This window comes from Schistocerca piceifrons, chromosome 7 (assembly GCF_021461385.2).
Source record: "Schistocerca piceifrons isolate TAMUIC-IGC-003096 chromosome 7, iqSchPice1.1, whole genome shotgun sequence".
In the NCBI taxonomy this organism is placed as follows: Eukaryota; Metazoa; Arthropoda; class Insecta; order Orthoptera; family Acrididae; genus Schistocerca; species Schistocerca piceifrons.
In genome coordinates, this window is record NC_060144.1 from 353,782,554 (window position 1) to 353,894,279 (window position 111,726).

General features: G+C 42.3%; 1 protein-coding gene across 2 annotated transcripts; it reads right to left on the bottom strand.

The window, feature by feature from the left end:
- Positions 1-5,110: 5,110 nt before the first annotated feature.
- On the bottom strand, positions 5,111-92,136 carry LOC124805020 (glutathione S-transferase D7-like). Of its 2 annotated transcripts, none has more exons than XM_047265429.1 (6): positions 92,004-92,136; positions 35,896-36,050; positions 32,952-33,010; positions 32,714-32,855; positions 13,498-13,665; positions 5,111-5,502 (listed from the first exon to the last, which is right to left on the bottom strand). In XM_047265429.1, the coding sequence occupies exons 2-6, from the start codon at positions 36,034-36,036 to the stop codon at positions 5,344-5,346; spliced, it is 669 nt and encodes a 222-aa protein (XP_047121385.1). In that variant the 5' UTR covers positions 36,037-36,050; positions 92,004-92,136; the 3' UTR covers positions 5,111-5,343. The 2 variants fall into 2 exon arrangements, with proteins under 2 accessions (XP_047121385.1, XP_047121384.1); XM_047265428.1 differs by lacking the exon at positions 92,004-92,136 and adding an exon at positions 72,066-72,215.
- Between the last annotated feature and the right edge of the window lie 19,590 nt (positions 92,137-111,726).

The window sequence follows — 111,726 nt, forward strand, 5'->3', positions numbered from 1 at the left end:
CGCTATGGTCGCAGGTTCGAATCCTGCCTCAGGCATGGATGTGTGTGATGTCCTTAGGTTAGTTAGGTTTATGTAGTTCTAAGTTCTAGGGGACTAATGACCTCAGAAGTTAAGTCCCATAGTGCTCAAAGCCATTTGAAACATTTTTTCAAGTAAATCTGTCAATAATGTTTCAAGAATTTTGGTAACAAGGTTTCTCCTTTATGTATCACATATATATTTATTTATATAGCTTATGGCCACCCAAATATTCATTAGTGTGTCGTGTAAAAATCAGAATTACACCAGTCAAGAATTTTTTGAATTTTTTGCTAACATGTCCCCTTTATATATTACCTACTTATTTATATATTATATATATAGATAGATATATAAAAACATGCAAGTATTCGCATTCAATGCTGTGTCAAAATTTCAAGTCAATCCACAGACTACTTTTCAAGTTTTGCACACTAACATATGCAGACTGAATTTTTATACGTAAGGGTAACTACTCATTGGTGAGCTGAACTCTATTATTTTAGTTATTATATTTACTATTCTAAAGTTATTAATTGTTTTAGAAGGTATGACTAACTTTTTTAATGACCTAAAACTTTTATTCATATGAAACAACTTGTGCATGTGTGTCTCATGTACGTTGTACACTGACCCTTCACAACGACAGCTAGAGCAATGACTGAAGTTAATCTATTATGTCTATCTATTTATAGACAGATAAATAAAACTTGGTACATTCTTGATGGAATTAGGAGAAGCTAACCATCGTTTATCGAATACTTGTTTAATGAACGAATATTCGTAAATTCGGCAAGAATGTGACCTAATGAACGCAGCAACAATGTGATACAGTGGATACAGCAACAGTTCTCTATAATATTCTAGTGGTAGAGTAAGGAAGACATTGTTGGAAGTGCCTGTACGTCTACTTCAAATTTGTTATGTAGACCGCAGTTGCACTTGCTACAACTGAGATCGTTAAGAGTGGTCAGCGTTAAAATGCTACTTGTATCAAACATTACTTCAAGTAAATCTGTCAATAATGTTTCAAGATTTTTGGTAACAAGGTTTCTCCTCTATGTATTACATATGTACACTCCTGGAAATGGAAAAAAGAACACATTGACACCGGTGTGTCAGACCCACCATACTTGCTCCGGACACTGCGAGAGGGCTGTACAAGCAATGATCACACGCACGGCACAGCGGACACACCAGGAACCGCGGTGTTGGCCGTCGAATGACGCTAGCTGCGCAGCATTTGTGCACCGCCGCCGTCAGTGTCAGCCAGTTTGCCGTGGCATACGGAGCTCCATCGCAGTCTTTAACACTGGTAGCATGCCGCGACAGCGTGGACGTGAACCGTATGTGCAGTTGACGGACTTTGAGCGAGGGCGTATCGTGGGCATGCGGGAGGCCGGGTGGACGTACCGCCGAATTGCTCAACACGTGGGGCGTGAGGTCTCCACAGTACATCGATGTTGTCGCCAGTGGTCGGCGGAAGGTGCACGTGCCCGTCGACCTGGGACCGGACCGCAGCGACGCACGGATGCACGCCAAGACCGTAGGATCCTACGCAGTGCCGTAGGGGACCGCACCGCCACTTCCCAGCAAATTAGGGACACTGTTGCTCCTGGGGTATCGGCGAGGACCATTCGCAACCATCTCCATGAAGCTGGGCTATGGTCCTGCACACCGTTAGGCCGTCTTCCGCTCACGCCCCAACATCGTGCAGCCCGCCTCCAGTGGTGTCGCGACAGGAGTGAATGGAGGGACGAATGGAGACGTGTCGTCTTCAGCGATGAGAGGCGCTTCTGCCTTGGTGCCAATGATGGTCGTATGCGTGTTTGGCGCCATGCAGGTGAGCGCCACAATCAGGACTGCATACGACCGAGGCACACAGGGCCAACACCCGGCATCATGGTGTGGGGAGCGATCTCCTACACTGGCCGTACATCACTGGTGATCGTCAAGGGGACACTGAATAGTGCACGGTACATCCAAACCGTCATCGAACCCATCGTTCTACCATTCCTAGACCGGCAAGGGAACTTGCTGTTCCAACAGGACAATGCACGTCCGCATGTATCCCGTGCCACCCAACGTGCTCTAGAAGGTGTAAGTCAACTACCCTGGCCAGCAAGATCTCCGGATCTGTCCCCCATTGAGCATGTTTGGGACTGGATGAAGCGTCGTCTCACGCGGTCTGCATGTCCAGCACGAACGCTGGTCCAACTGAAGCGCCAGGTGGAAATGGCATGGCAAGCCGTTCCACAGGACTACATCCAGCATCTCTACGATCGTCTCCATGGGAGAATAGCAGCCTGCATTGCTGCGAAAGGTGGATATACACTGTACTAGTGCCGACATTGTGCATGCTCTGTTGCCTGTGTCTATGTGCCTGTGGTTCTGTCAGTGTGATCATGTGATGTATCTGACCCCAGGAATGCGTCAATAAAGTTTCCCCTTCCTGGGACAATGAATTCACGGTGTTCTTATTTCAATTTCCAGGAGTGTATTTATTTCTATAGCTTATGACCACCCAAATACTCATTAGAGTATCGTGTAAAAATCAGAATTACACCAGTCAAGAACTTTTTGAATTTTTTGCTAACAACATTTCCCTTCATATATTACCTACTTTTTTTATATATATATATATATATATATATATATATATATATATATATATATATATATATATATATATATATATATATATATATATATATATATATATATATAAAAAAAACTCTTTGTCTTTAAATATGTCTGCTTGCGTCTGTATATGTGTGGATGGATATGTGTGTGTGTGTGTGTGTGTGAGTGTATACCCGTCCTTTTTTCCCCCTAAGGTAAGTCTTTCCGCTCCCGGGATTGGAATGACTCCTTACCCTCTCCCTTAAAACCCACATCCTTTCGTCTTTCCCTCTCCCTCCCTCTTTCCTGATGAGGCAACAGTTTGTCGTGAAAGCTTGAATTTTGTGTGTATGTTTGTGTGTCTGTCGACCTGCCAGCACTTTCATTTGGTAAGTCACATCATCTTTGTTTTTATATACGTATATATATATAAACCCGCTGAATTTAAGCATATTACTAAGCGGAGGAAAAGAAGAAATATAGCCAGGATGTTTTAGAACCATCTCACAGAAATTCCTGAAGGAACCCATATACACAGGATTTATGGTCGTCATAGTAAAATACAAGGTGATCAATTAGTTTTTGGTGCTAAAAAAGAAGAATGTTTTTACAGAAGTTCGCAAAGCAAATTTTTTATCACATTTTCTTGTCCTTAAAATTTATTTGTATGTTACTTTCAAATTGTATTAAAATTTAATTATTAAGCCACAGTTATTTTTCAATTATTGACAAAGTTTCAGAACACTCACGGTCACCCTAGAGTCACAAATAATCCGCAATTATTACATAACAGACAACTTCACTCCCAGTTGGGACTGAAAAGGAATGATACAGCTGTTTTAACTTTAATATCTGTTAGGGCAAAAAGTAGTGAAGTTCAAAAACATATTACTGCAGCTCCATACCGTTGCTGAGTACTGAAGAAAAACCATCACATTAATTTTATTGGTTTCAGGAATATTGAAGTTTAAAGTCCAAAATCAATTAACTTCACCCCATTTGACAGTACTACTAATCATCCCTTTACATACGATCTCTGACACTGTTCATCTTCATCTTCTCTTCAGGTATTAGGCAGGAATTGCCTGTTACGGTACCAATCTCTGTCGGGGTCTCCCTCTGTCTCTTCTCCCATGACACTTACAATTTCTTGCCTTTAAGGGAAGTCTCCCACTCTCCATTCTTTTAGATGTTTGTTCCATTTTCTTCTATAGTCTCGAATTTTATCATTGAGCTAAATATTTGCAGTTCTTCGCTGTTCAAAGGGTTATTACTGTCATAAAATCACTGTTCAGTACGTACTCTGGTCTCTGGTGCTAACAGAAGATGTGTACACCTGAGGGTTATTCGGAAATTTGAAAGTCTGTCACATCTCGCGATTGTTCCCTGTAAACCACTCTCCTTACTTCTTCTAATGTTGTGCATTCACTGTGGTGGAGGCACTCAGTCATGACCTCGTATAGAAATGGTGCTGTAATTGTAGTAATCATAGGAAGTCTTTAAATACTTTGCAGTAAGGAGTACAATATTTTTTCTTTTTCAAGGTATGCCTTTTATTAATTCCTGCAGTTTTTTATCATAGCACCGTCAATACCACACATGGTGTGGTGCACAATATGATTAATCCTAAAATTCGGAACTCACTCTCAAATTAAATCTTTAATCAGTCCAGGCTCACGTACACATCCACACTAATCACTGGCTATCGACTAAGGTTTTTTTATCTAGGGAAATAATTAATAACCGACAGTACTTTATGTTGTGGCTCCCTACAAGGAATGTCATCAGAGTTTCTGTCATCACATGAGAGCTTCTGGGGCAAGTGTTTTAGCCAATCACAGCAAAGGTTTTCACATGCTACTACATACAGGGTATGGTAGAACCTTGTTTGACCAACAGCAAACAGACATTCTTCCCAAGCGGGTGACGCCATCGCGCATCATCAATGTGTCATGCTTGAACCTCCACAATCCTCTTGCCCAGAGAGCAGGTCTTGTGACATTATTTCACCGTATTCCAAATATTCAATATAAATACGACAACACGATTAATTTGACTTAGAATATTTGTAATGTAAAAATTTTTGTCTTTTGATAAGTATGAACTAAAAATTAATAAAATTCGAAAGCAACATCCCCCAAACAACCGCCACCTGTCGGCTAGACCTTATACCTTCATATAATGTTGTGAACCAAATTGTTAGTTGACATCTGCATTAGGCATACATTTATAATATTGTCACTGAAGCTTGTTTAGCAAGTTCTACATTATCTTTGCTGAGTGAACATTTTTAAAAATATTTTTAATTGTTCCTGTTTTGTAGGCTGATGTTGTTCAATAAATATCTGTTGCTCTTTATGTTTCTTTAGTCTTAAATACAGACATATGATGAGAACAGTAGCCAAAAGAATGAAGACATAAACAAATTTATTAAGTGATTCAGACGGTTTTATCCACAAAATATTCACAATGACCATGGGCACAAACAGGAATTGTTTTCCTTTATTAACAAATCTCACTTACATCTTTGAGTCACTGTAGACATATTTTCATTCATTTAAAACAGGGACAGCGCTGCTCTCAGCACAGTCTAAAGATTTTTTTAACTAAATCTTTTTGCAAGAATACATCACTGACAGCACTGCCGTAGCAATTCATGAAGTTCCTTTTATTAAAAGTCAGATGTGTTACAATCTGTTACACCTATCTCAAGTATGCCTTGGGCCCCAGGAGGCTCTTGATGCCGTCTCCGATAATTTTTTCGCCTTCTGCGTTTGCTTCCTCGTAGCCACGGAATGTGCTTCTGCAGCGTTTCAGCCAGTCACGAATCTTAGGATAAGCACTCATGTCCACTCCTATCGCCTGTTGAACAGAGAAGTATGTAATGACGATTCTGCTCATTAAATTGATGAACAGTTATCACTGCTGTTGCACATATAGTGTGAAGTAATGACAATTAAAATAACAGAGAAACTTTTGGTGTAAAGTTTTACTTTTTGATGTGTTTCTTAACATAAGAGATAATTAGTAAATACACAGTTGCATTCCATTAGGCTGTATGTCTGAAGTCATTACTTGCCATTTACTCGGTGAAATTACTATATCATGTGGTTATAATTAAAGTGCAGGTGCTCACAGATGTCCAGTTTGGGCTGTAAGCAACGCTTGATAGCGAAACTTAGATATATTAATGTGTTAATGCGGAATCTCGGTGTTTATGATGTCATATCTCCTGATCTACGTGAGATAAAGTGAGAAGAAATATTATAATCATGTACATTCAGTGGCATAAGTGGATACTGTCGACAGAATGTGTTGCGCATTGAGTTAGAAGCAAAGAAGTAATAAATTTAAAAGTCATACACAATGCTGCGCCGTGCGGAATTAGCCGAGCAGTCTACGGCGCTGCAGTCCTGGAGTGAGCGACTGGTCCCGGCGGAGGTTCGAGTCCTCCATGGGGCATGGGTGTGTGTGTTTGTCCTTAGGATAATTTAGGTTAAGTAGTGAGTAAGCTTAGGAACTGATGACCTTAGCAGTTAAGTCCCTTAAGAAAACACAAACACACAGCCCGGTGAAAAAATATTTTAGGAGCTAATCGACAGAATGTGCTCTCATCACACACCCCTTTTGCTCTCCCATCTTTCCGTACCAGAACTGGTTTCCATAACTGAGTACCGCCCATGTGACCAGATTAGGCAACGTTTTGCCATTTGGGTATGATAGAATACTGAGTAAATTTTTTAAAGAAATGCAACTATCGCCTTTTGGGTGAAGTTTTTATTGATTAACGTGATTTTTGAGCAACAGAAAAAAATCGAAATATGTTTTCATGCAATGATTTTAATTATATGTTATTTTTAATTATATGTACCACTCCACTGCTTTGTGAAATACTGAAATACCGCAATCTCAAAGTTCTACCAGCCACCACATAACGACTCCAGTACTAACATTAAATTGTCGTAGATAGGTAACTAGGCTATTACAGTAGTGTGTACTTATTTTTGACTCAACATAACGCCAGCAGACGAATCAAAAGCGGTTTTCCTCTTCTATCGTGTTACAAATATGTCCATAATAGAAACCATCACAACAGCACACAGTACAAAAACTATAAACGGTATCACATACATTAAATTCAACAGCAAGTAAGAACTGAACTGATTAGCAAAACAACAACTGAGATCAAACAAGACCATCAATATGTCTTGACTAAAATGGGGCTGGGCGATAGCCAATACTGCTACGGATGTATAGGTAGTTTGAATCTTTAGTTGGCCTTGCTGACTATCGATAGTGCAAATCCCTTTTTCGTTGTACAATTAAAAATCAAAATATCTTTCAGTTTCACTACATGGCAAATAGGCCATGTGCAATTTCATTTAGCTGATTCGGAGAGGAGGGGTTTCGGACGCACTGGACCCTCCTCCCCTTTAGCTACGTACTTGACTCGGTGAGTAACATGGGGTGTTACCTCATCTTCTATGAAAACAGTGGCTTAGACGCAGCTGCTCTCTTCCAAAGCCGAAAGGTGCCAGGAATCGAACGTACATTAAATTCAACTGCAAGTAAGAGCTGAACTGATTAATAAAACAATAGGTGAGCTCCAACAAGGCCAGCAGTTTGTCTGGTTTAAAACGGGTATGGGCGATAGCGAATAGTTTCATGATTTTTTTTCATAATGCGGGGCCACAATCATTATATATTTCTTTAAAGTCAGTACCGCCATTACAGTGTTGTTTATTTACAGTGTTACATTTACACTTACACAATCATTATTTCGGCTTCAAAGTGCAATTATCAAGTGTTTTAAGTGTTATAAATTGCCTGTGGTGGCATACTGTCATATTAAAAGAACGCTATTAGACACATTGTCTAAGAGTCGATATTTCTGGCAGAGCCTACTGTTTTGTTTCATTACTGTGTACACCATCTTGACTGCAGTCAAGAAATATCGACTCTTAGACAATGCGTCTAATAGTATATTTTAGCCGGCCGCAGTGGTCTCGTGGTTCTAGGCGCTCAGTCCGGAGCCGCGGGACTGCTACGGTCGCAGGTTCGAATCCTGCCTCGGGCATGGATGTGTGTGATGTCCTTAGGTTAGTTAGGTTTAAGTAGTTCTAAGTTCTAGGGGACTGATGACCACAGATGTTAAGTCCCATAGTGCTCAGAGCCATTTTGAGTATATTTTAATACGACAGTATGCCATCCCAGGCAATATAACACTTAAAACACTTGATAATGGCACTTTGAAGCCGAAATCATAATTGTGTAAGTGTAAATGTAACACTGCAAGCCGGCCGGAGTGGCCGTGCGGTTCTAGGCGCTACAGTCTGGAACCGCTCGACCGCTACGGTCGCAGGTTCGAATCGTGCCTCGGGCATGGATGTGTGTGATGTCCTTAGGTTAGTTGGGTTTAAGTAATTCTAAGTTCTAGGGGACTGATGACCTCAGAAGTTAAGTCTCATAGTGCTCAGAGCCATTTGAACCATTTTTGAACACTGCAAATAAACAACAGTGTAATGGTGGTACTGACTTTGAAGAAATGGATGCACAGATAGTTTAAATTTATCGTTGGTCTTGCTGACTATCAATAGTTCATATCGCTTTTTCGTTGTACGATTAAAAATCAAAATATTTTTCAGTTCCAATACATGGGAACTAGGCCATGTGTAATTTCATTTAGGTGATGGAGGGGATGGGTGTCCTGACACTCTGGACCCCCCCCCCCCCCCCTCCTTTAGCTACGTCCTTGAATGGGTGAGTTACATAAGGTGTTGCCCCATCTTGTTTGCAAACCGCGATTTAAACACAGCAGCGCTCTTCCAAAGCAGAAATCATATGCTGTCTCGATAACGTGCAGATGTCATGGTCGACCTGACAGGTCTTCTAGGTGTATTCCCTTCAAAGAGGAACGGACTGAGATTAAACGTGCTTCTGAATTCACAGCAGATAGTCACCTACGGCAAGTGCAATGGCTCTTGTGCACAACAAAGGCTTTAACAGTACCCCAAATTCAGCAGTTCTGTGTGTTCACTGCAGCCTGTAGTTTAAAATGTGCCTGGCCACATACCATCAACTTCGATCCGTGCCAGAAGCTGGAGAGCAAAATCAGAACGTTGTCGTGGATCATAACGTTTCAATTGCTAGACCACGTGGATCTTCTTACCAGTGTGATGTAGACCGCAGAACGTTCCATACTGTTGACGATTTCGTGATACTGCACGAGCACTAGCACTGCTTGGGGCACATGTGGTGTGGTCAGTTACAGCAACAGCAACCTCGTCAATAACTTAAACTGGGATAGAACACCTTCCTCTTCCAGGTGCCACACCAAGCTCACCCGAGTTTTCGAATTTCATTGTAATCTTCTTTAAACCACTTAACTACATCGGTCCTTTCCTCAGAGATTTCAGACGGCGACACTCTCTCGAAGTAGCACCGTAATTGCTTCCGTCCACACAAAGGGGTTATATTAAAGACAAGGTGTACAGCAATAACCCCAAAAACCATTGCTGAGCTGAAAACAGTCATTCAGGAAGTCATCGACGGTATCGATGTTCCGACATTTCAGCGGATCATGCAGAACGCTATTCGTCTGTGCCACATCATTGCCTATCATGACAGGCATATCGAACATGTCATTACTTAAATGTAAATATCTGTAATGAAGTTTATACGTTGAATAAAGTGTGTGGACGCCGTAGTTTGTAACTAATTTAAGTTTTTTTCATATAGTTCAATTATTGTTACCCTGCATATACATTTACAGGCGCCGGAGCCTGTAATTTTGACACTCTGTCCCATCTACAACACCTAGAAGTGTGTAACATGAATTGTGAAGCACCTTGTATAAATACAATGTTAGTCCACTTGCAGAAAAACAATTACTAATTTTCAAGAACATTGTATTTCAATTTCCAGGTATCAAGATTTCTCCATTACGCCTGATTAAAAAATTATTTCCGCTTCTTGGATACATAATGGAAGATCAATCAGATGTAACAAGAATTGTTTCAGTATCGTCCTGTGGCGCCCCTACAGTGATTTCTTTGTTCCTCATCCTGATCGACAGAGGTGGCGCAGTGGTTAGCTCACTGGACTCCCATTCGGGGGGACGACGGTTGAAACCTGCGTCCGGCCATCCTGATTTAGGTTTTCCGTGATCCCTAAATCGCTTCCAGCAAATGCCGGGATGGTTCCTTTGAAAGGGCATGGCCGACTTCCTTCCCCATCCTCTCCTAATCCGATGCGACCGAAGACATTGCTGTTAGGTCCCCTCCCCCAAACCAGCCAACCCATTCTGAAAATAATGTTCCACTGTGACCAGTCCTTGCCTTTATTAATGCAACCTTCTGCACGTAGGACGATGAAAAGAAAAAATATAGCGTACTTGGGTGTTTTTCTTTCAAGAAAATCATTTAAGAGTCAGTATTACACAGATTTTTAATAGGGTCGGAACTGGGATGTTTGTATAGCTACTTAAAAGTCCCCATTCGTCTTCTAAAATATTAAAAAGACTCCATACCCCTGGTCTACTCCTCCCCCCTTCCCCCTCCCGACAAACCATCAAAAGTGCGCTCTTGTTTCCAGTAACTTTGAGGAGAACGCAAGCAATGAGCCTGGCCTAGTATTATTTACATTTATCTTAGCACTTTTTTTTCAGGAGATTTGACAACAGTATGCCTCAGTCTATCTGTGATAGCGATGTATTGCATATTTTGTGTATTTATAGAGAATAATTTTAGTAATACACATGAAAAACCTACAACAAACGTGGGTTTTTGCTTTTGAGAGAGTTAATTATATTTTTTACTTTTTATTAGTAGAGAATCGAGTAACTGTAAGATATTGTATGTAAGCCGGCCGGTGTGGCCAAGCGGTTCTAGGCACTTCAGTCTGGAACTGCGCGACCGCTACGGTCGCAGGTTCGAATCCTGCCTCGGGCATGGATGTGTGTGATGTCCTTAGGTTAGTTAGGTTAAAGTAGTTCTAAGTTCTAGGGGACTGATGACCTCAGATGTTAAGTCTCATAGTGCTCAGAGCCATTTGAACCGTTTTGTTGTATGTATATGGTATTGGCCATGGCTTCTGGTACGTATTCTGTCTCTTTATCCTTTGAACTGTCCAAATTAATCTTCCGCAGTACTTCATGGACATGATTAATTCATATGTAGCACATCTGAGTGCCTTCACATTATTCCGTAGCTTTCTTTGTAGTAAATAAATTCTCACATTCTTAACTGATTTTATGGTTTCGCTTTTAACTCTGGCCATATATTCAACTGCGGTAACTGAATTGTTAATTTTAGACGTCATACAGAGAATATTTAATTTTTTAATCTTTTTCATTGTGGCTTCATAGTATTTCTTGTAACATGAGATCAGTCCTAGTTCTCCGCTTGTCCGAACTGTTTAATGTAATTTTCTTTCCACATTTGTCATCTACAGTTTTTACAACCACATAACTAATGCTATTCATTTTGAATAGCACCAATGTTTACAGTTTGGGCGCATATAGTACACTCATGGTTAGCGGTTACCATAAGAAGTTATTCGTATAGATGCAGACTTACCACATACGAGTACATAAAGATTCTAAAAAGGCACCCTTCTTCGAAGAAACATTCCAAATCTATTCATCCAGAGAAACTTTAATGAACTGAGACAAGCTCCTCAACATACACAAGCTTCTTATGAAGCTCATTTGTGGGTACCTAACCGATGTGTGTGTGTGTGTGTGTGTGTGTGTGTGTGTGTGTGTGTGTGTGTGAGTGAATGAGAGAGAGAGGGGGGGGTGGGGGGGGGAGGGAGAGAGAGAATAGCTCTGTAACATTATCTTGGAGCAATTAGCAATTATAGCTCTGATCTCCTCAATAAGTGAGCTGGCACAGTGGTTGTGGTTAAGAAATTAGGCTTACATTCAGGAGCATGATAGTTAAAATCTGAATCCAGCCACAATGACTTAGGTTTGCCGCGATTTCCGGCAGTTAATTAATGCCAATTTCAGGATGGTTTCCACAGAAACATGGCATGATTTCCCTTCTCATCCATCTCCTGTCCGAGTTTGTGGCCCGTTTCTAATAACCTTATCATTGACTGGACATCAAACATTTAAATTCCTTTTTCTGACCTTCTCCTGCTTCATCCAACCCAAGAAATTTCCAAAACATTTTGCATAGTTCTGTTCGACTGAGCTCAATTAAAATGTCATTGTGGCTCTTACCAATAATACTACGGATCCTTAAATATGTGGACCTGATACTAATATAAATATTTCCGATTATTTCTATTTGTGATACCCTTACCATCTCCTCCTCGCCCATAGAGGAGACAGACATGTCTTACCTAACTGATAGTTATTTCCAGTTCATTTAGATGTGTTTGGGTGAAATTGCTCCAGACATGTAACTCCTCTACCGTTACCCACAACCTCTAATAGTACTGATCTAGCGAATCTCATCCCCACAATATATTTTTCCAGACAGTAAACCTCTTGCGTATTAAGATTGGTTAAAATTGTTCGACACGTTCCGGAGTTATAAGATGGTATCCAAACGTACTCAAAATTTGAATTTTGAAATGGTTACGAGTACGCAGAAATACCACTCTGTTTCTCTTCATACATTTTTCTTGTATCAGTATCCTCAGCGACTGCGAGCGGGTTGGTTTAGGTAGTTGTTGGCGATAGTATTTTCATTGTGGTTTGCGACGGCTGATCTGGAAGTGCAACTTGTCTGTACAAATTTTTGTTTTTAAAATTATAAAAATCACTACAGAAACGGGTCAAAACATTTGGAAACAGCGCCTTAGGCCAGAAACAGTTTTGCGACTGGCACAAGCATTACAAAAACGGGAGAATATCGTCCAGTGATGACGATCCCTTCGGTACGTCTGCAATCGCCATCCACGGAAGTGAAGGTGTGGTACTGCCAGATTGTAGACAGGCTGTCTAAGACCTCTTTAACATCTGGGACCTGATGTATGGTACGTTTGAGTGTATTCTGTTAGTAGAACTGACATGAGAAAAATTGCGGCGCAGTTTGTGGCATGATGGATACAAACTGACCAGAACATCATCGCGTGGAAGTCTGTAGAAGGGAACGTAAACAGCTCCTTCGAGACGACTCAAACTTTCTTTCAAAGGTCATTATCAGCGACAGAAGTTTTGTTAATGGCTATGACTCCAAATAAAAAAAAACAGCAGATGTAGTGGAGAAGTGCTCCTTAATCATGGCCAAAAGAAAACTAGACTAGTCTACAATAAATTTAATTCTTTGGTGATGTGGTATATTGACGAGAACCTTCATAACGAATTCGTTCCTCCGACTAGGTGGTGAATAAACTGTTCTACCGCGACGTTCTAAGATGATTGAGGAGGGAGATAAACAGAAAACATCCATAGAAGTGGTGTACGAAAGACTAGGTTCTCCATCAAAACAAGCACGACCGCATACAGCCTACGTAATTCAGCATTTTTTCACTAAAAAGAAGGTAACAGTTGTTCTCTACGTGTCTTAATCTCCAGACTTTGCTCCGTAAGACATCTTACACTTTCCCAAAATGAAAATCAAACTGAATGGGCAGTGATTTTGTTTAGTGGAGGAGGCTTAAGCGAACCGCAGAGGGTACTAAACACGCTAATAAAGACAGGCATTTCAAAAGTGGCAGATAAATTGGTATTGAGGATAAAGATGTACAATAAGGTCTAGGTAAGACATAATAATTTTAATCAACATACAACTACATCAGAAACTTTTTCATAACAGCTCGTATTTCCATTTTTCTAACAGAAGTACTGCTCTTCAAGATAGTAACAGAATAACGCCACTGAGTTGTCATTGTGGTGCAGCTTACCTCCAGACTGGCAACTGTAACCGAGCAGGATATATCGGCCACGGTCGCATGGTCTCCAGCTACCCATCCACTTGGCTCAAGGTACTTCTCCAGGTTTCCAAGAGCCTCGTATATGGCATCTCTCGCGTCCGCATCCACATTTCTTTTCCCCAGGAAGAAAACCGGATACTGCAATTGATGAAAGCGTTATCAATATAATGTACAGGTATACAAACTTCGGAACACACAGTAATGGATATTTATAATGACTGGACACTGTCGATAAAAATACAGACATTCACACGAAATCAGAAAATAGGAAACTTCAGATTCTACATTTGCACAGTGTGTCTGTTCCTATCGTAATTTATTCAAAATCTACTTTACTGATTTACTTATTACTTTATAACTACACCCTCCGATACAAGTAACTAAGCTGGCCACGTGAGCACATATATCGTTGTTAATGTCTGGCTGTTGGTTTTGGGGTGATCATATGGGACGTTATATTCCTACTTATGTGAAAGGGATGGATAGAAAAAGCTGTGAATATTAAGTATCTTCTACGAAGCAAAAAGAGGATTTTGACTATGTATATCATACATTTGAACTTCTTTTCCAGATATACAGTAGTTTGCTGTCTTAAACTGTAACTTGCAACTGCTAACGCTAGGGCTGTTTTGTTTGTGAATAACACAAATATAACTGAGGATGATTCAAATATGATCTGAATTCTGTAATTAATAATGTCCTTTAGAGAAACAGATATTGATTCACAACTGAAAAACTGAGTTTTAATTGAAATATAATACAGAATACCCGATTCTTAACTCTGGTGGAAGGTTTGTATTCACGACTTCCTGCAAAAGGCGAATGCAGCTGCCTTAACTGTAAGGTTATTAGCACCAGTGATACGCAGAAACTATTTTTCACACTATCATTTCTTGATGTAACATGCTATAATACTTTAGGTAGATTAGCCCACGACAAAAATATTTTAGGTCACAGATCATATATGATGTTAATTAACCGGACTAACGTAGGACTGTTTAACAATCTCGATGTTCTAGCGCTGACATCACAGAACATACGCTCCCTTACAAAATTTGTTGTTGGATCTGTGAACTTTTTAAAACAGAATAACAGTAACAATGCATATACAGTGGGAAATGTCAAAGCTACTGTTTTAAAGAGTATTCAGGATTCAACCTTCGCTGTTGGCACAATAAGCTCATATTTGTCAATGAAAAACATAAATAGTGGATATTCGCCTGTATTGATGTATTTCGTGAACGATTTTTCTGCTTAAAAGGGCATCCTCAGATAATACCGAATATTATATAGCCCAAATTAAGATGGATGGATCAGGTAAATAAGAAATTCTGAGAGGAACAAAGTGTGAACGTGCTACGGCATTAATGTATTTCGTGAACCGATTTTCGGCTTCAAACGGTATTGTCTGAGGAGAAGAAAATGCCACTTATATTACTTGCCTCTCAGGTTTGGTTGTCTAACGGTAAGACACGTGCCTGAAAACCGAGAGGTCTCGAAATCGAATCCCAGTTGGACTACAGAATACTTCAGACTCCCTTTAACATACCCATAACCTCTCAGTGATGTGAAGTTTCAGCAGTAACGACAGGCGATTCCGATTCAACGTTAAACTATAGTTCCACACATGACGCCAAAGTGACGACCAATTGAAAGACTTCCACCAGACCGCTGCGCCAGAATTATCGTCATCATTTGTCTACGGCACCAAAATAAGTAGAGCCGGGACCGGTTACATGAGCAGGTACCTGAATGAGAAATTGATTAATTGCTCTAATCAGCCTAATATACGTCCGCCCCTGGTAGCTGAGTGGTCAGCGCGACAGAATGTCAATCCTCAGGGCCCGGTTTCGATTCCCGGCTGGATCGGAGATTTTCTCCGCTCAGCGACTGGGTGTTGTGTTGTTCTAATCATTACCATTTCATCCCCATCGACGCGCAAGTCGCCGAAGTGGCGCCAAATTGAAAGACTTGCACCCGGCGAACGGTCTACCCGATGGGAGGCCCTAATCACACGACATTTCCATTTTAGCCTAACGTGTGAGGGGCGCTCAATAAGTGATGCAACACTTTTTTCTGGAAGTAGGTTGGTTGTATTCAGAATTGCCATACGTCATGTTATTACCTTCTCTTTTGGTTACAAAACCCCATTTTTTAACATAAACTCCTTTCAATACGACGGTCTTACGCTACCTTACAGGGAGGGCCTGCACGTCCGCACAGTACTGCGCTAACGGTCGACGTAGGAGCTTGTGACGATGTTCGACAAACGATTGCCACGATCAGCCTCGTTACATCCAAGATGGCCCTTCGTGGTCTTTTATGATCTTCTGTTGGGCTGCGAGTAGGCCAGCGGACACACACCTTTCAGTACTCCAACTGAGTTCATTTGAGAGCCGAGCTGTCTGACTGTGATCCATCGATCACATAGAATGAGAGTGGTCGCACATCCCAACATTGCAGCTGTCACAGCTGTGTGCGGCCGGCCAGCGCGCGGGAGGTCAGACAATCTCACGTGACCTTACTGCGATGACGGCAGATGCCTCGCCAAAGATTCACCAAGCTTTTGTTCACTGCCAGGTCCGTAGTCACCCTGAAAGCGCCTACGAATATCTGCGATGCTCTGGTTTTCTGCTAAAGGAAACTCAATGACAGGTCTCTGCTTGGAATACACCTCCGTTAGAAAAGCCATTATGAAGGCTACGTACAGCGCCGTCACCTATCGGAACTTCATTAAACTGTAGGGGCGAAGTTGATGTTCCACAACAAATTCTACATTTCTTCAGCACCTGAAATTTGCCAAGAAAAAAAATTGTTCCATGTGTTACTGAATTTGTCTCTGTTCTAAAGGGAGGGAAGGCAACGGCCTTGCCATAGTGGATACACCTGTTCCCGTGAAATCACCGAAGTTAAGCGCTGTGAACATCCAGCCGCCATACGCTGTTGCCATTTTTCGGGGTGCACTCAGCCTCGTGATGCCAATTGAGGAGCTACTCGATCGAATAGTAGCGGCTCCGGTCAAATAAAACTGTCATAACGACCGGGAGAGCGGTGTGCTGACCACACGCCCCTCCTATCCGCATCCTCAGCTGAGGATGATACGGCGGCCGGATTGTCCCGATGGGCCACTTGTGCCCTGAAGACGGAGTTCGTGTGTGCGTGTGTGTGTGTGTGTGTGTGTGTAAAGGGAGGGAAAACGGAGACAGGACGCAATGTCCCTTTGTTCCATTTTTGGGGATGTTAAATGAGTCATTAGTCTTTTCTGACTGGTTTGATGCGGCCCACAAAAAATTTCTCTACTGCGCCAACCTTTTCGTCTCAGAGCAGCACTTGCAACCAAAGCCAAAAGTTATTTGTTGTATATAGTCCAATCTCTGTCTTCCTGTACAGCTTTTACCGTCTACAGCTCCCTCTAGTATCGTGTAACTTATTCCCTGATTTCTTAACAGAAATCCTACCACCCGGCCTTTCTTCTTGTAAGCTTATTTGTCCGTCGCTGACATAGAAGACCGCAAACCTTCTTTCCTTCCCGTCTGGGCAAGCTGTGCAGCGAGTAGAGTACATGTAAAGCTTACTGGGACAGCGTAAATGCTAGCTACAATGAGGTCGATAATTCGATTATAATACTGGCATTTTAATTTGATATTCCTCACAACTGACAAAATTTACACAAAAAATGTGAATTTCTTTGTCCACCCACACACTCCTGAGAATGGCACATTAACAATTTGCAATTACGCGCCCGTTTCACTGGCAGCTCCGTTGATAAATACTCGGCACCTCGCAAGGATAACTACCAGATCAAGAATATTAGGTAAGTTGATGGGAGTGGCTAACCGTTGGTGAAAATCTCGCTTCTGATCACACAAAGAGCTCTAACAGCAGAACTCTGCACGGAACACGCGTTGGTGCAGTGCTGCGATATAGACCGTATAAGACGATGGCCAAGACGCCGTCTCCAAGCACGTACCGCTCGATGGTTGAAGGCAAAGTCCTCTCTCTCCACAATTCTCCCGTCTCACACGCGTAAGAAAACACGGCAGAAGAATAACCCGTTTCGGCCAATGTCGAACGCTCTATCATCGCCGCGCGGGATTAGCCGAGTGGGCTTAGGCGCTGCAGTCATGGGCTGTGTGGCTGGTCCCAGCGGAGGTTCGAGTCCTCTCTCGGGCATGGGTGTGTGTGTGTTTGTCCTTAGGATAATTTAGGTTAAGTAGTGTGTAAGCTTAGGGACTGATGACCGTAGCAGTTAAGTCCCATAAGATTTCACACACATTTGAACATTTTTTTGCTCTACCATCGCCGAAATCCCTCCAACGGCATTTCTGAGATCTAGCCAATGATCGAGTAGGTCATATCGCCCCTAGGCAAACAAAATTCCCGTCTTCGCCACGTGTTGCCCAGCACAGGTGGCTCCGGATGCCGGGCTACCCCCAAAAGCGCCGTATTGTCCCACGTTTCTGGTGACCGCTACCTGCCGCCCACGGCGGCCCGGCGAGCTACGGCTAGCTGCAGACTTTATATTCCACAATTCTCAACTTCCGACACTTTTCACCAAGCTTTAAGTTAGTGACTTAATCATGTAGACATGCGGGGAATACTGCTCGAGAGTGCCTCATATTTATCATAATTCAATAGAGTCACCATCTGATGCCCTTGCCAGTCCCCCTATTATTAAAATGTTGGTAAGCTAACGTGTAAGTGCCCATGTCATGGCACCTTACATTCTTGTCAGTGTTTTCCATGTATTCCTTTTCTCACCGTTTCTGCACAGTATCTCCTCATTCCTTAGCTTATCAGTCCATCTTATTTTCAACATTCTTCTGTAGCAACACATCTCAAATGCTTCGATTCTCTTCTGTTTCCCTTTTTCCTCAATCGATGTTTCACTATCATACAATGCTATGCTCCAAACAGACATTATCAGATTTTTTTTCCTCAAAATAAGGCCTATGTTTGATACTAGCACACTTCTCTTGCCCAAAAATGCCCTCTTTGCCAGTACTAGTCTGCTTTTTATGCCCTCCTTGCTCCGTCCGTTATTGGTTATTTCGCTGCCTAGGTAGCAGAATTCCTTACTTCAACTGCTTCGTAATCACCAATTCTGATGTTAAGTTTCTGGCTGTTTTCATTTCTGCTGCTTCTCATTCCTTTCGTCTTTCTTCAATTTACTCTAAAACTATCTTCTGTTCTTATTAGACTGTTCATTCCATTCAAAAGATTATTCTACACTTTCACTGAGGATAGCAATATCATCTGCAAATCTTATCACTGACATGTTTTCACCTTGAATTTTAATTCCACTCTTGAGCCTTTCTTTTATTTTCGTCATTGGTCCATCAATTTACAGATTCAACAGTAGGGGCGAACCTGCGATCGTAGTGGTCACGCGGTTCCAGGCTGTAGCGCCTAGAACCGCTCGACCACCCCGGCCGGCTACACGCTATGTATAACCCATCTTTCCCCATAACTTACCCCTATTTTTCTCAGAATTTCAAAGCTATGTATTACCCATCTTTCTCCATAAATTACCTCTAATTTTCTCATAATTTCTAACTTCTTGCACCATTTTACAATGTCGAACGCTTTTTCCAGGTCGACAAATCCTACGACAATGTGTGAACATAAATTCTGCGTAATGCTTCTGTTCGCAGTTCCGACAGTAACCAATGTTAAAAATCACTTATGCTCCACGACATACTCGAACGAAAAAGACATCCACAAAAAACTCGCCCTACAAGGGAAAGCTTAAGACAACGCTCTACATGCAGCCACCTCGGCCAACGTCTGACCACAATCTCCCAACGTTGTAATCGTCTTTCCCACAATCTTAGTTACTAGTACCGTCAAATAATTTCTCAGTAGTCACAAATTCGCCCCGATACCCTCTGTAATAAAAATCTGAGTGATCGGATCAACGAAGAACCTGAACGGGTGTCATCGGACATCCGCCCCGAACAAATTCAACGAACAATAAAGAACAAAAATGAGATAAAAAAAGATAGTTGAGTGGTCAGCGTGACGGATTGCCGTCCTACGGGCCCAGGTTCGATTCCCGGCTGGGTCGGAGATTTTCTGGGCGTTGTGTTGTCTTCATCATCATTTCATCCCCATCCGGCGCGCAGGTCGCCCAATGTGGCGTCGAATGTAATAAGACCTGCACCAAGGCGGCCGGACATTTCCCGCAAGGGACCTCCCGGCCAATGACGCCAAACGCTCATTTCAATTTTTTTTGTTGCGATCCTGGTACCATTTTCAGAACCACAGTACCGTAGCGTGCTGCTAGAGGTGCCTACACAAAATAACACAGCCCACTAATAAAATGGAGATCAGTCACGGCAGTTTCTAGTGGCTTCACTAGTGATGTGCTGCCGGACTGTGGTGTAGGAATTTCAATGTGTACCACGACTGCAGAACTGTATCTACAAACAAACAAAAAATTAATCATTTAACTTTATTTTCTTTTCGAGGTACTAATTTAAACCTCATGACAACCCGTCCAACTAAGAGAACTTACAGTGCTGTTTCACACAGATCAGACCTGGCCAACATTTGCACTATCAGAGGGCGCTCAGTTGCACGAGCGCACTTGAGTCTGCTGAGCGCTCCAGCTGAAACGTCCCCTTAGAAAAATTATAAATGACTGCTTAAACTGAACACAATATTTTTAGCGCGACGCAATCTGACTTTCAAAAATCCCTACAAAAGAATGGCCCTGACTAACATTAACCGATACCTTTCACAAATCACTTACCTCACCAAAAATCTTCGTTACTGGAACTACTGCAATACAGCGAGCGCCACTACTGCCAGCTAAATAAAAGATTCAAACTACTGAAAGCACTAACTACTAATAGGCATAGTTAGCAAATGAAAGATTTTGATAGAGAACAAACAATGTAGTTACCTCAATAGTGTTGAAAGATCATAATATACATAGCAGTTCAGCCGTCCGGTGTGGCCGTGCGGTTAAAGGCGCTTCAGTCTGGAACCGCGTGACCGCTACGGTCGCAGGTTCGAATCCTGCCTCGGGCATGGATGTGTGTGATGTCCTTAGGTTAGTTAGGTTTAATTAGTTCTAAGTTCTAGGCGACTGATGACCTCAGAAGTTAAGTCGCATAGTGCTCAGAGCCATTTGAACCATTTGAACATAGCAGTTCATGATATCCAGTCTTACAAATTTCAAAACTCCGCCATCTCTCTCCCCACATCCATCACTGCTGGCGACTCACCTCCAACTGCTCAACGCTACGCGCTGTTCACCTCCATCTGCCCAACACTACAACGGCAGACAACAATGCAAACTAGCCACAGACTGCACACAGCACAGCCAGTGATTTTTCATACAGAGCGCTACGTGGCGTTACCAATAAGAAAACATAAACAGCCTACTTACACAGCTTACCCCACCGCTTTGCTATTCTGAGCAGCTGTGAGTGAGACGGTTATACTAATAAAGGCTACATACGCAGGAAACTTAGGAAGGCGTGTTTGCAGCAAAGTGTAGCTACCTCTAAGAGAAGAATATTGCAGCATGCTTTTATAAGCAGGCATTTATGCTGTGTGTGTATTTTTAACTTTTTATTTTTCTGCCAAAGCAATTACTTTTATTCAAATATGGCTCTGAGCGCTATGGGACTTAACAGCTGAGGTCATTAGTCCCCTAGAAGTTAGAACTACTTAAACCTAACTAACCTAAGGACATCACTCATAAACATGCCCGACGCAGGATTCGTTCCTGCGACCTTGAAGGTCTCGCGGTTCCAGACTGAAGCGCCTAGAACCGCTCGGCCACTCCGGCCGGCTTACTTTTGTTACTGGATTAAATAACTGTTATCTAATGCTATTAAGGTGACCATATATACAAAAAGCATTATATAAAGGCATTTATCTTTATGTTGCGATAATGAATTACGAATGGGTCCACCTTTTTGCAAGTACACAAATTATTGTTTTATCACCCAAACATGTTTCGCCGGTCGTGGCATTCTCAATGGCTTTTTTCGTATTTTATTTTCCTTTTGCTTTACATTGTGTGTGTCCTGTACCTGCCGACCAAAATGAGCCACAGGTGTAAATTAGCACACCATGTCATCATTGTAGTATTTGGTTAGTCCTGAGCTGTCACAAGTTTGTTTGTTCCAAATACATTTTTGTGTAGTTGAGCTGAACGTTTTCTCCGCCTAGTTTGTAAACACTGAGTCTCACTATGTTGCTGTGGCTTGAACACATGTGTCCTAACCATAGCAAATTAGCAAGATGCAGTATTTACAAACGAGCAGGAGGTCACAGCACAGGACTATCCAGACACTACAATGACGACATGGTGTACTAACGTAGACCTGTGGCTGATTTTGGTTGGCAGCCACAGGAGACACACATTCTAAAATAAAAGTAAAATAAAATTTAAAAAGCCATTGAGGACCTCACAACTGTTGTGAAACATATATGGCTCATAACGCAAAACAATAATTTATGTAATTGCAAAAAGGTAGACCCATCCTTAATTCATTATTTTTCTGCAAGCACGCGAACGGAACTCAAAATCTAATATGATAGTTACGTAGTAATGTTTGCAAATCTACACAAGTTTTAACTTTAGAACATATAATAATTCTGGAAGTATGGTTCGTGATACAGTCAAACACATGGAGTTACGCAGTTATGACCTATTATGACGTGAACGCTGGCGGGACTTAGTCACTTTCATAAGAAAAGAAAAAAGTTCACACTGATTGTTGAACCGAACCTCAAACAAGTTTAGCCGCTTGTCTGTGCAGTTGAGGATAGTGATTTTGGGGTAACATTTTATAAAAGCGTTGTAAATTTCTGGATTGGACAAACAGGTTGCTGATCTGGGTGCTTCACTGTACATCTATCACCCCACGTCGGAAGTAATGACGTACATCAACAGTGGAAAGCGAAAGTGGCCTGACAAATAAATCGAAATCCATCTGCATTTGTGCAATTTCTTGGATTCGTTTTGAGAACTCATAGTGAAATTTTCAATTACTAAAACGTAGTCATCATGTCTGGTCCACGAATGACTGCCTGCCGCGCGGAGTGCCCGCGCGGTTAGAGGCGCCATGTCACTCTCGCCAGAGGGTCGAGTCCTCCCTCGGCCACGGGTGTGTATGTTGTTCTTAGCATAGGTTAGTTTAAGTTGGTTTAAGTACTGAGTAAGTCTAGGGACCGATGACCTCTGCAGTTAGGTCCCTTAAGAACTCATACACATCTGAACATTTTGAATGACTGCCTCGAGTTACAGGAAATGTTTCACTTCATGAACTTGAAATTGACATTTCCATAGGATTGCTTTTTATTGATATCACCAATCTTGTCCGCCATTTCTCTTACCAAATGATTCTTCCCTTGCATTAAGACACTCAATGAATTCATATACGTTATGTAATCAAAAGTATCCGGACACGTGGCTGAAAATGACTTATAAGTTCGTGGCGCCCTCCGTCGGTAATGCGGGAATTCAATATGGTGTTGGCCCACCCATAGCCTTGGTGACAGCTTCCGCTCTAGCAGTCATACGTTCAATGAGGTGCTGGAAGGTTTCTTGGGGAATGCCAGCCCATTCTTCACGGAGTGCTGCACTGAGGAACGTTGTCGGTCGGTGAGGCGTGGCACGAAGTCGCCGTTCCAAAACATCCCCTAAGTGTTCTTTAGGATTCAGATCAGGACTCTGTGCAGGCCAGTCCATTACAGGGATGTTATTGTCGTCTAACCATTCCGCCACAGGCCGTGCATTGTGAACAGGTGCTCGATCGAGTTGAAAGGTGCAATCGCCATCGCCGAATCGCTCTTCAACAGTGGGAAGCAAGACGGTGCTTAAAACATCAAGGTAAACCTGTGCTGTGATAGTGCCACGCAAAACAATGGGTGCAAGAGGCCATGAAAAACACGACCACACCATAACACCACAGCCTCCGAATTTTACTGTTGACACCACGCACGCTGGCAGATGACGTTCACCCACACGCTGCCATCGGATCGCCGTATTGTGTACCGTGCGTGATTCGTCATTCCACACAACATTTTTCCACTGTTTTATCGTCCAATGTTTACACTTCTTACACCAAGCGAGGCGTCGTTCGGCATTTACTGGTGTGTCGTGTGGTTCATAAGCAGCCGCTCTACCATGAAATCCAAGTTTTATCACCTCCCGCCTAACTGTCATAGTACTTGCACTGGATCCGGATGCACTTTGGAATTCCTAGATAGATGTCTGCCTGTTATACATTACGACCCTCTTCAACTCTAGGCGGTCTCTGTCAGTCGACAGACAAGGTCGGTCTGTACGCTTTTGTGCTGTACGTGTCCCTTCACGTTTCCACTTCACTTTCACATCGGAAACAGTGGACTAGGGATGTTTAGGAGTGTGGAAATCTCCCGTACAGACGTATGACACAACTGACACCCAGCCACCTGACCTCGTTCGAAGTCCGTGAGTTCCGCGGAGCGCCCCATTCGGCTCTCTCAGGATGTGTAATGACTACTGAGGTCGCTGATATGGAGTACCTGGCAGTAGGAGGCAGCACAATGCACCTAATATGAAAAACTTATGTTTTGTTTTTGGGGCTGTCCGGATACTTTTGATCACACAGTGTAATTAGTGACGTCGATCATAAAAGACTTTGTCACCACTCTTCTCACTGTAAACTCAGTTTTTTTCCCTAATTGCCGCTTTCAGTTCAGGCTGCATTCACTGTCGTTCATGAGAAGCCAAATGAGTCATATCCTCTTTCTGGCTGGTGCTGTAATGACGATCCAGTGAATGTTTTTCCTCGTCATAATAGTGCCACGTCACATTAAGCGTGTAGCGTGGCCTTTAAAGCATTCGAAAAAATAATGTAATTTCCATTTGGCATTGAACGATGTGGCTTCTCCACTTTCCTTTTTTGGCATCGGTACAGACGCCAGCAGTATTTCTAATGCAGAACGTAATTGTAATTTAAAGCAAACAGTATAGTGCTCGACATCTGAAAAGCCGAATGGTTTGCTTTAGCAGTGGCCGGCTGCAGCACTGATTGTCCCCTTCCTCCTCACCCCTCAATCTCATTCGCCTCTGCGCTCGGAGCGCTAACCAGGAGAGCGGCCGGAGCGATCCCGCTCGCGGAGCGCTGTTTGGCCGGGCCTGAGATAGATCGATAAATGCTAAATGAATAAACAATTTAATGCCACATTCTAAGAGTAGAATACATTTGCAGATGTAGGCTATATCTGGTTTACACTGTACAGCAGTTGCTTGTCCCACGTTTCCTTTTATTTCTCGCAGTCCTCGATGTTGGGCTTCGTGCTCCAGCGCCTCTCCGCAGTGCCTTCCCTGTGGACTATTGGCCACTACATTGCTCCCCACAGTGGCGGCTTCTCACTGCCATACATGCAGTTGTAACCACATGGCAGACAGTTTCAGGCTTGTTTTTAGAAAGTGAGCCTTTTACCTTGTATTTTCTACCATACTGCTTCTCAAGGGAAATGTGGCTACACACACATAAGACGTGACTGAATTCCAATGCATACCAAGCAACTCGTGGCGGAAAATAAGTGACCCATGCGCCACCACTGAGATTCGCACTCCGTCTTCCCATGACCACGCACTTACCCACAACAACAACGACAACAACAACAACAACAACAACAATGCACTGCACAAGCTCCCACCAACCAGTGAGTTTACAACTATGACTACATACATATTCCGCAGCAATATGGTGCCTGGCAGGGAGCACCTTGTACCACTGCTAGTAAGTGCTATTCGACTTGCAATTGGAGCGAGGGAAAAACGACTGTCTGTATGTTTCATAACAGCTCTAATTTCTCTTATCTTGCCTTCGTGACTCTTGTTCGACATGTACGTATGGCAGTAGAAACGTTCTTCCGTCTGTCCCAAATGCCTGTTCTCTAAACTTTCCTGGTAGTGTTCCGTGAAAAGACAGACTTCTTTCCAGTGATTTTCAGTTGAGCATACGGAGCATTTCCACAATACTCGTGAGCTGATCGCCAATATCGGTAACAAATCTGGTAACAGCTACCAAGTCTTGCTTGAATCTGACCTGGTGGGGATCCAAACAGACGAGCAGTACTCAGCAGTTCGTCGTATAAGTGATCTGTAGGCGTTCTCCTTTATAAATGAGCAACATTTTCCCATAATTCTCCCAATACACCGAAATCGACCGTTCGCCTTCCCTAAAACCGACCTGACGTGCTTGTTCCATATCACGTCGCTTCGGAACGTTACACCAAGAGATTAATCGACGTGACTGTGTCAGGCACAGAGCTTATACTGTGTCATTACAGGATCGTTGTTGCTACTCATCTGCATTAACCCAGGAGTGGGCGCGTGGGGTACACCTGTCAGCCAGCGGTTTTACACTGTGATTATTTCCGTTACATTTAAAGTTGCAGCGTTCCCACGCTCAGTACCTTTCAAATTGGTGCATTGTTGAAGTTCCGTTTGCAGTTAACGTCAGTTGGACAGCTTAACACAGACAGCAGGACGTTGAAGTGAATTGGGGTACAACTGTCCACCACGCGCCTATCGACGTAACAATTTCTTAAGGTAGGTCGTCTCCGGCCACCCTGATTTAGGTTTTCCGTGATTTCCCTAAATCGCTTCAGGCAATTGCCGGGATGCTTCCTTTGAAAGGGCACGGCCGATTTCCTTCTCCATCCTTCCCTAACCCGAGCTTGCGCTCCGTCTCTAATGACCTCGTTGTCGACGGGACGTTAAACACTAATATCCTCCTCCATCCTCTCTCTTAAGGTAGGTGTTTTCCTTTTTTTAACATTTTTCATAGTAAATTCGTTGTAAGTACAATATTTAAAAATTTTATTAATCTGAATAAAATAACTATGTTAACTAAAGTGGTAATTACGCGGTCTTCAACATGCCTATAATTTACAGAAACTGATACTCATAAATATGTTTTTATTTTAGTGATGTCAGATCCGAAGAGAAGAAGAGGGGATGTGCCTTCCGACCCTGAAGTGTGGATGAGGTGCTCGAAGAAGATGCAGAGAATGATGAAAATGACGTATTTGATTCTGAAGAATCTAATTCAAATGAAGATGGTCAACTAATGGAAAGCGATCATGATAGTGAAACTGAACAATCTGCAGATGAATACGATGGTAAGAACTGTGAGTCTAGTATTTCCTTTTATCTTGGGAAGAACAGTAAAACAAAATGGTCTAAGTCTTTTCCTGAAAGAAACGTGAGAACAAGGTCAGAGAATACAATAACTCATCTACCTGGCCCCACGATGCAAGAATCAGCAATACTTTCAGAAAGTTATTAGATTTTTTCTTAGACAGCAGTGTTTACAAAACTATAGTTAACTGCAGACATAACTATGTAAGAAATTTGAAAAGCAAATTTCAGAGACATAGAGATGCTAGATTCACTGATGAGACTGAAATAAGAGCACTTTTCGGTATACTCTGCCTAATAGAACCCTAAGAAGTTCTAGAAAAAACAATGAATTACGGTGAGGTGCACATATTCTACTGGGCATAGCTTCAACAGTTACAACACATGACAATCCCAGAGAAGATTCCAAAGGACGTTGCTACGAGTGTGGAAGGCAGAAAGACAAGTCAACTAGAAAATGATGTCATAAATGTGAAAGGTGTACGTGTTCGCCCCACTTGCAATGCGTATGTGTTAACTGTCTCCGAAATAAATTATTGAAATATTGTTTTGGACATCTGTGTTTTATTTCCATACCTATACATAAACAAACACAGAAAAAGCAAATAAAGAACATCTGATAATCATTGCAATGCGTAATTAAGAGACACAAATGGGGGACAGGAGTCCCCCACGCGCCTAACCCCGAACGATACAGCACGCGCCTAATGCAGTGTTAACTTATATTTTCCAGCATTTATAACAAGCTACCGTTCATCGAAGAAAACAGAAATTCTGTTCGATTCATCCCGTATACTCCTAGAGCAACTCAACGACGACACTTTTGCGTACATTAGAGCAGTAGAAGCAAACAGTCGCTGATTGCTGCTCACAGTCGGCTCAGTGCACTTAGGGTGGGGTGTCGCCAAAAGATGTCAGTTACTCCGTTTAGGTGCAACATAACTTCCGGAAGACGAAATTCGTGTGTCGTAGACCGATATCCGACGACGAATTTACATGTTAAACTCTGAATCTCTTTTGGTGACCCAGTCAAACGTTTCTTCTCGGATCGACAATTGTAGATACCATATGGCCTCTGGAAATCAGCTGTTTTGGTGTCCTATGTAGTAAGCACGATGGCTGTTTCCCTTCAGTCAAATACAACTCAGTCTAATATTTCCTACACCATATTTGTTGCACAAGAAAAAAAAAAAGGAAAATGAGCAAGTTTCAAAAACCTTGAGCGTTTACATGGGACACAAAGTCGAATGTGGAAGTGGGTATTCGGCAGCTAGAGCCGCTTTTCAGAATCATTTACTAGTTATTTTTTACAAGATCAGCCTGAAGCAGCATTGGAAAATCGGTTTACGAAGAGCGGGTTCTGGACTGTGAAAGTTCTACAGAAACAAAAGTAACATCACGTGTGCCCGGTGAAAGCGTAATACGACCTACGATGCTTTCAATCTACATGAACTATTGAATAGATGAACTACTTACCAGCTAGGATCAGCTGCACTATTAGGTTGTACAGAAAAGTATCATCGCTGGACAACCGTAGCAAATTTCAGAAAAATCTGAACAAGATTTCCACTTGGTATAATTAATGTGTACGTATAATGCTCAACAAATCGATTTAATTCTTTAAATTTTCATTAATGGGTAACTCGCTAAGTCGTTCCTAAGCTTCAAAAAGGTCTGCCTTGGTTGACACCGCATATTAGCCGGATGCCAGCCGCTTCACGCTCTATTCACGTGGTATGTGAACTTGTGCTGACAAACTAACGCCACGGACAAACATCGCTAACGCTGTCACTCAACTATACAGGACGAAACCAATCACAGGAACAGAATCGGTCACGTGGGGTCCTGGGGGCGGCCTGAGGAGTGTGGCCAAGTGAAGTTCCCTGTTCGCAGACAGTTCAGACCTTCCTTCCGCTCCTCTCCAGCCATGAGGGCCCCACCTTGTACAAAAGGTATCGGACTTCACTTCTGTATTCCTTAAGGATAGACAACAAACCATGCTATGATTCAGTTTCAGTAGTAAACTTTGGCATTTCTGGTTCCACACCCTGCAGCCATTTCCTAAACAGCGGAAGCCCAACCGCTTCTGAAGTCCATCCTACCGGCCAAATCTTCAAGCACTTGCACAGATAGCAGCGCTTATTAAAGCTGGACACGTGTGAGATAATAGCCTCAATAAAGATAACGAATCCGATATTATCCGATTACAAGGTTAAAATGCAATGCATGTGTAAAGGAAATCACATAATAGGCAGTAGTCCGACCAGTTCTAGTGTACTGGTGCAGTATTACATAATAGGCGGTAGTCCGACCAGTTCTAGTGTACTGGCGCCGTATTTGGAGTATGCGTGACAACAGACATGTAACAAATCCAGACATGCGTTGTCTGTATCGTAATAAGGTCGGTAAGCCCGTACCCAAGTGTAACAGAAAGTGTCGGGGAACTTAAAAGAAAGAATGACGTCATAGCTCTAGCGAAACACTGTTAAATGAATTCAGAGAAGATCTATTTGCAGAAAACTGAGGTATAATGATGCTGCGATCATAATACACTGCATAACAAAATATGTGAAGCACCCAAAAGACATGGTCGGATGTCTTTAGCTTCGTACATGTAGACGTCATCGGCTGGTATTTGAGAGGTAGAGCGGGCGCCAGACTGCATTAGTGTTGTTACCAGTCCCGGTAGGGTACATAGCGGCGTCAACAGCTTCAGACATTGAGGTACAGGTACACAGATGTGCCACATAAGACATGGTCGGATGTCTTTAACGTGGTATATGTAGACGTCATCGTCAGGTATTTGACAGGTAGATGGCTCGGGGCACTATGTGACTTAACTTCTGAGGTCATCAGTCCCCTAGAACTTAGGACTATTTAAACCTAACTAACCTAAGGACATAACACACATCCATGCCCGAGGCAGGATTCGAACCTGCGACCGTAGCGGTCGCACGGTTCCAGACTGTAGCGCCTGGAACCGCTCGGCCACCCCGGCCGGCTGACAGGTAGAGAGGGCGCCAGAGTGCTTTAGTGCTGTTACCAGTCCTGGTAGGGTACATAGCGGCGTCAACAGCTTCAGATATTGAGGTACACAGATGTGCCATGTACTCATGTTAGATAGCGTTATCAGCACTTGGCATAGTTTGAAAGGATCCGCACTGTAGGTCCCAGTTGGTCGAATAGTGCAACATCCACATTTGTGGGAGATTAGAATGTGACAGTGGCCCATTGGTGGTCTGCATCGGAACGTGAGGGCTACATTCTCGTCGTCAAGGCTCCGGTCGACCACGGCTGACCACCACATGGGTGGATCACCGTATTGTGTAACAAGCTAACAGTAGCCTCTTCACATATGCAGTTGCCATCGTAAAACAAGTTACAGTCTGTGTCATCCCGCATCATTGGTCGGAAACTACCAGCAGCCGGACTGGGCAGTTACTGTCCCAAGCGAAGGATGCCGTTAACACCACAACACAGACAGCTCCTTCTGGAGAGGTTCCGTGGCCAGGAAACATGTACTGTTGACGAATGGCATCGCACTGTGTTCAGCGATGAATCGTGTTTCTGCAGTACCCAGGACGATCATCGTCGGCAGTTACGGCGGCGACCTGGGAAGAAGTCCCACACCTCCAATGCTTTGGCGGGACACAGTGGTATCCCTCGTGGCGTGCCAGAGTTGGTAATTAAGGAAACTAACGGTAAATCGCGAACATCTTGGCTTTGCCTGTGTTACCTCTTATGCAATAGTATTTCAAAGACTCTCTTCCACGGTTCACATAAACTTGACCATTTGTGCTGCCTTTTTTTGTATAAATTTTGTATCCCCTATTAGTACTATCAGATATGGTCCCTGCACACTTCAGCAGAATACTACAGTGTTTTGTAAGCGATCTATTTTGTAGACTGACTGCATTTTCCAAGTATCCTGCCAATGAAACGAAGTCGGCTGATTGCTTGCATTATAAACGACTGAGCTACATCTACATCTACATCTACGTGATTACTCTGCTATTCACAATAAAGTGCCTGGCGGAGGGTTCAATGAACGACCTTCAAGCTGTCTCTCTACCGTTCCACTCCCGAACGGCACGCGGGAAAAACGAGCACTTAAATTTTTCTGTGCGAGCCCTGATTTCTCTTATTTTATCGTGATGATCATTTCTCCCTATGTGGGTGGGTGCTAACAGAATGTTTTCGCCATCGGAAGAGAAAATTGGTGATTGAACTTTCATGAAAAGATCCCGTCGCAACGGAAAACGCCTTTTTTTATGATTGCCACTCCAATTCACGTACATGTCTGTTACACTATCTCCCCTATTTCGCGATAGTACAAAACGAGCTGCGCTTCTTTGTACTTTTTCGATGTCATCCGTCAGTTCCACCTGATGCGGATCCCACACCGCACAGCAATACTCCAGAATAGGGCGGACAAGCGTGGTGTAAGCAGTCTCTTTAGTAGACCTGTTGCACCTTCTAAGTGTTCTGCCAATGAATAGCAGTCTTTGGTTTGCTCTAATACGATTATTCCATTTCATATCCCTGCCAAGCGTTAGTCTGTGATATTTGTGTCAGTGATTGATTCCAATAGTGACTCATTGCTATTAGGCCCGTTTCACACTGGGATACTAGTGACGGTCGCCAGTGATGGTCACCGGTGACTGTGATGAACACTGTAGGATCATTGGTGCCCGACACCGCAGGTATTGCTAGCTGATTAGTTAGTGAAATGGACTCGTACAGGGGTGGAAACTAAATTTCGCTAGAGTTTTATGGTCCGAAAAATAAGGTGCTAAATTTAAAAAAAGAACATACAACTTACCAATTTTGTTTTTCTCATCCATGCTCTTCTCACTGAAATCAGGCACAAACTTCGTTATAATTTCTTGCCACGCACTCGTCTTCATCACTTTGTTGCTATAGTCAACGCTTTTCACATCCCAAATAGCAGGACGGTTTTCTACTTCACTTATAAAATCTTCCGTGTTAATCAAATCTAAACTCATGGCTACAGTGTGTACAGTGTAATGTACAATGAATGTTTCGCGTCACTGTCTCAGAAATTACTGCCTGTCGTTTGGCAAATCTGCAGCGCAGTGTCTGTGATCTGTGTCCCAGTGACTCCAGTTCAAACTAATGCATGTCCGGCGGTGACTGCTGTGAACACAGTGACCTTGTCCGTCACATGTGGCGAGGCAGAGTCACTGCTGGGTCACAGTGGCTCGGTGAGGCAGTGTAGTGTCCCGGTGTGAACGCTCCAGTTCAAACTAATGTATCTCTGCCTGTGACCGTCGCTGGTGACCCCCTCTACGGAACGCAACCAGGAAAGAACTGGTGAACTCATTACAGAAGACACGCGTGTCACAGTGAACGAAATCGCTGCTAAGCGTGCATTAGGACACAGTGCATGCGCAAAACGATACAAAGCTTAAGTTATTGCAAGTTTGTGTCCGATGGGCTTCACGATTATTGTCCGAAGACGGTAACCTACAGAGAAGAACCATCGGCCAAAATCTTCAGAGATTTCAAAATGTAGGTGATGATTTTTGGACGAATATTGTGACAGGCGACGAAAGCTGTAAGGATGGGAAGCTAACACTACGAGACGGCGAAGCATATTCAGAAAGCAGGGCATCACTGTCTTCATGCAGCTGGAACATAGTTCTGTCGGAAGGGTATGTTCAGACTTGCAGAACATTGGCGAAACCGTGTGCAAAGAAATGGAGATTATGTTGAAAAGCGAGAGAAATATCTCTAGATTACGATGATGCACTTGGCTTCTTTTATAAAAATTAAGAGATTTAAAAATTGTTGCTTTGTTGCTCACTACTTTTAGCATGACAATTCCACGTTTTTGCTTTCAAAAGTGAAAAGTTTGATACTTTATACTCTTGAACTTTTACAGGCAGATTCCAATGTTCGCATCACTTTGAAATTTTAGCAAGATTCATTCAAATAACTGTTCGCTTCGTTCATAACATGTTTTGTAACAAAACCTTGCAAAATCTATATAAACACACTTACTGTTGTAGCCCTTAGACGAGGAAAAAGTACTGTCGCTTCGAAATACAGTCTCTGGTCGACCAGCGCCCTCTGCTTCACATCCTTCGGATAGAGAGATTCATCCTTTCCGTAGCGTGACACCAGGTAAGTGGCGATTACGTGGCTGCCACAAGCGGAACATTATTACAGCGTTACAGAGATTGTGAGAATGGAATAATGGATTATATGAGACGACACAGAAAATCACCGCTGGACATACCTGTCGTGAAGAATCAAACCATTGTCGTCCATGGCTGGTACCGTGTGTTCTGGATTTATCTGAAATAGAAGAGGCAGTATTTAGTAAAAATCAGAGCTTTGGGGACTAACAAAGTCAAATGAATACTAAAATGCTAGACTGTTTCACTGGTTCAAATGGCTCTGAGCACTATGGGACTTAACATCTGAGGTCATCAGTCCCCTAGAACTACTTAAACCTAAATAACCTAAGGACATCACACACACCCATGCCCGTGGCAGGATTCGAACCTGCGACCGTAGTAGTCGCACGGTTCCGGTCTGAAGCGTCTAGAACCGCTCGGCCACAGTGGCCGGTTGTTTCACTAGTGACTGGCGGAAATCTCATAGAATGTCTACGATAGCTTGCTGTCGACAGTGATTCACTGCCAGACATGGATGTAGCTGCAGAAGAAGAAGGCAGCTCGTGGCTGCAAGAAACTCTTTATTGCTGTTTATTTACGGTCATTCAGTCTTCGATGCTGCTAGTGTTGATCCCTGGCGAGCACGACAGATACACCAACACCTTGTCTCTCGGTGTGATTAGCTTTCAATCTGCTCTGGCCAGCAGTGGCGCAGGCCGCGTGCTGCCGTTATTGCTGTATACGAGTATGTGTCGAATTTCCCACCTGTAGCACGATGGCCAAGAGTCGGCTGCCGTCACCGAGAAAGGGGCGGACAGCATCTTGCCCCAATGTCACAGGGCAGAGGAGTCCTCGGTTTGGACCTTGGCACATTCAGAGATGCATGGATCCCAGCATCGCAGACCTTTGAAGGTGGCAGAGTTCAGAGCTGCCCACACACCCAGTCAGGCAGCAGTCGAAGGCTGGTGCTAGAGAAAGAGGGCTACCTTCCATTCCTGGATGTTTTGGTTAAACGGAAAGGTGACGGCTCGGTGGGACATTCTGTCTATCGTAAGCCCACTCACACTGATTTGTACTTGTATTCTAGTTAAATAGAGAAAGATGGCTGCCTTCCATTCCTGGATGTTAAACGGAAAGGTGACGGCTCGGTGCGACATTCTGTCTATCGTAAGCCCACTCACACTGATTTGTACTTGCATTCTTCTAGTTGCCATCATCCATCCCAGACCATCAATCAGTGTGCTTAAAACCCTTGTGCATAGGGCACTTTCGGTGTCGGATGCAGAGAATTTGCCTAAAGAACTTGCACATTCAAGGGCGGTGTTCAGAGGCAATGGATACTCGACCCGGCAAATTAACAGGGCCTTCTCAACTAGAGCCAGGAACCGGGAAGTGGGTACAGAGGATAACGCGCCAGCCAAGCCCCTAGCTTTTCTTCCCTTCGTTGGAAATATCTCCTTCAAGATAGCGAGGATTCTTAATAATTTTCATATCAAAGTGCTTTTTCGTCCACTTTCTAAGATTTAGGATTTGCTGGGATCGGTGAAGGATGATTTGCTACTGCGGGAGGTGGCAATTTACAAAATACCGTGTCAATGTGGTATGGCCTATATACACTGCTGGCCATTAACATTGCTGCAACACGAAGATGACGTGCTACAGACGAGAAATTTAACCGACAGGAAGAAGATGTTGTGATATGCAAATCATTAGCTTTTCAGAGCATTCACAAAAGGCTGGCGCCGATGGCGACACCTACAACGTGCTGACATGAGGGAAGTTTCAACCGATTTCTCATACACAAACAATAGTTGACCGTCGTTGCCTGCCGAAACGTTGTTGTGATGCCTCGTGTAAAGAGGAGAAATGTGTACCATCACGGCCGGCCGCGGTGGTCGTGCTGTTCTAGGAGCTCCAGTCCGGAGCCGCGCTGCTGCTACGGTCGCAGGTTCGAATCCTGCCTCGGGCAGGGATGTGTGTGATGTCCTTAGGTTAGTTAGGTTTAATTAGTTCTAAGTTCTAGGGGACTGATGACCACAGCAGTTGAGTTCCATAGTGCTCAGAGCCATTTGAACCATTTTGTACCATCACGTTTCCGACTTCGATAAAGGTCGGATTGTAGCCTATCGCGATTGCGGTTTATCGTATAGCGACATTGCAGCTCGCGTTGGTCGAGATACAGTGACTGTTAGCAGAATATGGAATCGGTAGGTTCACTGTATATGTGGCTCATACACGATGATGCACCAGAACATATCCGCAGCAATGTGCATGTGCATTTGAAAATGCCGTCCAAGACAGTTTCGATTGGTCGGAGAGGCCCCACAACTTTGCCTGTACATTCTCCAGACCTCAGCTGACTAATGTTTTCACTAAGATTCTTCAAGGAACTGATGGCCGACGTCACTCACGTCGTATTTTATAACATTACTGATAGTGTCAATAATGTTTCAAATTTAGCATTCATTTAGGTACTGTGAAATGGTAATCATAATTATTTCTAAAGAAATAATGAAGCATGTGAAAACGCGATGATATGAGTTGTACATCCTCAAGTTGTCTCGTACGCAACTCTTTAAAAAGCAGTCATGGTGACAACAAACTGAGTTACGTGACGTAGTACGAAAACAATGAGATTTATAAGTAATAACTAGGAGGAAATACATCAGATATCGACTATTTAAGTACTTTAATAAAATACATTTATAGCCTTCCTGCTGAATTAAAAATGATGCACGAACAAAGAAAATTTTAATAAATTACAGCCATTTCCATCTTTCTAGTTTCTCCATGGAAGAATAAGTAAACATGTAAACACGTGTGTGTGTGTGTGTGTGTGTGTGTGTGTGTGTGTGTGTGTGTGTGTGTATGTGTGTGTGTGTGTGTGCGCGCGCTTCAAAAACGCAGAACTAATTTTGAATTTTATCTAAATATAAATACGACTCGTTACTGTAAATAAACAGCACACAACCATAAGAGAATGAATGAGCCACTTAATACGGATCTGGTGTTTAGGTGTCTTGAAGGACACAACGAATATTTACTACACTACCAGTGTCTTACCTTAAGATACTCCTCTTGTAAGTGTTCATTCTTGAACAGATCGATGATTTTGACGGTGACATCGATCCCAAGAGCCTTAGCAACAGTCAAGGCTACTCTGGACGGTGGGCTGGGAGGACAGTGATACAGAACTACAGGCATGATTCACGGGTCGTCTGAAAACAAGCAAAATATATGATCACTTTATAAGAAAGGTGACAGGAAATTTCTAAGTAACTATCACATAATTTCTCTGCAACAACTTTGTCCATAATATTTCAGAAGGTAATGTGCTCAAGAGAGGTATAACACTGAAGTACAGACAATTTACTTATGGAGTCACAGTTGCGACTTTAACAGGATTGCTCAAATGAGAACGGCATTTCTACATTTACTCACCAAGTACACTCTGAACACAACGAAAAAGAAAGAAACGTACTACGGAGGAATTATCCGAATGGGAGGAAATCGGTAGAAGTGATATACACTACTGGCCAGTAAAATTACTACGCCACGAAGATGATGTGCTACAGACGAGAAATTTAGCCGACAGGAAGAAGATGCTGTGATATGACAATTATTAGCTTTTCAGAGCATTCACACAAGGCTGGCGCCGGTGGTGACACCTACAACGTGCTGACACGAGGAAAGTTTCAACCGATTTCTTATACACAAACAGCAGTTGACCGGCGTTGCCTGCTGAAATGCTGTTGCGATGCCTCGTGTAAGGAGGAGAAATGCCTACCATAACGTTTCCGACTTTGATAAAGGTCGGATTGTAGCCTGCTGCTCGCGTTGGTCGAGATCCAATGACTGTTAGCAGAATATGGAATCGGTGGGTAGACGAGGGTAAGACGGAACGCTGTGCTGCATCCCAACGGCCTCGTATCACTAGCAGTCGAGATGACAGGCATCTTATCCGCAAGGCTGTAACGGAGCGTGCAGCCACGTCTCGATCCCTGAGTCAACAGATGGGGACGTTTGCAAGACAACAACCATCTGCACGAACAGTTCGACGACGTTTGCAGCAGCATGGACTATCAGCTCGGAGACCATGGCTGCGGTTACCCTTGACGCTGTATCACAGACAGGAGCGCCTGCGATGGTGTACTCAACGACGAACCTGGGTGCACGAATGGCAAAACTACATTTTTTCGGATGAATCCAGGTTCTGTTTACAGCATCATGATGGTCGCATCCGTGTTTCGTGACATGGCGGTGAACGCACATTGGAAGCGTATATTCGTCATACTGGAGTAGAGTATCACCCGGCGTGATGGTATGGGGTGCTATCGGTTACACACCTCGGTCACCACTTGTTCGCATTGACGGCACTTTGAACAGTGTGTTACGACCCGTGGCTCTACCCTATATTCGATCCCTGCGAAACCCTACGTTTCGGAAGGATAACGCACGACCTTATGTTGCAGGTCATGTACGGGACTTTCTGGATACAGAAAATGTTCGACTGCTGCCCTGGCCAGCACATTCTCCAGATCTCTCACCAATTGAAAACGTCTGGTCAATGGTGGCCGAGCAACTGGCTCGTCACAATACGCCAGTCACTACTGTTGATGAACTGTGGTATCGTGTTGAAGCTGCATGGGTAGCTGTACCCGTACACGCCATCCATGCTCTGTTTGGCTCAATGCCCAGGCGTATCAAGGCCGTTATTACGGCCAGAGGTGGTTGTTCTGGGTACTGATTTCTCAGGATCTATGCACCCAAATTGCGTGAAAATGTAATCACATGTCAGTTCTAGTATAATATATTTGTCCAATGAATACCCGTTTATCATCTGCATTTCTTCTTGGTGTAGCAATTTTAATGGCCAGTGGTGTAATTGTCGTACCGTATAGCGGGCGACAGTCAGGTGGTATCCCACCATTGTCCAGGGCATCTCCATACACGTCTTCAGTCTGTAATCTCCTTGTCTGAAGTAGAATTGTCTCCAGTGATGAGCCCCGATGACCAGTGAAGACAAGTCTAGAGACGTCCCAGACAACGTTGGGATACGAACCAGACTGTCGTCCGCCATATGGCCCGATAAGCAGGAGTCATGGTCTGGGGTGCCATTTCTTTTCATAGCAGGACCTCTTTGGTTGTCATCGGCGGCACACTTGCAGCATAGCGACACGTCAACAGTATTCTACGCTCCCTTTTGTTGCTCTTCGTGGTAAATCATGCACGGGTTACACTCCGACAAGATAATGCCCGCCCGCACATGGCAAGAGTTTCTACTGCTTATCTTCGTGCTCGCAAAACCTTACCTTGACCAGCAAGGTCGACAGATCTCTCAATTGAGCATGTTTGGAACATTATGAACAGGGGTCTCTTAACCATTTCGGGATTTTGACGATCTATCGCGTCAGTTGGACAGAGTTTGGCTCGATATCCTTCAGGAGGACATTCAAAAACTCTATTAAACAATGCCAAGCCGATTAACCCCTTGTATAAGGACCCCGGGCGGACCAATGCCTTATTTACTTGGTCCATTTGTGAAGCTCTTTCTCCTGAATAAATCATCCAATTTTTCTGAAATTGTTTGTCTGTACGTGTACATCACATCTACTGATTTCCACCCCATTCGGACAATTCCTTCGTGGTGCGTCTTTTTTTTCTTGGAGTATATTGCAAGATTGATATATTTGATTCTTTTATGATCTTGCCAAGACATGTTACCTTGCAAGAAGAGCTCATATTTTATGAAATATATGATTGAAAACCGTAATGCGCAAAAAAGTAACTGTGCAACTCGTGACTACTTTATTCTGAATTACATACTACAGTTTCTGAGAAAATAAATGCTATGAATAAAATTATAAAACTAGATAATAGCTGACTGATGCATGTGTTGTGATTCGATGATTCATAATTTAGCCCCTTTTCAAATAAAGTAAGGAGTCAAGGGTATCAATCGTGTAAAAAATCGTTTAAACCTGTGTGTGCGTAAAGGGTGTAGCCCGGGCCAGAGATTGTCTGGAATGTTGTCCGGCTGTTTTCTTGTACCGTGACCTGGGCAGATAAATTCAGATTACAGAGAACCTAAACCACGAATCTAACTTCAGCATTTCGGTAATCAAGCGTTGACGTTCCTTCCACATCATCATGATGAGTATGCTGCGGACAGCCGCGCCTTCCAAGATGACGACAACCGTGTTCGCAGGGCTGCACGCACGTGTTCCTTGTTTGATGATCACTCAGATAACATACCACATCTCGAATTACCCGCTACATCAGCCGAACTTAATCCAAAAGAAAATTTCTCGGACTGCACGAATGCCTGGTCTCACAGTGATTTTAACCAATGGAATTTTCTCTAGCTTCCAGCTATGTCAAGCGGTTAAGTATCCAAGAGATGTCGGACGAGTGTTCATTGGCCGTTGTCAAGTGGTCACTACTTAGCCGAGGTGCTTTCGCCCGAAAGTTCATGGATATTTAATCACCTGACGCGACTGTGCTACAGAATCTAATCATCAATGAGCGGCTTGAGCTGCATATTGCAAAGAAACTTGTGGACTCTCTTCCTCGCTGAATTGCGGCTACTATCAGGGAAAGAGAAGGTCCTACCCTGATGTCCCTTTGGGGTGATTAACTTTTACTTAGTTTACTTACGAGGGAAGTTCAATAAGTAAGGGGACACTTTTTTTCTGAAAGTAAGTTGGTTTTATTCAGGGTCCCAATGCGCCATATTACTCTCCACTCTCGTGACTAAAAACCCTATTTTCCAGCATAATGCGACGGCCTTAATCCACTTTACTCGGAAGGCATGTATGTCCACACGGTACATGATACTGGTCGACGTCAGAGCCAATGTCTTGATGCATCAGTAACCTTCCCATCATCTACTTCCAGCAGAGTGCATCCTTCGTTGGACCAAACAGATGGAAACTGGAATTTGCGAGATACGGGCTGCAGGGTGGATGAGGAAGAACAGTCCATTGAGGTTTTGTGAGCTGCTCTGGGGTGCGATAACTTGTGTGAGGCCATGCGTCGCCCAGCAGAAGGAAAGGTTCGTTTGCGTTTTTATGGCAACGAAACGCAGAATTTGTTCCTTCAGTTTCCCGAGAGCATCACAATAAACTTCAGAGTTGAACATTGCCTAACCCCTTCAGAGTCCCAGAAGACAGTGACCACGACTTTACCGGCTAATGGTGCGGCTTTGAACCATTTCTCTGGAAGAGAGATGGTGTGGCGCCGCTCCACAGTTGCCGATTTTGTCTGATTCGAAGTGATGTGTCTCATTGCTTCTGACAAAGCTCGACAAAAAACTGTCGCGGTCAGCCTCGTAAAACGCAAGCAATTCCGCGCAAATGGTCTTTCGTTGCTCTTCATGTTCTTCTGTTAGGCGGCGAGAAACCCAGCTGGCACACACATTTGTGTACCCCAACTGGTGTCCGCCCGATTAGTCGAGCAGTCTAACACAGGGCTTTCTGGAGTGGGAAGGAGCGACTGGTCCCCGGCACGAATCCGCCCAGCGGACTTGTGTCGAGGTCCGGTGACCGGCCAGTCTGTGGATGGTTTTTAGGCGGTTTTCCATCTGCCTCGGCGAATGCAGGCTAGTTCCCCTTATTCCGCCACAGCTAAACTATGTCGGCGATTGCTGCGCAAACAAATTCTCCACATACGCGTACACCACGCAAACATAGGGGTTACACTCGTTTGGCGTGATGCGTTCCCTGGGGCGGGGGGCGGGGGGGGGGGGGGGGGGCGCTCACCGGGAGCCGAACCCGCACAATAACCCTGGGTTCGGTGTGGGGCGGCGGAGGGGTGAAGTGGACTGCGGTAGTCGTCGTGGGGTTGTGGACCACTGCGGCTGCGGCGGAGACGGAGCCTCTCCGTCGTTTATAGCTCCCCAGTTAACATACAATACAATACCCCAATTGGAGGGCGAGTGTGTCTGCACTACCAACAGAGACAACCAGTTGTGAAGCGAGATGTTCGATTGTGATCCCTCGATCACCTCGAATGAGAGTGTCCGGACGTTCCAACATTGCACGAGTAACCGCTGTGTGCGGCCGGCGAGATGATGACAAACGCCTCACCCATCGACTCACCATGCTGTTGTTCACTGCCAGATCTCAGTAGACATTCTACAAGTGGCTATGAATACCTGCGATGCTCTGATTTTTTGCCAAAAGAAACTACGTGACAGCTCTCTGCTTGGAACGCACCCCCTTTACACACGCCGTTTTCAAGGCTACATATAGCGCTGCCACATACTGGAACTTCACCAAACTATAGAGGCTGAAGCGCGAATATTCCGTGATGAGCAAGAAGAAGTATTTAACAGCTGGATGACATCGACGATGGAAGGAGATACAACAGACTGAAGGAAGAAGCTGAAGACAGGGAACATTGGCAAAAGAAGTTCGACATACGAAGACACGGACCTTCCACTAGGCATAACACTACATAATAATAATAATAACAATAGTGTAAATAAAATTTATTTTATTTACTTCTTTTAGAATAAAATACAGTATACAAATCGTAAAGTAGTTCCTCCAGGAGTTCCAGAGTTATGCTTACATTTCATCCTTTTTCATTCTTTATGTCCACCCCCATTCCTAGACGCGTGGGGTAGCCCTAGTTCGATGGTATTTTTTACAGGTAGTAAGTCATATTTGTGCGAAATTTCGTTGAAATTATTCTACGCGTCACAGAGTTATGCTAATCCCTCGAACACCTCCATAGCCCATAATATGTAATTCCGTATAAGGTGTGATTCAATTGTCACACAGGCGAAAACGCTCTGAGGGAATTTTATTCTCTGAACAGCCAGCGAGTATTTGTTTTTCTCAGCCATTCTCTCACTGTGAAGGTTTTGTCGTGACATATTTATGATTCTTTCTATTACGTTCTTCAGACCTTTATATCTACATCGTCAGGTCGATTTAAGTCATTTAATATGGCATGTGTGTCTTGTAACTACAACTTATGGGCAGATTTGCCAGTGTCTTTCAATGGTCACAGGTTGCTTTTACAATCTTACCTACGACCTAGTTCGACCCGGTAGCTGAATGGTCAACGTGACGGATTCCCGTCCTAAGGGCCCGGGTTTGATTCCCGGCTGGGACGGGGATTTTCGCCGCTAAGGGACTGGGTGTTGTGCTGCCTTCGTCATCATCTCATCCCCGTCCGGCGTGCAGATCGCTTAACGTGGCGTCGAATGTAATAAGACCTGCACCAAGGCGGCCGGACCTGCCCCGCAACGACTCCAAACGCTCATTTCCATTTACCTACGACCTATACCCTCACACAAAACTCGTACTTGCAATATATCCATGCCTTATAAACTGATATAAATTCACTTCATGGTGGAGGTATAATTCTCCGAAATATGTACTGGAAAGTATAATATAAAAAATGTGACTCATTAGACTAAATTGTGGTTTCCATTCATATTCATAACGGTCATGGTCAAACCAAACCTAAAATGCTCACTTTGAAATTATTTTTTTCTTGATTTTGTTTATGCTTATTTCCAGTGGTTGAGTCGATGTAATAGCAAACGTCAGAGCTTAATCCAACAGACGTCCCGTAATTCTCTTTCAGGGTTGTAGCACGTTTTAATTGGCTTTTAGTAACCAATTCAGCGTCCAGGTCATAGAATTAACTTAACCCCTTCAGCATTAACTAACTCCAAACAAATTAATTGTTGTAGAAATACAAAACTCAAAGTGTATTTTATCAAATGGCAATATATTTGAGTGTACGGAAGTCACCTTTATATGGGTAAGGTACTAGTACCAGCATTACAGGCCAAACAGTATACTTCTTCACTTTTCTTTACTCTCATGTAGGTCATCTCTTTGAGACCTTCATGTACTGGCACAGCCTGCTTTACCCGATTACATATGGAGAACTTATTCCAAAATCGTTTCACTTCGTCAGAAACATAACGCTGATTGGACGATATTAGCATTTGCAGAAACCGTTATTACAATAAAATCAAGGCCACCGTGTAGTGTTCCGGCGCAGGTCTTATCATCAGCTTGGGTGAAGAAGCGTTCTAAGCAGTTCAATCAGTACGTTGAGGACAATTTGGTTGAGGTCTACTGAGTCACCTTTAAGCGAGTCTGAGGGAGAAAGTCTCCTAGGATGCTTAGCACTGGTGATTCTGGAATTTTTTTTTTTTTTTCATTTATTGAATTTCAACTCCCCTCGAAGGGGGCGGGCTGGCAGCAGCTTAGTATGCCGCTCTTCAGCCGACAGATTTTGTGACAAAGATCAAGAGAACAAATAATAAAACAACAGGCGATAAAATCGGAGACTTAGAGAGTAACAAGGCGAAAAGAAATCGTGGAACTTAAAACAACAACAGAGGGATGATGATGCTAAGAAAAATACATACGAAGCAGACAGGGAAAACAATAGACAATTAAAAAAAACACGGCGACAGTCTGGATTCTGTTCGCAAAGGACATAAAATTCACACCTAGCGACAGCATGGTTTCTGTTCGCAACACGAGAAAGACAAACAACACTGAATAGTCACTGGAACACTGCACTAAAAAGTGGGCAAATGTGACACCACAGTCGAGAGCAGGTGGGGGGAAACTGGACAGAAGAGGGGAAAACAAAAAAGGGGGGAAAGGAGAGGAAAAGCGAAGGGGGGAGCCGGGAAAGGAGCTGAAGGAGGATGAGGACCCATAAGAGGGGTGGGGGGCAGACGCGACAGGGAGTGGAGTAGGCAGAGGAGGGGAATACAAAAGGACTGGGGGGGGAGAAGGGAGGTAGGGAGAGGTTGAGTGGGGAGAAAACAGGACGGAAGGGAGGGGGGAAGAGGGAGCCCAGGGAAAGGACAGAGGAAAGGAGGGGGATTGAGGATCAGAGTTGAGTGATTCTGGAATGGAGAGGAGAAAATTTGATTCATGGGAAGTGCAAACACAATTTAAGAACAATTTATTTTCCCACTATTATGCTAGGCCCTTCCAGTAACCCAAGGTTCATGAGTTCTACCTTACGATATCGGAGACAAACACTCCGCTTGCAGCTCGTTCCGAAAATACCCTGTCAACTACCTTAACCACAATTGGAGACAAGTGTGAAACAGCGCTTGTCCCTCTTCATATTCTGAGATAAAATATCAACTACTAGCTCCGCGCCGCGGTGTTATCCGAGGTTAATCAGCAATTTGTAATAAACTGTTACTCCCGAAACTCACTATCCAACCATACGCGCCATCACAAAAGTTATGTCTTGGAAGTCTTGCGGCGCAAATCATTTGCGACCCAGCAAACCGCGCGACACCAAATAAAATAAAATAAAAATAAAACAAGAAAAATCCTCTAAATTTTGGAATAATGGGAAAACCTGACAGAACTAATGTCATTCGCAGCTCACTAGTTTACTTCATGGAAAACATTTTTATGCGACCGAGTAGCGATTTATAATATGTCCCAGAAACAGGTGTAACTAATTTCAAAACTGTTTGCGATATGCTTAGCACGGGAAACCTCATAATTGTCTGGGTGTGCTTGGAGAGCCATAAATATACTGCAATACGTCACTGTGAGCAACTTTCCGAAACTTGTTGTTCTCCGTATATATGTAGAGAAAGCTGAGTACCCGGACATGTCCCGGTATCCACAGAGTGTACATAAAGACCGGGAACACTTTCAATTATTTATTGCACAAGAACCAAACGTTGTACAGATATCATACATATGTCATTTTGAAGAGAAACCCTGAAAGTTTTTATCATGTATACCCCCACAGCGTAGTTTGGTAATTTGCCGATAGTCAGCGCTAGTCGCAAACACGGCGAGTTCAGGTGCGGAGCAAGCTTTCTGTGTGTTGGAGTTCGACAAAAACACGTGTGCTACAGCTGTTTAACGGATGTTTGTACCGTAAGAAGCCACCAACGAGGAAGGCCATTTATCACCGGCACAACACATTCGGTACGACGGGTTGCTTTGGCCCGACAAAGAGAAACGGACATCCCAGTGTGAGTGAAGTGAATGTGGAGCGCGTGCGAGAGACATTCATAAGGAGTCCAAAGAAATCGGTGCGTCGTGCATCCCGTGAACTCGAAATCGCTCCAATGACAGTGTGGAAAGTCCTGCGACAGAAGCTCTCTTGAAACCATTCGAATTGGAGCTAGTGCAAGAGGTCAATGACGACGACAAACACAAGTATTTTGAGTTTTGTCCGCAGTTGCAACAACTGAATGAGGATGGAGATGGCATTGTTCATCGCTTAATTTTTTGCGACGAAGCCCCTTTTCAAACTAATGGGAAAGTGAAAAAGCATAATCGTCGAATCTGGGGTACAAAGCATCCACACGAATGCACTGAATTTGAGCGTGATTCCCCAAAGGTAAATGTTTTTTTGTGCCTTGTCACGTCGAAAATTGTATGGACCATTCTTCTTCGCCGAGAGCACTGTCGCTTGGACATGTTGCAGCGATGGCTGATGCCTCAAATGCAATCGGACTCTCCGTTCACCTTTCAGCAGGATGGGGCTCCACCCCATTTTCATCATGAAGTTCGTGGGTACCTGAACACCGAGCTGCCGCATCGATGGATCAGCCGTGCTACAGAATGGGACAGCTGTTTCATGAAATGGCCTCCCCAATCACCAGATCTCACTATGTGTGACCTTTTTCTGTGGGGACACATTGAAGATCTGGTTTATGTACCGCCTCTCCCACGTGATGCAGCAGAGCTCCAGGAGAGAATACCGGAAGCGACTGCCACAGTCGACGATGCCATGCTGGGACGGGTGTGGCAAGAATTCGATTACCATATTGACGTCTGCCGGGTCACTCATGGTCCGCACATCGAATGTTTGTAAAAAAAACTTTCAGAGTTCCTCTTCAAAATGCAATATGTACGACATCTGTACAACGTTTAGTTCCTGTGCAATATGTAATTGAAAGTGTTCCCGGACTTTATGTACACCCTATTTTTTTCCAGTCTTCTGTCAGTCCATCTCCTCCTCCCCCCCCCCTCTCTCTCTGTTCATCTCCTCCACCCCCACTCTCCATCGATCTCCTCCTGCCCACTCTCTGTCCATCTTTTCCTCCTCCCTCTCTCGGTCCATCTCCCTCTCTCATATCTCTCTGTCCATCTCCTCCATCTATCTCGCTGTCCTTCTCCTCCACCCCTCACTCCCTGCCCATCTCTCCTTCTTTCCTTTCTCTGTCCATCTCCTTCTCTCCCCACCCCTGTATATCTACTCATCTTTCTCTGTTCATTTCCTCATCTCCATCTCTTGTTCATATCCTCCTGCCCCTTTTGTCTGTCCATCATCTTCTGCCCCCTCTCTGTGTCCATCTCTTCCTGCTCCCATCTGTCTCCACGTTATCATCATACCCCAATAAGGGGCTGGCGGTTCTTATCCCCACAGGACATCTTTCCATGTCGTAGCTGTCTACCAAATTTGGTTGAAATCGTTCTGGGGGTTTAGAATGACATTCCATCTGTGGTTTTGCCCACGTATGCACTAGGTAGATCTATTTCATGTAGGAGTATATTTAACATATTTCACACGTATTTGTACAAATATTTCATATTTCATCCGTATATCTAGCGAATTTTGCCGTGTAGTCTGATTTTCAGGTAGGTCAATGTTTATGACGTCATATCTCCTGAACAATGTGTCGTACAACGATATAATTTCGCTGGTACATATAGTGGTACATATGTTTAGTGTCTGCGGAAAGCGTTCTGTGAACAGTGTTCGTAGTGAAGAAGTAGTACATTAAAACGTCATGTATGATGCAGCAGTTTTCACGCATTTCAGTGTTTATGACGTAAAATCTCCGAAACTATCTGTCATACGGTAGTATAAGTTTGCTGGATTCAGTGGTATATGTGAATACCGTATGCAAAATGTCTCTTGAATACAGGATAGAAAAATAAGAAATTAAAACATTGTGCTTCATGCAGCAGATTCCTGCACGAACAGTGACACTGCACAAGCGATAAATCTTTTTCCTTCCATCATTTTGTGGGGGCTGTCAGCGAGAAGAAGTTTCGTAAAGGTTTGATATAATCTGTAAAATTTGTTACAAGTCACTAAGCGGTCTCATTCTCAAACACTGGATGAATAAAGTATGGGTATTCGCGCGTCGTGGGCTACATTTCTGTTTCACCCCAGGCGTATATAAGGTAGCCTTTGTGTTAATTCAAGATTTAAGTTATCTCCATTTCAAATATTAACCAAATCTGCCCAGCCGTTTGAGCGTGGGGGACTAACAAATGTATTAACACATTCACAAACTTTCCCATTTACAATATACACTCATTAACCAGAACATTATGACCACCGACCTACTATCGATACAAACCCGTCCAGGCGACAGCAGCGTCACCTGACGGGGAATGGCTGCTAGTCAGACACATGCACAGTGCATGTAGTGCAAGTGGGCGTGCTGTCCGTGTGTAGAATGGGGGAAGGTGCGCGATCCATTTGAATTTTACCGAGGACGGATCGTGATGGCCTAGAGGCTTGGGACGACCATTTCCGAAACTGCACGACTTCACGGATGTGCGCGGAGTGCTGCGGTGAGTGTCTTCAACACGTTGCGAAACCAATGTGAAACCATGTCCACACGTCGTGGGGTTGGGCGGCAAACCACCATTACAGATGTCAGACATCGTAGGCTGGGCAGACTGGTAAAACAGGGTAGGCGGCGAACTGTGGCTGAACTAACATCAGACTTTAATGCTGGGCAGAGCACAAGTGTGTCTGAACACACAATGCACCGAACACCCCTAACGATGAGCCTCTGGTGCCGATGACCCCTGCATGTGCCAATGTTAGCACCACTTTGCCTCATGAATCCCGATGCCTTCTTCATCGTGCTGGTGGAATGGCGCGAATCCGTCGTCTTCCAACGGAACAGCTCCTTTGACACCTGCACTGGAGGACGGAGACAAGCTAACGGCGGCTCCATTCTGCTCTGGGCATCCATGGGTCCAGTGAAACTCGTACAAGGCACCACGACGACCAAGGAATATCGCACACTGGTTGCAGACCACGTATACCCCTTCATAACGATCATGTTTCCCGACGGCAAAGGCACTTTCCAACAAGATAATGCACCATTCCATGAGGCCAGGAGTGTGCTGGAGTGGTCCGAGGAACACAGCGGCGAGTTCCAGTTGATGTGCTGTCCCCCAACTCGCCTGACCTGAACCCGATCGAACACATCTGGGATGCGAATGAACGTGGCGTCAGAGCTCATCGACCCCCCCCCCCCCTCCCCGGAATTTACGGGAATTAAAATAAAAATAGTGACTTGTGTGTGCAGATATGGCGTCAAATCTTTTCAGCGACCTACCAACGCCTCATTTCTTCCATGCCACACCGCTGTTATCCGTGCCAAAGGTGGCCATAACGGCTATTAGGCAGGTAGTCATAATGTTCTAACCGACCCTTTTATATAGGATTACTCGTTGCGATTGTCCACAATGTGATACCTTAATCAAACTGAGAGGCAAGCGAGAGACAGCGCTTGTTCTTCCCTACAGTCTGACAAACAGAAAATATCAAACACTATTCTTTGCTACCAGAGACAAGCTCTAACGTTTTGTTCTTCTTTAGCAGGCAGAGACCTCCAGATAATAAAGTTGTTGAATACTCACTGGAAACTATGTTGTTCTCGCTTAGATGTGTACAGACTTCATGTACTTTTATTGCAACGAGTCTCTCTACTGTCACTTTGAGAATCAGTTGTGATATGGCTTTCGACATCTCAGTTGTAGTACTGACTACCTTGGCCCTGTGCGCTAGACACTTATATACAGTTTTTTCAGGGCTCTTGGGCGAGTTTCTCTCGTAGCATTGGTTTCCCCTGACACTTCCCTATTTTCCAGAGGAGTACTCATTCCGCTTTTGACCTGCTCGCCTGTTAGCCTGGCAGGCAAGGTGGCGCCGCACGTTATCAGCAGAACGAGTAGGCTGCTTTACTCCCGTCCAAGCAAAGCTGTGCCCAACCCAAGCAGGCTAAAGAAGTCTCGCCCGCCTGCCTGTTGGTCTTCCCGCTGTGCTAGACTACGTGCCAGTTTATCCTGCACGCTTTTAGTGTAGTGTTACGAGCAGGGTTCGGAAGTTGTTGAAAAGCCTTTTTTTACCTAAGTGTCAAATTACGAGGCTCAATGAAATATACACTCACTTTGGGTCATTCAAAAGCAGAAAATAGTAGATTTTTCTTATCCTTTTGTCACTTCTCGGCATATTTCGATAAGAGCGGTTTCCTCTGCAACTTCACCCTCTTTCTATTAGTCCTGGTTCTTCTCAATACGAACCATCATCAGGTCACTTTTAATATATGTGTTCTGTAGTAGGCAGAGCCATCTCTGAAAGTCAAGATCCTTTGCACCTAAGAACCTGGAGAACTCCATTATCTTCAATGCCAACTAAAGCAAAATTTTGACAATCTAGTTTCTATAACCTTACAGTGTTCCAGCAAAATATGACACAAATTACACCAATTTTAATTATTTTTTCCAGGATGTTTAGTGGGAGTTCGCTGAATTTATTCTAAGTGGCCGAAGTAGTTCACTCTAAATACCCCAAATGCATTTTAGTAAACATGAAGTTCATTGTTCATGTTATGTTAAACTAAAGAGTAATTGTCTGAAAGAAGATGCTTTCCTTTATAAGAATGCTAAGCTTTCTTCAAACTATGTAGCATACTCCGAGAATGTGATTTTTAATATACACTGAGCCATATTTTTTTTCCTATTTCAATAAGAGTTTGCCTGAGTAGCCTGCATTCCTTAGCACATATTTGCACACACTTTTACTTTTTCAAAATATTGTTGGAGTGAGGAAACTGCTGGTCAAATTTACAAACATGTCGTAACATACTCGAGAGTCCCGAACGAGTAGTTGGTAGCCTTTAAAACAGTTTGCAGTCGGAAACTCATACCCATTTATTTGAAGCTGCCTCATAAACTCATGACAACTTTCCCTCTGCTGGACTTGGGCTCTGTCTCGTGACTGGCATGTACTCTCCAATTCTTAATTTTTCCTCAGTCTCCCTAAGCCTGGTTTGTTCACTTTGCTGCTCCCATCGTTATGAAAAATGAGGTGCACTGAAACTATCTATTTGGACTGATACCGCAACCTGAAGTCAGGGACACCAGACTGAACGGATCCAGCGAAACTTGCCAAGCATGCGGAAATCCAAGTTGTCCTGATCCAATCACTGTGCTTCAGTGCACATGTACTCTCGAGTCTCCGTTGCGGCTGGTTGAGCTCCTTTAATGGCTGCGGCGGAGACAGAGACAGGTAGGCCGCAAGGAGAATTTGTACACCTCTGCTAATTTCTGGAAGTGTCCAACCTCGGTTGAAATGATTCTTAAACACGAACGACCATGATATCTTTCCCGCGTTTGCCTCGGCTGTCTGTCCACTGTGACAGCTATTGCATGCGGACATGTTATTGAAACGGAAATGGCTCTGAGCACTATGGGACTTAACATCTGAGGTCATCAGTCCCCTAGACTTAGAACTACTTAAACCTAACTAACCTACGGACATCACACACATCCATGCCCGAGGCAGGATTCGAACCTGCGACCGTAGCAGCAGCGCGGCTCCGGAATGAAGCGCCTAGAACCGTTCGGCCACAACGGCCGGCGGATATGTTATTGCCCTGCAGTGGCTGTGGATGTAAACGCACCACTTTCGCCTCTGCTTGTGGACACCGTTACTTTTGTCCCAGTTTCTGGTGGCTCTGCCTCACACGCATCGTGCTTTCCCAGGGCTGCGCCAGTACGTTGTCTTAACTTTACTGCTTAATACAGTTTCTTTCTTTTCTTAGCAACCATGGCAGCTGCAGAAATTTTGTAAACATGTCTACGTTCCTTTGGGGAGGGGGATTATCTTCTACAAAAGGTTTGTATCATTCTTAAGATAGTCGTATTACTGGCGTCAGAGAGAACCCTTCTGCAGACTCAGAGAGTTGGTAATAGCGAAATTCAAACTTCTGAAATTCCAAACATAGTAAATAAAGGCAACTTGACAAACCCACTTAGTACAGAATAGAATAATATTAACGGTCTCGAAAACAAAGTAAAAAATTTTGTCTTTTCACATAAATTAAGACGAGAGAAAAATTACTGTGCCTCTTTGACAATCACCAAAAAATAGAATACACTACATAAAAGTAGAAGGGAAATCCGTTGACATAATAGGCTTTGATATAAGGCACATTGTCAAAGACGGGCGCCTTGTTTCGGCCCGGCGGCGATCTGTGACAGAACTGACGGCAGAGTACTTTGTTGTTGTGGGCACAAGTGTTTCGGAGCCCACCTTTCAGCGCACATTGTTGAACGTGGGGCCCCACAGCTAACTCCGGTCGAGGTGGCGGAGCGGTTCCAGGCGCTACAGTCTGGAACCGTGCGACCACTACGGTCGCAGGTTCGAATCCTGCCTCGGGCATGGATGTGTGTGATGTGCTTAGGCTAGTTAGGTTTAAGTAGTTCTAAGTTCTAGGGGACTGCTGACCTCAGAAGTTAAGCCCGATAGCGCTTAAAGCCATTTGAATTTGAACCCACAGCAAACGTTGCGTACTTGTTCCCATGTTCACCCAACTATATCGGCATATACGTTTGCACTGGACACAATATTATAGAGACAAACGTGGATTAGTGGAAGCGTGTCGGCGGGTCGGGTGAATCACGTTTCTTGTTACATCAGGCCGGTGGTTGGGCCCACTTACGCAATTATCCTGACGCAGGCGGGGACGACGGCTTCGGAAATGTGTTCGGACGAATAGACGTGCAACTGTTAAGCAGCTGACCTCCCAGATTAACCAAGGAGCTACCAACAGCGTCTCCTCAACGGCTGTTCAGCGAACGATGCTGCAGCAGGTGCCTGGTTTGTGCAGCCACACTGACTGCTGTTCATCGGTGTTGAACGCTGGAATTTGCACGCCAGTACTGGAACTGGACGTTCATTGAGTGCCGACAGGTGGTCGTTTCAAATGAATCACGTTCTGTGCCCCATCGGACAGATGGTCGTTGGCGTGCACGGTGAAATACATCTGAAAGCAAACACCCTGCAACAATCGTCAGATGGGTCCAGACAGGAGAACATTCGCTGGATGATCTCGTCATTCTGGAAGGCACAATGGACCAACACAGGTTTGCATCCGTACATGATGTTTGGTTTTTCTCGGACAGTGGCATCTACCAGCAGGGCAATGCAAGATGTTACACAGCTCTCAGAGAGGGTGGTACGAAGAGCACATGCCGCGCGGTGTCGCGGTCTGAGGCTCCTTGTCGCGGTTCGTGCTGCTCCCCCCCCCCCCCCCCCCTCTCCCCGTCAGAGGTTCGAGGTTGAGTCCTCCCTCGGGCATGGGTGTGTGTGTTGTCCTTAGCGTAAGTTAGTTTAAGTTAGATTAAAAGTAGTCTGTAGGCTTAGGGACCGATGACCTCAGCAGTTTGGTCCCATAAGAGCTTACCACAAAATTCCAATTTTTCGAAGAGCACCAGCATGAATTTACAGCGCTATTCTAGCTATCAAACTCTCCGGATTTAATCCCATTCGAGAATCTGTGGGACCACCTCGACTGGGCTGTTCGCCTCATGGATCCTCAGCCGAGAAGCTGACCATGGCACTGAAGTTGGATGGTTGCACATCCCTGTTGGTACTTTCCAGAACCTCACTGACACTCTTCCTGCACGTCTCGCAGCGGTCCGCGCACCAACAGGTGGTTATTCAGGCTTTTGACAGGTGATCACATTAATATATACGGACAATGTGCAATGAATACGCTAGAGCTTCCATAGGATTTATGATAGTCATCGAAGGCACCATGAAAGCTGTGGACTACGTGAATAATGTTGTGGACATCTCCACCCCTTCGTGATTAACGTGTTCCCAACGACGGTGGTATCTTCCAACAGGTTACGTGTTCGCGAGAGAGGGCCAGAATCGTGCTACTGTAGTTTCAGGACCATGGCAGCGTATTCACGTTGTCTCCTTGGGCACCCAGTTAGCCAGACATGAACCGACGGAAAATATCTGGGGTCCTATGGGACATCAGTTTCGTACCCATCGACGCGTAATTTACGGGAATTGCTTACAAAGGTGGACCAACACGGTATTAAGCAGATGGTCGTAATGATTTGGCGTGTAAGTGAAGGTATTGACTGACACAGGTTGTACAAAACTTGTTGCATTGTTGGTCTTTACTTTGCTCTGAAACAGAAACAGCGTTGCTGGATAGTAGCTCTCTTAACCGGATAATAATCTTACTACCGAGATGACGGGACGAACCAGCACTGCAAAATGCCTTTTTCTAAGTTCCTCACTTCGTGCCACATCCATCTGCCCATTAAACTTAAATCGTTGAATGTTGAAATATTTGACAACCGTGAAAGTACAGCGACCAGAGGTGATTTAAGTACTCACTTACGGCCGAATAAACTCATGAGACATATATTGGTAGCGGCTTCTTTCACCCTGGTTTGCAGGCTGAACGATCATAGGCCCTGTCTCAGAAGAGGTCATCGTTTCTGCAGTGGCAGTTATCATATAAGCTCTCCACTTCATTAGGCCGCTTGGATTGAAAAATGATCATGTCTGATTCGTTGACTGTACTACTGTCGGTCTCAGCATCATAGCAATAACGACTGATCTTCTAATCACAATACAAATGGTGCATGACCTACAACGATGTGGAACTACGGTGAAATTGCTAGACACACCGACTAACTGAGGTCTCCAGTGTTAAGAGTGCTTGGACCACATTGCAAAGGACGCATCGCACGACGTGCACTTACTTACCCGCAGTTTCAATGCATCTCACGACATCGCAGGATCTAAAGCAAGAAGGGTGTCAAGGCATACTTTCTCCTGACATGGAATTGCAAGTTATAAGCAGACGCAAAGTATTTCTTTCTTTCTTCTAGTAAACATCGACACGAGTAGGAATGAACTCCAAATGGATGTTGAATATCGTATTTCAAGATTTTGATCCGGTGAGACCTGGGCGATGGTAGATGTACTGATCGTGGAGTGAACGCCATCAGCAGATGGCTTAATGGGATGGCTACCAAAGCGCTACTTGTGTCTACCCTTTAAAAGGGAATGCACCTTGCAATAAAGCTCGGTATGGTGCAGACGTGTAGAGTAAGTGGGCACCGTGCCACGAAAACGCACTCGTGTCTTCTACTGACAGGTTAGCGAGTTTGAGAGAGGTCGAATGGTGGCCTTTCGAATGGTGGGATCGTCGTTTCGTAGAATTGTCACACAAGTTCTACACGCCACGTCGGGTGTGCCGTGATGCCGGCAACAGCGAACACGTGCGCGTTCCCACATTCGTAGACGAGATAGTGGACGTCCCTATAGTACAGGCGCCCACCGAGACCGTTGTATAATTAAGGGCAGCAATGGCAGCTTCCACAGCACATATAAGATCAAACGTGACCACGTAAGTATCAACATGATCTGTTGCGAATCAGTTACTAGCAGTGGGGACTATTTTGCGCTGCGTGATTGGTGCCGTCAGAGAATCACCTGGAGAGCGAAATGGCGCGTTGTGGTGTTCAGTGATGAAAGAAGATGCTGCCTCCATGCAAGTGATGGTCGTTTTCGCATACGACGTACACCTGGTGAATGCTGTCTCGAACAGCGCATTCGTCAGAGACACAGTGGTCCCACCTCAGGCCTCGCGATCTGGGTTGCGATAAGATACAACCATTGTTGGTGTTTGTGGTGTAAACGCCAACCGGCGCTAGATACATGCGGAATGCTGTTCGACCAGTTCTGCTGCCATTCTTGCAACAGGAAGATGATGTGCTATTACAAACGCATAGAACTCTCCCATACGCTGTGCGCGAAATTCAGTATACTCTACAAGACGTGCAGCGGCTCTTCTGACCACCAAGACGCCAGACTTGTCTCCATTCGAGCATAGGACGACAAGTGGCTCGTGCGACTCGTCCTCCTATATCTCTTACATAGCCAGGCCCGACGAGAGGGGATGGCAGGGGAGGAGAGGGTGTTAAAATCCCAGGCCAAGGCCTAATTGAGGCCCAGTCTATCAAGATTCGTATCCTCCAGGGTGCTAAGTTGGCGAATATCAGACTGCTATTATAAAACAAATTTTATATGATACAATACATAAAAGAACATTGCCCCAGTTCCACTGTAAACAAACTAGCTCTTCCTTTAGACTTCTGTTCTTCAGCTTTATGAGTCATACACGACAATTGCATACAATTATATTTCGTGTTTAACCATGAATGGTTGAAATGGCTCTAAGCACTATGGGGCTTAACATCTGAGGTCATCAGTCCCCTAGACTTCGAACTACTTAAACCTAACTAACCACAGACATCACACAGAGCTTATGCCCGAGGCAGGATTCGAACCTCCGACCGTAGCAGCAGCGCGGTTCCGGACTGAAGCGCGTAGAACCGCTCGGTCACAGCGGCCGGCAACCATGAATGCTCAATATTCTCATAGACATCGTGCACTAACACCACCTTGTGATGGAGTCCAAAATGCGCTTTCGTTAAATGTTGGAAATTCCAACAAATGTACACATCAACAGCTGTGAAACTGTTATAATCTGATAAGTTTGCCAACAACATTCAAAGATAAGGCACTTCTGATTCCATCGAAGGATGATTTTACATAAAAGACGAATATATAGAAAGTATTTTGCAGTCACGAGTTAACACAAAGTAAAATATTTCTATTTGTATATATTTGTCCTGGAAGAAGTGTAAAAGTGAAGAAATGAAATGACATACTGGTGCTCGGAAGTAAAGAGATAATTTTCTTATTTGTTCGTCCGTAGAATAGCCAACCTACATGAGAACTCTTTCGTTACTTGATGTGACGTTATTTCTTGGTCAAAGATGCTTAACCTTCAGAGGTTCCGCTCAGAAAATTGGAGATCCAAATAATGGAAGTTTCTTCGGAATATTAGAGCTCTTAAGAGATCTTCAGTCACTATGATCTATTTCTTGCAAAACACATTAGGAAGGTCTGATACCGACAAGCGATTACAAGCGCATTAACTGTCAAGTGATTTTCAGAATGAATTTATTTGCAGTTGTGCCCATCATGTCACGGGCGTCATCTTGGAACCGAGAGAAAATAATTGTTGATGCAACTCCTGACTGAAGTCATACTGAAAGAACATCATTTAACCTGCGTTATATTTATTTCAAGAAGGAAATTGATAAATATGAAATAAGTGAACGGTTTTTGGAATTCGTAAATTGTAATCAGAAAATGAGAATTGCTATTGCTCGTTTGATTCGATCAACACTTATGAAATACTCAGTTCCTATTATTGAATGCTGCGGACAAGGTTATTATAACGGAAGTAATATTAGGGGTTCTTATAAAGGAGCCCAGACACTTCTATTCGTGAAACCGTCTTGTAAAGTTTTCTCTGTGTGGTTGTCATATCATTATTCGAAGTACATGCAGTTGGGACTTGTCATGAAGAAGATATTTTTTCGATGTGATTCAATTTCTTTACAACTTGTTCAGTAGCAGTCCACAGCGATGGGAAATTCTGAAACAGTATGTATTCCATGTCTGACACCCGTTGGAGTGCTTGGGTTGACTCTGCAATACCAATTTCAGCTCACTTGGATAAGATTGCTATTGCTGCTGAAACTCTCACTACGTTAAATTTGTCAACTGAAAGACGTTCTGTGGTACCGCGTATTTTGCTTCTTTGAAATCATTTAAGTGTTTCATCATGGAAACAGTTTAGCAAAGTTATTGATACCAATTGACTACAGAAGCAAAGTACTACAAGCTCGAAATATTACAACTGACAATGAGGTAAGACACTTTCAGAACTTATTAAATGACTTAAAATATCTCCGTGAAAACTGGGACGCCATTTTCCCTGATCTAAAGTTGTTGCCAGTGCAATTAATATCGATCCTGAATTTCTGGAGCTGTGCACTAAGGTGAGGAAATGATTTCATGATGAAACCAGGAATGAAATGACAGAAGATTAATTCAAGATAAACATATTTTATATTATTACTGACAATTTAGTGTCTAACTTGAAAATCCGATATGAAATTGCCCGAAGATTTTACATGAAACATTTGGACTGTATGGAAAATAGTCTAAGGTGACTGACGATCAGGTCGCTCAGGCATGTGAGTCACTTATCAATGAATATCGTAATGATGTTACAACATAACAGAAGAAAAAATTAAATATTTGACAACAATTAATACTTAAAACTTAGAATAAATTTCTTTGGAAACATTAAACCACTAGAATAAAATGTACAAGGTTAAAATTTCTATCTTGTTGCTGAATGTATGTGTAGCTTTGGGCATCCTTTATATGTTTCCTGTGATCGTACTTAAAGCAGAAAGGTTCGTGTTAAAAACTGTCTCAGATCAACTATGCATCAACAGCTTCTCATTGTTTCGGGGATCTTGGCAGCTGTGATTCAAACGTTGCTGAACGAATGGCTCGCAAAGCACCATTGACAGCGTTGATTACAGGCAAGGCCGTTGCACGACTCACAGCCGTTTACATGCGAGACTGCTGATGTCTGCTTACTGAAATGTGTGGCCATGCCAAGGAACAAGCAGGGGCAGGACATTCCATATTACAGCGTTACTGGCAAGACATTCCGTTGATGTACAAATCCGTCCCAACGAGGTCCCAGCTAGATATGGCAACCATAGTTTTGGGGATTACAAGTCAAACAGCTAGACTGTTACAAACTGGAGTTGTGTTCACGCAATATGCGTCGGCAGCCGCTATCGATGACGGTTCCGCGCGAGGTCGGAGGTCATCGCCGTCGCACCGACAGAGACCGAGTCGAGTCTGTGGCTACAGAACGCGTCGTCACTCACCGTGATCTTTAAAAGTGCAGTAACTTATGATTTATTTTGTTTGATCGAAATTCGTGAAGCGTTTGGTGTTTTTTGCTAGTGGGTCTATACACAACGTAAGCTTCATGATAAATCGGAAATTTATGAGTACAGAGTGACTGAGGAAATCGAAGATGTAACGGTAGCTTTACACCGTTCATGGTCAATCAGTGGCATTTGGTTACCTTAAAATAGCCTGATCGTCGTCAAAATCCATACAGAAAACTCCAGGTGTCTCATGAGTATATTTTCGAAATGCAGCCTATAGCACGACCACCATTCATGCAAACGACGAGGCATCTGGCCGTCTTAAGATCGTCCGATAACCATCCAAATCTTAAAACAAATTCAGAATGTGTTACTGGTGTGTATTCAAATTTCAGCCTGTAGTGTGGCGTCCATTAATGTTGAAGATGAGGCACTTCGCTGCCATAAGATTGTCAGATCGCCGACAAGCCATTACAGCAAATTCCAGTGTATCATCTTCAGAACTTCATGTCAAAAGCCTAGAAACTGCTCGTGAACTGGAATTTGGCTGACGTACTCTCCCTCGATAGCTGTCAAAACCTCTACAGCAAATTTCGGAGATTCGCAAGTCTGTTTTCCAAATTTCAAAACAAGAGATCCAAAATTGCTGCCTGTAGCGTTGTATGCAGTCATGCCCCTGAACAGACTTTTGGTTTACAATCAGCCACTGGCTCTCAAAATTTATACTGTGAATTTCGGATGTTTCACAAGTATATTTTAAAAGTTTCAAACGGGGCGCTCAAAAAGGAACAAGCAGGAGGCATAATTACAGAAACCAGTACCTGTATGTTAGAAGTATTGACCCTGGCTGTTGAGGCACTTGTCCCATTGTGACATAAGGCGGTGAATGGCTGTCTCATACAATTCCCAGGGCTGCGATGTTAACCAGTTCCGCACGTACAGCTGGACGTCGTCGTCCGAGGAGAATCGTTTGCCACTCAGAGCCTTTTTTAAGGGGACCAAAAATGGCGTAATCACAGGGAGAGAGGTCCGGACTGTATGGAGGGTGGCCGAGAACACCCCGTTTGAATTCCTGCAGGAGTGCCGCGACTGTGTTGGCCGTTGAGGTTTTGCATTGTTGTGGATCAGAATGACCCCATAGGTGAGATTGCCTGGTTGTTTTGATTTGATCGCTTGGTGAAGGTGGTCAAGGTTTGCGAGTAACGCTGGGCATTCACTGTTATCCCGTGCTGCAGAAAGTGAATCAGGAGGGGGCCATCTTGGTCAAAGGAGGACGTCAGCATAACCTTTCCTGCACTCATGTGTAGGGCATTTTTTGGCGGTGGTGACCCTGGATGCTTCCACTGAAGACTTTGTCGTTTTGATGCTGGTTCGAGGTGAGGACACCAATGACTCATCCCCAGCCACCACTCGTGCCAGGAATGCATTCCCTTCCCGAACATAGCGCTGCGGATGAGCAAGATAGTGGGCCATTCGACATGCTTCTTTGTGTGATTGAAGACTATGGGGCACCCATTGGGCACATACTTTGTGCATGTGCAGTCGTTCAATTCGACCGCGGCGGCTATGGCTTCCACTATCACTCGGCGGCCCTGGGTAATGAGTGCATCCACCAGCTGGACGATGTCACCGGTAATGCAGGGTGGTGCTCCAAACCGTGCATCATCGGCTAACGACACCTGTCCTACCATGAAGCGCTTGTGGGTGCCTTGACCCTTGCAAGGGACACTTGTGACATTCGTCGATGACTGTCCCTTCCCCCTACTCCTTCCGCTGTCAGAAAATGAACACTTATTTGCTCTTCTTTTGGCGCCTCTATATCACTGCACTTCGACTGGCAGCGTTAGACGATTGATGCATGCTGCTGCTAGCTCTGTATAGTCACGTGACGTTCCAGACTCCGGCTTGTTTCTTTTTGAATGCCCCTTACACACACACACACACACACACACACACACACACACACACACACGCACGCACGCACACACAAATGGTTCAAATGGCTCTGGGCACTATGGGACTTAACATCTTAGGTCATGAGTCCCAACTAACCAAAGGACATCACACACATCCATGCCAGAGGCAGGATTCGAACCTGCGACCGTAGCAGCAGCGCAGTTCCGGATTGAAGCGCCTAGAACCGCTCGGCCACAACGGTCGGCGTTAAATGTTATCTCAGTTTTGTCGTCCCAGCTCGGTTTAATTCGGTTTGAATTCCTTCTATGCAAACTTTCAACTCGGTTAATTCGGTTCGGCATACACCCAAGTTGACCCGTCGCTACTCACCGGACGCACCGCGCTTTGCCGATCCTTATTTCTTGGTTTTGCGCAGCACAGCATAGCCGGTGTGGACGTGGCTTAATATGTCGCTTCTTAAAATTCACCGCCCTACGGACGCCTAGTCTCTCGTGAAAATATTTCCCTGATGCCTGGCCGTTTCCACCTCTGAACCATTGTTGCCGCTTTCTACTGTAGACCAGTCAAATTGCAGAAATACCTTGCAAAAGGTGGGGTAGAAGAGTTTATTTTTTCAACTCGTTCATATGGTTGGAAATATTAGAAAACGGAGTTTTGCCAACAAAATTTCGCTTGGGAAAACTTTCTGCAGTCAAAAAACTTGGAAAATTTCGGCCTTTTTCCCGTTTTTTCAAAATATCTCAGTTTCATTTGCTCCTATCCCGTTAACGTCTATTTTCTTTTTTAAAGAGCACAAAATTCCCTACAAATTTGATTCTTCCCATTTTTTTTCTACTCCCAGTATCTAAGGCGCTACAGCGCCTCAAAAAATACCAATTTTTCAAATTTTGAGCATAGTGGCAAGATACCTTATTTTTAAACACTATTTTTTCAGTTTCTGTTTGTGTAGTTTAAATACATTATACATCATCTTATATGTTGGAATTTACCACCTCACTTTCAAGTATTCAATTTCGCTGTATGAAACATGAGGATTGCTGGGCACCCAACTATTGTGATTCTTACATCACTACCTGAAGTTCACTATGGGCCACCTCAGCCCTGGTATTTGTAAAACTATAAATATAAAAATACATCATTAAGACACACACACACACACACACACACACACACACACACACACACACGCACACAAAATAAATTGTCTCAGGAAACTGAACTATTATTAGCTGCAATAGGCAACCTAATTAGGTAGGTAATTATTCTTGTGTATAAAAGCCACACAGTTGACATTAAAAATAAGTAGCTTTATTACAATTAAAATGTATTGTCAGTTACTAAAAAATGTTGACAGTTCTGGGTGTGTAATACTTGTAATATCGCAAATTAGCGCACTTGTGACAGATATGAGCATCACTTCCAACGTTTTGATGGGCCAGGTTCCTCAGTGTCACCAGAAATACCTTGAGTTACGGGTTCAGGATCTGTACCTAGAGTTGATCCCAGATTGACCTCTTCTTTAAACAGCGAGTCAGCCTCAGCAAGTTCGTTGATTTCGTCAGCGGTTTCCTCAACATCCTCCATAACATCTTCTTCACTGTCTTCATATAAAAATTTTGGCACGTTTTCACAGTTGACCCCAATACATTTCTTGCAAATTGAAGAACATTTCAAACCCGCTTTTCTGCAGGAGCACGCCCCGCCACAGTGCAGCTTGCATGAGCATGAAACAACGTGAAGAAGTGCTTCAGGTGCTGCATCTTGGCTCATTATAACGGGTATTGGACCGTTGTCACTGTGATTCCAGCCCCATTTCTCAGGAGTTTCAAGTTTCCCATCCAACTTTGGACTTGTTGGTAAGTCCGCAACGAATGATGTTGTTCAGCATCTAGTGTAGGTGGCAACCGTGCAAGATTCAGTTTGTTTTTTGTAGCAGACTTGGCGAATAGCTGGTACCGCAAATGGTCTAGTGTGTGGGAACTGCTGGCACCTCCACTATACAATGCGATAGTAACCTGTTTTGTTGCTGTTATTATTTCTTCACGGGTAGCATGTGGTTTATTGAACGTGCAAAGCGCTGAGGTTAGGTGTTCATTTTTCGCAACAATATTGCAGCACTTAATTTTCCCTTGACCAAAAAAAGCGGATGTTGTAAAGGCGTGAGTCAACAGAATATATTCACTGTCAAACTTGTAAGATGCAGTGGAAAACCACTTGTCTTCTGCATTTCCTCTTCCCGGCTTTAAGAAAAATAAGTTTTCAATGCCTTGCCCCAAACCGGTCATGAGCACAAGCAGGTCAACATCTTCTCCTACAATGACAACACTTCCAAAATCTTTGGTTCTTGAAATGACAGATGTTACAATCATAACGTCAGCATCTTCTTGTGCCTGGTGCACTTCAACGCTACACTCCAGAAATTCCTTTTTAAGAAGTGTGATCAATCTTGTTTCGTTCGTTGTACAAGAACTTGTCCTGAGGGACTTGGTTCACCATCTCTGATTCAACCACAACGTCAACCGAAGAATGTTTTTTGGACCTACGAATCCTCTCAGCACTCTTTGTGCTACATTTGTCTCCCTCATATGGATACCCATCAAATACAATAGCAAATTGAGATACAAGTTGACGTTGCAGGTAAGAAACATAGCTTTGGGGTATTGACTTGAAGCAAACATTTCGAGTCCAAGTCACTTTGTGGATAAGGTACCCTCGATCAAAATTTCGTTTAGCATATGGCAGCCTTAACTGCTTGGTTAAAAAGTCATCAGAATTCCCTTTTGCACATAAGAAGCATTTCTCTTTGAACTTGAACTGACCTTTTTCCTGCGACCGACGTAGCACGCCTGCTGGTTCCTGAGGATGTCGAAGGCTAGCTGCTATCATTCTCTCATTAATGTACTTCTTGTAGCATGCAGTTTAACGCTGATAACAGATTAGATACGTGCATTAGTGTATCGTTTAGTCTTGCCGTTGAAGGTTTGACTTTTCTTTGCGTTTTTTTTCGGAAAACACGAAAAGATCGTAACTTCGCGAAGTCGCGCTTAGGCTTAAATTTTGTAAACGTGTTTGTTTCTTGTTTCACGGTAATTTAACTAGTTTCTCGGTAACAAATAAGTAAACTACCGTAAATAGCGTATAACTTCATTGTTTTAAAACAGATTTCAGAAAAACAGCGTAACTTTATACCAGGAATTTGCTTATATACATTTGTTTATAGGCCTAATTCTCGTAACGTTTTTGGAGAATCAAACTTAAAGTATCTCGTTTAACTGTCCTTTTTTCATTCCATCGAGTGAAATATATAATAAATAGCGTATACCTTCATTGTTTTAATACAGATCTCAGAAAAACAGCGGAATTTTAAATCAGAAACTTGCTTATATACATTTGTGAATAGGCTTAATTCTTATAACGCCTTTTTTTTTACTTTCGTTAATTTAATTGATTTATTCTAGCTAAAGTATTATTTTTGCCATGAGCGAGAAGTGCCTGACTTGCCGTAGAATTGTTAGTTCCGGGGTTTGGTGTGATGGATGCAGTAGTTTTTTTCACTGGGGGGGGGGGGGGGGGGGACTGCAGTGGCGTGGGTGTCGGGGAAGTGGATCAGGCTCATCAGTGGTTATGTAGGGTTTGCAGCAGAGATAGGAAGATAGTGGAACAGGAGGGAAAAATTGCTGCCCTTCAGGCTGAGCTAGATCAGGCTAGGGAAGATCTGGACAGGTTAAGGAGGGAGAAGGGCAAAGAGAGGTGGGAAGTGGCAACAGGTAACAGAAGGAACAGGCCTAGAACTAAGTCTGACAGTTTTGCGGTGAATGTCAAAAATAAGTTTGACCTGTTGCTTCAGTTAGAAACTGATGAGCCTCAAGCAGAGGTCGGTGTAGACAGGACACAACAAACTTTCAATAGGAAATTGAAAAAGAATGTAGGAAAGTCATCGAAAAGGAAGAAAGTTTTGTTGTTAGGCAGTTCTCATGCCAGAGGTGTAGGCCAACTTCTGCAGGAAGAATTAGGACCAGAATACCAGGTCACAAATTTTTTCAAACCAAGTGCTAGTCTGGATCAGGTGACAGAGGATTTAAGTTCACTCTGTAAAGGATTTACCAGGGAAGACACCGTGGATATCGTGGGAGGGCCAGGGAGCAGCATCGACAGAGATCCTGGGTACAGTATAGAGTGTGACCTGGTAAAGATTGCGTCGGCATCGAGACACACCAATGTTGAATTTGTATCTGTCCTGAGACGCCATGACCAGCCTCATTTGAACTCTTCTGTTGGGAGAGTTAATTTGGAGTTGGAATGGCTGCTTGGGTCAGGTGCGGGGGCTCATATTGGTGTGGTTCCTGTTGATTCACTCAGTAGGTGGGACTATACCAGGCACCGTCTACATCTCAACAGGAAAGGGAAGGGAAGGGGAAACTGGCTGGGGTAATAGTAGGAAATTTAAGGGGGGGAGGCACTGCCACGAATGGTAAAATACCAGTGGTTACAGGTGTTGGAGCAGCACCTTTTTTAGGATAGGTAAGACAGAAAGATGTCAAGTTCTACGAGAGGTCAGGATTGAAAGAAATCTTCAGTTTAGGAAAGAAATTAAACAGCACAATTCTAGCACATTGGATCACCAATCACAGCCGTCAATTATAAATTTTCACCAATCACCAGAAATTTTATCTCCACCAAGTTGTATCTCACTCCTAGGTAATTGCATTGATGAATTAAAGTCACCCAACCCAGTTGACATAATCTGCCTCTCTGAACACCATGTGACCACTGGTATAGGAACTAGGCCTAAGCACAATGAGAAACTCAGACAGGAGAGTACAGCAAATGTTAGAATAAGGAAAGGTTCTCATAAAAGTATAATTAAAAGTAATGTAAGTATATTTCATCAAAATATTGGGAGTTTAAAGAATAAAACAGATGAGCTTCTGGTTTGTTTAGAAAATTTAGAAGTTGAGGATGAAATAGATATACTATGCCTGTCTGAGCATCACATTGTTACTGATATGGATAAGGTAAATGTAAGTGGATATAAGCTCTCTGCACATGTAATGAGAGAAAATATGGAGAAAGGAGGAGTTGCCATATATGTCAAAAGTTATCATTGTGCAAAAAGTATAGAAACAAAAAAGTTTTGTGTAGAGAAACATATAGAAGCATGTGCCTGTGAGCTTAAATTAAATAAAGGCATATTTATAATTGTAACTGTATATAGGTCCCCATCAGGAAATTTTCATCTATTTCTGAAAAATTTGGACTCCTTGTTGTGCTATCTGTCAGACAGGGGGAAGCAAATTATTATTTGTGGGGACTTCAATGTAGATTCTCTGATAGAGGGTAATAGGGAAAATGACCTTGAAGTATTACTCGGTTCTTTCAATTTGACCCCTGTTATTGATTTTCCTACTTGGGTGGTAAAGGATAGCAGCTCACTGATAGATAACTTCTTTATAGACCAAGATAAGTTTAACCAGATAAATGCTCAGCCTGTTGAGAATGGTCTTTCTGATCATGGTGCGCAGCTAGTTACAATATATGACATAGCTCCATTCAGCAATACTAAACAGTCCTCCAAAGTAGTACATTCAGTCAACGATTTAACAATTGCAAATTTCAGGGAAAGCCCACAGCAGTTAGACTGGGATGAGGTGTACCATGAACCTGATGCCAATTTAAAATATAATTTATTTCATGATATTTTTGTAAATGCATTTGAAAACTGCTTCCCCAAGAAAATAGTTAAATATACTCACAAGAAACCTTGTAACAAACCATGGCTTACTAAGGGTATAAAAATATCTTGTAACTGGAAAAGGGAAATGTATCTGACAGCAAGAAAGAGTAGTGGCCCAGAAACTATCAAACATTATAAAAACTACTGTGTTATATAAAGGAAAGTTATTAAAAAATCCAGAAGTATGTGTATCATGTCTGAAACCAGCAACTCTGATAATAAAATTAAAACAATTTGGAATATTATTAAAAGAGAAACAGGTCAACCAAGAGCACAGGAAGACAGTATTACCATCAAATTGAATGAAAACTTTACGAACAAAAAATCAGAAGTTGAAAGTATTTTTAATAATCATTTTCTAAATGTTGTGGATATAGTAGGATCCAGGTGTTCATTAGAAGATGCTAGGCTGTTAATGGAAGAGACCATACCTATGCAATTTGATACAATTGAAATCTCACCCACTTCTCCCTCTGAAATTAGGAAAATAATAAACTTGCTTAAAAGCAAAAACTCACATGGAATTGATGGCATTTCCAGCAAAATACTAAAAGCTTGTTCTCAACAGATAAGTAAGATTCTCAGCCACCTGTGTAATAGCTCTCTGGAACAGAGCATTTTCCCTGATAGACTGAAATATGCTATTGTTATACCTTTGCATAAAAATGGGGATAGATCTGATGTCAACAATTACCATCCAATCTCCCTTCTAACAGCTTTCTCCAAAATTTTTGAGAAAGTAATGTATTCAAGAGTAGCTTCACATATCTGTAAAAATGAAGTACTAACAAAATGTCAGTTTGGTTCCCAGAAAGGTTTTTCAACAGAAAATCCCATATATGCCTTCACCAATCAAATTTTGAATGATCTGAATAACCGAACACCACCCATTGGGATTTTTTGTGATCTCTCAAAGGCTTTTGATTGTGTAAATCATGAAATTCTGCTAGACAAGCTCAAATATTGTGGCATGAGTGGGACAGTGCACAAATGGTTCAATTCGTACCTAACTGGACGAGTGCAGAAAGTTGAAATAAGCAGTTCTCATAACATGCAAAGATCAGCACATTCCTCAAACTGGGGAACTATCAAGAATGGGGTTCCACAAGGGTCAGTCTTGGGTCCTTTGTTGTTCTTAATATATATCAATGACTTGCCATTCTACATTCATGAAGAGGCAAAGTTAGTTCTCTTTGCTGATGATAGAAGTATAGTAATCACACCTGACAAACAAGAATTAACTGATGAAATAGTCAATACTGTCTTTCAGAAAATTACTAAGTGGTTCCTTGTAAACGGACTCTCACTGAATTTTGATAAGACACAATACATACAGTTCCGTACAGTGAATGATATGATGCCAATAATAAATATAGACCTTAATCACAAGCATATAGCTAAGGTAGAATATTCAAAATTTTTAGGTGTGTCCATCGATGAGCGATTAAATTGGAAGAAACACATTGATGATCTGCTGAAACGTTTGAGTTCAGCTACTTATGCAATAAGGGTCATTGCAAATTTTGGTGATAAACATCTTAGTAAATTAGCTTACTACGCCTATTTTCGCTCATTGCTTTTATATGGTATCATATTTTGGGGTAATTCATCACTGAGGAATAAAGTATTTATTGCAGAAAAGCATGTAATTAGAATAATAGCTGGAGTCCACCCAAGATCATCCTGCAGGGATATTCACAGTAGCTTCTCAGTATATATACTCTCTTATCAAATTTGTTCTTAACAACCAAACCCAATTCAAAAGTAATAGCAGTGTGCATAACTACAATACTAGGAGAAAGGATGATCTTCACTATTCAAGATTAAATCTAACTTTGGCACAGAAAGGGGTGAATTATACTGCCACTAAAGTCTTTGGTCACTTACCAAATAGTATCAAAAGTCTGACAGATAACCAACAAGTATTTAAGAAGAAATTAAAAGAATTTCTGAATGACAACTCCTTTTACTCCATAGAGGAATTTTTAGATATAAATTAAGGAAAAAAAATTAAAAAACACAAAAAATAAAAAAATTGTTATATTAACTTAAGTATGTTGTTAAATTAACTTAATTAAGTCATGTATTGGAAAATTTGACTCATTCCACATCATTACGAAATATCGTATTCATGATCCATGGAACTAGTATTAATCTAATCTAATCTAATCACTTCACTGAGCGTTTCCAAACAACCGGTGTGAGCAGACTCCCTGCGTTTAGCACTACAATCGATAAGTGTGTTCAGTCCTTTCTTTTTCACATTGCATCCACCACTCACCACAGTTTTTTCGCAAATGAAACACAAATTCATGTCAGACATACTCATTTTCAGCACCACAACATATACTGAATGGAAGCGACTCCAAACTGTAGGACCCTTATTGTTGTGTGCTAATAGCTGTCAGCGAGCTGTGAACAATCACTGGAGATAATTGCTTTCCGCCCGCCAAAGAATAAATACGTTTTTGTCCGCTAAAGAACATTTCCTACATACTTTTTCGTATAACTGATCATTAACGTCAATCAACTGTAGAAAACGTACGGCACCTGCATGCAATCGTATTACATATTGTAACACAAATAAACTTCACGCATTCCGACGTGAATGTGTTCGTAGTTACTGAATATGAAGCTGTTTGTCCTGGCACTGCAGCAGAGAGATGGTAAATTCCAATGAATAACATGATGAGTAATACGTTTATACCACACAAATAGAAACTGAAATAACAGTGTTCAAAAATTATGTAATTTCCCATTTTGCTCGAAATTTGAAAAATTGGTATTTTTTGACGCGCTGTAGCGCCTTAGATATTGGGAGTAGAAAAAAATGGTAAAAATCAAATTTGTAGAGAATTTTGTGCTCTTTAAAAAATAAAATAGACGTCAAAGCGATAGGAGCAAATGAAACTGAGATATTTTGAAAAAACTGAAAAACGTCCGAAATTTTCGAAGTTTTTTGACTGCAGAAAGTTTTCACAAGAGAAACTTTGTTGGCAAAACTTGGTTTCCTAACCTTTCCAACAATATGTACGAGTTAAAAAAATAAAATCTTCTACTCCACCTTTTGTAAGGTACAGGCTTTTTTTCTGACAGTTTTACTGGACTACTAAGCAACAATCCATGTCTGATAGTCTGTTCAGATAGCAACACCTTTCGAGACACTCTGTTATCTGTTGTGCAACAGATGTCGTAACTCTTCTTTACTATTAGTTCATATCGTGCGGTCGATAAACCAGATAACGAATGCACTCAAAAATTCCCTCCACAGTACGGCGACATTACACGTTTTCTGTTCGACAACAATTTGACATTATGCATTTTCTCTTCGACAACAGTATATGAGCTCTAGTCTGGGTTGACAAGTGTTCGGATTTTTACGGAACTGTTCGGTATTTCACCCCTGTGTTCGATAGCAAAGTATGAGCGGTACGGAATTTTTTGAATTCCATTCACTTCGCGAATTCTTTTACTGATTTGCAAGATCAAGTCAATAATTGAGTGTCGATATGATAAAAGCAGAATTAGCAATTCGTTGTAATTTGACGGTTACAACATGCAACGACTTTTACCACAAAATTAAAGGTTACAAAAATTTGTTGAAAGCTGTAAATAGCTCTAGTAAATATAGGTCAGGAAATCTTTTCGCCAGGCAATGTTTGGTAATTTTCTCAATTTATTCCGGCAACCCTAGCACTAGTAACTTTCGTCATTAATACAATATAGGTGCGTTGTCTCCAACGACGTCATTTTTCGATTCCTGTCACACGAAGAGCGTAATTGTCCACAAATATGTCAAGGATTGTAATTTGGGTAAGTACCTAAAGACAATGACGGAAAGAAAAAGCGCAACACCAAGGAGCTGTGCGAGATAAACAAACGTTGGTAGGCGTGTTTCTACATCTAACAGGTGCTGCCTATTCTACTCTTTTGCCAGTAACATGACTGGCGCTAGTAGCGGCACTGTGAGGATGCAAATCACGTTTGCTTTAAATACACGCTGTAACGCCCGTGAGCATTAGTTACCTCTGAGATTGGATTGGTTGGCTGGCTGGTTAATTTGGGGTAGGCGACCATACAGCGAGGTCACCGTTCCCATAGGGTTAGGGAAGGATGGGGAAGAAAGTCGGCCGTGCCCTTTCGAAGGAACCATCACTGTAAATCAAACCCATGCCATGTCTAGTACGCAACAAAAGCTAAGAATTGTCTTACTTGTGTCTGTAAGATTAAATCAGCAATTACCCTCTACCTAACTTGGGTCTCCGTCACGGTAGCTCTGCAACAGACAAAATTCAAACCATAGCTATTGAAAATTTATACGCATTGACATGCCCTTTTGATTAACACATTCGGACGTTGCTTCCCGCGAAACCCCTTGCAGGTTCATTGACGTTAAGTAACGTGTAAGGCAAAATGTGTCTTCTAGTTCTACAGCTACATCTATACCCGCAGTGCATGGCGGAGGATGCATCGCACCGAGATTAGCAAGATTATCTCTCCTCTTCCCTGTTACATTCGCATATTGAGCGAGGGAAAATGACTGTCTATATGTCTCTGTACATGCCCTCATCTCTCTTAACTTCTCATAATCTCTAAGCAAGACTCGCGATGGTGGCAGCAACATCTGTATCGTATTTGTGAAAATGCTTTTATTGTTGAATATGTTCTACATAACACGATTCAACATAATGGATACAATGCTTATACGTGGGCTGGAACTTAAATAGTGGCAACTATTTATTCACAACCGATACAAAGAGTTATATGTTTGCACCTGTTACTGTCCTTCAAAGTAGTCACCAGCGTTATGAAGAACCCGTTGCCAGCGATGTGGAAGGCGTACTACACCGTTATCAGAGCCTGTTCTGTTGATGGTGCGAATGGAGCGGTCTATTGCCTGTTGAATCTATGAAACAGTTCTGAAGCGAATGTGACGAAGTGGTTCCTTCATCTTCGGAATCAAATCAAAGTCACAAGGACTGAAGTCCGGGAAGTATGGTGGACGGTGCAGTACTTCCCAGTCCCATCGACCGAACAGAGCAGCCACAGCTTGCGCTGTATGCGCCCGCGCGTTGTCGTACAAGTGTCGCCGCTTCTTTCGCAAAGCTGGTCGCAGGTGATGCTCCAAAAACGGACAGTAATACCGTGCATTGACGGTCTGCCGTGGAGGAACGTAACGCGTTAGGATAACACCATCACAGTCGTACACGAAAATAACTTCAGACCGCTACATTCGTGTCGTCGACAAAACAGGCTCTGCTAACGGTATACTACGCCTTCCACATTGCTGACAACGGGTTCTACTCAACGCTGGTGACTACTTTGAAGGACAGTAACAGGTGCAAACATATAACTCTTTGTATCGGTTGTGAATAAACAGTTGCCACTATTTAAGTTCCAATCCTCGTACAATCCTCAAACTGTTTAATCCATACTTCCAACAAGCCCGTTGCATTTTGGCCGCTGAGCGTCAGGCGTATCTTACAGCTTCTGAGTCGCTTTAAGACTCACAGTGGCCGGCCGGAGCGGCCGTGCGGTTCTAGGCGCTACAGTCTGGAACCGAGCGACGGCTACGGTCGCAGGTTCGAATCCTGCCTCGGGCATGGATGTGTGTGATGTCCTTAGGTTAGTTAGGTTTAAGTAATTCTAAGTTCTAGGCGACTGATGACCTCAGAAGTTAAGTCGCATAGTGCTCAGAGCCGTTTGAACCATTTGAACTCACAGTGACGGTGTCTTGTAAATGCTGTACGAGAGAGAGAAGTCGTGACTTTACACGTAGAGCGTTGTAGGCTTTCAGTAGGGCTCGACTTTATTATGATTTGCGACCCTATTCGATGGTAACAGGCACGTGCAAATATTATAAAATTTTGTTCTACAGCGAACTAGAGTTAGTATGTTTGTTACCCCTTGACGCTGAAACGGTTGGTGAGATTTGGGTGAACTTTGAAATGGAGGTAGCCAATATCCTGAATTAACACATAGTCTACCTACCTTTTATTCCGAAAAAAAAAATCGCTGTTCTCGTGGGATGGTCATCGTGAATACTGTTCCCGTCGGATCGGTAACGTGATTAAAAGTCATCCATGAAAGCTACCTTTCAAATGAATGCTCTAAGTTCAGCGTAGAGATTAGTATTTTCCCTTAAATAAAGAGTGAGTTGTGAGCGATACATATTCTGTCAGCTCACATCGTCTCAAAATTTGGTGATTTTTTTATGTCGCGCGGTTTGCTGGGCCGCATGTGGCCTCAAGTACCTCCATGCGATAATTTTTGTCGTGCTGAATACGCGTGGAAAGTGATTTTAGGCATTAACTTTTCTTTATAAACAATTGTTTAACCGCAGGTAACACCGCGGGACGCAGCAGGTTTACAGTATAATCTTGTTGATATGCGGAACCACATCTTCCAAATATTTCGTGAAAGAGAACATTGTCTGTTGTAGGCTGTATATTTATATTGTTTATTTGCTAATTAATAGTATGCCCTGTATCGAATACAAACCAAAAAGCAGTAAAATATGTAGAAGATTAGTAAACAGTGAAACTCCAGGACGAAGATTCCGTCTTTTCACTCCAGGCCTACCTCATACCATGCGCGAAGCGTAACTCAGAGAACAGCAAAGAGAATAAATGATTTAAATATGCATCCTACAACAGACAATGAAATTTTTTCCAGTTACATTATAAAGAACGAACACACTGTTAACTTACGTTCCAAGTTGTTCGCAGCTGAAGGGACACTTCGTGCAGCTGCGTGCGCTGCCGTTTGTCTAGAAGGCAGTCAGACAGAGATTGGAGCACTGCAGACACGCCTAGGCCGCTGGCATGTGCTGCTATCGCCGCTGACATGTGTTGCTATCGCCGCTGATTTGTGGACTGTTATATAGCGAGATCCTAAATTGAGAAACGCTGTCTCACGCCGGGGTGATAAAAAGAATCAGACGACGCGGAGTTTGTACAGTGATTCGGCACAAAAACTAATGGGAGTAACTGAAGCTGTTGCGAGACGTTTGAGTACGTGACATGCCAATGCACCGATTCTTCTTTTTTTCGGGAGGGGCGGCGGGGGGGGGGGGGGTGGAGGCAGGATGGGGGAAGGGATTTTATCTTCTCGCTTTGTCTGTACGATGTCTGGTTGCTGTTTACACGACTCAACTTCACAACTCGCACTTCAAGCCACGAGCAGTGTGGGGCAGTGTAGCGTGCGTGAAACTTGCATACCGTTTGACATTTCGTGTGACATTGTGACAGTCATTTAGCATCAGTCTCACGTAATGACCATACAAAATTCAACTCATATTTGAACTGAATGTCTACGGCAAAGTAGTCACCAATCGGCTGTAAAAAATAACGCAGTAAATCCTCTGTGAAGATCGAATCTGTTTATGGACAGTATGCTCCTGCTCGGATAACGTGCTTACTCTTAAACAATAAATGGAGAAATACGGAGAATTCAACGGAAAGACTGACGTTGCCTCCGTAGCTATTTTTCGTAAATTTTCAACACTATTGAAAACAGAATTCTTATGGCAATGCTTTGAAAGTAGCTGGATTCTCTTCAGCATCTCATACGACTAGCACAAATCACTGTCCGAGAATCCAGACAAGCGAGGCGAATAATTCATGGTTGTACTTTGTCACCTTCGTTATTTTACATGTATTTGGATAAATTGTCTTTAGTCTTCTGACTAGTTTGGTGTGGCCCGCCACGAATTGCTCTCCTGTGCCAACCTCTTCATCTCAAAGTAGCACTTGCACCTTACGTTCCGAATTATCTGCTACATGTATTCCTATCTCAGTCTTATTCTACAGTTTTTGCCCTCTGTAGCTCCCTCTAGTACCATAGAAGTCATTCCCTGGTGTCTTAACAGATGTCCTATCGTCCTGTCCCTTCTCCTTGTCAGTGTTTTCCGCATATTCCTTTCCTCTCCGATTCTGCGCAGAACCATTTTTCCTCAAATTAAGGCCTACATTTGATACTAGTACACTTCTCTTGGGCAGGATGCCCTTTCAGTAGGTGCCAGTCTGCTTTTGATGTCTTCCTTGCTCCGTCCGTCACTGGTTCTCTTGCTACCTAGGTAGCAGAATTCCTTAACTTCATCGAATTCGTGACCACCAATAGTTATAAGTTTCTCGCTGTGCTCATTTCTGCTACTTCTCATTACTTTCGTGTTTCTTCGATTTTCAATCCATATTCTGTCCTCATTACACTGTCCATTCCGTTCAGCAGATCTTCTTCACTTTCAAAAAAAAAAAAAAAAAAAAAAAAAAAGTTCAAATGGCTCTGAGCACTATGGGACTTAACATCTGTGGTCATCAGTCCCCTAGAACTTAGAATTACTTAAACCTAACTAACCTACTAACCTAAGGACATCACACACATCCATGCCCGAGGCAGGATTCGAACCTGCGACCGGAGCGGTCACGCGGTTCCAGACTGAAGCGCCAGAACCGCACGGCCACACCGGCCGGCTCTTCACTTTCACTCAGGATAGCAATGTCATCAGCGAATCTTATCATTGATATCCTTTCACCTTTCATTGTAATTCCACTCCTTAACCTTTCTAGATACGAGAGTACAAATACTGTCTTCACATAGGTATTTTTTTTAACTGAAGACAATTACTGGGTTGGTGCATAACGTCGCAGCCTCTTTCCATAAGTTTAAAAAGCACGACATGCACACATAACAGAAACTTTAGCCATCAATAATACATTATCATTCACTATATACATCTCCCCAAAGCTGGGGTAAGGTTTTCGATTCCAGGACTATAGAAGTCACGTGGTTTTGTGGCGAAAAACTCGTCGATCCTTGTTTGGAGCGCATTTTCATCCGGAAAGGAAGTTCTTTGAAGATTGTTTGATAGAGAGCGGAAAAGGTGAAAATCCGAGAGCGCAACATCAGGTGAATAGGGTCTGTGCGGAATTACTTCCGTACCCAACTCCTGTATAGTACTAAACATGCAGGAAACGGGCGGGCATTATCATGGAATAGCATCACTTCACGTAGTCCTCTTGGTCTTTGTTCTTGGACTGCGTCTGTAAGACGTCTCAGTTGTTGACAGTAAGCGTTACCAGTGATTGTTACACCTCGGGGAAGCAATTCGTAACACACGACACCTTCGTTGTTCCACCAGGTGCATAACATTAACTTTTGTGGATGCGCGCAGGTCTTTGTACGGTGAGTTGCTGCTTTGTTTGGGCCCAACCATTCCTTTATTTCATTTACGTTAGCATGAAGACACCACTTCTTGTCCCCAGTAATGACACAAGATAGGAATGGCCGATGTTGTTCACGAGCCAGTTGATGACGAACAAGCTGAGACGCGCATATGGCCACCAGCTGGATTTTGTGATTTTGGCCCAGAGCATGCGGAACGCACACGTCCGATTTTTGAACCTTCCCCAATGCATGCAAATATCGCATGATGGTGGGATTATCACAATTCACCAGATCAGCCAGTTTTCGAGTACACTGCTGTGGATCACTGCGGATTAACGCGTTTAAACGATTTCATCAAACCCCGAAGGTCTTCCTGAATGTGGGGAGTCACTAAGGTCAAAACGATCCTTCTTAAAACAAGAAAACCATTTTTTGCCGTGCTCTGTGCACTGGCATTATCGCCATACAGTATGCAAATGTTTCTGGCTGCCTCCGCTGCTGTCAGCCCTCTACTGAACTCAAACAGATGAATATGTCGGAAATGTGTCGATTTCTCCACTTGATACTCTATATTTTAGCGTCCACGGCTCCACTCTCTAGCTCCGTATGATAATACTGAATCTCGGACAGCAACAGTGAACTACAAATAACAAGCGACAATCGATAAATAAACCCATAGCAACAGGAATACAACATGGAAAAGAAAAAAAAAAAACAATACAATATATAAAATCTTTTACAAGAACTGTTATTTGTCGACCATGACCTGGTGCAATTTAGCGAGAAGCACTGATAATGCGCTGTTGATGATTTTCTACATGTTACTCTTGATAGCCGACTGTGGCTATTTGAAGATGCTTTGGTTGTACACTACTGGCCATTAAACTTGATACACCACGAAGATGACGTGCTACGGACGCGAAATTTAACCGACAGGAAGAAGATGCTGTGATATGCAAATGATTAGCTTTTTCAGAGCATTCACACATGCTTGGCGCCGGTGGCGACACCTACAACGTGCTGACATGGTGGTCTACCAGTTTTTAAACAAAAATTCGTCTATAAAATAGAAAGAATTGCAAAGAACAAAGTATTTTAGGTTACAATTAAAACTTGCGACACTACCTTCCAGATATTTTATGTTATTGGACAAATGATCAAAAATTTTCGTTGATGAATACTGAACTCCTTTTTGACAGGTTTTATAACGCATAATAAAAATATTTTTTCTTGTAGTGTTGTAGGTATGGACACTTACTCTTCTCAAATTGTAATTGATCATTTATGACGATTACATATAATATTCAACCTTCTTTCATGATTCTTAAACATATATTTATGAAAGAAGGTTGTATACCTGGAAGAAGCTTGGAGACACTGGTAGGTTTCAGATAGATTATATAATGATAAGACAGAGATTTAGGAACCATGTTTTAAACTGTAAGACATTTCCAAGGGCAGATGTGGACTCTGACCACAATTTATTGGTTATGAACTGTAGATTAAACCTGAAGAAACTTCAGAACGTAATAATTTAAGAAGATGGGACTAGAATAAAATGAAAGAACCGGAGGCTGTAGAGAGTTTCAGAGAGTGCATCAGGGAACGATTAACAAGAACAAGGGAAAGAAATACAATAGAAGAAGAATGTATAGCTTTGAGAGATGAAATAGTGAAGACAGCACAGGATCAAGAGGGTAAAAAGACGAGAGCTAGTAAAAATCCTTGGGTAACAGAAGAAATACTGAATTTAATTGATGAACGGACGAAATATAAAAATGCAGTAAATGAAGCAGCCGAAAAGGAATACAAAGGTCTCAAAGGCTAGAGCGACAGAAAGTGCAAAACGGCTAAGCAGGGGTGACTAGAGGGCAAATGCAAGGATGTAGAGACATGTATCACTAGGTGTAAGATAGATACTGCCTATAGGAAAATTAAAGAGACCTTTGGAGAAAAGAGAACCATCTGCATGAATATCAAGAGCTCAGATGGGAAACCAATGCTAAGCAAAGAAGGGAAAGCATAAAGTTGAAAGAAGTATATCGTCGATGAAGAAACAATACCGCGTAAGTAGCAAAATAAGAATTTTACACGAGAGACAAAAAACTGTCTAAAATGCCTAATACATTTCACAGCGGCGCTAAATTTGCATCGTAGCAGTACAAGGAAATATTGGATCAAATAAAACTGAGAAACAAAAAAAATTCGCTTCAGAAAGCTTAATTACGGCACATACGCGGAATTGTCTCGGTATTTATGCTATGATCTGTTACTTACACGGTATTTGTTTGTCAGTCTCCCGGCACATTTAAGTTGGTATTTGGTGCTGAGAAAGCTAGTAAGAACACGTTTTGGAGCATTAATCATTTTTTACTGAAAGATTGCATAGAAACATTTTAAATAAATATACTGTTTACATAGTGCCGAGAATGTCTGCACATTTCTTCAAGAAAAATCCTAAACATCCCTCAAAGCAGAGAATTACACTGCACTGGTCAGTTACCTCCGCGATAATTTTCATTCATAAGGAATGTTGTCATAATAACTACGACAATCTTTAGGAAGAACAGATTAACATGATGCAACCAAATCACCTTGCGTTTCATCGAACCAGTAGCATACTGCATCACGGATTTCTAAATTATACATTGTAAATTTATGAACATCCAACTTTGTTTTATAATAAACTGCACTTGCACTTAAAAATGGAGCTCCTTTCACGGCCTGCAAGTCCAGCTTCTGCTGGGCTTCTTTCTTGTCGGCATCTTTTTGCATCCTTGCCTGCTCTTTCCGTTCTGTGTGTTGCTTCCACGCATCTTCACCTAAGTTACAAAGCCCGTAACTACAACAAAAGTCGCACCGGTCTTTCTTGGGGAAAAATAAGCTAATATTGCCATCTTCTAAAATCAAGTTAAAGGTAGCCCGACTTGATGGTGAAACCTTCTCTGCATGACATTTTTCCACATAGAGTCCATACAGCTGTTGTTTGGAATGTAGAATAGGCTCAAGGTATAACTTCGAGGAGTATTTCCTGCAGTAATGTGATGGAAGTTTCGGAAGAGAGTCAAGGAATTCTTTCATGCAGGTTCTCTCATCTTTCTTCTTCGTCTGTTTGATTCGAGGTCGTGACGATTCTGTATCAGGACTCGTCCCCTGTGTGGAATTACACAGCCACTGTCGGATAGTCCATCCTTTAATCCCAAGAGTATTGAGAAACATCTGTTTGCATAATTTATATTTCCCCAGCTCATTTTCCAAATGATAAATGAGTGTCCCTTTTCTCCTGGATTCAACAGTGTTCTTCCCTGGACGTTTGGTTGGAATTACGTCCACAAGATTGATAACGTAAAGCTTCCTCTGATCAAATGACATCGTTTCCCAAAATGTGTTAAATACTGCCTGCCTATCATCAGCAGAAAATTGATGAGACTTCCTTTGAACAGATTTCTGACACATCTAATTTTCGTGCCTCTCTCGGAGTATCATGAGTGATATTACCAATTCGACTTCTTTTGTATCCAATTCCTGTCCACGCATTTTATTGGCGTTTTTCTTCCAATCTTCAGGATGTGGTTTAGACTTCCTTTTCCTGTCACTGCTTACGTTATCATAAAATTCTTGGCCTTCACTGTCAGCATCATTATTGCTCCCATGATCGTCCGATAATTTGTCCAGAGCGCTTGGCAAACAATGAACACCATCGCATAGCAATGAATGTGAAGTACTGTCGTCTCTAGTGGAAACTGTGGCTGTGGTTTCGTTTTGAGCATTGTTGGATACAGCCACTGAAGTTTCTAGATGGAAAAATATCTATAAATTAATTTAAGCAGACAAAGATGAAGCTCAGATTCACGTATTTATGAGAACGACGGCATCAGTAATACTATTAACAATAATCTCAAGAAAATTTACCCGCGTCATTAGATGTTGCAGGAACCTCATATACGAAATTAATTCTACTTCGGTAAATGTAACTTCAGCGTTACGACTTTTCTCGCCTGTTGTTTGTTCTGCATTTATGGGAGATCCTACAAGAAAGTGGACAGTCTAGAAATCTTTGGCAGAAATGAATAAAACACAGAACGAGTGAAGTGGGGGCGTTCTAATTTATATCACAATAAGACACTTGCCGGGCTACTAAGATTCAAAGGTGAATAATAAAACAATTTTCTTACCGCTGTCAGTCACTCTGAGAAACGATTCTCCGCTTTCATGAGCTGATTTCAGCTGAGAAACAATTTCTTCTTCAGTAAAAAGATCGTCATCTATATCGATGTCCATTATCACGAATGAAGCTACAAGCATGGAACCACTTTCAAGCACTGTTAAATACGTAATAAGGCAGTAACAATGTGCTGTGGCTGCGCGCGATTTTGTATTTACGCGATATTGCTTACAGTATTCATAGATTGTGGATATGCGGTATTTAATTCTCTACAGTTCCGCGGTATTGCCATCTATTTATTTGCTGTGTCACATACGCGTATGTCAGGATACTTCCAGTGGCATATGGCCATTCACTGCATCCCCTGCCTCTTGCCAGTCGTATCGGCCCTACGATCCACTGCCAACCAGAGGCAGAGGACGAGAGAGTGGATCTGCATCTGCGCAACTGCTTGTCCACTTTGAATACCTTCACGCGCAGATGACTCCGGCAAAGTTTCAATGGACTATGAGCTTTGAAAGTCCTGCGGCGATGGAGTACTGATGGTGAGGCAAGGGTTTGGTGTACCTGAACCTTAGTTGGTGCTCTGCACGTTAGGCGGTCAGACGGTGATGGTCGTTCTGGTACTCGTGAGAGACGGGAGGACTGGTTCGGCAGCTCGTCAGACGACAAAGCAGCCCTATTTAAGATCGCTCTGCTTTCCCTAATCCAGGGAGGGGCCTAGAAAAGGTGGCCTAAACGTAGCCCGTCTCAACCCAGCAGAAGTGGCAAACTGCGGTCACTTGTTCACTAACATATGCGGCCAAAAAAAAATAATAAAATAAACAGTTACCTTAAATATCTAATGATTGGAGTCTGGAACGTCCGTACTTTACAAGATAACGACCATAATCAGTGCCCAGACAGAAAGACAGGACTTATCGCAAGGGAATTGGCTAGATATAACATCGACATTACCGCCATAAGTGAAACACATCTTAGTGACTCTGGACAGTTATGTGAACCGCTCGGAAGTTATACCTACTACTGGAGTGGAAAATCATCCACTGAAAGGGCGGAAAGTGGGGTAGGCTTTGCCATACGCAATAAATTGGCATGTTCACTAACAGAACTCCCAAAAGGTATCAGTGACAGAATAATAACACTCCGACTTCACCTGGCATCCAAGAAATATCTTCACTTGATCAATGTATACGCACCTACATTGCCATCTCCGGATGAAGAGAAGAACAAGTTCTACCAAGACCTCCAACATGTCCTTAGGGATATTCCTTCTGCAGATAAACTTCTGTTACTTGGTGATTTTAATGCTCGTGTTGGGAATGATTTCAGTGCTTGGAATGGAGTCCTCGGTCGCCATGGGATTGGAAAATGCAACTCGAATGGTTTGGATCTTCTAACTCTATGTGCCGAGTTTGAACTCTGTCTGACAAATACATATTTTCGTCTGCCTGAAAAACATAAAACGACATGGATGCATCCGCGATCTAAACACTGGCACCTTCTGGATTATGTGATAGTACGGAAAAAAGATCTTGGTGATGTACTGGTCACACGTGCAATGAGAGGCGCTCAGGGTTGGACAGATCATCGACTCGTGAGGTCCGAATTAAAGATAACTTTGAAGGCACCACGCCGAGATTCACACAAAATACCAACAAAATTGTCCTGCAAAATCTTGGCCAATGACCAGACTATGAGAGCAAAACTGGATGAAAAATTTGGTGTCGATGGCCTTTTGATATCTGAATCTGCCCCTGTAGATGAACAGTGGAGTGCATACGCTAGCAGACTGCGTGGCTGTGCTTCAGAAGTCTTGGGAAAGCCTCAGAAGAAGCACTAGGACTGGTTTGACGACTCAGATCCAGAGATCAGAAAGCTAATTAATGATTTCAGAACCTCTCTTCGCACCCCTGATGATAACAAGCATAGAGCAGCGCATTACAATCTGAAAGTGAAGACAGTTGGTGGGCAAATAAAGCAAATGAAATACAGTTATATGCCGACACACACCAAACGGGCAGATTCTTTGAGTCCCTGAAAACTATCTTTGGTCCAAGAGTTGGGAAGATAGCACCAGTCTATAACAAAGACAAAAGTTGTCGGCTGACGCAACAGAGTGACATCCTGTCTCGGTGGGCGGAACATTTTAATGACGTTCTTAATCCCGACCATCAGACAACCGATATTCCATACATAGAAGCACTTGAAGACCTGCCAGTTGAGGAACAACTTGCGGATGCCCCTTCCTACGATGAATTCATTTCAGCACTGGCTAAGCTGAAAAATGACAAAACAGCAGGATTAGATAACTTGCCATCAGAGCTATATAAATATGGGGGGCCAAACATCAAGAAACCATTGTTTGCTCTGATCTTAAGGATTTGGGAGTATGAAATGATTCCACAAGACTGGAAAGATGCTTGTATTTCCAAGATCTATAAAGGCAAGGGTGACATATCAGACTGCAGCTCCCACAGGGGCATTTCTCTTCTCTCAGCAGCGGGAAAAGTCCTTGCCCACATAATTAACACCCGGTTAACACACTTTGCAGAAAAACTGCTACCAGAGACCCAGTGTGGCTTTCGCCCAAACAGAGGCACAGTGGATGCCATATTTGTTGTCAAACAAATGCAAGAGAAAAGCTTAGAGCAACATCGGCCTTTGTTCATGTGCTTTGTAGACCTGGAAAAAGCTTTTGATCGTGTCCAACGGGAAGCTCTCTGGATCATACTAAAGAAAGCTGGGTGCCCTGACAAAATTGTCAGTTTGATTCGGCAGTTTCATGAAAACATGATGGCAAAAATCCGCCATGAGGACAAGCTCTCAGAACGGTTTCCCGTGACATGTGGTGTAAAACAAGGCTGTGTTCTGGCTCCCACACTCTTCTCACTTTACTTCGCAGTTGTTATGAGAGACGCGACCAAAGCCTGTAGTAATCAAATTAGTCTCGACACAAGGACAGACAAAAGTGTCTTCAACATCTCTCGCCTCAGAACAAAAAGTCGCGTAACCAAACTATCCATCTTAGAGATTCTCTACGCGGATGATGTATGCATGATGGCTAATTCTTGCGAAACTCTTCAGACTTACATAAATCTGCTAAATGCCTCCTGCAGAAGATTTGGCTTAGCCATTAGCATCACTAAGACGCAAGTTCTCAAACAGCCACTTAGAGGTCTTAAAGCAGATGACTCCAGTATTGAGATAAATAACAAACCCTTGCAAAATGTGTCAAATTTCAAATACCTGGGAAGCCAAATTAGAAGTGACAACAGCCTGACAACGGAAATCGCAGCGCGTATAACCAGCGCAGCCTCCGCCTTCGGTAAGCTTAATGACCGAGTATGGAAATCACATGATCTCAAACTACAAACAAAAATTGCAGTCTACAAAGCAGTAGTATTATCCACCTTACTCTATGCCTCGGAAACCTGGTGCTGTTACAAAGCTGACATTAAGAAGCTAGATAAATTTCATCTTCGGTGTCTGAGATCAATTCTGCGCATCAAATGGGAAGACCGTGTCCCAAACACGGAGATTTTGCGCCGCGTGACACTGGCTGGTATTGAAGCTTTAATAATGAATCATCAACTGAGATGGAGTGGTCACATAGTACGCATGGATGACAGCAGGCTACCTAAAGCGGTGTTCTACTCGCAGCTTTCGTGCGGGAAGAGGAGGAAAGGTGGTCAACACCTGCGATATAAAGACACCATTAAACGCCATCTTGCAGCCTGTGGCATTCCAAGCAACCGTTGGGAGGAGCTAGCATTGCGCCGATCGGAGTGGCGATCAACTGTGCATAAGAGCATCGAACAATTCGAGCAAAAGCGTCTAATGAACCTGGATGCTAAAAGAGAGCTCCGAAAATCTCAGCTCAAGCCTGTCTACACGTATACTTACAACTCTGCTGGTCAACTTCACTGTGCTTCATGCAACAGGATATTCAAAGCGAAATTCGGATTCGCGAGCCACATCCGAGCCTACCACAACAAGGACAGAGAACACTGACGGAGTCGCTGTCGCCGGACGCGGCGAGGAGGACATCATCATCATCATCATTGTTTTAGATAATTTTTTCATGGTAAATACTTAAAAATTCGGCATTATGGCGTTAAGAGCGGATGCGCGTACGGTCAACGACATCATCTGACTGAAAAACGAAAAATCGGCAGTTTGTCAGTTACGCGGTATTGTTTCTTCATCGACGATATGCAGGGTCAATACAAGGGCGATGTACCTGAAAGCAGTATTTTGGAAATGGAAGAGGACAAGATGAACATGAGGTGGGAGATACGATACTGCGTGAAGAATTTGACAGAGGAGTGAAATACCTAAGTCGAAAAAAGGCCCCAGGAGTAGACAACATTCCATTAGAACTACTGATAGCCTTGGGTGAGCCAACCATGACAAAAGTATTCCATTTTGTGAGCAAGGTGTATGGGAGAGGCGAAATACCCTCAGACTTCAAGAAGAATGTAATAATTCCAATCCCAAAGAAAGCAGGTGTTAAAAGGTGTGAAAATTACCAAACTATCAGTTTAAAAAGCCACGGCTGCAAAATAGTAACACGAATTCTTTACAGACGAATGGAAAAACTGGTAGAAGCCGACCTCGGGGAAGATCAGTTTGGATTCCGTAGAAACGTTGGAACACGTGAGGCGATACTGACTCTTCGAATTACCTTAGAAGATAGATTAAGGACAGGCAAACCTACGTTTCTAGCATTTTTAGAGTTAGAGAAAGCTTTTGACAATATTGACTGGAATACTCTCTTTCAAATTCTGAAGGTGGCGGGGGTAAAATACAGGGAGCGAAAGTCGATTTTCAATTTCTACAGAAACCAGATGGCAGTTATAAGAGTCGAGGGACATGAAAGGGAAGCAGTGGTTGGGAAGGTAGTGAGACAGGGGTGCAGCCTCCCCCCGATGTTATTCAATCTGTATATTGAGCATGCAGTAAAGGAAACAAAAGAAAAATTCGGAGTAGGAATTAAAATCTATGGAGAAGAAATAAAAACTTTGAGGTTTGCTGATGACATTGTAATTCTGTCAAAGACCTGGAAGAGCAGTTAAACGGAAAGGAGGATATAAGATGAACATCGACAAAAGCATGACGAGGATAATAGAATGTAGTCGAATTAAATAGGGCTATGCTGAGGGAATTAGATTAGGAAATGAGGCACATAAAGTAGTAAATGATTTCTGCTATCTGGGGAGCAAAAGAACTTATGATGGTCGAAGTAGAGAGGATATAAAATGTAGACTAGCTATGACAAGGAAAGCGTTTCTGAAGAAGAGAAATTTGTTAACATCGAGTATAGATTTAAGTGTCAGGAAGTCTTTTCTGAAAGTATTTGTATGGAGTGAAGCCATGTATGGAAGTGAAAAATAGACGATAAATAGTTTAGACAAGAAGAGATTAGAAACTTTCGAAATGTGGTGCTACAGAAGAATGCTGAAGATTAGATGGGTTGATCACATAATTAATGAGGAGATACTGAATAGAATAGGGGAGAAGAGGAATTTGTGGCACAACTTGACTAGAAGAAGGGATCGGTCGGTTGGTAGGACATGTTCTGAAGCATAAGGGGATCACCAATTTGGTATTGGAGGGAAACGTGAAGCGTAAAAATCGTAGAGGGAGACCAAGAGATGAATACACTAAACAGATTCAGAAGGATGTAGGTTGCAACAGTTACTCGGAGATGAAGAGGCTTGCACAGGCTAGAGTAGCATGGAAAGCTCCATCAAACCAGTCTCTGGACTGAAGACCACAACAATATCTACTTGAGGAGGTCCTACAAGATGATTGCAGCTGAACACCACTTATTATTTTCACAATCAGTACGCTTACTGCTTGTATCTTTGGTAATCACATGACAATCATCCAGAATCATAAAGGTAAACTGCAGAAGTAAATGTACATTGTAATCGAATTGTGTAGAAAATACAGTGTTAACTTAGTGACAGAGAAAAACCAGGGTCTTTGGTTTCGGGGGAAAACAATCAGTCAGGTGTAAAGGGGTGAGATCTTTACCAAGTGTCACATTTCAAACAATTTGGATGTAATATCAGCTATCAATCTGAAGAAGACTTAAACGAGGAGGAGAGATTAGGAGCGCCTGTGGAAAATTATCTAGAGCGCACGATGGTATATTCTTAACCTATTATAATACCACCGGAACAGCGAGAAAATTTTCTTTCCTGCTACGTCTGAAAGCTCTGTTGCAAAGATATTCTTTTAAGATCCATAGTTCCTCGACCCCCCTTCTGAATTCGCCTCTGAAGATAATGGCAGTCCTTTCCCTGCCTCGCGGAAGTGAGAACTGAATACTCTCAGCAAACTATTTGTCAAGGGTCGGGGTAAACAGACTGGACTGTGTCAGCATCACATGCAACGGGAATTGAACGTCTTCTCCACGACTGAGGTCTCTAAGTACAGCGAGAAATGGAAACACCACGCTGACAGAATGGAGGCTCTGAGATATCCCAAGCGTCGTCATCAGAATCTGTCGGAAGGAGAGATTAGGAGCGCCTGTGGAAACTTTGGGGCGATAAATTACCGGAATATCACATAAAGTCGCCAACGGGCATTTTTCCTTATACTTACAAGGAAGAAGAAGAGTGGCAAAGAAATCAAGTAACATTGCGAGACATCAAGAATTTAAATATAATGTTTATATACAAATTGACAGAAATTCTCTTAGCTTTTAAACGTGTTATTGATATTTTCTGGTCATCAGACTTCTGACTTGCTTGAAGTCTGTCTTGCCTGAAGCGGCCCACAACGGATTCCTCTCCTGTGCCAACCTCTTCATCTCAGAGTAGCATTTGCACTCAGCTTCCTCACTTATTTGTTAGATGTATTCCAGCATAAAGTTTTACCCTCTACAGCTCCCTCTAGTAACGTGGAAGTTATTCCTAGATGTCTTAACATGTGTCCTGTCATCCTGTCCCTCCTTCTTGTCAGCATTCTCCAAAAGTTCCTTTTCGCACAACTCTGCTGATGACCTATTCATTTTTTATCTTATCCGTTCACCTAATTTTCGACATCCTTCTACAGCACCAATTCCATTTTCTCTTTTTTCCGGTTTTCCCATAGTCCATGTCTCACTTCCATATACAGCTGTGTTACAAACATATGGGTAATAGTGGAGACACATTTTCACTTCTTTGCTAATACACCCGAGGATCAACGTTTGCGACAAGTTTGAAAGGTGTGAAGGAAGACCAGTGGCAAAATGAAGCTTCAAGTCTATACGTAGCACGTGCTCAGATGTCGTAATTTTGTCAGTGCACTGCGCGTTAAAGACAGGAGTTCCGGTCCGGCATACAATTCCAGCATGTCACAAATTTTCGGTTGTGGTTATATTTGACGCAATTGTCACCTAATGAAAGTATAAACACATGCAGCTGCCTTAGGTAACTCGTAGAATATCCGCAAGAAATTGCGGAAATCCCTTTTTCGCCTGTCAACGACGCCAGTGATATGCGGTTTCACCGTGTTTATCGTGATTCCTTTTTCTTTGAACAAGCTCACAACAGTACATTTCAAACTGTGTATGTCGCAAGTGAGCGTAATATAGAGCTTTTAAGAAAGGACATCACTTCCTCTTGCCAAGAGAGGCAAGCGCTCCAAAATACATTCATTATCGCCGCTTGGTGACGCGCATATGCACTTGGGCTAGGATAGACAGTGATATATCGAAGTATCGATATATTGGATTCACTTATGCGATATTAAGAATATTTGTTCACCTGATAATTGCTAACATCGATATTTTGTGGCGATATAATCGGATAATAATATTATCACCACCACCATTTAACTCACCATAGAGAAAATTGAACTCTACGTTCTTTTTAACACTGAAACATTTAAGACATAAGAACGATACCTACAGTTTTTTACTTTTAAGTTTTTTAAGAAATTTTGACTGAATTTTGGGTTTTCGTAACCTCGTGTAGCTCGAAGGTAAAGTTGGTAGAAATGTCTGAAATGTAATTCTCAAAACCTCTTCTTTTTGTGTTGTTCGTGAACTGCTGTATGTTCATATTAGTGATTTTGGAGTGTGAAGATAAAAAAAGGAACGTGGCTCTCAAAAGTGATGTGTGGAAGCATTTTAAGTCAAAAGACAGTAAAAGTTGGAAGCACAATTAGTGGGTGGAAAGAGATTCCTAGCTTGCATTATACATCAATACATATCTCTATTTATACGTAAAATTACGTATAATTACATTTCGTAATCCTCCTTTTCGGTTTATAAAAAGCAATCCTCAAATTTTGAATAACATGTGTAATCATAAGTTGCAATCATAATTGCAGAACTAAATTTTTGCCATCCATATAGCAAATGGTTCAAATGGCTCTGAGTGCTATGGGACTTAACATCTGAGGTCATCAGTCCCCTAGAACTTAGAACTCCTTAAACCTAACTAGCCTAAGAACATCACACACATCCATGCCCGAGGCAGGATTCGAACCTGCGACCGTAGTGGTAGCGCGGTTCCAGTCTGAAGCGCCTAGAACCGCTCGGTCACACCGGCCGGCCCGATATATCAAAACATCATTAGTTTTGAGTCGATTAATACATAATATTGTTACTTAGTATAGCAATATAAGCTTGAAGCAAATATCTATATTTTTCTTCCGATGTCGCATCCCTAATATGTATATCGCGCGCACGTCTGGTAACCCCTACAGTTGCCCATTGCTGCTGTCTCTGGCCGGCCGGAGTGGCCGAGCGGTTAAAGGCGCTACAGTCTGGAACCGCACGACCGCTACGGACGCAGGTTCGAATCCTGCCTCGGGCATGGATGTGTGTGATGTCCTTAGGTTAGTTAGGTTTAAGTAGTTCTAAGTTCTAGGGGACTTATGACCACAGCAGTTGAGTCCCATAGTGCTCAGAGCCATTTGAACCATTTTGCTGTCTCTGACCGAGATGGCGCAGTGGTAAAGCACCGATTTCGCATCCGAGACAAGTGCGGGGACACACAAGGACGTAGCCAAGAATTGGTCAAAAGTGGACCTTAAAAAGACTCATTTATTCCGAAAAATTCCAGAAGAACGACAAATCATTTTATTCGACAATGTCACGCAGTTTTCACCAAGCAGAGATGTAATCTCGTTACTGAGGGCTGTTGTGGATTTCGGCAAACCACTAAGAAGCAGTGACGTTCTAATCGCTCTTAACCCTCCAACGTCATTTTACACTCCTCTTCTTCCAGTCTGGATCTGAGTTGAGGAACTGATTAGGAATGGACGAGCGCTAATTTTTTGGGACTCCGTGATTATTACTGATAGTTTTTAGAGTAAAGAAATTTCTGTTCAACGGAGAATGTAGGGCAATTTTTGGTAGCAGATGATCTGAAATTATTTAGCTATACACTATTCCCAATTTCCATATCACTTCTCACAATGAAGGAAAGATTATTTTCTGCATTACAAATGTCTCAGCTGACAAATGCATGAGTCTGAATGAATAGAATTTGGATTATTATTTACACTATTGGCCATTAAAATTGCTCTACCGAGAAGAAATGCAGATGATAAACGGGTATTCATTGGACAAATATATTATACTAGAACTGACATGTGATTACAATTTCACGCAATTTGGGTGCATAGATTCTGAGAAATCAGTACCCAGAACAACCACCTCTGGCCGTAATAACGGCCTTGATACGCCTGGGCATTGAGTCAAACAGAGCTTGGATGGCGTGTACTGGTACAGCTGCCCATACAGCTTCAACACGATACCACAGTTCATCAAAAGTAGTGACTGACGTATTGTGACGAGCCAGTTGCTCGGCCACCATTGACCAGACGTTTTCAATTGGTGAGAGATCTGGAGAATGTGCTGGCCATTTAAGTGTGCTGCTTGAATTCCTCCTAGTCAACAGCAGCCCTGGCCATTTTCTGTATCCAGAAAGGCCCGTACAGGACCTGCAAAATGCGGTCGTGCATTAACCTGCTGAAATGTAGGGTTTCGCAGAGATCGAATGAAGGGTAGAGCCACGGGTCGTAACACATCTGAAATGTAACGTCCATTGTTCAAAGTGCCGTCAATGCGAACAAGAGGTGACCGAGACGTTTAATCAGTAGCACCCCATACCATCACGCAAGGTGATACGCCAGTATGGCCATGACGAATACACACTTCCAATGTGCGTTCACCGCCATGTCGCCAAACACGGATGCGACCATCATGATGCTGTAACAACAGAACCTGGATTCATCCGAAAAAAAATGATGTTTTGCCATTCGTGCACCCAGGTTCATCCTTGAGTACATCGCAGGTGCTCCTGTCTGTGATGCAGCTCAAGGGTAACTGCAGCCATGGTCTCCGAGCTGATAGTCCATGCTGCTGCAAACGTCGTCGAACTGTTCGTGCAGATGGTTGTTGTCTTGCAAACGTCCCCATCTGTTGACTCAGGGACCGAGAGGTGGCTGCACGATCTGCTACAGCCATACGGATAAGATGCCTGTCATCTCCATTGCTAGTGATACGAGGCCGTTGGGATCCAGCACGGCGTTCCGTGTTACCTTCCTGAACCCACCGATTCCATATTCTGCTGACACTCATTGGATCTCGACCAACGCGAGCAGCAATGTCGCGATACGATAAACCGCAATCGCGATAGGCTACAATCCGAGCTTTATCAAAGTCGGAAACGTGATGGTACACATTTCTCCTCCTTACACGAGGCATCGCAACAACGTTTCACCAGGCAACGCCGGTCAACTGTTGTTTGTGTATGAGAAATCGGTTGGAAACTTTCCTCATGTCAGCACGTTGTAGGTGTCGCCACCGGCGCCAGCCGTGTGAGAATGCTCTGAAAAGCTGATCATTTGCATAGCGCTGCATCTTCTTCCTGTCGGTTAAATTTCGCGTCTGTAGCACGTCATCTTCGTGGTGTAGCAATTTTAATGGCCAGTAGTGTATTTATCATACAGCTTTTAGTTCCAGGAGTCTCCAAAAAGAGGATCAGCTGGTCTTCAATGCAGCTCTTTTCATTTAAACACAGGGCTGCTGTTGACTAGGAGGAATTCAAGCAGCACACTTAAAAAAATCATTTAGAAACCAACGAACTATAGAATGCGATGTCAGCACATACATCTTCTGCTCTCTATAAACCCCTCCCCATTGATTTGTACCGAAACTGGTTTTGATAAATGAGTAGAGCCCGCGCAGAATACCGTGGACAGTAGATGTGCAGTCATCAGGGCTTGCGTGGAGAGGGTGGTAGTAGTGGGGGCTGAAACCTGGTGCTTTAGTGGAAATGCCGAGTGCTGGAGGGGAAGTGGCGTTCGAAACCGAAGCCTACAGCAATTTTTTGTAACTATTAAGTGGAAATCCCCCACTCTCACATTTGCAAGGCGAACTTTCAGAAATATCTGTCACCTCTGCTTTCGCTGTACTAAAAAGAATTCCGCCTAAAATGCAAAAATTTATTTTCGCCTGGCTTGTTAACCATTTGCAACTTTCAGAATAGTGTCACGAGTGGTGAATTTTGACTAAAACCTACACATTTCTCTTGTTGCCATGTTAAAATTTGCTTCTTTTGCCAAAACACAGTGGAGTTTACACAGTCTCACCTCAGTAAATTGCTGTGCAGACGCTGTTGCGAGAGAATTCTGAAACAGTGGTTTATTAAGTGCTAAGCCAAATCAGTTTTCTCAAGATTGGTGACAGAGACGTCGACCCAAGTCTAAAGAAAAATTCTGTATGTTAGCTACAAGTCATATGCAGCAACACATTATGTAATATGCACCAAATGCAAAATACATTGTGACCCTGTTTCTCATTGCAAACTTTTTCGAATTTCACGCAGTGTCTTTCTGCTGTGTAAATATCAAAATAACCATGACCATTAATGAAATAATGGGAATGATTTTTTTTACCAAACAGTTCCTATAAAATCGTTTGAAAAAGACTGCACGGCGTGCGCCTCGATTCAGTCACTGCCGATTGGCCGAAAGGTAACAGACAGTCTCGGCCTCCCCTTCCAAACAAACGAATGAGCTCCACCTGCTCTTTGGACGAAAATTGGTCACTGTGCATCTGTCACCGTATTCTGCACGGACTCTACTGCTTGGGTGATCAGATTGGGCGTTATTTTGCCATTTGTTGTTTTTCCCCATGTTGCAATGCTGAACACGTTCAGACACGCCGGTGTTCTCACTCCCTAGTACCAAAGGCCGCGGTGTTAGGTTCCTAATTTCTTCCACTTCGCATAGGTCAGGTTTTCCCAAATTGTGTCGCGCTGTTTCACCGTGCGACACACAAATTGCGGCGAAATTCCATTCCATACAGAGGTCGGATTACTATGTAATATGTACTGTACGTATTAGCCCACACGTTTTATTTGAATTTTATGGCTACATCTACATACGAACTCAAAAGACCGCTATGAAGCGTACTGCAGAGGATCTATATTTCTAAATGACTAACCCGTATTATGGCATCCAGTGTCAGTTGAAGGCGGTCTCTCTAATGTCATAATACACTCATTAAGAGGTGTAATCTATTCTTGAAGTTTTAACACAGTAATACCTGCACTGTAGTTAGAAACTGTATGTGCGTCTTGAGACAGATACTACACGCGCAAGCTGACACTTAGCGCGGCGCGGGTGGTTGCGACGGTAAAGGCATTTCACATTCACAGTTTCTCGCGCGACGGTAAAGGCATTTCACATTTACAGTCGCTCTCATCAGCAAACGCACCGAGGGTCAACTTCGTTTGCGCGAATTATAAACCCACTGCGGGTAAACACCCAGATTTTTTTCTTCTAGCTATCAATCACTCTCCTACATTCCTCCTCCCCCCCCCCCCCCACACACACACACATTCAAAATGATGAAAGAAAGAAAAAAAGTTTCAATTACTACATTTTCGTTTTTCATGCAGTAAAACTTTAGCATCAGTTTAATTACTTATTTACTACTGACTCTCGCAACACATTTTGCGGACAATACCCACATATACTACTGAATATACCACCAAAATTAATATTGTACGAGACATAGCTCAGGAGATACCTCATAAATATTGAGATGCTTAACAAACTAACTTTTGCTTAAAATAGTGCGCAAATTCCAGACTATACTCGCACAGTGTTTGACAATGAGAGCAGTTTGCGACTTTTAAGCTTTAAACATACCAGTAATTTCAAATCTTTTCTAATTTTTTTTGCGTTTGCATGCGTAACGTCAAAATGTAACATACTGTCTCATCTGTAAAGTAATCACAAGTCTGAAGCTATTATAAAAGTTAGATTCTTTGAAGAATAGGGGTTTATTGGTACTTACTGTTTGATCACGATAAGTCCACGGGTCGCGCGGTGGCTGTCGGGATAGGTAGGAGGCGCGCCTTGCCCGCGCAGTTTATCTGTGGAGGGAGGCGGTGAGGGGAGGGCAGCGCCGACTCTGTTCTGCAGTACTGGCAACATTAACCGTGTGTTTTGTGTTGTGCTCATATGATAGCTGACGTGACACACGCACCAGCGCTTGGAGACAAATGAATATCTTTCCATTAGTGCCGATTTTCTCCGCTACTGGCAGTACCAGACTTGTGTCTAGCACCTAACGACTAACGAGTATCTACAGGCCCAAGTTCACGAAGCAAGCCAAGCTTTGGCGGGACGTACGAACTTCAGTGGAATTTACCCGGGGCCCAACACGAAGGCGACCGGATCCGTACATCCTATCACTACATTGTAATATATATATATACATTGAAATTAAATACAACTATAAAAATGAGATTGTTTACTTACTGTATTATATACTCCTCCTCTGCTGGAGACAACATATGAATTCAAAATCGTCCTAGTCAAAGTATCTTCTGCTAACATATCAATGGCACTCGAACTTCTTAAAGTTGCTTTGCACTGCTTTAATTATGAGTATAGCTGGATATTAAAGTTTAATAAAGAGGAAAAAAACAGTACTGCGTAAATTTTAGTTTTTAAAATTTATAAAGGGAAATATACATCTTTTATGTCATTGTCTGAAGTATGGTAGCACAAGCAGAATTACGATATGAACTGTAAAACACTAAGAAACGTTATAAACAAAAAATAATATAAGATAAATCTGCATTGTGTAAAAGTCAGTTCCATTGGCAGTCTTATAACAGAGAAACAGTAATGTCTTGCGCCTCGCCTGTACATGATTTTCTGAAGTCCTTATGGTTGTGGCGCACTATTTTTCTCCTTTTTTATGTACTTTGTCCCCTTCGTAAGGCAACAATGCAAGGGCCAATTCTTTGATGTCTGAGTTAACAGAAGTTAATGTAACTTTCAGGCTTGACATATGGCATTTTAAAACCTCCATTTATCTTGGAGAAGATAGTGTCAATTGCATCAGCAAATTATTGCTTCATTTTCTATTTCTGACGATTTAAATCTGTTGCTCAATACTCGTGTTTTCTCTGTTGAGTTCGAACAACATGGTTTATTTCTGGCTTACCAATACCCCTTCTTCACATGTGTCTAATGTATCTTTTTGGATGTCATCATTAACAGCACAAAACTTATTGACATATGCTGAACTGGATGGCTGGCTTATTTTCTGCAGGCAGACACAATGAATATTCTTAAACATGTCCCATCTGATACCGGAGCATGTATATTGAGGAATAAGGCTTGACATGCAGTACAAATCAATTTGCAGCTAAAGTTGTGCAAATATTCCCGAATGAAGTAAGTTACGTTCATCTCAGAAGTAGATAGTACAAACTAGACTTTTCCTCCTCCTACTGTGTTCATGAGCCAACTTTGCACTTAAGTTGTGCTTTCTGCATATACCATTGAGTTTACCTGTGAGTTTTCACTTTGTCAGAATAGTCCATCTTGTAAACAGAAAAGGGAAATGTATCTTATAGCTGGGAGGAGTAATGATAGCGAAACAGTGAAACATTATAAAAACTACTGCACTGTATTATGAAAAGTTTTTAAAAAGTCCAGAAGTATGTGCACTATGTCTGAGATTAGCACATCTGATAATAAAATTAAAACAATTTGGACTATTGTGAAAAAGGAAACAGGGCAACCGAGAGCACAGGAAGACTGTTTTTCTATCAAACACAATGAAAAGTTTGTTAACAAGAAATAAGAAATAGTAAACATTTTTAATAATAATTTTTAAGTGTTGTAGAGAAAATAGGATCCAGCTATTCAATAGAAAATGCAAGGCAGTATATGGAAGAGGCAGTGCCTACGCAATCTGATAAAATTCAACCCACCTCTCCTACTGAAATTAGGAAAATAAGAAATTCACTCAAAAGTAAAAGCTCACATGGAATTGATTGCATTTCCAACATAGTACTAAAAGCTTGTTCCCAACAAATACATAGGATTCTCAGCCACATATGTAGCAGCTCACTGAAGCAGGGCATTTTTCCAGATAGACTGATATACGTTATTGTTAAACCATTGCATAAAAAAGGGGATAGATCTGATGCTAACAACTACCACCCAATCTCACTTCTGACAGCTTTATCCCAAATTCTTGAAAAAGTAATGTACTCAAGAGTAGCATCACATATTTGTAAAAATGAAGTAGGCCTACTAACAAAATGTTTTCAGAAAGGCTTTACAACAGGAAATGCTATGTGTGCTTTCACTGATCAAATATTAAATGCATCGAATAACCGGACATTACCCATTGGGATATTTTGTGATCTCTCAAAGCCTTTTGATTGTGTGAATCTTGAAATTCTTCTAGATATACTTAAGTATTGTGGTATGAGAGGGACAGTGCACAAATGGTTTACTTGCCACTCTATATTCATGAAGATGCAAAGCTAGTTCTTTTTACTCATGATACAAGTATAGTAATCACACCCAAGAAGCAAGAATCAGCTGAGGAAATTGCAAATAATGTCTTTCAGAAAATTATTAAGTGGTTCTGTGCAAATTGACTCTCACTAAATTTTGAGAAAACACAGTTTATACAATTCTGTACAGTAAATGGCATAACAAAATTGATAAATACAGACTATGAACAGAAGCCTGTTGCTAAGGCAGAATACTCAAAATTTCTGGGTGTGTGCTTTGATGAGAAATTGAATTGGAAGAAACACATCAATGATCTGCTGAAACGGTTAGGTTCAGCTACTTATACTATTAGGGTTATTGCAAATTTTGGTGATAAACATATCAGTTAATTAGCCTACTATGCCTATTTTCATTCACTGCTCCCATATGGCATCATATTTTGGGGCAATTCGTCAAGAGAGAAGGTATTCCTTGCATAAAAGCATGTAATCAGAATAACAGCTGGAGCCCACCCAAGATCACCTTGCAGACATTTATTTAAGGAACTCAGTATATTCACAGTACCTTCAGAATACATAAATTCACTTATGAAATTTGTCATTAATAACCCATCCAAATTCAAAAATAACAGGGTGCATAACTACAACACTAGTAGAAAGGATGATACTCACTATTCTAGATTAAATCTCATTTTGGCACAGAAAGGGGTGAATTATGCTGCCACAAAAATCTTTGATCATTTGCCAAATAGTATTAAAAGTCTGACAGATAGCCAACCAAAATTTAAAAGCAAATTAAAAGAATTTCTGGATGACAACTCCTTCTACTCAGTAGATGAATTCTTAGATATGAAGTAGTAAAAAAACAAATTAATTATTTTGTGTAAAGAAAACTTATGTTAAAGTGTCACATTCCACATAATTCCAAAACGTCATATTCATGATCTATGGAACAAGGATTAATGTACGTATGTATCACGTAATTTCTCTGACGGGACTCATTAACACCAGAACAGCGGAAGTTATCAAAATGACCTCTGTCGTCATACTTTTTTCTATGTTGTCATATCCTTTTTGTATACTCTATTAAAGAAATTAATTATTTATTAATAATTACTGATTTCCTAATTTTTTCCCTTTTCATGATGTATCAGGATTTACAAAATAGTTATATTTTCTTTGACATTTCATTGTATATACCTAGAGCGATGGAAGGGGTCAAGCTGACCCGCCTCTAATTCCTCTAATTTCTGTTCCGAAAACATGTAAATTATCCAACATGGAGCGGCAACAGTCAGCAGCCATCCAGAGCAGTTGCTGCTCATTGCTGCAACTTGACGTGTGTAAATTCCAATCTATACAGTTTCTATAGTGTCATTCAGGTAACAGTCTTTGTCCGTGAAACAAGTTTTCAAAAATCTATCGTCAGTGTGAACTTTCTGATGAACAAATGTTACATCTCTTAGACAATTCTGAAGTTGAATTGGAAATTGGCTTCACTGATGAAGATGATGATTATGTACCTGAGACACGAGAAGATGAAGACATTGTGAACGAGTAATAATCAGTGGAAGAGGATAGATTCATGTCAAACATCACATCTTTCATCACAGCAGACACAGTTGGATGTGTCTACGAAGATATTTGCTAGGGATGGAACCTGCGGGAGATCGTCAATTTTTCATCTCCTGGAAGAAGGTCGGCTGTGAACTTTTTGAAGGAGAGAGGGCCTACAGCTTACACTTGCCAATGAGTAGACAACTCCGTCACCAGTGCCTTCCATCTTATTTTTGATGAAGCAATGCTACGCTTGGGCGGGGGGGGGGGGGAGGAAACAGAATCAAATGCTCAAAAAATACTAAAAACAATGTGCACTTTGACAGTGTCACTTGACAAAATGGAGAAACTGATAGCCATAATGTATGCTCGGGATGTCATTTGTACAAAAGGTAAGTCTGTGGATGACCTATGGTTGCACTCTTGGGGGCCTAGTTTAATCAAGGACATTATGACAAGGGACGGATTTCAGAAGCTTCTCAGATATCTCCATGAAAAATCGACCCGAGCGGAACATCTAATATCCAACAAATTCGCTCTTGTATCTGAAATTTGGGAAAAGGTCATTGAATACAGTACTTGTTCTTATTGCCCTGCAGAAAAAATAACCACTGATGAGCAACTATTACCAAGCAAAACAAGATGCAGGTTCATTCAGTTCATGTCCAACAAACCAGACAAGTATGATCTGAAATTCTGGTTGGCTGTCGATATAACAACAAAGTACATATATTATGCTTTCTCATGCCTTGGCAAAGAGGATACACATAGTGAGAACAGCCATTTAAGAGTACTTTGCTCTGCATCTCAGTGAGCCATCTGTAAATCAAGGAAGAAATGTGATGACACTCAACTTCTTTATGTCCCTTCGGATTGCTAAGAAACTCAAAGGAAAGAAAACTTCATTTCTGGGTGTATCAAGCAAGATCCATTGTGAAATCCCCGAAGTAAGGAAGCCCAATGCTCTGCCACCATCCTGCACAACAGTGGCAACGCAGACTGCACCATGACTGTATACCAAGGAAAGAAGAACAAAAAATTCTTCCGAGTACACTGCATGCTGGAGTAGCAACAAGCAAGGACGGAAAGAAGATACCTGAAATCAAAAAAGTCTACAATGCAACAATGAATGAGGTGGACACGGTTGATCAAATGACCATAAATATACTACAAAGGTTTCATGTAGGAGATTGCCAATACATGTCTTCTGCAATATCTTGGACACGGCAGCAATACAGCAAGGGTCATGTACAACATAGTAACGAACAAGAAAATGGAAAGGGAGAAGTTCTTCAGCTGGTGAATGAACTCGGGGGAATGAAAGAGCAAGAACATCAGGCAAAGGAAGAGGATATGGGACTGAAATCACCTAGAAAGTGGAGGAAGTGCCAACTCATCCTCTGCAAAAGCAACAAGAGCAGCAAAAGCTGCATGAATAACCACAAAGCTGTGTGCGGAAAATGTGCGCGTAGAAAGAAGTCACCTGTGCTAAGTGCATCTAGCAGATTCCAATTACTTGAGGGAAAAGCAAGAGAAAACCTTATGCAGAACACATGTTAAAGTAATATGGGCCAAACATACAATAAATGTGTCTATAAGGTTGTACAAGTAGTTAAAAAATGAAAATCTACAATTAAGGAAACATGTTAGCATCAACAACAATAAATTTATAAGATATTTTGTTGTTGAAATAAACAAATAATTATTAATTATCATGTTAACTATTTATTGTGATTACTAGAAAAAAAGCTCCAGATTAATGAACACTAAAACAAAATGCTTGTTTAAGACAAATATGAAAATACTTTATGTGGGGTCAAAATGACCCCTTCCCACTGTTTTAGGAATGTCACAAGCTCTGCCATTTTAGTGTTTATGCATGCATGAATTTTCATAACATATGCCATGTCTTTGGAGCTGTGAGCCTTTTGTTATAATAAAAAACAAACACTGTCTAGATCACAACTTTTTATTTCCCAACTACCGGTCTCAATCTGCTTTGCAAAGTTCAGTTTGTCAACAGTTGTGTTCATAGTCAGCAAATAAAATGTGGTGGCCCAGGCAATGTTTGTTTGTTTGTGTGTTTGTTCATTTACTATGGATGGATTTGCCTAGATGTTTCACATTTTTGGCATGCAAATACACTCCTGGAAATTGAAATAAGAACACCGTGAATTCATTGTCCCAGGAAGGGGAAACTTTATTGACACATTCCTGGGGTCAGATACATCACATGATCACACTGACAGAACCACAGGCACATAGACACAGGCAACAGAGCATGCACAATGTCGGCACTAGTACAGTGTATATCCACCTTTCGCAGCAATGCAGGCTGCTATTCTCCCATGGAGACGATCGTAGAGATGCTGGATGTAGTCCTGTGGAACGGCTTGCCATGCCATTTCCACCTGGAGCCTCAGTTGGACCAGCATTCGTGCTGGACGTGCAGACCGCGTGAGACGACGCTTCATCCAGTCCCAAACATGCTCAATGGGGGGACAGATCCGGAGATCTTGCTGGCCAGGGTAGTTGACTTACACCTTCTAGAGCACGTTGGGTGGCACGGGATACATGCGGACGTGCATTGTCCTGTTGGAACAGCAAGTTCCCTTGCCGGTCTAGGAATGGTAGAACGATGGGTTCGATGACGGTTTGGATGTACCGTGCACTATTCAGTGTCCCCTCGACGATCACCAGTGGTGTACGGCCAGTGTAGGAGATCGCTCCCCACACCATGATGCCGGGTGTTGGCCCTGTGTGCCTCGGTCGTATGCAGTCCTGATTGTGGCGCTCACCTGCGCGGCGCCAAACACGCATACGACCATCATTAGCACCAAGGCAGAAGCGACTCTCATCGCTGAAGACGACACGTCTCCATTCGTCCCTCCATTCACGCCTGTCGCGACACCACTGGAGGCGGGCTGCACGATGTTGGGGCGTGAGCGGAAGACGGCCTAACGGTGTGCGGGACCGGAGCCCAGCTTCATGGAGACGGTTGCGAATGGTCCTCGCCGATACCCCAGGAGCAACAGTGTCCCTAATTTGCTGGGAAGTGGCGGTGCGGTCCCCTACGGCACTGCGTAGGTTCCTACGGTCTTGGCGTGCATCCGTGCGTCGCTGCGGTCCGGTCCCAGGTCGACGGGCACGTGCACCTTCCGCCGACCACTGGCGACAACATCGATGTACTGTGGAGACCTCACGCCCCACGTGTTGAGCAATTCGGCGGTACGTCCACCCGGCCTCTCGCATGCCCACTATACGCCCTCGCTCAAAGTCCGTCAACTGCACATACGGTTCACGTCCACGCTGTCGCGGCATGCTACCAGTGTTAAAGACTGCGATGGAGCTCCGTATGCCACGGCAAACTGGCTGACAATGACGGCGGCGGTGCGCAAATGCTGCGCAGCTAGCGCCATTCGACGGCCAACACCGCGGTTCCTGGTGTGTCCGCTGTGCCGTGCGTGTGATCATTGCTTGTACAGCCCTCTCGCAGTGTCCGGAGCAAGTATGGTGGGTCTGACACACCGGTGTCAATGTGTTCTTTTTTCCATTTCCAGGAGTGTATATGTAATTTATTGCTTGGTGCATTCTTTCAACATTCATGTTTGTATTAATATTGCTGCTGGATCTGCTACAGAATGTTCAAAACCTGTTGTTTTTAGAATAATAGTTCTTGGTGATAGTACCCAAACTCAGCTGAACAGAGTCTGAAATTAGTCACTCCAGTGCTGAAGGAAATACATGCTCAGAAGCTGTAACTTCCCCTCCTTGCGAACTTCTCTCTAGCATATAAACTTCAGCTTATGTTTCCTTCAATTTGATTTTAGTACATGTATTTTTTCACATGCTCTCTCAGTGTGCCATGAAAAATACAGTCTTGTCACTGGTTCTTCCATCTGTGAAAGCCCAGCATTATAAAATGACTCAGCTACATCTGAGGACATATTTTTCTACATCAGCCTTTATTTCATTAAAAATGATAGCGTCTTTTGGTTAACTCTGTTTGTAATAAGAACAGCACAAGGGAAACCTTGTCCCATGTTGCAAAACAGAAGAAGTGTAATTAACTCAAAACCATAACCATTTGTCCCATGAGTTCCATTGATGCAAATACGGTCGCTACCTTACTTCTTCCGAATTTCACACTGAGCATTATTCACAACAATGAAGGGAAAATCTTCCTTGCTCGGGAGTGGATGACGTTGGATGCTTGTATCTAGTGGCTGGTACAGAGTGATTCAAAAGAACATTTACAAAGTGACATGGCACATCAGGTATACAACAAGGATTTGTAATATCATAGGAACCAATGGTTGCAAAGGCCATTCGGGGCTACTATGTGGTGGCATTGCAGTTATTTAGTCACATACTACTAATGGACACCCACTACAGGAGCTGCTAAAAGTTTTGCCCAGAGGTATCAAGACACATCTGACACTGACACTGTATTGAATGGCATGCCCTCTCAAAAATACTTCTTGTAACTCGAAGACATCCTAGCAACAAATCCTACCCACTAGGTCTTTCGGTGGTATAACAAGTGCTTCATACCCCCACAGGAAAAAATTGATTGGGTGATCATGGTGGCCATGACAACTGGCCCACCATGACCAATCCAGCAACCAGGAAAGGTTGCCTGCATATGTGCCCTCACTTGTCCGCTGAAATCGTTGTGCTGAAATTGTCACACTGAAATCAAATGCAGCTACAAATAGGCACGGGAACATCATTCAGCATATCTAGCAGAACCTCCTGCAGGGAAACAGATACATGCGACCATCAAGTCAGTCCAGGAGACTGTATGGTCCATTTAAGCATTCTCTGACAATGCCAGCCCATCTGTTATGGGTAAATTTGCATTGTGAGGCATGGCTACATGAAGCAATTAAGTTCACATCCATCCACATATGTAGGTTGTGGACATTCATCACACCATGAAGTGAGTACAGAGCCTCAACAGTGAAGAGGAAAATCGCTGTGAATCTTTGGTCTGCAGTGGATTCCTGCAGAAACCACTGCATAAATCCCATGCACTTGTTATAGTCCCCCCGGTTCCAGTACCTGTACACATTGGAAATGAAAGGGATGCAGTCATTCACTGGGCACAATGCACCAGACAAGTGGTTGTGGGATATCAGTGGTGTGGGATACACATTGTGTACTTATTGACAGAGTATGCTGCACCCTTTCAAGAATGCTTTCTTCTGCCGCAACTGTCTGTTATTTATTGGCGACCAGCATCCGGCTTGTGAACATTGAATGAACTGGTTTTGCACAATGTGCAACGCAAGGCAGCAAATAATGTGTGGCACAGCAACTTTCTACAAGGATGTTTCAGATGATACTCTCTCATGGCTTCTCACCCATTGTAGTTGGCCATGCAATAAATCAAATGCATCTCAGCCATTTCACAGTACATGTAGCTATCCATGTTACTTTCAACACTTCCATGGTGTGAATGGCAATGGTCTCTGTGTACTCTGCCCATGAATGTATAGCAATGCCCTCTCATGGCCCATTGCGCCGTCTTGTCGTGTTAGTGACCCCCCAGTTCCTATGTGATTACTGATCCCTGTACAGCCAATGTGCCATTTCAGCTTGTAAACATTTTTTTGAGTCACCCTGTACAACAACACATGAGGACCATCGCTAGCACTATTTTCACTTATTCAAACTTCTAAATTGGTGTCGTAGTCTTTATGTCTCGTGACATCAGAACAAATTTTTAATGCTGCTCAGTGTCATGTAAATCTTTTTTGTTGTCACCATATGGATTTTCTTTAGCTTGGGATTGGACAAATTGTCTCTTATTTTATGGAGTATTGCATGTAATGGAATTCTGTTTGGAAGGTCAACACCTAATGTGTCTCCTTCTGTCAAACCTAAATGACTGAAACATTTTGTTGCCCTACATGTGTGACCACGTATTTTATTTTGTAACTACCAGCTCCAGCTTTGATTGCTTCAATGTTGGATGGACAGACACCTGCTCTGCTGTTAGTCCCTTGAGTTTACATGTAGCATATGCCCTTACTTGTAGACACATTGCCCTGAACAATGACATACGAAGAAGTGCCATGTGACATTGTTGGTTGGTTGCTTGATTTGGGGAAAGGGACTAAACATTGAGGTCATCGGTCACATCAGATTAGGGAAGGATGGGGAAGGAAGTCAGCCATGCCCTTTCAAAGAAACAATCCTGGCATTTGCTTGAAACGATTTAGGGAAATCACGGAAAACCTAAATCTGGATGGCCGGACCCAGGTTTCAATCGTCGTCCTCCCGAATGTGAGTCCAGTGTGCTAAAGACTGCGCCACCTCGTTCGGTGTGATGTTGTTCAAAGTACAATCCAAATCACACTTTTTGATACAGAGTAACAACATGTTTCTCTCAGTCTACTGCTTTGAGTCACATAATTCCTGAAATGGTGCAGATTCAGTCTTATGATGCAGTTAACAAAGCATGTTTCATAGTCAGGTGACAATAACAGCATTTCTTTGAAAGGACTGAAATGTTGTACAATGGACACTTCACTTTCATACAACATTCTTGTTCTTGTATGCTGTGAGAATATCACGACATACATATGAACTTTCTGACTTGCTTAGTTTTGTTATCTTTGCCGTAAAACTTTAAGTTCAGTGTGTTTCCTTTTCATTTCTTGTACCTAATGTTCTTGTATTCTATACATTCTAAAGTTGTGATGACATAAAGGTTTCGGAGCTTGCTGGGCTGTCAAATATGAGCATGAAGCCGTGAAGTACAGCAACAAGAGATCTGTCCATCATTTCCAGCAGTTTATCTACACTGTGCCTTCAATTATGGGCACCACAATTTATGCCCACCCCAACACAAACGTGGCTCCTGCTAGTGGAGAACATATTTTGGGACTAACAAGTGATCAGAACAATTCACCTTGGTGATATGTAATTTGGACCAACAAAACACAACACCAGCCGGGCATTATAGTTCAGCCTCCGCCAGACAGAGCTTCCAACAAACTGAATGATGAGCTGATGTCCCACAACACAAAGTCCACCAATCTCAGAGTCATGAAAATACTACCGTGAGAAACGTGGTAAGAAGATCCCCTCAGATTTCTGGTGATATGTATGTACTTTAGTGAACAGCACTACAGTGTCTGACATTTTGTTACTACACATTTGGCAGAAACAACTACCAACCAAGTACGAGCAGTGTTGTCTGTTTTCTGTTGTGCATGCTTTGATGTAACACCATCTCTTCTGGTACTATGACTTCTATGTTGTTCACAGCACCAGGTCAGTATTTTTCTTTAAAACTGGGTGTAGCATATAGTACAAACATACAGTATGAGAACGTTTTAAAGGACGGTTTGTCACAGTGGCTCCATGGTTGAATGGCCTAAAGCACAGAAAGGTAATTTGAGGACCCCAGTTTGAGTCCTGCTGATACCAACTTTTTTTCATTTTATTTTATTCCTTGAAGAGTTGAAATATTAATTATAAAATTTAAATATATTTAAACAGTTCAATTTACGTATGTAAAATAGATAGGCCTATATGCACTTAGTTATGTTTACTACCAACATAAGTTAAAAGGCTGTAGGCCACCATATTGTAACACACTGGTATAATTTTGCATGAGCCATCACTGCCTGCAAATGTAACTCGTGTTAAAATATCAAGTGTGGAGGATGCTTGAAAAATAGTAGTCACTTTTGTTTTCATGTCAAAAATGTGGTTTATGTTTTACAAGTACCACAAGTTCAGTCTTCCTGTATCATACTGAAAACATAAAAGTGATCCCTTATAGAGTCAACAATGTTAGCTTTTCTTTGTCATCTTCATCACCACCTTTAATAACCAACACAGCTTGTTTATGTTTTCCATTAGTTTCTCTTGAGCCAATTACAAAAACTGTCATGACTATTTTGTTGGTGATGGTTGCTTGTTTTCCGTGAGTTTTATGCCTAGAGAGTTCAACGTGGAACCACTAGTAGTTTCAGCCTGCAAAAAGCACATCCTTTGCCATGAGAACAACACTAATTATATTATACAGCCATACAGTTTTCCTCACAGAATGACTGACTTGTATCCATATTTCATCCAATTATGCTACAGGTTAGAACTGTACTTTAACATTGTGTCTTAAAAATCAATAGCACCAAGCAGTGATGTCACCATATTCCACAGTAACTCTGACATTAATTAATTTTCTTGTGAGAAGTTGTACTGCCACTGAATAATCTGGCCTTATAAAAAAACAACACAGTTTATTGATTTTTTTTAAATTGTTGGATGTTCTTAATTTTTTATAATATCCTCAGAAAACTGCCTCTTATTGATATGTATCCAAGTTTGTACTCATTCTGTGTTTCTTTTTTTAATAAGGTGTCCTTAACTTAGATGAGCAAATTATTCCTGACTCTGTATAACTTTTGCTTTGCACACTGTCATTGCACATTTCTACGTTTCTTCAAGGCATCCATAGATTCTTCAAGTGACTTTTTTAGAAGCCACCACCATGCTGCCTAAGTATCACAAATTAAAAATTTGGTAGGGAATATGAGCAAGTTGGAAGAAAACTAAGACAGTTACTTCTAGATGGATCATTTTATACTATAGAAGACTTTCTTTCTTAACCACAGTGCATATCTCCTTAGTATGCTCAAATCTATTTTTGTGGCCTATATGGTGGATTCATCATTAGTTGCTAATGTACAATGTAACTTAAACTCAAATTTATATATTTCTGTGTATTCTTAGTAAAGTAATGCATGGTAGCTTATATTTGGTACTATCATAAGTTCAGTGCACTTATTTACTAAAAAAAATTGTAAAAACTGTCTCACTCTACACCCACTGATCTGCTCGCACATGGGTCTATGGAACTTAAAATAAATGAATTCTCTTTCTTGAAGTATTCCCATGCCGAGCATCCAAATTTATCTATCTGATCATTTAAAAAGTGAGCAGACAACTTAGAATTTTCAGTTAGAAATGTCGCTTTGCTATCTTCAGGCATAATGTTGCACAAATAAATGTGCTGATCAGAAAATGTGCACAGTGTAAAAATATTACAACAGTTACATTAGTGACAGTAAGGATCATCTGCAACTCATAGGTGACCACCACATAACGCAACAGAGGCCTATGACATCAATGATTGCAACAGAATATATTCATTACTCAGCCAAGGACCAATGGCGAAAATCTAAAATGACCAAATGTGGAGGCTGCTGAGCGACACAGAGCAGAATCAAGAAACTTGGAGGTACAAAAGGTTTGACAAATTATTTCCAGCAATACCTTATCCAACAATCTGAATGCGACAGTGACTAGTGTGCTTAGTCCCATATCAAATACTGATCCTGTGAATGTGTTCCAGCAGCATATGTACATAATAATCTAATCCTATTGGAACTTTTGCTATATTACTGAATCGTTCAATACCATCAAAGTTTAGCCAGGCTTGAGTTGATTTTCTTACATAAATCATGTAGGTCTTATCTGTAGATGTCCATAGAGATTTCTGACTGTCAAATACAATTTTTTCATCAATATTTTTTATTATTTATAAATCAATATATTTTCAGGTATGGATCTCACACCATGAAAATTAGTGGTCAAAATTTTAAAAGTATATCATCTGAAAAGAAGTCTACATTAAAAGCAATAATTTTTATTCTTCAATGTTATATGCAAGCATTATCTGTCTCCATTTATAATTTTATTAACATTACTATTGGTGATGAAATCAAATTTATAATATAACAGGAAATTTCTATTTTTCATATTTTCAAAACTTGTAGTCTTTGTTATTAACCATCTGGGGTACACGTCTTAAGTAAATAGTTATTTTCAGAAAGCAATATATAAATTAAAAATGAGAAGCAATTTCAATAACAAAAGTTGTCTTAATGTTAATTTGATTGACTACCTGTTCTCAAGGGTTCTTAAATAATTTTTGGCACCAACTGCAGCAGAGTTGAATTAGCAGAGTTACAGTTTGGTTTTGTACTTCATGGAATTGATCCAGGGTATTCGCAGCTTGCTGTCAGATAGTTTGGGATGAAGGTTTTGAAAGATGTGATAAAGAAATATTTTCTACATTGTGTGTTTCAAAAATTGTAGTAATTATGAAGCATGTTTGTTCAGATGTGAAGAGACAAATTAACACTGATTGTGAACAGAAATTGTTAATTCTTCAGTCAAAGTTAATGGTAACACCCAGGACCTCTTTTTATGGAATATTATGCAGCAGAAGCAGAGACCTAGACACTGAACCTATATTAAAAAATTAAGGACAATTTCTCAGGTTAATGAAGAAATAATATAACATTTATTGTGGTACATCTAAGGGAGGTGCATCATAACAGCTGCAGACAAAGGATGTTTTAAGATTTTTGGGGAAGGAAATAATTTAGGAAAACTTCACCCTACAGTTATCTGAAAACTACTTCACAGCTCAAAGTCACCATCTGCAAATAATGCCATTACTGCTTGTAATGGTAGTATAAGAAATTTCAAAAAGAATTGAAATAAGCCAAAAATTCCAATATTTACCGAACACAAGTGTATATTAGGAAAACCATCTGGATGTCTGTAATCCTATGCACAAGGTTAATAGTCATAAGAGTCATTGTGAAGACCGATATAATCATAATTGAAGATGGCAGAAAATAAACAAATCTGTGTTACTGATTTCAAACTTGCTTGCTGACATTCATTCTCAAGATTTGCCAACTTCTGTTATTGTCCAGAGAAGGAAGGAAGGAAGGTTAGGGTTTAATGTCCTGCTGACATCAAGGTAATCTAGATGGAAGATAAGCTTGAGAGATGAGGATGGAAATCAGCCACACCAGTTTAGTTGAGTTAAACCTTTAAAAAGGAACCATCCTGGCATCTGTCTTACATTATGCACTGGATATAGCACCACCATATACATCCACTGAAAGGCAGTGCTTTTAATGTGTACACTTCAGAAATGTTGATGAACAATGCATGAGCGAAGATAGGTGTTCTAAATGAGGTGGTTCCCCTGCAGTTAACTCGTGTGAGGCCTCTTATGTTAAATGTGTGAACTGCAATAGTCATTTTGCTACAGTTGGATCACAAGTACAATTGAAACGTATTTCAGGAATTAAATGTTATTCACAACATCTCATTACAAGAAGATCCTTGGATACTTGTTCATAAGCTAAAGCAGTTATGAGTGCTCAACTTTACTTACCTCCTCTCATCATCACAGCTAACAGCCAAATACCAACTGTCGAATCAGACATATAGTGTCAGCACCGTTCCCAACAATGCAGCTGTTACACTTTGTATTTATCTGTGCTGGTATGCCTTTCCATGTGCCATGAGCGAATCTTATGAATCGGCTGTAGGAGAGGAGATCAATATGGTGTCAAGTAACTTCCAACACAACATTCACTTGATCTATTCCCAGCAATTTATGTTGTTTCCAACTGTCGAAAACCTCTCTTTACCAATCACACAGAAAATGGCACAACCTACCACACCTCATTATACAGATCAAGCGCACATATTGGATAACAATATGGTCCAAAATAAAATGCAAGAGCTCATTGATAAGAATGAAATTTTGCTTTAGCACTAATACATTAAGCTGCCCTTGACAAACTGGATCTAAATGCTGTGACACTCCTCCAAAATAGTTTCATTCATATACAATATTCATCTTTACCAAAGAAATGCAGAAACAGGGAGATACAACACAGAAAGCCTGCTTCTCATGATGCATACCATTTACACATCATCTTCTTGATTACAAAGACATAGTTCAAGCCAAACACTCGCTTTTGTTCTCCTGGTGTAACACACTTTGAGAATACTGGATTTAAGAAAAGATTGTACCATCCTATTCACCCATGAAAATTTAAATACCAACAATTAATGGTACTCTGTTTGCTTGTGGTGACCCATATAAAACTACCAAATGGATTTTTTAAAACTGGGAAGCGTTGAAAGACAGCATGTGTTTGGATCATTATCCGCTTCTGATCTCATTGACAAGTTATTCCCTCCCTTCCCCTTTCCAGATAGCAGTACCAGGCAATTGGAACATTTATATTAATGTCTGCATCCATGTCCTCCAAGTCACTGTGAAGTGCACAGCAGATGGTGCTTCCCACTGTACCACAAATTAGAGTTTTTCCTCATTCAGTTTGTCTATGAAATGCTGGACGAATGACAGCTTAAATGACTCTGTGTCCACCATAATTGATCTAATCTTGCCTTCATGGTCCCAACAGGAGGTGATGAGTAAATTCCATGTTTAATACTAGTTTTTAAGAGAGCTTTCACAGGATAGTTGACATCTAACTTCTTGCATCTGCAGGTTCATGTTTTTCCATGATTGGAAGGTTATTCACTGTGTGTGAAAGAGAAAATAAGCCTTTTTCTCATCAAATGTTTGGCACATGATGGTCTGTCATCTCATTGGAAAGAACTGAAACTGTAATTCCAAGGGAAAGTTGTTCACTAGAAATGTAGATAAAACACAAAGGCATTGAGGTCAGAATCAAATGATTCTCAAAGCTAGTAGTGCTTGGAAGTCATTCTGCACCTTTTCCAACCAACCATAGTACTAATGTGATAAATGTATGGCAGAAAGTTACAGAAGTTCACAATCAGGACGTACGCTTATAAAATCAGAGGTATAGTCATGGGCTGGATAGATAACGTTGCTGACACCATAACCCAAACATCCCACAACCCACAAACCCTGCAATGGAGGCAGTAATGAAGAGTGGAGTAAGGCAGAGTTGCTGACTATTCCTCACATTATTCAATCCATACACTAAATAAGTAATGGCCAGGGAGGAATTTGGAAAGTGAATTAAAGTCCGGGGAGAAGAAATATCAGAACACAAATAAAAAAGATAGTGGATGCACGCCTGGGCCTGGAAAATGATGGAATATTTGATCTGCTGGGAACTTCAAAAAAACACAAAACTTAAAGGTTTGTGAATGACCTTTCATTCTGTCAAAGTTGACACAGGACTTGGAAGATCAGTTGAAAAGAAGTTATAAGGTAAATGTCAACAAAACAATATAGAACATAGGTAACAGAATGTAGCCAAATTTAATCAGGTAAAAGAAAAGTAAAGTCATATGGGATGATTGGATGAGAGACCGAAAGGTGTGGGTTCACCCTCCTAATTGGAAAAGCTTTTCTTCCTTCTCACACACTGGCACCATTCCTTCATAAAGCCTGAGAGTTGTGTTTAAGTGTATTTGTTGAATATACATGACTGTGATTGTTGCATAAGTGTGTATGTTGTGGTACTGCTATTTTTGTGTTGTACGCTGATGAGAGAAACATGTCTGATTTACGCATTTATATTCTTTGGCAAAAACAGTTAATTTGATAATGGAGGACAGTATGTTTGTGTATGTGTGTGTGTGTGTGTGTGGGGGGGGGGCTTAAACACTATTGAGGGAGATCAAGGCTTCACTACAGTTAGCAGTTTAAAGTAGATGAAGGTTGCAGTAGTTATGGAGAGATGGAGAGACTTGCATACGATGGACTAGCATGTAAAACTGTATCAAACCAGTCTTCACTATTAAGACCACAACAACAACACTTTTTTTTAAAGTAATAGGTATTATGTTTGTCTTGTACCTTCTACAGACAAAGTGGAACAGGTTTGTCATGGTTGTTCCAGCTATCTTAAAAATTCTGAGAAAATGTTATCTAATCCTGGAGCATTGTATCAGTTTAAATCACTACTCTGTCAACTTGTTCACACAGTATTGTGTCTACTTCAATTTCATCCTATTCCTCTTTCGTTCACATAATACTACCCTTTGGTTTCTTTCTTTTGTATAGGTCTTCTAAGTTTTACTTGCACTTTTCAGCATTTTCTTCTCTGCTAAATACAGGATTACCATCTCCGAATCTTTATGTTCATAAAGCTGCTTCTTTTTTCATGTCTGTCATGCTGTAGACTAGATTTTACTGTCATAATACTAGACAATTTGCTGTTGCAAACAATTTGCTGGAAATATCACCTCACCTCACAAATCCAAAGAAATGAAATGTACTCACAAATGATTACTGCCCCCTAGATTGCAGACGAAGTCGGGAGACCATACAATATCAACAACCTCGACTGCATGATTTCTAAAACTAATGTATGATACACACACACGTGCACCCTCATCATCTCTGTCTCTGTCTCTGTCTCTCTCTCTCTCTCTCTCTCTCTCTCAAACACACACACACACACACACACACACACACACAGACACACACACATTATGCCTACATAAAATATCTTTTTATGAGCATACAACAAGTGATAAACATCATGCATGTGGACACCCATACTTGGTGGGACGTGCACTACCATAATGCTTACACTACTGGTACAGAGTGCATTAGGTTATAGTGCTATCTCACCGTGGAAAGAAAGCAGGTGGGTCCTTTTCAGTTGTGTTTTTCTTCCACCCAAATTTTTTTTCTCAAATTTTGTTATAGTTTCAGTACTGTTCAATACATTTGAATATTGACTCAGGGCTTATCCAACTAAATTTTATTATCTATTGCTTTTTTTGTATCAGGATTTAATGAGCTAACTAGATTCTGTAAAAATCCTGCTAATTACAAAATAATAGTAATCTCAGACTTCATCGTCATTATTCATATGTAAACATACAACCAATTGCCAACTTCCTGATAAAGTAGATGACAAAGCTATGTGAATAACTATTGTATTTATACAATCAATGACGAAAATATGGTAGCAACATTTGCACCCATTTAGTTTCAGAGTAATTAACATCCCTGATTAAAAAAAAAAAAACATTGTTGCTGAAATAGGATCTCATATTCAGGCAAATTAGCCAGCATAATTCAATAGACATTATTTCTGTTTCTGAAAGTTCACATTCAAATGAATCTTCTTCCACCATTCATTTACACAGTAATGTATATCTTTACTTGTAATTTATGAAAATTAAGCAAACAACAACAACTACATTCTGCTCTAATTATTGTAAACTTACAAATGAGGCATGTTGGGAGCCATATTAAGTCAGTCTGCAGTTAATCTGAAATTAGTAGAAACTACGTCTGTCAATACGGGGAAATGTACTGCAGTTGTTGTAGTATATATTACAAGTCACAAAAAGCACAAGAATTTATCTAGATTTTCTGTCCATGGGTTTATTCAATAATCCAGGGATTGTTTTAAATAATTAATTGGACTGTGAATGTGTAATTACGTTCATGGACTGTGTTAATCTTACAATAATGTCTACTGATCACTTGACAATAGGATCAGATTGTGAATTGTGTTATTTCCCAATGATTACTGTGCGCATCATGTTCATACTAATTTTACTGTTAGCTCTGAAAGACAGTGTATTAAGAGTATCATTCTGTGATGGTGTTAAATATTAGTTTACCACACTGTACTTTTGTGAACAATTACTTCAATGTCAGGTTAATGTACTCAAACAATCACATTATCAAACATCAGCCAAATGCAGTACGTGGATACCTGCTTATCTGTGCATAATTTAAGTAAATGAGACTCAAGCTGGTCATAAGCACTAGCTCACTTGGCAATAAAAGTGCAATTCAAGTGTCTGAATTGTAATCTTGGCATGGATAATATTATTTAAAATAGTCTACCGGTACTTTCAACTACCAACTTTTCAGCCAGATTTGAAGAAGGC

Excerpts from the sequence above, each read along its gene's own strand:
- LOC124805020 (XM_047265429.1), bottom strand. The coding sequence starts at position 36,036 with ATGCCTGTAGTTCTGTATCACTGTCCTCCCAGCCCACCGTCCAGAGTA. Across the intron at positions 33,011-35,895 it reads TACAAGAGGAGTATCTTAAG|ATAAATCCAGAACACACGGT; the intron begins GTAAGACACTGG and ends CTTCTATTTCAG. Across the intron at positions 5,503-13,497 it reads TTACAGTTGCCAGTCTGGAG|GCGATAGGAGTGGACATGAG; the intron begins GTAAGCTGCACC and ends TCTGTTCAACAG.